The 144,179-nt window shown below is 41.6% G+C and overlaps 1 protein-coding gene across 1 annotated transcript; it reads left to right on the forward strand.

Annotated features, from left to right (window-relative positions):
- Positions 1-8,589: 8,589 nt before the first annotated feature.
- Positions 8,590-92,456, forward strand: LOC126284012 (tubulin alpha chain-like). The gene is made up of 5 exons (XM_049982554.1): positions 8,590-8,750; positions 33,710-33,929; positions 42,671-42,972; positions 49,141-49,668; positions 91,876-92,456. Exons 1-5 carry the CDS (start codon positions 8,748-8,750, stop codon positions 92,164-92,166), a joined length of 1,344 nt encoding a protein of 447 aa, XP_049838511.1. The 5' UTR covers positions 8,590-8,747; the 3' UTR covers positions 92,167-92,456.
- The last annotated feature ends 51,723 nt before the right edge of the window (positions 92,457-144,179 follow it).

The following is a 144,179-nucleotide window of genomic DNA, read 5'->3' on the forward strand; positions in this document are numbered from 1 at the left end:
GCAGACACATGGTGTTCCGACTGCTTTGACATACTTTATCATTCGATTTCACAAAAACTACTTGGCCCAAAAATTTGATTTTTACATATCTTCTTGACTGATACCTTCCCCCCATAAATGATTTCATTTTGTTTAGATGTTCAACGCAGTTATTGTGCAGCATTAGATGTAGTAAACCATTGCACGAAATTTTGAAGACAATTCGATATTGTTTTTACAATAAAGAAAATATTAATCATCGATCAAGGTTTGAACTCAGAATCTTTTATTTAGCAGCCATGCACTTTAACCATTACGCTAACACAGCTAATCGTTCGATATTTCTCCCAGAGGATTTTAAAATATCAGCGCAAAATACCGACAAACAGTGTTGGTATGATTATGAATTATTCACGTTTCGTCGAAGCACAATAGGAAATAAACAATTACCGCTCTTCTTTATTGCGAAAAAGCGGTTAGTGAGAATGATACAAACACATTTCCTTGCTATCGCCTGAATTAGGAGGCTTATTGCTTGTTTGGTTTAATTAATTAATAGAATATGAAGTAATTGGTATAAAGAATGCTTTTTCCAAACTTTCTATAAAAGAAAGTCTGCTATCAAGACATTGCTTTTGTTCAATTACTTTATTTATGACTGAACGTTTCTAAAACTGAAGACACTCGGCCGTGCTCTGCACTGCAGTCGAGCTCTGGCAACGTCGTTCTCTGTTCATTGGCTGACTGTGTTTTGTGACGTTAGATGCGCAGAACGAACCTAAACTCGGCCGCCGTCATAAATGACGCTCGCTTTAGCAGTGAACTGGGGTAAGTTTCGGCACACTGGCTCACCACTGTATCTCACACATGACACAGTGCTTGCTTTGCTTCACGGCGCACATACAAGTTCTTTTTTTGCTGGTTATTCTTGTTTGTATCCAACAGGATTTTCTCAGGCATTCAAACTTTTCTTTGTACAAAAGCGTGCTGGAAAGTAATGGCTCCAAATTTTTTACACGAAAACTCTTAAAGCTTTTTTAAATAAAGCAAAGGCTGTTAATATTCTACGTATTTAATCTTCATGTCTGCGTATTTACAGCCCTCTGCCGCTACAGGGCTCCTAATTGTAGCGTGTAACAGAACTGTGTGTAACGTAGCTATGTCCGCACGTGCCGCACGGTCTCAGGCGTCTTCTCATGGTTCGATCGGTTCCCCACGTCGGAGTTTGCAGTCCTCCCTCGGTCATGGGTGTGTGTGTTGTCCTTAGCGGAAGTTAGTTTAAGTTATATTAAGTAGTGTGTAAGCTTAGGGACCTATGACCTCAGTAGTTTGGTCCCATAAGATCTTACCACAAATTACTTAAAAAAAAAAATCTGTCCGCACGCGAAAAACAGCGTGATGTAATCGAGTTTCATATTCAGAGTTGTCTAAACGTGGAGCACCTTCTCCTTCTACATCTACATGTACATCCATACTCCGCAAGCCACCTGACGGTGTGTGGCGGAGGGTACCCTGAGTACCTCTATCGCTCCTCCCTTCTATTCCAGTCTCGTATTGTTGGTGGAAAGAAGGATTGTCGGTATGCTTCTGTGTGGGCTCTAATCTCTCTGATTTTATCCTCATGGTCTCTTCGCGAGATATACGTAGGAGGGAGCAATATACTGCTTGACTCTTCAGTAAAGGTATGTTCTCGAAACTTTCCTGCAGAGTCTTCCACTGGAGTTTATCTATCATCTCCGTAACGTTTTCGCTATTACTAAATGATCCTGTAACGAAGCGCGCTGCTCTCGGTTGGATCTTCTCTATCTCTTCTATCAACCCTGTCTGGTACGGAAGCAGTATTCAAGCAATGGGCGAACAAGCGTACTGTAACCTACTTCCTTTGTTTTCGGATTGCATTTCCTTAGGATTCTTCCAATGAATCTCAGTCTGGCATCTGCTTTACCGACGATCAACTTTATATGGTCATTCCATTTTAAATCACTCCTAATGCGTACTCCCAGATAATTTACGGAATTAACTGATTCCAGTTGCTAACCTGCTATTTTGTAGCTAAATGATAAGGGATCTATCTTTCTATGTATTCGCAGCACATTACAATTAGTCTACATTGAGGTTGAATTGCCATTCCCTGCACCATGCGTCAATTCACCATCCTTCAGCAAGACAATGCACCACACACGAGCGCTGCGACATCCGCTACAATTCGACGCCTTGGGTTCACTGTCATCGATCATCTTCGATACAGTTCCTACTTGGCCCTGTCCGATTTGTATCTGTTGCAAAACTTAGAAAATACCTTCGCGGACTTCGGTTTGATAGTGGTGAAGCGACGCAACTGAGAGAGAAATCAGTGGTTACGTTTTCAATTACATATTGATTTTCCGCACGGAAGCGGCAGCATACGTAGTCAAACAACAGATAGCTGCTTAGCTGCTTCTGTTATGTGAGCAGATCGGAACGCGGCTGAATTCATTTCAGCGCTGGGCCCCCTGGTTTCTGGTTATCGAGGAGAGAGCACTACGAAACATGTTTTCGTTCACTTTGTTCGCATACCAACATGCATTCGAAGACAAATGGTGTAATTTTAATACGATTTCCGGCTTGTGTTCAGAGGGAACTGACACTATTTTCGTGCCATATTTAAAGTGTGCTGTAGCACATTGACATATGATCGCCGTCCACCAGTGCCAGGTGGCCATGTTCTCCTCCACTGCTGTCAAGACGTGGCAGTGAAATGGTGCGTAAGTGCCAGTCAGTTGTGTGGAACTAGTGCAGTAACGTGGGTCGACATCGTGACGTGACATAACGGAAGAACGATGCTATCGTGTTTGGACATGCCCATAACCACACAATGATGAAGTTGACCATTTTGTTGGTGTGTCAGTGCAGACTGCCGGACTTGTCTAGAACGGATAGTGGACCATTCACAGTTATGTAACACATTGTACGAGCAGTGATCGTAGAAGAGTCCTGACAGGGAACATACACTCCTGGAAATTGAAATAAGAACACCGTGAATTCATTGTCCCAGAAAGGGGAAACTTTATTGACACATTCCTGGGGTCAGATACATCACATGATCACACTGACAGAACCACAGGCACATAGACACAGGCAACAGAGCAAGCACAATGTCGGCACTAGTTCAGTGTATATCTACCTTTCGCAGCAATTCAGGCTGCCATTCTCCCATGGAGACGATCGTAGAGATGCTGGATGTAGTCCTGTGGAACGGCTTGCCATGCCATTTCCACCTGGCGCCTCAGTTGAACCAGCGTTCGTGCTGGACGTGCAGACCGCGTGAGACGACGCTTCATCCAGTCCCAACCATTCTCAATAGGGGACACATCCGCAGATCTTGCTGGCCAGGGTAGTTGTCTTACACGTTCTAGAGCACGTTGGGTGGCACGGGATACATGCGGACGTGCATTGTCCTGTTGGAGCAGCAAGTTCCCTTGCCGGTCTAGGAATGGTAGAACGATGGGTTCGATGACGGTTTGGATGTACCGTGCACTATTCAGTGTCCCCTCGACGATCACCAGAGGTGTACGGCCAGTGTAGGAGATCGCTCCCCACACCATGATGCCGGGTGTTGGCCCTGTGTGCCTCGGTCGTATGCAGTCCTGATTGTGGCGCTCACCTGCACAGCGCCAGACACGCATACGACCATCATTGGCACTAAGGCAGAAGCGACTCTCATCGCTGAAGACGACACGTCTCCATTCGTCCCTCCATTCACGCCTGTCGCGACACCACTGGAGGCGGGCTGCACGATGTTGGGGCGTGAGCGGAAGACGGCCTAACGGTGTGCGCGTCCGTAGCCCAGCTTCATGGAGACGGTTGCGAATGGTCCTCGCCGATACCCCAGGAGCAACAGTGTCCGTAATTTGCTGGGAAGTGGCGGTGCGGTCCCCTACGGCACTGCGTAGGATCCTACGGTCTTGGCGTGCATCCGTGCGTCGGTGCGGTCCGGTCCCAGGTCGACGGGCACGTGCACCTTCCGCCGACCACTGGCGACAACATCGATGTACTGTGGAGACCTCACGCCCCACGTGTTGAGCAATTCGGCGGTACGTCCACCCGGCCTCCCGCATGCCCACTATACGCCCTCGCTCAAAGTCCGTCAACTGCACATACGGTTCACGTCCACGCTGTCGCGGCATGCTACCAGTGTTAAAGACTACGATGGAGCTCCGTATGCCACGGCAAAGTGGCTGACACTGACGGCGGTGGTGCACAAATGCTGCGCAGCTAGCGCCATTCGACGGCCAACACCACGGTTCCTGGTGTGTCCGCTGTGCCGTGCGTGTGATCATTGCTTGTACAGCCCTCTCGCAGTGTCCGGAGCAAGTATGGTGGGTCTGACACACCGGTGTCAATGTGTTCTTTTTTTCATTTCCAGGAGTGTAGAAGAGTGCGACACCTCAGTTATTACTGGCAATGACATCTCAGCCAGTTTATAAGAGAACATTTTGACAGGAACTGCATGCAATCGACATTTGAGTGTGGGGAACTTTTTACTGCAGCACATAAAGCTGCAAGTCTACACAGGGGCTAAATTGACAGAAACTGGACATCAGCTGATGTAAACGTGCAATGTGATCGGATGAGTACGTTTTTGTCTCTTTTGAAATAATGCAAGTCGTCGGCCCAGTGGGGCGTTTAACCGTCTGTGTGTGGAGGGTGTAGTTGAGCTTGGAGGTGGTTCTGTGATGTTTTGACGGTGTTTTCCGCACCATCACTTCGGCCCAGTCGTTCAGGTTACACAGAACTTGAGCCAGGATGATTATCAATAGCCCGTCTGACAAGACCCCAACAACTGTGTGGACAGGGTTCCACAAATGCGTCCCTAGTTTGACGGATAATCCTATAACACCTCGACTAGCCCGTTAATTCCATAGACAATTTGCAGCAGCGTGTGAAACGTAGCAATCAACATTCCCGCAATTTCTTAGCTCTACAGAACAAATCATTGATGAGTTGCTCTAGCTGGATATTGCACACCTGAAGCAGCTTTACATCTTACTTCCTCGCTAGATACTGTGTTACACAGTACTGGCATCGTGCCTCTTGGACGTGATCAATTTTTTGTCTGGCTACTGAAAAATGTTAACTTCAGTTGATTTCAAAATATTTCATGCCACTAATTTAGAATTTCAAAACCTGCTTTCTCCTTTCCCCTGTTATTAGACTGTACAGTCCTTGGCATTAATGAGGAAAGGAGGACAATCGACACAAATGAAACCAAACAATGTGCTACAAACGTGGGGAAGAGATGTAGGCATTGTCGGAAGGAAATGAAATCCCAAATGACAAGATACACATGTTATTCATGTCGTGATGGTTCGAACCCTGTACTTTAATATGCAGAAACGTGTGTGAGGATAACACGACTGACTGAGAGAAGATGCACGATTCTGAAGAAGGCAACAGCCACCTGTTTCTATCAATGTGAATGTTTAAAACTTCTGTGCATTAAAAAATCACACAATAACTACTGTCTTCTTCGTTTCTATTTGCTGCGCATTTTCCTCAGTATTTTGAAGAAAAGAGATGATTAAGAATTTTTATACAGCGAAATGTTTTGTTTTATTCCTTCTTCAACTGCCTTTATTTACGAATTGGTTTTATTTTAGCAGGAACGAAACGCACTTCTCAGTGACACTCTTCATCTCATTTTGTTGAACAGAAATCGCGACGAACGAAATAATAAAAAAAATCTTCTGTTCACCCTTTTAGTAGACGTCTCTGGCGGAGATGCTGTTATTTTGCACAGCTTGAAACGAATATTTCAGCTTCACGTAGCTGAACTCATATACTCGTTTCAACGTTACAGATATTACAATATTGTTTGGTGTTGTTGTTATTTTCAGTCCAAAGACGAGTTTGATGCAGCGATGATTGAAATTCACCTAGTATTCGATAGCTCCAAAGTAATTGGCGCGAAGACAACACCAATCGTGGAAACGTTTTTTGTAAGTTCCTTCATCGTGAACCCCATGTGTGGGATGACAATCGCAGAACCATGTGAGAGCCTGATTAATTCTTATAGTCGTTCATTGTGAATGCTACGATAAAACATGTTCTCACGCTGCACTACGAGGAAATGATGTTGGGTCTCCCTTTACAGACCATAGACATAGACAACAGCATCGTTAGCGAACGTCTCCCATCTTATCCAATAGAACATATCGACAGTTACTCATGATCTTGCTTTGACATGTGACAATTTCATTCTGTTAAGGAAGATGTGCAGAGTCCTTTCTGTTGTCGATCTCTTTTCGCGGTTTACTCCTTCAGTCTATTTTTTTTCTCAGATACCGTTTCTGTATATTTCGTTTTATTACTTTCGAGATCTCATGTATGTTATGAGTCTCATTTTCTATTCGAAAAGCCTTGAATCTCCAGGAAGCGAAGCTGACAGTAAACTGTTGATGATCTGAGGAGATGAACCTAAAACCCTTGGAATTATTAAAAGTCGGAGAAACAGGCTAAAGGTGCGATAGAGTCTGAGAGAAGTTCTTTCTTATCATGAAATTTTCCCTTTACTGGGGAGTGTGCGCTGGTACGAAACATTCTGGCAGAAAACAAATTTTAACGAGCTAGTGTGATGTTTCTTCACATCGGTACCCTTCAAAAGCAGTTTCTGAAAATGAGGAGAAAAAATAAATGACAAGATGGGTCTTTCCGGTGGGCGGAGACGTGTGAGGGGAAATGTTGACGTAATCGGCACTCGGCCCTACAAACATTAACTGCAACGTTTAGCCTCACCCTGCTATTTTAACACTTCAACTGCTAGGTCATTGGTGTTGGCAGAAATTAAAAACAGGGAAGTTGACATGAAGTGTTCCGGACGAATGTGACGAAATCGAACGACGGACGCATCGAAAACCTTAATTGTGCCACCTGCCTGCAGTTACCATTGTTAGCAAAGTGGTTATCGCCAAGCGTGAACATGCATCGTTTTCCTTGCAATTCTTGCTCTAATGGAGCAGGCAGGCTGCTAGCTTGTTGATGTACAGAAAATATAATAATAAGTCAATAATTAAATGTACAGCTCTAAAGTTGGCAGTATATGTACAATGTGGAGCCGGTATTTCTATAGGCGGCACGTCAATATTTTTTTCTGACGATATAAAGATATCGTTTTGATATATCGAGGTCCGATAGTAACAATCTTGAACATCGATATATCGGATTCCCCATATTTGTAAAAATATGGATTCTACTATTCGATTATATTTTATGATTTCCTTACTCATACACTTCACTCCTTATTTTGCTGCTACAATAGCTATACAGTACGTTCTCTCAGTCCCCTCCATACACTATCCAACAATTTCATGCAACAACTATTCAGTTCCAGACTTCTGTGATAAAACGAACACACAATTGCACAGGAAGGGGCATATTTTTCATTTAATGCAGAAGATCTAATTTTTATTTCATGTATGGAGAACGCTTTATTTTAAAGGCAATGAAACAGGCCCGCGATAGCACATATTGGCGAGCGGGAAGTGGGGAGGGAGAAGGCAACAAAAAGTACAGTAGTGCCTTAACGCCTTTACAATTTAATTATACCCATCTTTCATGTAACAAACAAAAATCTGTTTTAGCATATATGTTCATCATAGGGCAACAATTATAAAAATGGCTCTGAGCATTATTGGACTTAACATCTGAGGTCATCAGTCCCCTAGAACTTATAACTACTTAAACCTAACTAATCTAAGGACATCACACACGTCCATGCCCGAGGCAGGATTCGAACCTGCGACTATAGCAGTCGCACGGTTCCGGACTGAAGCGCCTAGAACCGCATGGCCACCGTGGCCTGCGCAACAATTATAAAATTCGAAACTATAAGCTTTTCTGATACTATTACAGTGTTCAGATGAAATGACAAAACACAGCATTGCAAATGTTTCTAGATATCAGAGGATTGAAATCGAGTTAATTTCGTTGTGCATTAATGCATTTTCCAGTAGTGACACACTTAAATGTTAGGATCGTTTGAAATACAATACCGATATTTTCTGTATGAAATAAGTCCTCACAAATCCTATCGCCACAAAACACAGCTCCACGGCTGTCTGTAACATCTTGATTTGAATGGAAATCAGTAGACTGTAAAATTTCGTCTAATTTCATTTCTCGTGTAAAATACCACAGACGACTTACACGAAAGAAAATATGCAAAATAGTAACTAATTTCGAAGTATAATGGCTCTTCTACCCTGCTAGAAGTGATTAGGTAACAACAGGCTATTCAAAAACAGTTCTTTTACGTATTATACAGTCCTGTGGTTCTAGATCACGTAGGCGTAATCGTAAAATCATTTCAGTCAAGATCTCAAGTTATTTCAAGTTCACAGCAACATCTGTTTCTCTTCATATAGTTACATCTTAACATAATGCGACGTAATATATCTATGGGTATGGCTAAAACTTCACTTCAAGCAGTTTAATGTGTATGTGTACTGCGAATTTCAAGTAAGTACAAATACGGAAAAACGACAAAAAATCACGAAAAAGAAAGGAAGTTTCTTTTAAATCGTTCCTCCTCTCTGTGACCAACATTAATTGATATTTTTCTTCAGATTTGCTACTCTCTGACTAAACAACAATACTCATAGACATGTAAGCAAAACAAAACAAAGTCAGTTCAGTACCTTCAAATTTTGGTTACACCGTTCCACCATTCGGCTCAAAATTTTTCCCGGTTTTCCAAATTTTACACACCCGGAACTCAAAATTTCTCCAGTATGGTAAGGAACTACGATTTTTTATTCAATCTGTTTAAGCCGTTTAACGTTAAGCTTGACCAGTAAAATCAATTTTCGTCTTCCTATGTATATGCACACATCATCAACGCGATCTACCATCAGATAAATCTATTTATTTATAGCACTAAACCGAAGCTTGCCAAACAAATAAATGTACGGGTTAAATATATTCGTTTGGGATTTCTGGCAATAGATTCGGTTGATAACGCTCCAGTGACGCAGATGATAACTGCATCAGCAAATAAACACCCAAGGCTATAGATAATCTCATCACAGGTCTGATATGCCTAAGGCATATTAAAAAGTACACGCTAATATTTACTGTGAATTAGTTCCCACATTTCGGCCGATTGGTGTGTATATCTCGGACAGTGCAAGTGAGACAGCTGTAATCATATAACGTCAATAACTGGTAAATAACACAGAGCTATATGTACATTAACTTTCTTTCACAAAATTCCACAAAACAGGTAGTGAAGTGAACCACATGCTACGTATTTTGATTCGTTTTCCGTGCAATACAGCAGCTTAGCTCTGCCAGTTCCCGTTTTAGGCAGTTGAACATGGAAAACAATATTGCGAGTTACTCCTTTATCTAGGTTTTCTAAAAACCGATTAATAACTGTGAGGATGTTAATGGTATTTAGAACAACTTACTGAACATAGCGTAAAGTTCAATTGACACGACCAGCAGCAATCTTCTGTTTAAACATTTTTAGCGAGGACATAACAGCATTTATTTGTATAAATGACAAATTTAAACTAGAAATTCATGCAGATCGCACAAGCCCCAATGGTTATAATACAGTGCTATCACCCAACAAAGTCATGTGACGGGTGGAATGAAACTTTTTTTTTAATTATAGCTGAAATAAACCACTGAATTTCACAACTGAGCGACCTACCGACCAATATTGAAGATTTTTGATTTTTTTTTGTTTTACTGTGGGTATTATTCATTGTCAGGTAAAGGCGTATCAGTGAGCGTTTGAAACGTTATATGCACATTTTTGTTCTGTTTTTCCAAGACCCATAATTACCTATTTCAGTTAATTCAGCGTTTTTGCTGCACTGTTCATCACTTGGTGTACCGTTCACAGAGGACTGGAAAATCAAGTGACATCTACATTCATTTATCATGTCCAATGTTACACAAAATTGCCATTTACGTTTCTGAGTTTTACTAAATCCTGTACAGATACTGGGACGAAATTAAGACAAGATACAGAATATATTTTGAAAACACTGATTATTATGAATCTCTTGCAATTAGGAAGATAATGTTATTTTATCTTTGAATCTCGGTCAGTTAACTTGACAGTCATCTCGGTAACAGTGGAAATAAAATACATTGTACTACACTGTCACATGCAAGTACACTTATTGTATATTTCGCTAAAGTGACAGCTTATTCTTTCTTCACATACATGCCAAATGCTGAGGAAAATTAAGAACTGATGGCACAGTAGCTCGCTTTCATTTTCTTCTAACAGCAAAGTCCAGCGTCAAAACAGACAGGCAAAAAATGTTTACTTCCTACTTCAGAGTGTTGGTGTGTCTTAAAAATCTTTGATTTTCAAGGTGAGGATTCAAACGGTCCTTTCATACTTCATCAGAGGGAAAACTGATTTCGGGACGGATGACTGGATTTATGCTTATGTAAAAAGAACTTCGTGTCAGGGACAAAAAGGGAAGGAAGATGTAGGCCTAGCTAATATTTAACGAATTTCAGCACGTACTTTTAGAGACAGCTATATAATGACCTTTATTAGTAAATTTGTAACGTTTATATACAAATAAATGTTGGATATAATACTGGAACTCACTATATGTGATCACACTGTTATGAAAGTACAGAGTATATGTAAGTATTGGTTATGCATAATCTTTAGTGTCAATGAAGTTACGTTTCTCTGTCGATGCGTTTAAAAGTTGAAAGGAGGTTCTTTATTTATTGCAAATAACACCAGAAAATTTCTGTGAGCAAATAATTAAGAACAACAGACAATGCGCATCTGCTCTGTACCGATATCACTCCTTAGCTTTAACTACAGTGCAGTGCATTGCATTGGAAAAATATGTTAGCTGTACAAGATTTCACACTTATAATGAATCAGCTGTGACTGAAAACACAACAACAAATAAATAATTCATATTTAGCCACCTGAAACATTCCTGCCCCTGTCACCTGATCGAGATGTTACTTTTCTATTAATAACGTCATGCGCTGTCCATCTCATATGTGACCAAGCTAGCCACAGTCGATATATACGAATTAATCCCTAATTGCTTGTTTAGCTGACTCTGAAATGTCTCTTTAGGTGGAACCCAGTGGCGTTTGTACTTAACGTGGTCTATCGAGCGTTTAGAGCACTAGATTCCGGCTCTGGACCTTGCGGTTTCAGTCCTGGACAGTGCTGGCGATTTTTCTTCGTTCCACCTCCTCCAGGATGGCCTCAGGTCCACTCAGCTTTCAGATAAACACAGGAATCTTTGCTGGGGTATTAAGGCGGCAGGGGCGATGGGCCCCTCCTAGTACCGAGGCGAAGAAAGACGGCACTACATCCGCAGACCGGGCTAGGCACCACAGACGTTACGTTTACTTTTACATTGGCGTTTACCTCTCGAAGTGTGAGCAATTTAATACAGGGTGCCCCAGGAGGAATGGCCAATATTGAGGAATATGACAAGAACGATCATTCAACAGGTCTAGAGGGCTAGTAATCATGGGCTCTAAACGGCATACCTAAGGGAGGACGGAGGGGGGGGGGGGGGGTTAGGACGTCATACGGGCCGACTTGGACCAGGAGAGGCACCTCAGGACATTTTAATTTGCGCTGTCTATACTTTTACAAATAAATTCATACAACTTTGTCAGAATGACCAGGAAGGATTCAGGATTCTCACTCACAGCAGTGGAAGTTCAAAGACATAACAAAATTAATTTTTGTTAGCGTGAAATTTCATAATTTTTTCACTTACTATTGGCTGCATTTGTTGCTATAGGTACACTTTTCTTCATAAATAACAAAGGTTCTTCGATGAATTTTGCACAGCATACAAACCATACTTACAGATGTATGAAACTGTAGAATTTTCTAAATCTATTAAAAACTTTGGTAAAAATAGAGATAATTAATTATAAAATTTGAATTTTTTCTAAACGTGAAGTTAAAAATGTAACAGCTCTTCCATTTTTTCATAAATTAAATAAATTCTGGAGTTTCATGTATATGTAAGTATGGTTTGTATGTGGTCTAAAATTCATCGATGTAAGGGTCTAGGGGTTGCACGCAGCCCTACGGTATGTAAAACGCGGTCGCCATCCGACATGTCTGGAATGCTGACAATTTGCTTGGTCAGTACACGTGTGTCCGGTCGCAGTGCGACGTAGGCAGTAAGCCACTGGCCGCCGTCCGCAGCTCGCCGTATTAACTAGTGTGGCCCCGAGCGCGAATATGTTTCTTTTCTTAGCTCACCATGGAGCCTTTCGATACAACCGCAATTACGATGTCAGACAGTGATGACGGGTGCGCATAGCATGCGTGTTTTATAATCAGCCTTTGTTAATAACACTGTTTAAACTTACTTCTCATGTTCGCGTATTGCCGTACCTCAAGGACCCACCGCTTACAAATCGTGACAAATATTTCGTCTCATTATCATCTGGGGCAATAACACAAACAACCCCCCTTACATTGAAGAATCTCTCTTACTTATGAAGAAAAGTGAACGTATAGCAACAAATGCAGCCAATAGTAAACGAAAAAAATGATGAAATTTCACATGTAAAAAAATTTATTTTGTTTTTTTTTTGAACTTCCATTGTTGTGACTGAATTCTGATTCCTTTCTGGTCATGCCGACAAAGTTTTATAAATTTATTTGTAAAAGTAAAGACAGTGGAAATGAATATGTCCTGTGGTGCCTCTCTTGCTCCAAGTTGGCCCATTTGACGTCCTATCCCCTTAAGACCTGTGAGCACTTTTTCATGTTGGATAATGTGCAACAAATCTCTACCAACATAGGCTCTTTAGTTTCCATATTTTTGAGGTGATAATATGGTTCAAAAAAGGAAAAAATGTCATGTATATACATATAAATATATAATAAAAATTATAAATATGTATAAACATAAAATAAACATATAAATAATAAATAAATATAAATATTAAATAAAGTAAATACATACATTTAAATAACACTTGTTCTTCTCCACTACTGTAAAATACCTCTCTTCTAGTGAACAAGAACTCATAGCTCTTAAGGTATGCATTTTAGCGGTCACGTTTACTGGACATTTTTTTTCTTGTTTTGGTCCTACCACCTCTTGAAATATTGAAAGCAAAGAGTTTGCAGAAGGAGAGATTTATTTCACAGTGTCGTAGATGATGTGCTCATACCTCTTATAGCCTTCTTTGCCTCGAACACTTGGAATGATCATTCCTGCAATATGCGTGAAAATTGACCATTTCTCCTGGGAGATGCTGTACAAAGTGTTCGGAAATTCCCGTTACAAACTTCTGGGATTTTTAGTGGGGAGTGAATAGATAATATTTTGAATGGAACCCATGTCCGAAAACGTACACTTTTAGTGTTACATCCATTTGAAAACATGGTGGTAACGGATCACTTTTTCAAGTATTTTCATGCAGAACATGCCAAATGAGAACAACATCCATCGTATGCGGAATTCCTCGTGTACTCGCTGACGGGTTCTCTTTAATGTGAAGCAGTACGATTTCTTTCAGTTGGATGTTCGGTGCCTCCTTGGAGCACCATAGTCGTACCTGCTGACTGTGAAGGTACCCCTTTCTCGAAGCCGTTGCGAGTTGTGGGTAACTAGCGATGAGGATAGATAAAGGCGACATATCCGAAAGAACAGTTCCCATTGGTGACCATGCAGCTCGTTAGAATGAAATTACAATGAAATGAATACCCCTAGCTGCATACATGGGTTGATATAAGTCAACGGGGACAGTTGAAAATGCTTACCCCAACCGGGATTCGAACACGGGCTCTCCCGCTTGCATATGGCAGACGCTCTATTCATCTGAGCCACCGTGGACATAGAGGATGGTGTGACAGAGGAACTTATCACTGCCTCCCGTGAAACTCACATTCCCAACATATGTCCCGCACTATATTCATAATGCCTCTGCCCATTATACGAGGGTCAGTCAAAAAGTAATGCCTCCAATTTTTTTTTCTACGTTTAATTGTCAGGAAATTTAAATGCAATTACATAGGTTGAAAACCACAACATTGAGGATCATTTTGTCATTTTTCAATGTAATCTCCGCCCATCTCTACAGTTTTGGTCCATCTTTGAACAAGGGCATGTATCCCAGCACGGTAAAAATCACAGCTCTGCTTCCTAAGCCATTGACGCACGGATGTTTTGACGGCCTCCTCATCTTCAAAATGAATCCCACAATGAGCTTCTTTTAGTGGCCCGAACAGATGGAAGTCTGATGGTGCCAGGTCAGGGCTGTATGGGGGATGAGGCAAAACTTCCCATCCAATTTTGACAATCTCGTCAGAGGTGTGACGACTGGTGTGTGGTCTTGCATTGTCATGCAAAAGAAGAACATCTGCCATTGATTTTGTTGGGCGAACTCGCTGAAGACGTGCTTTAAGTTTTTTGAGGGTTATGACGTATTGAACAGAATTTATTGTGCATCCCTGCTCCAAAAAATCAACCAGAATCACACCCTCTGTATCGCAGAAAACTGTTGCCATAACTTTCCCTGCCGATCGCACAGTTTTGAATTTTTTCTTCCTCGGCGAGCTTGTGTGACGCCACTCCATTGACTGCCTCTTTGATTCGGGTTCAAAAAAATGCACCCATGTTTCGTCCCCGGTCACAATTTTTTTCAAAAACTTATCTCCCTCCAAACGGAAGTGCTGCAAGTGTTGGGAGGCTATTGTTTTCCTTGCCTCTTTATTCTGATCGGTTAACATTCTTGGAACCCACCGTGCACAAACTTTTGAGTACCCCAATTGTTTAATAATCGTGATCACACTGCCTTTACTAAGAGAAATAATGCGACACACTTCATCTGCAGTCACCCGACGGTCACCACGAATGATGTCATCAACTTGCTGAATGTTGTGTGGAGTCACTGCACTCACCGGCCTGCCGCTCCGCTTTTCGTCAGTCAACGGTGTTTGCCCTTCAGCTTCCTTACAACGACGAACCCATCGTCTAACAGTGCTGACATCCACTGTCACAACACCATACACCTTCTTCAGTCTTTCATGAATGCGTATGGGCGTTTCACCTTCTGCATTCAAGAATTCAATCACACAACACTGTCTCAAACGTACATCGATGTCGGCCATCTTACAAACTTCTGCTGTGCTGCCACCTGTTGACACAGACAGTTACTACAGCAGTGGATTGCAGAAGAAGGTTTGAGGAATGGCGTCAAATTCAAATTTTTCACTTAACTTAATTTTTTTAAGTAGAAAAAAAATGGGAGGCATTACTTTTTGACCGACCCTCGTACTCATTACTCGCCGCTTTTTGCCGATTCCCGTAAGAGTCGAGCACTGTGCATCCGCACAGAAGAAGATGGTCAAATGGTAGGTGAACCTTAACTATACATATTTATGAAGATGGTATTTGTTCTTTCGGACATGTCCGGCAACAAGCCGCGAGTAATGAGTACAATGGGCTGGGCCACTATGAATATAGTGCGGGACAATAAGTTGTGAATGTGGGTTTCACGGGAGGCGTGCCAGAGATAAGTCCCTGCAGTCACACTGTCCTCTGCGTTCTCGGTGGCTCAGATGGATAGAGCGTCTGCCATGTAAGCAGGCGACCCCAGCTTCGAGTCCCAGTTGGGCACTCATTTTCAACTGTCCCCGTTGATTTATATCAACGCCTGTATGCAGCTAGGGGTATTCACTTTATTGTAACTACGCTCCTCTCCATATGTTCCACACTGAACTGTCAAAAGTCGCAACTCATTTTTTTACAGTTATCCATGAGCAGCATAGTCATGAGGAACGACTTAAACAATCTGCATACTGTTAGCAATAAGACTACAAAATGATGACTATTTGAAGTAAAATAATGTTTTTTTTGTTCGTTAGCAACATAAAATTGTACGCTGCAAATCCTAACTGTTCCGGAAAAATACGTACTACGAAATATTATTGGTTTGACCAGAGCCGATTCGAGAACATTTTTCCACACAAGCGATATATCAATTGGCGCCCTCCTTCACTCTATCAGATATTACTACCCTTTCTTTGCGATCTTGGCAAGACTATTTTAAGACAATTGTTACAATGTGTAAGGAAACGCGAAATGATGCATTATCCTATTTAATGAAATCGTCAGTTTTCATGCTGAAGCTGAAATTTGCACACACTGAATCGTGGTAGATGCTCTCCTGTAAAGGTTTAACGAATCTGGGTTTTTGTGAAGACTGTATAGTATGGAGGGCTGGTTAGTCGTGAGCCAGATAGTCGAGATTGCTGTACTGTCATTTCTTAAAGATCACATTACTTACTTGATTACAAAGCTGTTTGCTGATAGTAATAATAAACAACTACACTAATGAAATTCAATAAGGAAAATTCGTAATTTTCTAGAAGCGTGAAACTAAGTTTGGCAAGTGAAAAAATAAGCTGATATCTGAACCATCAACGGTTCAACTCTTGGAAGAGACAGTTGTAGATGTAGGAAGATCATCACTGAAAATCACGACATTCTGGTGAAAAGACATGTACAAGATTTTTTACTGCTTGTAGAAGGCCACACTTAACTTTCATGGCCCTAGCTTGTTTTTCATTTCCCTTCCTTTCTTTTTCCTGATACTTTTCATAAAACGCTTCAGATAATTTTCCTTTCCTTCGAGTATGTTTTCGTCAGTTCACTAAAGCGCTGGTCGAGCGTCCACAGAACAACCTGCCTATATGGTACAAAAGTTTTCTCGAAAACCAAAGAAGAACTTTCCGCCATGGTTGGGTGACGAGTGGGGAAGGAAAGGAGGGAATAGACGTAGCTGGACAAGAAGCGCGGTTCTGTGCAATTCATTAGACAAAATGTCCTGAGGGCTAATGATATACAATCAGAAGCAGTTTAGTCGTGTCATATACGTTGAATCCACCAGTGTATCGGAAGAGCAGCGGTCACGCCGTGGGCCTTTGTGCCATTACTGTTGGCAGCATCAATTTAAACTGACACGCTCGTTACTGACATTCCGTCTGATAAAATATTTGCACCAAGCTGTGAGCCACAGGAGATTTTTAAATTATTTATTTGTAACCACAGTGATAAATATTTTGGATTATAATTAACTGCGAAAACTGACACGTGCGAAAGTAGACGATAACCGAAGCAAAAACGTTCAGTCAATATGTCCTCGCAAATGAGGCGTTTGCGAGATAATTGGAAATGTATGGCTACACATCACCACTGATTTCAGTATGAAACGTTGTGCTAATTAGTTCAAAAAAATGTTCAAATGTGTGTGAAATCTAATGGAACGTAACTGCTAAGGTCATCAGTCCCTAAGCTTATACACTACTTAACCTAAATTATCCTAAGGACAAACACACACACCCATGGCCGAGGGAGGACTCGAACGTCCGCCGAGACCAGCCGCACAGTCCATGACTGCAGTGCCCTAGACCGCTCGGCTAATCTCGCGCAGCTGCTAATTAGTACCATTAGTAAAAATGTCTGGCCTCGTGGTCTAGCGGTCTCCGACGAAGGGCAGAAAGTGAAGCTTGAGTATTGGTGGTACATGCAGAACTCTTACAACGCTCTTGAACCCATATCGAGGCACCGTACGCTCTTTGTAAATTATTTATGCAGTGTTTTCGTGAAATCTCTAGTTGGTGAGTACCAGGCTCAGTGTGACCTTCGTGCAGCACCACATCCAAGACATAATTACCTGAAGTGTAAGCAGTGAGACTGGCTGATTCATGGTAAAAACACATTCATTAAGGCATTAGCAATGCAGCATTTATCTGTTTGTAGATAATTCAGGCGGCATTGATGGAGAAAGAAAACGCCATCAGCATTGGACACAAGAACTTCATTTGCACCATTTCTTGAAGAAAGATAATTTTAGCTGAAGTAGTACAAGTAAGCCGTGCGGTTTGAGGCGCCATGTCACGGATTGCACGGCCCCTCCCTCGAGTATTGTGTGTGTGTGTGTGTGTGTGTGTGTGTGTGTGTGTGTGTGTGTGCTGTTCTTAGAATATGTTAGTTTAAGTAGTGTGTAAGTTTAGGAACCGATGACACCAGTAGTTTGGTCCGTTAGGAATTCACACACATTTGAACACAGCACAAGTAATATATATAAAGTTATTATAGTTTATCCTTTGAATCATATTTTTATAGCCTCCTGTTTTATTGAATTCTCATTGTACACATTTACTAATTATAATCATTTAATAAAGAAACTAATAAAAAAATGAATACAAAAAAATACATTATAGACCCGTGGACCCCATCGTCTTGGGAGAATTTTTGAGAACAATTAGGGGCAACGCCTCATGGAGAGAGTTCTTTTTTTTATGTTAGTGTAAAACTGGCGGTGCCAAGTAGGGATAAATTTGATTTTCATATTTTTATTTTGAGACTAAAAAGGAGCGGTGGTGCACGTGCCTGCAAACCGAGAGACCTCGGGATCGAATCTCAGTCGAACAACGGATTTTCCAATCTTCGTCTTAAGGAAGTCTTCCAAATAACTGCAGTATGTTAGGGATACGCTAGTCTCCGAAACAGCACCCAGTTGAAAGAGCTTCACCAAGCCATTAAGCCACACGAAATTATTATTAGTACTACAAATGTATTTCAAATGTAAGCTTTTCCATTAAGTCACATTCTAAGGGTCAGATTTTATCCATAACCTACAGTAACTTCCGCAACGTTGAAAAATATGTTAAATGCATGATGAGGGGACAGGCATAAATTGATGTGATGTAGGACGCCATTAAATGCACGAATATGGATCCGTGGCGGTGAGGTGAGCACAGCCCATATCTTGGACTCCAAGGTCACCTTATGACACTATACTTCAACAGAACAAGTAGTCCTGCTAATGGAAAAGCCAGTTTAATGTTATTCCTTTCACAAGATTTGACCGTGATGCATGACTAAAGGTCATGGAAATGAGACTATTAGTTCCTTCTCCTAAGAGTTTTCTAGCTTTTAAGTAAGAAACACAGTAAAAAAATGGAATAATACTGAATCTGGGAAGTTCATTAAGCGGTTTGTCTAATGTATTTACGGTCGCCGATCTATCTAGGCAACAAAGAAGAGGTTAAGTTGCAGAAAATCAGAAGTATATTTGACCTACTTTTCTTCTGTTCCCTAATATACCTTCATAAACAAATATAACTTTGTGGATATGGTCCTGTGAAAGACACAAGAATCTTTTATCTACTACACCCACATACATACCGATGTGGTTTTGATATAGAAAGGCCACGAATTTCTAATCATTACAATGCGCTAAAAAAGTTTTATCCAGGAAGGACTTCTATGTTTGCATTTTGTATGACTGACACATTAAATACTTACATACTCTAATAGCATAATACACACATTTAAATTTATTAAGACAATTTGTTTACATCTCTGTCTTGACAAATGATCTGTCAAAAGCCAAAGGAAGTGACGGTGTGGTCACTCTGTATAGTCATTCAGTATTTTAGTATTTTTATGCAACCCTGCTTATGTGTTACTGAGTCACATAAGAAATTTTCTTTTCATAACTCTTTGTCCTTTACTGAATTTCATTTACAACTGACAGAGTTTTATCTATATTTTACTCAAAACTTATTTACTCATTATCACTTTAAAAATTAGTTCACAACAATTATCTTCAGACATTTATTTGAAGATGAAAATTAGTGCTTGTAGATACTGAATAAAGCGCTTCAAATATTTTTAAAACGAGTTTACTCGGAATAAGGATCCCATATAGGTGACTAATTAGGAATAAAAATCAGAATAGACCAAATTTTATGTTTTAACGCAATAATTATCCAGAAAAGTTAATTTTTAATTAATGGTTCTCGCTTCTACAATTCTAATTATACTGTTGGTATCCTGTTGCCTGTAGGAGTTGGGTGTGGCGGATAGTAACGGCAGCTAAATGTCTTATGGTACTGCGTACCGGTTTCTTGAAGAATGGGCTAATTAATTCTTCTTAGCGTCGTTTTACTGTCCATTACATAGCTCCACAACTTGTACCAAAAACCTTTGTAGCTAGCGCGCCAAAAACCCAAGCCACCTTTTACGATTCCCACAGTAGTTTCCATACAATAAGAAAGGACTCAATCTTTTACACAATACGTATCCTACATATTGTCCCTAAGCGTGCCCCATTTTATACAAATGACAACTTGCAAAAGTATATAAAATTACATATATGAACATTTCTATTTCATTAATCCATGACAAAATATTATTTAGTAAATTATACATTTCACATATTTCTTTACATAAGTTACAATCATACATCAACAAAGCACTCTAACATCAGGTATATCACATATTTTATACAGTCCTTGCGTATCACAAGTTATGTGTGACAAATTTTAAATGCAAAATTTTTTTATGAATTTAGGTAAGTGATAAACACTGTTATAATCTCACCCCAACCATCTAGATTTTTGTCTGCAGCAACCTCCCAAATGAACTGTTCAGCATTTTAGTTGATGCGGCTTAAGAACTGGTACAGCCAGCAGTATAGATTCATGATATGATGTGATAGGAGGAGTTTGGAAAAAACTCATTAACTCACTAGACAGAGGAGTGCAGTGTGCGAGCTAACATCCCAAAGATGTTCGGGTTCACATGTGGTTCCTCTTCGTCGAAATGTCTTGGCCCAAACTCGTCTAGCAGTTGAACCGCACGTTTCGCATCTCACGACATACACTCCTGGAAATCGAAATAAGAACACCGTGAATTCATTGTCCCAGGAAGGGGAAACTTTATTGACACATTCCTGGGGTCAGATACATCACATGATCACACTGACGGAACCACAGGCACATAGACACAGGCAACAGAGCATGCACAATATCGGCACTAGTACAGTGTATATCCACCTTTCGCAGCAATGCAGGCTGCTATTCTCCCATGGAGACGATCGTAGAGATGCTGGATGTAGTTCTGTAGAACGGCTTGCCATGCCATTTCCACCTGGCGCCTCAGTTGGACCAGCGATCGTGCTGAACGTGCAAACCGCGTGAGACGACGCTTCATCGAGTCCCAAACATGCTCAATGGGGGACAGATCTGGAGATCTTGCTGGCCAGGGTAGTTGACTTACACCTTCTAGAGCACGTTGGGTGGCACGGGATACATGCGGGCGTGCATTGTCCTGTTGGAACAGCAAGTTCCCTTGCCGGTCTAGGAATGGTAGAACGATTGGTTCGATGACGGTTTGGATGTACCGTGCACTATTCAGTGACCCCTCGACGATCACCAGAGGTGTACAGCCAGTGTAGCAGATCGCTCCCCACACCATGATGCCGGGTGTTGGCCCTGTGTGCCTCGGTCGTATGCAGTCCTGATTGTGGCGCTCACCTGCACGGTGCCAAACACGCATACGACCATCACTGGCACCAAAGCAGAAGCGACTCTCATCGCTGAAGACGACACGTCTCCATTCGTCCCTCCATTCACGCCTGTCGCGACACCACTGGAGGCGGGCTGCACGATGTAGGGGCGTGAGCGGAAGACGGCCTAACGGTGTGCGGGACCGTAGCCCAGATTCATGGAGACGGTTGCGAATGGTCCTCGCCGATACCCCAGGAGCAACAGTGTCCCTAATTTGCTGGGAAGTGGCGGTGCGGTCCCCTACGGCACTGCGTAGAATCCTACGGTCTTGGCGTGCATCCGTGCGTCGCTGCGGTCCGGTCCCAGGTCGACGGGCACGTGCACCTTCCGCCGACCACTGGCGACAACATCGATGTACTGTGGAGACCTCACGCCCCACGTGTTGAGCAATTCGGCGGTACGTCCACCCGGCCTCCCGCATGCCCACTATACGCCTTCGCTCAAAGTCCGTCAACTGCACATACGGTTCAAGTCCACGCTGTCGCGGCATGCTACCAGTGTTAAAGACTACGATGGAGCTCCGTATGCCACGGTAAACTGGCTGACACTGACGGCGGCGGTGCACAAATGCTGCGCAGCTAGCGCCATTCGACGGCCAACACCGCGGTTCCTGGTGTGTCCGCTGTGCCGTGCGTGTGATCATTGCTTGTACAGCCCTCTCGCAGTGTCCGGAGCAAGTATGGTGGGTCTGACACACCGGTGTCAATGTGTTCTTTTTTCCATTTCCAGGAGTGTATATTAGACACTCGTGACGCTTTGGTTAAATTGTCTGGCTGATCGCAAATTTGCGAAATACAAAGTTAAAATAACATACAATAACAGTAATAATAATATCAGGAACTAAATTAATGACCCATAAATGATGTAGGCCACACAGTTGCGATTTGGTTAGAATAATGGTTATTCAGAAAGCAAACTAATAGCGAAAGTGTTCGTATTTAGAATTATTGTTACACTCGAGCTCATATCCATTCGACACAGTTCGATCATTCACAATCTCATTGTGAAACACAAGTCCAATACTCCACCTCCTTATTTACACGAAAAGTTAGAGTTAACACCAGGCGGGCGGTTGCTCACCGCTCAGAGACTTAGTTTCGCGATACCACGCAATGCGAAATTTTCTAAGTCGTTGCACTTCCTAGCTGCCTAAAGACCGATTGTCCGCTTTCGCGTCTCAGTCCGAACTGTCCAGTTTGGCGTTTCCAGCCGAACTGTCCGCTTTCGCGTCTGCATCAGCACTGTCCCTCTGCCCGTCCCTGGCCGCGCTTCCGCGCCAAACATACTCCTCAAAATAGTTCAAATGGCTCTGAGCACTATGGGACTTAACTACTGAGGTAATCAGTCCCCTATAACTTACAACTACTTAATCCTAACTATCCTAAGGACATCACACACACCCATGCCCGAGGCTTGATTCGAACCTGCGACCGTAGCGGTCGCGCTGTTCCAGACTGTAGCGCCTAGAACCACTCGGCCACTCCGGCCGGAAAACATACTCCTCGCTCAACTGACTAGGTCAGTTCCCTTTCCTGAAGCCATCCATCTGATTGGCTACAGCTTATTCTACATTATTTTACATTTTGTTGTTGTTGTGGTCTTCAGTCCTGAGACTGGTTTGATGCAGCTCTCCATGCTACTCTATCCTGTGCAAGCTTCTTCATCTCCCAGTACCTACTGCAACCTACATCCTTCTGAATCTGCTTACTGTATTCATCTCTTGGTCTCCCTCTACGATTTTTACCCTCCATGCTGCCCTCCAATACTAAATTAGTGATCCCTTGATGCATCAGAACATGTCCTACCAACCGATACCTTCTTCTGGTCAAGTTGTGCCACAAACTTCTCTTCTCCCCAATCCTATTCAATACCTCCTCATTAGTTACGTGATCTGTCCACCTTATCTTCAGTATTCTTCTGTAGCACCACATTTCGAAAGCTTCTATTCTCTTCTTATCCAAACTATTTATTGTCCCATGTTTCACTTCCATACATGGCTACACTCCATACAAATACTTTCAAAAATGACTTCCTGACACTTAAATCTATACTCGATGTTAACAAGTTTCTCTTCTTCCCATTGCCAGTCTACATTTTATATCCTCTCTACTTCGACCATCATCAGTTATTTTGCTCCCCAAATAGCAAAACTCCTTTACTACTTTAAGTGTGTCATTTCCTAATCTAATTCCCTCAGCATCACCCGACTTAATTCGACTACATTCCATTATCCTCGTTTTGCTTTTGTTGATGTTCATTTTATATCCTCCTTTCAAGACACTATCCATTCCGTTCAACTGCTCTTCCAAGTCATTTGCTGTCTCTGACAGAATTACGATGTCATCGGCGAACCTCAAAGTTTTTACTTATTTTTAACATATTTATATAATCAAAGCCTGACCATTTTCACGTTATAGATAAAGTAACAATAATATCCATTACATAATAAACGTTAAATTGCTTTACATAAAACCAATACAATTTCCTTCTTAACTTTGAATGTCACGGTCATTAGCCTTACTCCAATGCGCTTTCTGATAAATAAATAAAGAACTAAAGTAACTATTTTGCACTAAACTTTACATCAAAAATTCTATTGCCTAATGATTCAATAAAGGGCCATGCTGCCATCGTTCAACGTGTTTTGCGTGGAGCAAACGATGATCTGATGCTTAACCGGAAATATTGATAACTTAAATTCACTATATCCTTTACACAAATTAAGTTCCAGAGTTGATATTTGCAACGTTTGGCATTTTAATGATGCGCTTCTATATGAAATATCGATGGTTAAGATCGATCGAAGCGTTCAGATTTTAGCATTCAGGTCTTTGTTACAAAACTTGTTAATTTCACTTTAACAGTAAGTCCTAAGCTATTATAGGTACGACCAATATTCAAGTTTTATTTGGATTACCATGAAATTTTATGAAGGATGGTAGATTTAAATTACTGTGGCTCCGTTCCCTGCATTCTTTCGGAATTAAGTAGGTTTCATAAATGTTAACCTTTATGGCCGATCTTAGTTCCGCCTGGCCACAAAAGGCTTCTGCGGGGTTTCCCTATGACGTAGGTTGTCGTCTGTCTCACTCGCACACTACAGCACAATAGACGCTTGTGAGTTTCCCCATCTCGTGGCGAATATGCGCCCTTTGTGGCACACGGTCCTGGACGACAGAGTTCGTTTCACAATTCCTTTCGGCCATATATTTAAATGAGAGCGCAATGTTCGTTAACTCGCAAGTGTTGCTTCCAAATGTGAGGACGCCACATTGAATGGCTCTGTACGAGTAGGCAGTAAAATGCCGCACGTAACGTTTCATATTTCATGTTAATGTAGGTCTTGAGTGTAATTTGAGCCAAATGTGATGGGAGTCCAGAACTTAAAATTCTGCATACACAGAGTATGCCTCCTAAGAGTCATCGGGCCCATTTTTTCTGGTGTTTCCGTAGATATCTGCAAGTTTCGTTTTTGCATTGCGTAGCTGGTATCATTCCAAACAAACTGTACTCATCAAGTCTTTCATGGGGTAACCAGCGTGGACGGAAAGCGTTTGTTTTCTGTTACAAGCAAAATTATTTTCAAGGTGTAATTTTAATTCCCATTCAGTAGAGCGATTCCAGATCAGTCTAGTGAGATATTCGTTTCATCGTTATGTATCATCAGGGACAGTAAAACTCGAATAATAACCAGTACTCCAACAGCCACAGCACCGCCTGACTGCTACCGGCCAAGCATGCAGCGCTGCTCAGTCGCTGCTGAGTTACTTGTTATTCCTTGTGTTTTAATGTCCCTGTTAATACATATCGATAAAACGAATGTCGTACTAGACAGATCTGGGACCGCTCTACTGAATGGGAAGTAAAATTCCGCTTTAAAAATAATTTTGTCTGTGACGGCAAACAAACCGACCGTTTCCATCGATGGTTGACGTCACATGAAAGACGTGAAGTGTGGAACTGAAAATTACAGATACGTCTCGTAACACGAGAGAAAATGCGTCTGACGACTCTTAGGAGACACTAAACCTCGATCCTCGAACTCAGTTCCATTTGCTGGCTGCCTGCGTAACAGCTTCCAGGGACAACAAAAATATAAATTTTAATAATCCGCTTCATTTTTGGCCAAATCAAAGAAATTAAAATGATATCATAATGTACTAATTAAGTGGTATAATCTTGCTTTACAGATTTACCACAATAAGACAAGTACTAAGAAACTTCCTGACGGATTAAAACTATGTGCCGGACCGTGACTCAAACTCATGACCTTTGCCTTTCGCGGGCAAGTGCTCTACCATCTGAACTACCCAAGCACGACACACGACTCGTCCTCACAGCTTCAATTCTGCCAGTACCTCGTCTCCTACCTTCCAAACTTCACAGAAGCTCTTCTGCTAACCTAGGCTGTGGCTAAGCCATGTCTCTGCATATCCTATCTTCCAGGAGTGCTAGTTCTGCAAGGTTTTCAGAAGAGCTTCTGTGAAGTTTGGAAGGTATGAGACGAGGTACTGTCAGAATTGAAGCTGTGACGACGGCTCGTGAGTCGTACTTGGGTAGCTCAGTTGGTGGAGCACTTGCTCGTGAAAGGCAAAGGTCCCGAGTTCGAGTCTCGGTCCGGCACACAGTTTTAATCTGTCAGGAAGTTTCATATCAGCGCACACTCCGCTGCAGAGTGAAAATCTCATTCTAGAAGACAAGTATTAAGTTTATCTTGAGGCAGTGTATCTGACGTCACGCAAATGCCCGCAATCTACTCATACAGTAGTTGGCAATGAGAGCACTTGGTGAATTCCAACAAATTTTATATGTACTTTCATACCGTTGCAAAACATTTTCTCTCCGACACTCCTCATAAAATTTTGAAAGGGAAAATTTGTATCGCTTAGTAAGTTTTTGCTGTTCATTTAGTAAAACTTTAGCATAAGGCAAGTCGTTCTAATTTATTACTTCTGTACTACCGATTCTATTCGAAACACACTATGCAGGTAGTATCCACATATATCACTGATTGCACATGTGGAGTTAAATCATTATAGAACATACATTTCAGGAGATATAACATCATAGGTACTGAGATGCGTAAAAATAAGCTTTTGCTTAAAGAAGAGAGCAAATTACTCAGTATTTCATAATGAAAGGATTAGCGGCTTCCAACAGACTTTAAGGACAATTTTTTTCTAAAATTTCCTGTCTTCTTTTCTCGCTTACATGCGTAAATTCAAATATTCATCATATTAAGTCATTTGAAAGGTAATCAAATGTTTGAAGCTGTTTTGTACGTGGAAGTTCGATTCTTCAAGCAATCGGGGTTTTGCTGTTATACCAGCTAGGAAACTCGTAACGACACATCAGCAGTATTCTGGGAAACGGTTAGTTTGTGACGCTTTGTTGACTAGAAAGTTTTCTTTCTATTGTTATGGACTTCCACGCGTATCAGTTTTCATTACTAATTACGACGCACCCCATATACAAACCTAATAGTATCAATGACCGGCTAAGTGGTAATACGAGTAGGTAGGCCTACTCCCTCCCCCCATGAACCATGGACCTTGCCGTTGGTGGGGAGGCTTGCGTGCCTCAGCGATACAGATAGCCGTACCGTAGGTTCAACCACAACGGGGGGTTATCAGTTGAGAGGCCAGACAAACGTGTGGTTCCTGAAGAGGGCAGCAGCCTTTTCAGTAGTTGCAGGGGCAACAGTCTGGATGATTGACTGATCTGGCCTTGTAACAATAACCAAAACGGCCTTGCTGTGCTGGTACTGCGAACGGCTGAAAGCAAGGGGAAACTACGGCATTAATTTTTCCCGAGAGCATGCAGCTTTACTGTATGATTAAATGATGATGGCGTCCTCTTGGGTAAAATATTCCGGAGATAAAATAGTCCCCCATTCGGATCTTCGGGCGGGGACTACTCAAGAGGACGTCATTATCAGGAGAAAGAAAACTGGCATTCTACGGATCGGAATGTGGAATGTCAGATCACTTAATCGCAGGTAGGTTAGAAAATTTAAAAAGGGAAATGGACAGGTTAAAGTTAGATATAGTGGGAATTAGTGAAGTTCGGTGGCAGGAGGAACAAGACTTCTGGTCAGGTGACTACAGGGTTATAATCACAAAATCAAATAGGGGTAATGCAGGAGTAGGTTTAATAATGAATAGGAAAATAGGAATGCGGGTAAGCTACTACAAACAGCATAGTGAACGCATTATTGTGGCCAAGATATATACGAAGCCCACACCTACTACAGTAGTACAAGTTTATATGCCAACTAGCTCTGCAGATGACGAAGAAATTGATGAAATGTATGATCAAATCAAAGAAATTATTCAGATAGTGAAGGGAGACGAAAATTTAATAGCCATGGGTGACTGGAATCGGTAGTAGGAAAAGGGAGAGAAGGAAACATAGTAGGTGAATATGGACTGGGGCAAAGAAATGAAAGAGGAAGCTGTCTGGTAGAATTTTCCACAGCGCACAACTTAATCACAGGTAACACTTGGTTCAAGAATCATAAAAGAAGGCTGTATACATGGAAGAAGCCTGGAGATACTGACAGGTTTCAGATAGATTATATAATGGTAAGACAGATATTATAAATTGTAAGACATTTCCAGGGGCAGATGTGGACTCTGACCACAATCTATTGGTTATGACCTGTAGATTAAAACTGAAGAAACTGCAAAAAGGTGGGAATTTAAGGAGATTGGACCTGGCTAAACTAAAAGAACCAGAGGTTGTACGGAGCTTCAAGGAGAGCATAAGGGAACAATTGACAGGACTGGGGGAGAGAAATACAGTAGAAGAAGAATGGGTAGCTGTCAGGGATGAAGTAGTGAAGGCAGTAGAGGATCAAGTAGATAAAAATACGAGGGCTGCTAGAAATCCTTGGGTAACAGAAGAAATATTGAATTTAATTAATGAAAGGAGAAAATATAAAAATGCAGTAAATGAAGCAGGCAAAAAGGAATACAAACGTCTCAAAAATGAGATCGACAGGAAGTGCAAAATGGCTAAGCAGGGATGGCTAGAGGACAAATGTAAGGATGTAGAGGCTTATCTCACTAGGGGTAAGATAGTTACTGCCTACAGGAAAATTAAAGAGACCTTTGGAGAAAAGAGGACCACTTGTATGAATATCAAGTGCTCAGATGGAAACCCAGTCCTAAGCAAATAAGGGAAAGCAGAGAGGTGGAAGAAGTGTATAGAGGGTCTATACAAGGGCGATGTACTTGAGGACAATATTATGGAAATGGAAGAGGATGTAGATGACGCTGAAATGGGAGATACAATACTGCCTGAATAGTTTGACAGAGCACTGAAAGACCTGAGTCGAAATAAGGCCCCCGGAGTAGACAACATTCCATTGGAACTACTGACGGCCTTGGGAGAGCCAGTCCTGACAAAACTCTACCACCTGGTGAGCAAGATCTATCAGACAGGCGAAATACCCTGAGACATCAAGAAGAATATAATAATTCCAATCCCAAAGAAAGCAGGTGCTGACAGATGTGAAAATAACTATCAGTTTAATAAGTCACAGCTGCAAAATACTAAAGCGAATTCTTTACAGACGAATGGAAAAACTAGTAGATGCCGACCTCGGGGAAGATCAGTTTGGATTCCGTAGCAATGCTGGAACACGTGAGGCAATACCGACCCTACGACTTATCTTAGAAGCTAGATTAAGGAAGGGCAAACCTACGTTTCTAGCATTTGTAGACTTAGAGAAAGCTTTTGACAATGTTGACTGGAATACTCACCTTCAATTTCTGAAGGTGGCAGGGGTAAAATACAGGAAGCGAAAGGCTATTTGCAATTTGTACAGAAACCAGATGGCAGTTATAAGAATCGAGGGACATGAAAGGGAAGTAGCGGTTGGGAAGGGAGTGAGACAGGGTTGTAGTCTCTTCCCGATGTTATTCAATCTGTGTATTGAGCAAGCAGTGAAGGAAACAAAAGAAAAGTTCGGAGTAGGTATTAAAATCCATGGAGAAGAAATAAAAACTTTGAGGTTCGCCGATGACATTGTAATTCTGTCAGAGACAGCAAAGGACTTGGAAGAGCAGTTGAACGGAATGGACAGTGTCTTGAAAGGAGGATATAAGATGAACATCAACAAAAGCAAAACGAGGATAATGGAATGTAGTCGAATTAAGTCGTGTGATGTTGAGGGTATTTGATTAGGAAATGAGACACTTAAAGTAGTAAAGGAGTTTTGCTATTGGGGGAGCAAAATAACTGATGATGGTCGAAGTACAGAGGATATAAAATGTAGACTGGCAATGGGAAGGAAAGCGTTTCTGAAGAAGAGAAATTTGTTAACATCGAGTATAGACGTAAGTGTCAGGAAGACATTTCTGAAAGTATTTGTATGGAGTGTAGCCATGTATGGAAGTGAAACATGTACGATAAATAGTTTGGACAAGAAGAGAATAGACGCTTTCGAAATGTGGTGCTACAGAAGAATGCTGAAGATTAGATGGGTAGATCACATAACTAATGAAGAAGTATTGAATAGGATTGGGGAGAAGAGACGTTTGTGGCACAACTTGACCAGAAGAAGGGATCGGTTGGTAGGACATGTTCTGAGGCATCAAGGGATCACCTATTTAGTATTGGAGGGCAGCGTGGAGGGTAAAAATCGTAGAGGGAGACCAAGAGATGACTTCACTACGCAGATCCAGAAGTATGTAGGTTGCAGTGGGTACTGGGAGATGAAGAGGCTTGCACAGGATAGAGTAGGATGGAGAGCTGCATCAAACCAGTCTCAGGACTGAAGACCACAACAACAACAACAGGCCTACTCAACGTCCCTTCAAGCCATAGAAATGGCACATTACGCTGTTTCTCCTTCTAAACTCAGCTCATTCCTTTGCCAGATCAGGAGCTAATGCTTTTATCTATATAGCCGATGGTAACTCAAGTGAACGTCTTATAAATTACGGAGAGCATGTTGGTCGGTCAGTAGCCTTGTATGACTTCTCTGACCTCTTCCAGCTGATGCAAACTATTTACAGCCTCGTTTTAATTTTAGGATCTACTTGCCAAGGGTGACACAGAAAAATGGGAACATTTCCACAATCCAATAACACTAGAAGTGATGAATGAAAGAATTGCATTCATAGTAAACGAAACCTTACAACTTTGCCGTTTACAAAACATTGATGGCATTTACCATTTTTAAAAATTACGTTCTTTAGATAGCGTCCTCCTGTACGAATACATTCGTGAAATCTGCTGTTGAGATTCCTCATTGACCGCTGCAACATCTCCGCTGGGATACTGTGAATTTTAACTCATTCAGAGTTCTTGGTCGAGTTGTGTAGACTTTTCTCTTGAGGTAGCCCCAGAAGGAAAACTCACAAACGGATAAACTTGCGATCTAGGGGGCCAGGGAATGTTACCGAATCGTGAGATCACACGGTTGCCAAAAAATTCTCGCAGATATGCCATTGATTGGCGTGCAGTGTGTGATGATGACGCTCTGTCCTAATGAAACCAGACTTCTTGAACGTTTGGAAAGTTGTTCAATGCAGGTTTAACGGAAGTTCGTAACATCTTCAAGTAACGATCGTCGTTGACAGTTATTGATTGTGTTTCCCTGTTCATTTGCGAAAAAATACGGATCAATAATCTCACGTGATGAAATATCACACCATACTGCCACTTAACTAGCGTGTAAAGGACTCATGAACCTCATTAGAATTTTTGTTTTCCCATTAACAGTAGTTTTGTTTATTCACTTAACCTGTGAGATGAAAATTTGCCTCATCTGACAACAACTTGTTTAGAAATTCATCGTCATTGTTTATTTTTATTATCATTTGTTGACAGCATCCCAATCAAATGGTTCAAATGGCTCTGAGCACTATGGGACTTAACTTCTGAGGTCATCAGTCCCCTAGAACTTAGAACTACTTAAACCTAACTAACCTAAGGACATAACACACATCAATGCCCGAGGCAGGATTCGAACCTGTGACCGTAGCGGTCGCGTGGTTCCAGACTGTAGCGCATAGAAAAGCTCGGCCACTCCGCCGGCAATCCTAATCGTAACCGGTAGTAGTTGTTCTTCAATCGTTGCACCATCTGTATTTTTTACCAACAAAATTTTAAATCAAGATGAAGAATGCTGCGAACACTCTCCCAGGACATACCAACCACTGTTCCTTGCTTACGAATTGAATGCCGTGGGCTCCGTAAGACAGACTCCCGTACAACATCAGTGTTCGCTGGAGAACGCACACTTCTTGGTCGTCCTGTTGGTTTCTTCTTGAGGGCATATCCCGTCTCTTCAAAGTTATTAATCCAAAATTTTGTAGCATGTTTCGACGGAACGGCATCATGACGTTCTAAATTATAAAAACGTCGCAACTCCCTCTGCGCCACTACCAAACTATCATTGCTTTTATAAAACAGATTTATGGCTAACGTACGCTGTTGTCCGTTCCACTGATGCATGATTACTGAAATGACGGACTGTTTACTCGCTACCTGTCACGCACCCGCTGTGCTGCCAACTGCTCATGGCTGCCACTACTAGATTAGATTAGATTAGTACTTGTTCCATAGGTCATGAATACGACACTTCGTAATGATATGGAAACGTGTCAGGTTAATAAAAGGAGTCTGTGCAAGATATCACATTAGACAAAATATTAGATGACACTCAATTTTTTTGAGGTTGGGAAATTACCCGCTTACTATATCCAAAAATTCATCTAATGAGTAGAAGGAGATGCCATTAAGAAATTCTCTTAATTTCCTTTTAAATGCTATATGGCTATCTTTCAGACTTTGTATGCTATTAGGTAAGTTAGCAAAGACTTTTGTGGCAGCATAATTTACCCCCTTCTGAGCCAAAGTTAGACTTAACCTTGAGTAGTGAAGATCATCCTTTCTCCTAGTGTTGTAGCCATGTACACTGCTATTACTTTTGAATTCGTTCGGATGGTTAATAAAAATTTCATAAGAGAATATATATATATATATATATATATATATATATATATATATATATATATATATATATATATATATTGTGAAGCTACAGTGAAGTTTTCTAGCTCTTTAAATAAGTGTCTGCAGGATGATCTTGGATGAGCTCCAGAAATTATTCTGATTACACGCTTTTGTGCAATGAACACACTTTTACTCAATGATGAGTTACCCCAGAATATGATGCCATACGAAAGCAGAGAAAGAAAATAGGCATGGTAAGCTAATTTACTCAGATGTATATCGCAAAAATTTGCAATGACCCTAACAGCATAAGTAGCTGAACTCAAACGTTTCAGCAGATCCTCAGTGTGTTTTCTCCAGGTCAACCCCTCATCAACGCATACACCTAGAAATTTTGAATATTCTACCTTAGCTACCGATTTCTGATCGAAATCTATATTTATTGATGGTGTCATTCCATTTACTGTGTGGAACTGTATATACTGTGTTTTGTCAAAGTTTAATGAGAGCCCGTTTGCAGACAACCACTTAATGATTTTCTGAAAAACATCGTTTACAATTTCACCAGTTAATTCTTGTCTGACAGGTGTGATAGCTATACTTGTATCATCGGCAAAAAGTACCAGATTTGCATCTTCGTGAATATAGAATGGCAAGTCATTAATATATATTAAGAACAGCAGAGGACCCAAGACCGAACCTTACGGCACCCCAATCTTGATTGTTCCCCAGTTTGAGAAATCACGTTTTTTGCATATTATGTGAACTGCTTATTTCAACTTTCTGCACTCTTCCCGTTAGGTATGTTTTAAACCATTTGAGCACTGTGTCATTCATACCACAATACTCATTTCAAACATTCCCGTTTACCGAGCGAGGTGGCGCAGTGGTTAGCACACTGGACTCACATTCGGGAGGACGACGGTTCAATCCCGTCTCCGGCCATCCTGATTTAGGTTTTCCGTGACTTCCCTAAATCGTTTCAGGCAAATGTCGGGATGGTTCGTTTGAAAGGGCACGGCCGATTTCCTTCCCAGTCCTTTCCTAACCCGAGCTTTCGCTCCGTCTCTAATGACCTCGTTGTCGACGGGACGTTAAGCACTAACCATCACCACCACCATTCCCGTTATTCTATTTCACCTTGTGCAAACACGGCAAGTAGCTGTGCAGTCCCTGGCGGAAGTTTCTTCGCTCCAACATTCAAGTTCTTTTTGTGATTCTTCAGTTTCTCCTGGTGTATTTGTTGATAGAACAGTTCACGGGTATACTGACAGTCCATAGTTGCACACTGCGGATCGTAGTACACGCGTGGACTGTTCGATCGAGATCTTTTTCGTCGTGTTTCGATTCGCGCATACACAGAGAAGCATGTTTCAGAGGGAGTGCGTGTCGCTGCACATCGGGCAGGCGGGCGTGCAGATCGGCAGCGCCTGCTGGGAGCTGTACTGCCTGGAGCACGGCATACAGCCTAACGGCCGCATTCCCTCGGACAAGGTGGCCGTCGACACCGAGTGCTACACCACCTTCTTCTCACAGACCGAGGCGGGCAAGATCGTGCCCCGCACCGTCATGGTAGACCTCGAGCCCACGACCATCGGTCAGTTCCTGATGATGCCTTTGTTACTGTCCTCAACTAGTTGCCCGCTTGTAGCTCTCGTATCTCCGCTAAAACTCGCCAGGCGAATTTCCTCTGAAGTGATTTTAGAAGTACACTGCTGGCCATTAAAATTGCTACACCAAGAAGAAATGCTGATGATAAACGGGTATTCATTGGACAAACATATTATACTAGAACTGACATGTGATTACATCTTCACGCAATTTGGGTGCATAGATCCTGAGAAATCAGTACCCAGAACAACCACCTCTGGCCGTAATAACGGCCTTGATAGGTCGGAGCATTGAGTCAAACAGAGCTTGGATGGCGTGCACAGGTACAGCTGCCCATTCAGCTTCAACACGGCACCGCAGTTCATCAAGAGTAGTGACTAGCGTATTGTGACGAGCCAGTTGCTCGGCCACCATTCACCAGACGTTTTCAGTTGTTAGAGATCTGGAGAATGTGCTAGCCAGGGCAGCAGTCGAACATTTTCTGTATCCAGAAAGGCCCGTACAAGACCTGCAATATGCGTTCGTGCATTATCCTGCTGAAATGTAGGGTTTCGCAGAGATCGAATGAGGGGTAGAGACACGGGTCGTAACACATCTGAAATGTAACGTCCAGAGTTCAAAGTGCCGCCAATGCGAACAAGAGGTGACTGAGACGTGTAACCAATGGCACCACATACCATCACGCCGGGTGATACGCCAGTGTCGCGATGACGAATACACGCTTCCAATGTGTGTTCACCGCGATTTCGCCAAACACTGATGCGACCATCATAATGCTGTAAACAGAACCTGGATTTATCCAAAAAGATGACGTTTTGCCATTCGTGCACCCAGGTTCGTCGTTGAGTACACCATCATAGGCGCTCCTGTCTGTGATGCAGCGTCAAGGGTAACCGCAGCCATGGTCTCCGAGCTGATAATCCATGCTGTTGCAAACGTCGTCGAACTGTTCGAGCAGATGGTTGTTGTCTTGTAAACGTGTCCACCTGTTAACTCAGGGATCGAGACGTGGCTGCACTATCCGTTACAGCCACGCGGATAAGATGCCTTTCATCTGGACTGCTAGTAATACGAGCCCGTTGGGATCCAGCACGGCGCTCCTTATTACCCTCCTGAACCCACCGATTCCTTATTCTGCTAACAGTCATTGGATCTCGACCAACGCGAGCAACAATGTCGTGATACGATAAACCGGAATCGCGATAGGCTACAATCCGACCTTTTTAAATCGGAAACGTGATGGTAATCATTTCTCCTTCTTACACGAGGCATCACAACAGCGTTTCACCAGGCAACGCCGGTCAACTGCTGTTTGTGTATGAGAAATCGGTTGAAAACTTTCCTCATGTCAGCACGTTGTAGGTGCCAACCTTGTGTGAATGCTCTGAAAGGCTAATCATTTGCATATCACAGCATCTTCCTGTCCGTTAAATTTCGCGTCTGTAGCACATCATCTTCGTGGTGTAGCAATTTTAATGGTCAGTAGTGTAATAATGTGTTAGACAAATTATAAACTAAAACATATCATAAATTCATAGTAATGGTATTTTCACAACAAACTTGATTATATGTTTTTAGTTTCCATTTCTGTTGCAAGAATAAAGAAATTCCTCGTTGAACCCACTCTTTGAGAGAACTGTGGTGTACTGAGTAGAGCTCTACAGCACATGGCAGGTACCAACAGCAATTTCATTTTCGTATTGCACTGAAGTGACAACCAGTCGTTGGCTAGCGGTATGCAAATATACAGACGACGTTAGTACCACGTACACAAGGCATAAAAGGACAATGCGTTGACGGAGCTATCATTTGTACTCAGGTGAGTTATGCAGAGAGGTGTCCTGAGCCGTGATTACGGCCGCACGACGGGAATTAACAGAAGTGAACGCGAAATGGTAGTTGGAGCTAGAAGAATGCGACATTCCATTTTTAAATCCTTAGAGAATTCAGTATTCCGCGATCTATAGCGTCAAGACTGTGCCGAGAATACGACGGCCTTCACTTAACGATCGAGAGCAGCGGAGTTTGCGTAGAGTTGTCAGTGCTAATAGACAAGCAACACTGCGTGAAATAGGCGCAGAAATCTGTCGGACATACGACGGACGTATATGTTAGGATAGTATGGCGAAATTTGGCTTTAATGGACTATAGCAAATGTTCAAATGTTTGTGAAATCTTATGGGACTTAATTGCTAAGGTCATCAGTCCCTAAGCTTGCACACTACTTAACCTAAATTATCCTAAGGAGAAAGACACACACATCCATGCTAATAGACAAGCAACACTGCGTGAAATAGGCGCAGAAATCTGTCGGACATACGACGGACGTATATGTTAGGATAGTATGGTGAAATTTGGCTTTAATGGACTATAGCAAATGTTCAAATGTTTGTGAAATCTTATGGGACTTAATTGCTAAGGTCATCAGTCCCTAAGCTTGCACACTACTTAACCTAAATTATCCTAAGGAGAAAGACACACACATCCATGCCGGAGGGAGGAAGCGAACCTCCCCCGGGTCCAACCGCACGGTCCATGACTGCAGCGCCTCTGACCGCTCGTCTAATACCGCGCGGCTGGACTATAGCAACAAACGACCGACGCGAGTGCCTTTGCTAACATCACGACATCGCCTGGAGCGCCACTGCTTCGCTCGTGGCTATTTCGGTTCGACCCTAGACGACTGAAAAACCGTGGCGTGGTCAGTTGAGTCCCGATTTTAATTAGTGAGGGCTGATGTCAGGGTTCGAGTGGCGCGGATACCAAGAAGCCATCGGCCCAAGTTATCAACAAGGCTCTGTACAAGCTGGTAGTGTGTCCATAACGGTGTGGGCTGTGTTTACATGGAAAGGACTGGGTCCTCTGGTCCAACTGAACTCACCATTGACTGAAAATGGTTATGGTAGCTACTTGGAGACCATTTGCAGCCATTCAGAGGCTTCATGTTCCCAAACAAGGATGTAATTTTTATGGATGGCAGTGCACCATGTCACAGGGCCACATTTGTTCACTAATAGTTTGGTTTCAAGAACATTCTGGACAATTCGAACTAATGGTTTGGCCTCATAGATTGTCGGACATGAATCCCATCGAACGTTTTTGGAACGCAATCGACAGGTCAGTTCGTGCTCAAAATCCTGCACTGGCAAGACTTTCGCAGTTATGGGCGGCTATAGAGGCAATTTGCTCAATATTTCTTCGCTGGACTTCTAACGACCTGCTGCTGTACTACGCCGGGCAAAAGGAGGTCCGACCGGATTTGACTGATTTAAAAAAAGATAGTACACCAGATTTTACGTTCAATTTCTGTTTTTTAACACTTTAGATGTGCATCACGGTTTGACCGTCGTTTACACCGATGGCTCCAAACAAGAGAATTTCCTTGGCTCTTCTGTAGTGTTCCCTGATCATGTTGCCCGGATTCGCCTCCCTGATGAATATACGGTTTTCGCAGCGGAGCTCCACACGATTCTGAAGGCACTGGAGCAGATGAACCATGTTAGGGGCAATCGATTTCTCCTCTGCTCCGATGCTCATGCAGAATCTGTACCCAACTGAGGAGATGGTCCAGCTGATATATGACCAACTGTACTTGCTCCAACGGCGTGGTAAGGAGGTGTCCTTCTGCTGGGTGCCTGGTCATGTAGGAATATGGGACAATGGACAGGCCGATCGGGCTGCCAAGGCGGCCTACAGAGAGCAGGATGTGGTCCAGTGTCCTATTCCCTTACAGTGTGTCATTTCTGCACTCCACAAGTAGTGCATGGAGTTGTGGAAGGAAGAATGGCTGGCGGTGACGGCCAATAAATTGCGGTTGGTGAAGTCAACAACTCGGCCGTGGCGTTCCTCCTGCTGGTTGCTCAGGCGGGAGGAAGTGACCCTACACGTCTTCGGATTGGGCACTGTCCTCTCACACATAGCTTTCTCTTACGGCCGGAGGATCCCCCGTTTTGTGATGCTTGTGGTGTGCACATTTCTGTCCGGCACATTTTAACAGACTGCATTTTATACCGTGATGCAAGGGCAGAAGCACAAGTGGATGGGGATCTGCCCTGTGTTTTAGCTAATGATGAGACGTGTGTGTCTAGGGTTTTAAAGTTTTGTGATGTGTCTGGACTCTGACATAAACTTTTAAGCTGGAGGTTTTAGTGTATTGCAAAGTGGCTGGCTCCTCTTTTTTTTTCCTTGCAGTCAGCCAGCCATTTCCATCTGCTATATTGTTTTAGCTCCCTCTACCACTTTCTTCTTGTGTTGTCCATGTTTTACTGCTGATGGCATGCTTCATTCTCAGGCTTCGGTGTGGGTAGGCACATACTTGTTACCTGTGTTTTACGTTCTGTTTTAACTTATTGTTCTGAGTATTTTCTTGACACCCGTCTCAATCTGTTACTGAGCTGGCGCTGAAGACCTTGCCGTAGTGCGCCCAAACAACCCTCTCCATCATCCATCAAGGTAACAGGTTGTATCTCATGACGTTTTTCACCTCATTGTAAGTATGGAATAGGATATCTTATTTCTGAATAGTTACATATGACCCGCCATGACATCTCCAAATTGAAGATAGCCGACCATTAGGGAGTGACGAGGAGACACAGGTGAATGATAAGGCATAGTTGTCGCTGAGTGATGTCAGCATTATGCTCTTGTGGGGTTGATTACAAAGGCGTCCTGCCCTGCCGGATTCCCGCAGGAACGTAGGACCGTTGTTGCAGCCTACTGCTGCCACCTCACTCGTCGCTTTGGAGCTGCCCATTACACAAAGAGCCATAGCACTGAAGACTGCGTGTGTGTGTCCGCGGGAGTAAAGAAAGAGACGTTGGCTGTTATTCTTTTAATATCCAGTCTACACTTCAGATTTGTCACCATGTGGCTTATACATGTCTGGGCGCTCGTGGGAACTCACGGGGGAGAGTGCTTCACTTCCTACTAGAACTGCATTCACAACTTAACACTATAACTAACAAACAATAGTTTCGGAAAATGGTCTTTTATTTGCATCCAAAATAACAATAGTGAAGCGCACGCAACTGTCTCGGTGTTTCAGTGTTGCCACTTTGATGCTAGGCGAAAACAATACAGCTCCCTCTCAAAAACTAGACAGAGTGCAAAGACTGCCCATACAAATGATGCTCTACTGCAGCCCAAGTGACCCCCTTCAGCTGAAGCTGCTGTGTTTATTCTGTTGGCTTGTTACGTCATTCCCATGGCGACGTACAAGTCCTACGTCAGAATTGCGATATGTCCTATCAACTGAATTTAAGCTTGATGTAATTTTAAGCTATTATGAACATTCAATGCATTTAATAACATCGCGGGTCACTCACAATTTTCGGATTCTGATTGCATGCAGACTGTGTGTATAATAAATTGAGTGAAACAGTCTGAAAGGAGATGGAAGAGCTGAAAACAAACAAAAACGAAAATCGCTAGAAAAATACGAAAATAAAAATTACACAATGTTAGTGTGATGTATATCAGACGATTCTGTTTGGTCACAGCTTTCCGAAAATGAAACTGAATTTTTTCTAACTGTAACTAGAATTTCCCATGTATCTTTATCGATGTTTTAATACGAGTTGTAACTGAAATATCGCTTTTTAAAGGAAGCTATCATAGTAGAGGTATTTGGAACTCCTTCTTCTATTAACATACAAGTTCCTTCAAAAAGTTTTTCTGAGAAAATTCCAACACTAAGATAATCGGTGTTCTCTGATCTGACGTTCCAGGATTAGATGATGGAACCTAGCCGCCAAAAAACCTATTACGTCTCTGCGAATAAGAGATTGTTCTGACTTCCAATATCTGTTAGTTAAGCTGAGGATAATCTCTGAACGCAAAGCCAAATACGAAAACTTGAACCACACGAAGAATGCAAGTAAAATCGACGATTTGGAAGGGGCGTAAATCTTTCAGCTATTTTTTGTAGTAGCGGAAAGTGTCTGTAACCTCAAATCGGAACCGGCTTTTATTACGCAGAATTTTAGCTTATAGTTTACAAAAAAGTTTTCATCTGGAGCAATCGATTGGAGATGATCGATTGGTCGCAATCGATGTCAGGGTTATGAAAAGAGCAGCTAGTTCAACAGAGTTATGTTGCAGCATCAGTTCCAGTGAAATTGCCTTTAGTCATATCCTCATATCTGCTTTGAAAATGCCACTATGAAATTAGTTGGCCGATTGTAACAGTCTGCAAATATAAAAAATGTATGTTTGACCATCAGCCGCTTTTAATTTAAACCCAAATATCGATTGGTTTCAGTCACGATGATGTTTGGTTTGTGGGGCGCTCAACTGCGCTGGTATCAGAGCCCTTACAAAGCCCAAATTTTTACGCAGTCCAATTTTTATTAAAAGTCCAATCTAGCCACTGTCACGAATGAACAACACAAACATCCAATCCCTGGGCAGAGATAATCCACAACCTGGCCGGGAATCGAACCCGCGACCCCGTGATCCAAAGGCAGCTACGCTAGCCACTAGACCATGAGCTGAGGACCGGTTTCAGTCGTGGACCATCTTCAGGAATAAAGTTTAAAATGATTTAAGCCACAACATTACATTTGTCATTACTTAAATAATGTGCAGGACATGTCACTCGTGTACGAAGAACAGTACTGCTTTATTTACGTCTGTTATTAGTATTTCTTTCTTTCTTTCTTTCTTACTCGGGGCCTTTGTCCCGCTCCAACGCGGGGTTGGTTCAAATCAAATGGCTCTGAGCACTATGGGACTTAACTTCTGAGGTCATCAGTCCCATAGAACTTAGAATACTTAAACCTAACTAACCTAAGGACATCACACACATCCATGCCCGAGGCAGGATTCGAACCTGCGACTGTAGCACTCACGCAGTTCCGGACTGAAGTGCCCAGAACCGCATGGCCACCGCGGCCGGCCGGAACTTGGGAACCAGGCCGGTATTCACCTAGCGGAATGTGGAAAACCGACTAAAAACCACATCCAGACTGGCCGGCATACCGGCCCTCGTCGTTAATCCGCTGGGCGCGCCTACCCGAGTCCATGAAGCAGTGCATCAGCGCTCTCGACTACCTTGGCGGGTCATAGGTCAACCGATTCCGGGTCTTTACGTCTGTTATTAGTATGTTTGCTTCTAAAAGTCCTGTGTCGTGTATTGACAGTCATGACTTGCTCCACATATTATTTAAGTAATGACAAATGCAATGTTTTGGCTTAAACAATTTTAACCCTTACTCCTGAATATGGTCCACGAGTGAAATCTGTCGATCTTTGGGTTTACAATAAAGGCAACTGATGGTAAAACATGCATTTTATACATTATTTGACGGCTATTGACAGTCATCGTCCAAAAATGTTTGCCTGTAAATAAACTGAGCTATTACTTACAAGGGAACCTCCGCATGCTACCACCCACAGATTTAGTTATAGTTGGTGCAGTGGATAGGCCTTGAAAAACTGAACACAGATCAATTGAGAAAACAGGAAGAAGTTGTGTGGAAATATGAAAAAAATAAGCAAAATATAAAAACTGAGTAGTCCATGCGAAAGTTAGGCAACATCAAGGAAAGTGAGAGCTCAGGAGCGCAGTGGTCCCGTGGTTAGCATGAGCAGCTGCGGAATGAGAGGTCCTTGATTCAAGTTTTACCTCGAGTGAAAAGTTTAATTTTTTATTTCCAGACAATTATCAAAGCCCAGGCACTCACACATAATGAACTTCGTTTTCCAAAATTCCAGGACATGTTCAGATTTGCTTGGACATATGCAGGATTTGACGGTCTAGGCATGGAAAAATTAGAAAACGTTACAAACATATGTTTTGACAGAGCACAGGGAAAACTGTGCGGCTGTGAAAATGTTGCATTCATTTGTTGCAGTTTATGTGACAAACTCTTATGTTTTCATCACTTTTTTGGGAGTGATTATCACATCCACAAGAAAACCTAAATCGGGCAAGGTAGAAGAATATTTTTACCCATTCGCCAAGTGTACAAGTTAGGTGGGTCGACAACATATTCCTGTCATGTGACGCACATGCTGTCACCAGTGTCGTATAGAATATATCATACGTGTTTTCCTGTGGAGGAATCGGTTGACCTATGACCTTCCGATCAAATGTTTTCGGTTCCCATTGGAGAGGCACGTCCTTTCGTCTATTAATCGCACGGTTTTGCGGTGCGGTCGCAAAACACAGACACTAAACTTATTACAGTTTTTTTCTTTTAATCTCATTTTGTTCGACTTTGTTCGTTGCATCTGCTCGGGACGGACGTCGTAAGACATCCGTTTAAGTTCGTTGTTGATCGATTAACTCAGTTTTTTTATTACAGAGGGAGCTAACCTCTGAGCTACCGTGCCGGCAGTGAACAGAGACGTCAATGAATGAACGGGCAGATCATAACTTTTCATTCGAGGGAAGACTTGAATCCAGGACCTCTCGTTTCGCAGCTGCTCACGCTAACCACGGGACCACGGCATTCCTGAGTTCACACTCTCCTTGATGTTGCCTGTCTTGCGCACGCACTACTCAGTTTGTATATTTTCCTTATTTTTTTCATAGTTCCACACAACTTCTTCCTGTTTTCTCGATTGATCTGTGTTCACTTTTTCAGGGCATATCCACTGTGCCAACTTACAACTAAATCTGAGGGGGGGGGGGGGGGGGGTGCGGTGGGGAGGTTCCCTTGTTAGGAAATAGTGTTACAGTGAATTTGGTTTAGTTTTGAATGAGGAAGATTTCGGCGCTTGCAGACGAGGTGCGGCAGGGCACGCACCGCGACCTGTACCACCCACAGTCGCTGGTGGCGGGCAAGGAGGACGCGGCCAACAACTACGCCCGCGGCCACTACTCGGTGGGCCGCGAGATGATCGGCACTCTGCTCGACCGCGTCCGCAAGATGGTGGACCTATGCGAGAGCCTGCAGGGCTTCCTCGTCTTCCACTCGTTCGGCGGCGGCACCGGCTCCGGCTTCACCTCGCTCATCATGGACCGCCTCTACCAGGAGTACTCCAAGAAGAGCATGCTCGAGTTCGCCGTCTATCCGGCCCCCCAGGTGGGCGCAACTACTTACCTCGTCGTTGTGTTCCACAGCATTAAATCATTTCGTTCACCAGGCTGCGGCTTACGAGCTCCTTCTACATCTACACCCACACTCCGCGAGCCAGCTGACGGTGTGTGGCGGAGGGTACCTCGAGTACCTCTATCGGTTTTCCCTTCTATTGCAGTCTCGTATTGTTCGTGGAAAAAAAGGATTGTCGGTATGCCTCTGTGTGGGCTCTAATCTCTCTGATTTTATCCTCGTGGTCTCTTCGCGAGATATACGTAGGAGGGAGCAATATATTGCTTGACTCCTCGGTGAAGGTATGTTCTCGAAACTTCAACGAAAGCCGTACCGAGCTACTGAGCGTCTCTCCTGCAGAGTCTATCGTCTCCGTTCTGTATCTACGTTTTTCCTATGTTCGGCCTGCACCCTCTGTGACTGAAGCCCTTGTTGTGTTTTCCCGAGACCCTCTAACCTGAAAAACCGCCCAGTCGACGCCACACAGCCCCTGCTACCGGTGCAGCCGCCTCCTGCGTGTAGTGGACTCGTGAGCGACACTAAGGAATTTCTCGGTCTGGTAAGGGTTTAGACTTTCGCGTGGTCAGTAGATGCATTGTTACAAGACCCAACTGTCTACTAAGGCAACGGATTTTCGGCTTTATTATGAGACGGCCGCAGAAGTAGATCTCAACTTTTCATCGAAATAAGTAATAATACGAGGGTTGGAACTTAAATAGTAGCAACTATTTATTCACAATCAGTACAAAAAAGTTACATGTTTTCACCTGTTACTGATCTTCGAAGTAGTCACCAGCGTTGTGTAGAACCCGTTGCCAGCAATGTGGAAGGCGTAGTATACCGTGAGGGGAGCCTGTTGTGTTGATGGTGCGATTGGAAGAGTCTAAAGTTACGGTGATTCTCGTGTGTGACTGTGACGGTGTTATCCCAACGCATTACGTTCCTCCACGGTAGACCGTCAGCGCACAGTATTACTGTAAGTTTTTGGAGCATCACCTGTGACCAGCTTTGCGAGAGAAGCGGCGATGCTTTCTGCGCAACCCACCCATCATTTTGCACGACAATGCGTGGGCGCATACAGCGCAAGCTGTGCCTGCTCTGATCGTTCGATAGGACTGGGAAGTACTGTACCATCCATCATACTCTCTGGACTTGATTCCTTGTGACTTTGATTTGATTTTAAAGATGAAGGAACCACTTCATGGCATTCGCTTCAGAACTGTTCCAGAGATTCGACAAGCGTAGACCGCTCCATTCTCACCATTAACAGAACAGGCTCTGATAACGGTTTACTACGCCTTCCACATCGCTGGCAACGGGTTCTACACAATGCTGGTGACTACTTTGAAGGACAGTAACAGGTGCAAACATGTAACTCTTTTGTATCTATTGTGAATAAATACACTCCTGGAAATTGAAATAAGAACACCGTAATTTATTGTCCCAGGAAGCGGAAACTGTATTGACACATTCCTGGGGTCAGATACATCACATGATCACACTGACAGAACCACAGGCACATAGACACAGGCAACAGAGCATGCACAATGTCGGCACTAGTACAGTGTATATCCACCTTTCGCAGCAATGCAGGCTGCTATTCTCCCATGGAGACGATCGTAGAGATGCTGGATGTAGTCCTGTGGAACGGCTTGCCATGCCATTTCCACCTGGCGCCTCAGTTGGACCAGCGTTCGTGCTGGACGTGCAGACCGCGTGAGACGACGCTTCATCCAGTCCCAAACATGCTCAATGGGGGACAGATTCGGAGATCTTACTGGCCAGGGTAGTTGACATACACCTTCTAGAGCACGTTGGGTGGCACGGGATACATGCGGACGTGCATTGTCCTGTTGGAACAGCAAGTTCCCTTGCCGGTCTAGGAATGGTAGAACGATGGGTTCGATGACGGTTTGGATGTACCGTGCACTATTCAGTGTCCCCTCGACGATCACCAGAGGTGTACGGCCAATGTAGGAGATCGCTCCCCACACCATGATGCCGGGTGTTGGCCCTGTGTGCCTCGGTCGTATGCAGTCCTGATTGTGGCGCTCACCTGCACGGCGCCAAACACGCATACGACCATCATTGGCACCAAGGCAGAAGCGACTCTCATCGCTGAAGACGACACGTTTCCATTCGTCCCTCCATTCACGCCTGTCGCGACACCACTGGAGGCGGGCTGTACGATGTTGGGGCGTGAGCGGAAGACGGCCTAACGGTGTGCGGGACCGTAGCCCAGCTTCATGGAGACGGTTGCGAATGGTCCTCGCCGGTACCCCAGGAGCAACAGTGTCCTTAATTTGCTGGGAAGTGGCGGTGCGGTCCCCTACGGCACTGCGTAGGATCCTACGGTCTTGGCGTGCATCCGTGCGTCGCTGCGGTCCGGTCCCAGGTCGACGGGCACGTGCACCTTCCGCCGACCACTGGCGACAACATCGATGTACTGTGGAGACCTCACGCCCCACGTGTTGAGCAATTCGGCGGTACGTCCACCCCGCCTCCCGCATGCCCACTATATGCCCTCGCTCAAAGTCCGTCAACTGCACATACGGTTCATGTCCACGCTGTCGCGGCATGCTACCAGTGTTAAAGACTGCAATGGAGCTCCGTATGCCACGGCAGACTGGCTGACAGTGACGGCGGCGGTGCACAAATGCTGCGCAGCTAGCGCCATTCGACGGCCAACACCGCGGTTCCTGGTGTGTCCGCTGCGCCGTGCGTGTGATCATTGCTTGTACAGCCCTCTCGCAGTGTCCGGAGCAAGTATGGTGGGTCTGACACACCAGTGTCAATGTGTTCTTTTTTCCATTTCCAGGAGTGTAGTTGCCACTATTTAAGTTGCAATCCTCACATTTCTACTTATCTGACGTTCAGTTTCCTCTTGGTCGTATGTTGACAACACTGTTCTGTTAGTAAACTAATTCACGCCTCTTTGTCCCATTACTTCAGTATCTTATTCGTACTTGAATAAATCTTTCAATTGAATGTTATTGTAACGACGCCATCTTCGGTTAGTTCATATTAAACATAAAACAAGTTAGTTAAACATTCATACTTCCTAACGCTATAGAGTTGGCCGCTGAGTGGTTTTTACAGGTAACGTCCTAATAATCACAGCGCGTGGTATTCAGCAGCATGCATGAAGACGGTACTCGAGAAGATGAGTCGTATCCGTGCTACGATCTTCCCCAACTCCTACAGTCCCGGTGCTCTTTGATTTTTGTTTCGAGCAAACGAAACCTCAGAAGACTGTCAGGGGAAATATTCGAGCGGTCACTGCTAGTGGTTGCTTGGACCCATTTGTGTAAATAACCCCAAGATTACTACGTAAGTTTCAATATTCATTAAGGGTTTGTTAAAACGCAACGTGAAACATGATTTTTGCTATCCGTGGAGTTTACAGTCAGCCATTGCCACTGTTAGTGTGTGCAGAAGTTGGTTGGTCCATCCAGTTATTAAGTAAGTGATCAGCCAGCCAACATTTTTGGGCCAGCTGTTTCAGATCTGTGCTTTTCATGGACGTCTATTCATATTCCAATAAGTACATCCTTAAACTCATACTGTTTTACCAATATTTTGGATTTATGTGCTTGAGAGCAAGTATTTGCTTGGGCAGTAAAATATCCATGATGACCAAAGTAGAGAAGACATAAAATCCAGTCTAGCAACAGAAAGAAAGTGATTCCGAGAAAGATATTTTAACATCTAATGTGAATTTAAGTACTAGGTGTCCGCTTCTTAGCTATGTTGTGACGTGCTTGCCTACTATGAAGAGAGGTCGGGTTCGATTCCCGGCGGGGTTGGAGGTTTTCACCGCTTGTGGACTGGGTGTTTTATTGTCCTCGTCATCTTCTCGTCATCGTCACCGACCTACAAGTCGTACAATGTGACGTCACCTGAAATTAGATTAGCAACCTGGCGGCCGAACTTCACCGGATGGGGTCTCCCGGCCAACAGTGCCACACAATCATTCCTTTTTTTCTGAGTATTAGGTAGTGTTTTGCGAAAATATGTGACTCGAATGTAGCCTTGTACAAAAGGGAAACGAGAACAAAAAACAGCTCAGACAACTGAACAAAAGTTTTTCCGTTGTGACGTTATAAAAAAAATGCTGAAGTTTAGATTTTAGATGGATGGATGAGGTAACTGATGAAGTAGATCTGTTGAAACGAATCACAGAGAAAAGAAATTAATGACACAACTTGAATGAAAGGAGGGATCCCTTGACAGGACACATCCTTAGGCATGATTTGAAAATGGAGGGAATTGTGAGGGGTAAGAATAGTTGTAGAGCGAGACCAAGGCTTGACTACACTAAGGGGGCTTAAATGGATATAGGTTGTAGTAGCTGTAAAGATATTAAAATGGTTACAGTGGGTAGGCTAGCCTGGAGAGGTGCATCAAAAAAGTATTTGCAATGAAGACCACAACAACAATACACTACTGACCATTAAAATTGCTACACCAAGAAGAAATGCAGATGATAAACGGGTATTCATTGGACAAATATATTATACTAGAACTGACATGTGGCTACATTTTCATGCAATTTGGGTGCATAGATCCTGAGAAATCAGTACCGAGAACAACCAGCTCTGGCCGTTATAACGGCCTTGATACGCAGGGGCATTGAGTCAAACAGAGCTTGGATGGCGTGTACAGGTACAGCTGCCCATGCAGCTTCAACACGATACCACAGTTCATCAAGAGTAGTGACTGGCGTATTGTGACGAGCCAGTTGCTCGCCCACCATTGACCACACGTTTTCAATTGGTGAGAGATCTGGAGAATGTGCTGGCCACGGCAGCTGTCGAACATTTTCTGTATCCAGAAAGGCCCGTACAGGACTTGCAACATGCGTTCGTGCATTGTCCTGCTGAAATGTAGGGTTTCGCAGGGATCGAATGAAGGGTAGAGCCACTAGTCGTAACGCATCTGAAATGTAACGTCCACTGTTCAAAGCGCCGTCAATGCGAACAAGAGGTGACCGACACGTGCAACCAATGGCACCCCATACCATCACGCCGGGCGATACGCCAGTATGGCGATGACGAATACACGCTTCCAATGTGCGCTCACCGCGACGTCGGCAGAGACGGATGCGGCCATTATGATGTTGTAAATAGAACCTGGATTCATTCGAAAAAATGAGGTTTTGCCATTCGTGCAAACAGGTTCGTCGTTGAGTAAACCATTGTAGGCGCTCCTGTCTGTGACGCAGCGTCAAGGGTAATCACAGCCATGGTCTCCGAACTGATCGTCCATGCTGCTGCAAACGTCGTCGAACTGTTCGTGCAGGTGGTTGTTGTCTTGCAAACGTCCCCATCTGTTGACTCAGGGATCGAGACGTGGCTGCACTATCCGTTACAGCCATCCTGATAAGATGCCTGTCATCTCGACTGCTAGTGATGAGAGCCCGTTGGGATACAGCACGGCGTTCCGTATTACCTCCTGAACCCACCGATTCCACATTCTGCTAACAGTCATTGGATCTCGCCCAACGCGAGCAGCAATGTCACGATACGATAAACCACAACCGCGATAGGCTACAATCCGACCTTTATCAAAGTTGGGCACGTGATGGTACGCATTTCTCCTCCTTAAACGAGGCATCACAACAACGTTTCACCAGGCAACGCCGGTCAACTGCTGTTTCTGTGTGAGAAATCGGTTGGATACTTTCCTCATGTCAGCACGTTGTAGGCGTCGCCACTGGCGCCAACCTTGTGTGAATGCTCTGAAAAGCTAATCATTTGCTTAACACAGCATCTTCTTCCTGTCAGACCGAGCGAGGTGGCGCAGTGGTTAGCACACTGGACTCGCATTCGGGAGGAGGACGGTTCAATCCTGCGTCCGGCCATCCTGATTTAGGTTTTCCGTGATTTCCCTAGATCACTCCAGGCAAATGCCGGGACGGTTCCTTTGAAAGGGCACGGCCGACTTCCTTCCCCATCCTTCCCTAATCTGAGCTTGTGCTCAGTCTCTAATGACTTCGTTGTCGACGGGACGTTAAACGCCAATATCCTCCCTCCTCCTCTTCCTGTCGGTTAAATTTCGCGTCTGTAGCACGTCATCTCCGTGGTGTAGCAATTTTAATGGCCAGTTGTGTAGTACAAGTGTGGTCGAGCTGAACTGTTCTGTTAAACTGCACTGCCGCAGGTGTCGACGGCCGTGGTGGAGCCGTACAACGCGGTGCTGACGACGCACGCGTCCATGGACTTCTCGGACTGCGTGTTCATGGTGGACAACGAGGCCATCTACGACATCTGCCGGCGGTGCCTGGGCGTGGAGCAGCCGCGCTACTCGACGCTCAACCGCCTGGTGAGCCAGGTGGTGTCGTCCATCACGGCGTCGCTGCGCTTCGACGGCGCGCTCAACGTCGACCTGACAGAGTTCCAGACCAACCTGGTGCCCTTCCCGCGCATACACTTCCCGCTGGCGGCCTACGCGCCCGTCGTGTCGGCTGAGAAGGCCTACCACGAGGGCATGTCCGTGGCCGAGATCACGACCGCCTGCTTCGAGCCCTGCAACCAGATGGTCAAGTGCGACCCGCGCGCGGGCAAGTACATGGCGTGCTGCCTGCTGTACCGCGGCGACGTGGTGCCCAAGGACGTGAACGCCGCCATCGCCGCCATCAAGAACAAGCGCGGCATCCGCTTCGTCGACTGGTGCCCCACGGGATTCAAGGTGAGTGACGGCTCCATCTTCTCGCAGTCGAGTCTTTCTCACGGGAGGGCGAGGGACGTTCACCGACGTGCTCTGCCACCGCAACGCTCTCTAGCGGCATTTACTAGCTGCATCTACCGCACGTACCACATACTTGTTTTACTTCTCGAAACGTGTTGTTGTGGTTTCAGTCCAGAGACTGGTTTGGTGCAGCTCTTCGTGCTACTATATCCTTTACAAGCTTCTTCATCTACAAGTACCTACTGCAACTTCCTGGCACACTAAAGCTGTGTGCCGGACCAAGACTCGAACCCGACACCTTTGCCTTTCGCGGGCAAGTGCCCTACCAACTGAGCTACCCAAGCACGACTCACGCTCCTTCCTCACGGCTTTACTTCTTCCAGTATCTCGTCTCCTACCTTCCAAACTTTACAACAGCCCTCCTGCGAACCTTGCAGAACTAGCACACCTGAAAGAAAGGATATTGCGGAGACATGGCTCAGCCACAGCCTGGGGGATGTTCCCAGAATGAGATTTTCACTCTGCAGCGGAGTGTGCGCTGATATGAAACTTCCTGGCAGATTAAAACTGTGTGCCGGACGGAGACTCGAACTCAGGACCTTTGCCTTTTGCGGGGAAGTGCCCTACCAAGCCATGTCTCCGCAGTATCCTTTCTTTCAGGAGTGCTAGTTCTGCAAGGTTCGCAGGAGAGCGTCTGTAAAGTTTGGAAGGTAGGAGACGAGATACTGGCAGGAGTAAAGCCGTGAGGACGGTGCGTGAGTCGTGCTTGGGTAGCTCAGTTGGTAGAGCACTTGCCCCCGAAAGGCAAAGGTCCCGAGTTCGAGTCGCGGTCCGGCATACAATATTAATCTTCCAGGATGTTTCATTTCTCAGACAAAATACTATTGACAAAGTCTGAAAAAACTGTGGAACGTTTGAGAGAAATGAAAGTTTTATATCAGCACCCGTTCACAGTGAAGGTCAGAAGATTGTCTTCTTATTGCGCGAAAACGCGAACTTCAGATAAGACAATTCCGTAACTGACATGACTATTTGTACTACTTTTCGTTCGCAACGGTGTCACTTACCAAATGAAATGTTGCACACGCAAACACATTGGAAAACGCAAACTATTAAAGAAATGTCGTATCTTTTTCTGATTAGCGTTCGACTCTTTTCATTACTTATTCCCGTATGGCAAGTGCGGATGGGAAGTGGTGGCAATGTGCTCGCTTCGAAGTACGGTATGCTCCCTTGTGGTCAGATATGGTCAACTGAGACCTGTATGACGGGTATGCCTGCCGTCACATTCCCACACAGTGCCACTGTCACAACCTAGTGTCCGAAAAATATGGGTACTGCACAATTCCACCAGCTGCTCAAATTGAGGCCCATGGTGAGGCCCCTTTTCAACTGTCAAGCGCTGATAACGCCACCTCATAGGAGAACATGACATTCCCGAGCCATTCACAGTGACCACTCAACACCTGACGCTGTTCTCCCCTTTCATACATCCTATGAGGACTGGTAACAACACAAAACACGAACAACGCTAATGCAGTGTGGTGGGCGTTCTACCTGCTACAGACAATTTCAACTCTAATCGTTTACATACTCGATGGTGTGTATGTGTCGAGGTATCACTCACTTTTGATACCGTTCGAATAGTAAAAATGGCAGTACCGAGTCTTTGAACAAGATCCTGAATGTGGGCTTTCCACGTCAGCTTACTATCTATCTGAGCACCTAGAAATTTTAACTGCCCAGTTTCACTAATAATATGCCCGTTCTGTGAAATTAAAACATCGGGTTTTGTTGAATTGTGTGTTACAAACTGGGCCATGAACTTAGGTCATGTACTGCACTATTTGAAACTGAGCCAATGTTGAACACAACATCCTTTACTACCAAGCTAGTGTGATCAGCAAACAGAAATATTTTAGAGTTACCCGTAATACTAGAGGGCAAATCATTTACATAAATAACAAACAGGCGTGACTCCAACACTGATACCTGGGGTAACCCCCACTTGACAGTACCTCACTCAGACCCTCTCCACCCCCCCCCCCCCCACCCATCACAGCCGTTATCAACATTGCGAATAATGACCATTTGCTGCCTGTTGCTGAAGTAAGAGGTGAACCAATTGTGAGTTACTCCCCGTATTCCATAATGGTCCAATTTATGGAGCAGTATTTTGTGATCAACACAATCAAATGCCTTAGTTAAATCACAAACTATGCCAAGCGTTCGAAACCTTTTGTTTAGCCCATCCAGTACATCACAGAGAAAAGAGAAAGAAACCTTTTGAGTTGTTAAACGACTTCTAAAGCCGAACTGTACATTTGATAGCAAATCGTGTGATATAAAATGATCAATTATCCTTACATACACAGCCTTTTCAATAACTTTTTCAAATACTGATGGCATAGAAATAGGTCTACAATAATCTACATTATCACTTTCTCCCTTTTTATTAAACAGCTTTACTACTAAGTAATTTAATCACCCAGGAAACTGACCATTCCTAAAGGAAAAATTACGAATATGGCTAAATAAAGGGCTAACATGTGCAGCACAGTACTTTAATATTCTGCTAGACACTCCATCATAACAATGAGAGTCCTTAGTCTTCAGTGATTTAATTATTGACTCAATCTCCCTCTTGTCTGTATCACAGAGGAGAATTTCAGACATCAATCTTGGAAAGACATTTGCCAAGAAAGTTACGGTGTGTGATTTCCTGTAGAAACTAAATTTTTACTTAATTCGCCAGCAATGCTCAGAAAATGATTGTTAAATACTGTACATGTATCTGATTTATCTGTAACAGAAATATTTTTAATGAAAACTGACTTTATATCGTTGACCTTGTGCTGCTGACCAGATGCTTTCTTCACAACTGACCATATGGTTTTAATTTTATCCGGTGAATTAGCTATTCTATTTGCATACCACATACTATTTGCCTTCCTAATAAAATTTTAAGCACCTTACAATACTGCTTGTAATAGGCTACTGTAGCTTTATTGTGACTACTCTAACATTTTGGTATAATTACCCCTTTATTCTACAAGATATCCTCATCCCACTAGTCAGCCACCCGGGCTGCCTGTTACTGCTAGTACCCCATTTAGAGTGTTCTAATGGAAAGCAACTCTCAAAGAGCATGAGGGATGTGTTAAGGAAAGCATTGTATTTATCACCTATGTTATCAGCACTATAAAGATCCTGCCACTCTTGTTCCTTGAGGAGATTTAAAAAACTCTCTATTGCTGTTGGATTAACTTTCCTACATAGTTTGTAATTAAATATGACATTGGTTTGAGTGCATAAAGCCTCTTAGTCTTCAAATTTGTGAATCATGGTCTGAAAGGCCATTCACGCTTTTACTAACAGAATGCGCATCTAGTAATGAAGAAGAACAAAAATATTGTCTATGGCTGTGCTACTGCTCCCCTGCACCCTACTTAGAAAAAGCACAGTCTGCATCAGATCATATGAATTTAGGATATCTACCAACATCCTTTTTCTTGCACCATCATATACAAAATTTATAATGAAGTCATCACAGACAACTACTTTCGGTACTTCAAGAACTCTCTCTAGCTTGATCAGAAATGCCGTGAAATCAGAGTTAGGGAACCTATAAACAACAATAATTAGACGTTTTGGTTCACTAAATTCAACTGCCCCTGCACAACATTCAAATATCTGTTCAGTGCAGTGGAATACTGTTTTTTTATGTACACAGACACTCCCCCACCCCGCAAAGAACTCCTTGAGAAACAGCCAGCTAATCTGTATCCTGGTAAAGGAAGCCTCTGAATTGTCAAATTATTTAAATGGTGCTCTGATATATCAATAATTTCAGAGTCAACATCTATAAGCAGTTAGATAGATAGATAGATTCGTTTTTCGTTCCATAGATCCATGTTGAGGAGATCCTCGTTGATGTGGAACATGTCACCTTTATATATATATATATATATATATATATATATATATATATATATAAGCTGAAATAACAATACTAATAGTATAAATATATAAAACACATCAATTGTTTCTATTAAAAAATTCGTCAGTGGAGTAGAAGGAGTTGGCCACTAGTAAGTCTTTCAGGCTACTTTTAAACTGATCTCTATTTGTAACTAAATTTTTTATGTTTGCTGGTAAATTATTGAATATGAGTGTTCCTCTGTAGTGGACCCCTTTTTGAACTAAAGTAAGTGCTTTTAAGTCCTTGTGCAGATCATTTTTGTTCCTGGTATTGTATATATGAACTGAGCTGTTTGCTGGAAAAGAGATATATTATTTAGGACAAATTTCATTAAGGAGTAAATATACTGAGAGGCAGTAGTTTGTATACCCAGTTCTTTGAAGAGGTTTCTACAAGACGTCCGTGAGTTTACTCTACAAATAATACGTATTACACGCTTCTGGACCCGGAAAACTTTTGTTTGACTTGAAGAGTTACCCCAAAATATTATACCATATGACATTATGGAATTAAAGTAGGCAAAGTATGCAAGCTTTTTCACTTTTATGTCGCCTATGTCTGCTAACACTCGAATTGCAAATACAGATTTGTTAAGGCGTTTCTGCAGTTCTGTGGTGTGCTCCTCCCAACTGAATTTATTATCAAGTTGTAATCCCAGGAATTTAAGACTGTCAACCTCTTCTATCTGCTCTTCTTCGTACCTTATGCATATGCTGGGTGGAAACCTCTTACAGGTTCTGAATTGCGTATAGTGAGTCTTTTCGAAGTTTAATGTCAGTGAGTTGGCTTTAAACCATTTATTAATATCCATGAAAATATCATTAGCAGATCTTTCTAGAACTACACTCGACATGTTATTTATTGCAATACTTGTGTCATCTGCAAACAAAACGAACTCTGCTTCTGGCAGTGTAACTGATGAGAGATCATTAATGTACACAAGACAAAGCAATGGCCCTAAGATGGATCCTTGTAATTTCTTCCCATTCTGATGATGACTGACGACTTAATTCACTAATCCCTTGCACGGACACCCTTTGTTTCCTGTTGGCGAGGTATGACTTGACCATTTTGCAGCACTACCCGTGACACCATGTTGTTGTGGTCTTCAGTCCTGAGACTGGTTTGATGCAGCTCTCCATGCTACTCTATCTTGTGCAAGCTTCTTCATCTCCCAGTACCTACTGCAACCTACATCCTTCTGAATCTGTTAGTGTAGTAATGTCTAGGTCTCCCTCTGCGATTATTACCCTCCACGCTGCCCTCCAATACTAAATTGGTGATCCCTTGATGACTCAAAACATGTCCTACCAACCGATCCCTTCTTCTGGTCAAGTTGTGCCACAAACTTCTCTTCTCCCGAATCCGATTCAATACTTCCTCATTAGTTATGTGATCTACCCATCTAATATTCGGCATTCTTCTGTAGCACCACATTTCGAAAGCTTCTATTCTCTTCTTGTCCAAACCATTTATCGTCCATGATTCACTTCCATACAAGGCTACACTCCATACAAATACTTTCAGAAATGACTTCCTGACACTTAAATCTATACTCAATGTTAACAAATTTCTCTTCTTCAGAAACGCTTTCCTTCCCATTGCCAGTCTACATTTTATATCCTCTCTACTTTGACCATCATCAGTTATTTTGCTCCCCAAATAGCAAAACTCCCTTACTACTTTAAGTGTCTCACTTCCTAATCTAATTCCCTCGGCATCACCCGACTTAATTCGACTACATTCCATTATCCTCGTTTTGCTTTTGTTGATGATCATCTTATATCTTCCTTTCAAGACACTATCCATTCCGTTCAACTGCTCTTCCAAGTCCTTTGCTGTCTCTGACAGAATTACGATGTCATCGGCGAACCTCAACGTTTTTATTTCTTCTCCATGGACTTTAATACCTACTCCGAATTTTTCTTTTGTTTCCTTTACTGTTTGCTCAGTATACAGATTGAGTAACATTGGGGAGAGGCTACGAACATGTCGCACTCTCTTCCCAACCGCTGCTTCCCTTTCACGTCCCTCGACTCTTATAACTGCCATCTGGTTTCTGTACAAATTGTAAATAGCCTTTCGCTCCCTGTATTTTACCCCTGCCACCTTCAGAATTTTAAAGAGAGTATTCCAGTCAACACTGTCAAAAGCTTTCCCCAAGTCTACAAATGCTAGAAACGTAGGTTTTCCCTTCCTTAATCTAGCTTCTAACATAAGTCGTAGGGTCATTATTGCCCCACGTGTTCCAACATTTCTACGGAATCCAAATTGATCTTCCCCGAGGTCGGCATCTACTAGTTTTTCCATTCGTCTGTAAAGAATTCGCTTTAGTATTTTGCAGCTGTGACTTGTTAAACCGATAGTTATTTTCACATCTGTCAACACCTGCTTTCTTTGGGATTGGAATTATTATATTCTTCTTGAAGTCTGAGGGTATTTCGCCTGTCTCATACATCTTGCTCACCAGGTGGTAGAGTTTTGTCAGGACTGGCTCTCCCAAGGCCGTCAGTAGTTCCAATGGAATGTTGTCTACTCCGGGGGCCTTATTTTGACTCAGGTCTTTCAGTGCTCTGTCAAACTATTCAGGCAGTATTGTATCTCCCATTTCAGCGTCATCTACATCCTCTTCCATTTCCATAATATTGTCCTCAAGTACATCGCCCTTGTATAGACCCTCTATACACTTCTTCCACCTCTCTGCTTTCCCTTATTTGCTTAGGACTGGGTTTCCATCTGAGCACTTGATATTCATACAAGTGGTCCTCTTTTCTCCAAAGGTCTCTTTAATTTTCCTGTAGGCAGTAACTATCTTACCCCTAGTGAGATAAGCCTCTACATCCTTACATTTGTCCTCTAGCCATCCCTGCTTAGCCATTTTGCACTTCCTGTCGATCTCATTTTTGAGACGTTTGTATTCCTTTTTGCCTGCTTCATTTACTGCATTTTTATATTTTCTCCTTTCATCAATTAAATTCAATATTTCTTCTGTTACCCAAGGATTTCTACCAGCCCTCGTCTTTTTACCTACTTGATCCTCTGATGCCTTCACTACTTCATCCCTCAAAGCTACCCATTCTTCTTCTATTGTATTTCTCTCCCCCAATCCTGTCAATTGCTCCCTTATGCTCTCCTTGAAGCTCCGTACAACCTCTGGTTCTTTTAGTTTAGCCAGGTCCAATCTCCTTAAATTCCCACCTTTCTGCAGTTTCTTCAGTTTTAATCTACACGTCATAACCAATAGATTGTGGTCAGAGTCCACATCTGCCCCTGGAAATCTCTTACAATTTAAAACCTGGTTCCTAAATCTCTGTCGTACCATTATATAATCTATCTGAAACCTGTCAGTATCTCCAGGCTTCTTCCATGTATACAGCCTACTTTTATGATTCTTGAATCAAGTTTTACCTATGATTAAGTTGTGAGCTGTGCAAAATTCTACCAGGCGGCTTCCTCTTTCATTTCTTTGCCCCAGTCCATATTCACCTACTATGTTTCCCTCTCTCTCCCTTTTCCTACTACCGAATTCCAGTCACCCATGGCTATTAAATTTTCGTCTCCCTTCACTATCTGAATAATTTCTTTGATTTGATCATACATTTCATCAATTTCTTCGTCATCTGCAGAGCTAGTTGGCATATAAACTTGTACTACTGTAGTAGGTGTGGGCTTCGTATCTATCTTGGCCACAATAATGCGTTCACTATGCTGTTTGTAGTAGCTTACCTGCATTCCTATTTTCCTATTAATTATTAAACCTACGCCTGCATTTCCCCTATTTGATTTTGTGTTTATAACCCTGTAGTCACCTGACCAGAAGTCTTGTTCCTCCTGCCACCGAACTTCACTAATTGCCACTATATCTAACTTTAACCTGTCCATTTCCCTTTTTAAATTTTCTAACCTACCTGCCCGATTAAGTGATCTGACATTCCACACTCCGATCCGTAGAATGCCAGTTTTCTTTCTCCTGATAATGACATCCTCTTGAGTAGTCCCCGCCCGAAGATCCGAATGGGGGACTATTTTACCTCCGGAAAATTTTACCCAAGAGGACGCCATCATCATTTAATCATACAGTAAAGCTGCATGCTCTCGGGAAAAATTAATGCCGTAGTTTCCCCTTGCTTTCAGCCGTTCGCAGTACCTGCACAGCAAGGCCGTTTTGGTTATTGTTACAAGGCCAGATCAGTCAATCATCCAATGCAACTACTGAAAAGGCTGCTGCCGCTCTTTAGGAAACACACGTTTGTCTGGCCTCTCAACAGATAACCCCCCGTTGTGGTTGAACCTACGGTACGGCTATCTGTATCGCTGAAGCACGCAAGCCTCCCCACCAACGGCAAGGTCCATGGTTCATGGGGGGAGGGAGTAGGCCTACCTACTCGTATTACCACTTAGCCGGTCATTGATACTATTAGGCATGGTTTGTATATGGGGTGCGTCGTAATTAGTAATGAAAACTGATACGCGTGGAAGTCCATAACAACAGAAAGAAAACTTTCTAGTCAACAAAGCGTCACAAACTAACCGTTTCCCAGATTACTGCTGATGTGTCGTTACGAGTTTCCTAGCTGGTATAACAGCATAAGCCCGATTGCTTGAAGAATCGAACTTCCACGTACAAAACAGCTTCAAACGTTTGATTACCTTTCAAATGACTTAATATGATGAATATTTGAATTTACGCATGTAAGCGAGAAAAGAAGACAGGAAATTTTAGAAAAAAATTGTCCTTAAAGTCTGTTGGAAGCCGCTAATCCTTTCATTATGAAATACTGGGTAATTTGCTCTCTTCTTTAAGCAAAAGCTAGTTTTTACGCATCTCAGTACCTATGATGTTATATCTCCTGAAATGTGTGTTCTATAATGATTTAACTCCACATGTACAATCAGTGATATATGTGGATACTACCTGCATAGTGTTTTGCGAATAGAATCGGTAGTACAGAAGTAATAAATTAGAACGACTTGCCTTATGCTAAAGTTTTACTAAATGAACAGCAAAAATTTACTAAGCGATACAAATTTTCCCTTTAAAAATTTTATGAGGGGTGACGGAGAGCAAATGTTTCGCAACGGTATGAAAGTACGTATAAAATTTATTGGAATTCACCAAGTGCTCTCATTGCCAACTACTGTATGAGTAGATTTCGGGCATTTGCGTGACGTCAGATACACTGCCTCAAGATAAACTTAATACTTGTCTTCTAGAATGAGATTTTCACTCTGCAGCGGAGTGTGCGCTGATATGAAACTTCCTGACAGATTAAAACTGTGTGCCGGACCGAGACTCGAACTCGGGACCTTTGCCTTTCACGGGCAAGTGCTCCACCAACTGAGCTACCCAAGTACGACTCACGAGCCGTCCTCACAGCTTCAATTCTGACAGTACCTCGGCTCATACCTTCCAGTCTTCACAGAACCTTGCACTCCTGGAAGATAGGATATGCAGAGACATGGCTTAGCCACAGTCTAGATTAGCAGAAGAGCTTCTGTGAAGTTTGGAAGGTAGGAGACGAGGTACTGGCAGAATTGAAGCTGTGAGGACGAGTCGTGTGTCGTGCTTGGGTAGTTCAGATGGTAGAGCACTTGCCCGCGAAAGGCAAAGGTCATGAGTTTGAGTCACGGTCCGGCACATAGTTTTAATCCGTCAGGAAGTTTCTTAGTACTTGTCTTATTGTGGTAAATCTGTAAAGCAAGATTATACCACTTAATTAGTACATTATGATATCATTTTAATTTCTTTGATTTGGCCAAAAATGAAGCGGATTATTAAAATTTATATTTTTGTTGTCCCTGGAAGCTGTTACGCAGGCAGCCAGCAAATGGAACTGAGTTCGAGGATCGAGGTTTAGTGTCTCCTAAGAGTCGTCAGACGCATTTTCTCTCGTGTTACGAGACGTATCTGTAATTTTCAGTTCCACACTTCACGTCTTTCAGTGGCCCAGTTGGCTACTGGCCTTGCCAAAGTCAGCTGCAACCCCAGCCTGCACTGTGCCATCCTGCCAACCGGCATAACCACTGTGCTGGTTCCACACTACTTACGGGGATGCTGCCCACAACTGCTGTCCACTCTTCACCTGCGTAAATGAGACTGCAGGGCATCTTTAGGCACCAAGTCACAGCGCCTATCTTCCTACACTGCACCACTTGCTTCAGTGACGCGACGCCTGTATGCCACAGATATCTCGATGCATATGCTTTCTAGTCGACACTGGTGCCAATGTTAGCATCCTACTGACCAAGCATGCTGTTGATGTGCTACCCCCCTCTACCCTTGCCTTGATCGCCATCAACTCTTCTCCCATTGCGGTCCATGGCTATACCAAGATGTTACTTCACCACTCACGGGTTCACACCTTCCCTTGGACCTTCCACGCTGCTGACATGGATGAATCTGTGATCGGGTTGGATTTCCTACACCACTATGAACTTTCACCAGACCTGCAGGCTGCTGCACTCTGCCACAGATCTGGCTCTACAGTTCTGCGCACACTCAAGTTCATCACCACTTTGCTCTCCTCCTCCATGTGTGCTTGCCTGGTCAAGTGCATATCCACACGGCTCTCCGATCTGTCGTACATGCACTCCCAGATCAATGAACTCCACACACAGAACAATGACATATGTGCCCGAATCACCTCTGCGTCTCCTGAATTGTCACATGCACAGCATACCATACATCACCTATCGGCAGCCCCACAGCGAGGTGGCCCAGCTCACTCCTCTACACAGTCTTCTCGCCTACCTCATCCAGTGTTGAGCACTAAACCACCTGCTGTTTTTTTCACATGGGCGCTTACGAATTTCCAAGACAGACCTGCATGAGCCTCTTCTGATTCTTCGCGCTGCTTTACTCCTGCATCACGCCTTCCGTCGCTGACTGGAGCCGACGTGTAGTAACCAGAACCAACAGCCGAAACGCCTTGGGCTGCAGATTGGAGCCGCCAGGCGGGGAAGCCGCCGGCGGTGGAGCATGCACCACCGGGTAAACACAGGACGAATCGGACGACAGACCAACGACAACTGACAACAACCGACCACGACCGACTACGAGCAACACAACAAGGTAGAGATAAACAACGGAGGCTTGTGGAAACAACAACACCAAACACCAAACGTAAAACTACTCGGAACCAGAGCCAGGCAAATGTCAACAACTAGCAACGACCAGAACGCAGTACCGCCGAGATAGAAACGAAATCCAGAGCGAGTACCAGACTGGCTGGACTAGGGCAGAGCGGGTCCCTATATAGGAAACCGGAGGGAGCAGCTATTGGCAGCTGTCTGCATGTGGCTTAGCGTTGGCGCCGCTGCGCAGAATAGCCGCCGCAGAGGTGGAGCCCTCTATGGGCTGACCACGTCCATTTGTTCTGCAGCATGTTCGGACTTCCGCGGCGGTAGGTACTAGATCCCCCCCCCCCGAAATTGGTGCACAGGGGTGGAAATGCCCCGGACGATGCCGAGGCAAGTGGAATGAGGGCACGGGTTGTGAGACGTCCGGAGGGACCACTGGGGGAGGGGAGGGCAGACTGTCTGAGGCATCCATCAAGGTGTAACCAGAGGGCAGGGGGTCAGTGGGCGTGTCTGTACCCTGCTGAGGCGGAAGGGGTGTCTGCAGAGCCGGCGAGGAGATGGAGGTTGAAGGGAAGGGCTCCACCTCGAGGGACGTGTCCACACCAGGAAGCAGGGAAGGCGGTGGGGGAGAAATCAAGGCAGGGGCCCGAGGGCGGAGTTGGTTATGGTGGCGACGCTCGAGCCCTCTGTGTGTGTGTACGGTCGTCACTCGCCGCCCATGAGTCGCTGTCACTGTAGCAGGCGTCCATGCAGGTGTGCTGCCATAGGAACGGGCCCACACGGCCATGCCCAGGGTGTAGCGCCAGGAGGAGCGAGAACGGGGCCCAGAAGGGGATGGTGTCAGCAGGTGGAGGAGGGTCTGAGGTTGTCGCCCGTGAAGGAGTTCGGCAGGACTATGACCGGCCACCGGTGTAGTGTAGTAGGTGCTTAGAAACAAGGTGAGGGCCGAGGTGATGGCCGACGGCTCCACTGATTTCATCAGCTGCTGTTTGAATGTGGGGACCAGGCATTCCGCCGCGCCATTGGATGAAGGATGGAAAGGGGGAGAGCGAATGTGTTTGATACCATTAGCGGAGCAGAAGGTGTGGAATGAGGACGCCGTGAATTGGGGCCCGTTATCTGTGACCAACGTCTGAGGAAGGCCTTCAATGACCAACACCTGGGCCAAGGCAGTGATGGTGGCGTCAGTGGTGGTGGACGCCATGTGAACCGCATATGGGTACTTGGAATAGGCATCAATGATGAGGAGCTTCATGGAGCCTAAGAAGGGGCCTGAAAAATCGAAATGGATCCTGTCCCAGGGTTGGCTGAGTGTTGGCCAGTGGGGCGAAATATTGTGGATGACTAGCCTGATGACGCGCACACACTGTGCAACCATGGACCAGGTGCTCAATGTCTCCATCAATCCCTGCCCAATAGACATGTTGTCGAGCCAACGCCTTCATGTGAGACATCCCCCAGTGTCTGCAGTGTAATAAGTGCAAGACGTGGTGGCGTAAGTCTAGAGGGATGATCATCCGATGGGCGTCCGAGTCCGTGGACAACAGGAGGACGTCCTCCATCACCGAAAGTCTGTGTGAGACGTGACGCCACGGGCTGAAGTCAGTTTTCAGACGTCGGGTAAGGTAGGGAGGCCAACCATGGGTCACATAGCGCAGGACTTGCCGCAGAATGGGGTCCGTGCGCATGGAAGCGGCGATTTGCGTGGCTGTCAGAGGAAATCCATCGAGAGTCTCCCGGTGGGCAGAGTCGATGTGGAAGCACAGGACTTCTGCTAGTCGAACGCCAGATCGTGTCCTGCTGGGAGACATGACAAGGCATCTGCGTTAGTGTGTTGACTGGTGGATTTATAGCGGATGGTGTAAGTGTAATTACGCAAGAACAACGCCCAGCGCTGAAGATGCTTAGCCGTCCGTTCTTGGAGGTGTGAATGGGGCCCGAAAAGTGACACTAAGGGCTTGTGATCTGTGAGGAGGGTGAACTGCGCCCCAAACAGGTAAATGTGAAATTTCTGAACTGCAGAAATAATGGCAAGAGCCTCCTTTTCGATCTGAGAGTAATTCCTTTGCGCAGGGGTTAACGTCTTGGATGCATATGCCACAGGTTGTTCCAACCCATCCTCATTCCTGTGTGCCAGGACTATCCCAATGCCGTACGCTGAAGCATCGGCCGCCACCACCAAGGGACCATCCGGAGAGAAAGGCGTCAGGCAAGGGGCAGATTTCAGCATCGTGAAATAAGGTACTGAGGTTGCCCAGATGTTCCTCGCGCGTACACCCCGTGACTAAGATATCACTGAGGTAATTGACACAAGCGGGTATTTGTTGCGTAAGTTGCTCTAGATACCGCTGGAAAATCGCAGGGGCAGAGGAAATGACAAATGGAAGACGCTTGTATTTATAGAGACCGAAAGGCGTGTTGATGACGACGATGGCCTGCGATTCCTCAAAAATGGTTCAAATGGTTCCGAGCACTATGGGACTTAACATCTATGGTCATCAGTCCCCTTGAATTTAGAACTACTTAAACCTAACTAACCTAAGGACAACACACAACACCCAGCCATCACAAGGCAGAGAATATCCCTGACCCCACCGGGAATCGAACCCGGGAACCCGGGCGCGGGAAGCGAGAACACTACCGCACGACCACGAGATGCGGGCTGCGATTCTGCATCCAACGTCAATTGGTGATAGGCTTCTGCCAGATCAATCTTAGAAAAGTACTCGCCACCTGCCAGTTTAGCGAGAAGGTCTTCTTGTCGAAGAATGGGATAAGTTTCGACCAAAGACTGAGCGTTGACCGTAGCCCCAAAATCCCCACAAAGACGAAGCGATCCATTGTGTTTCTTGATGATCAGTAAGGGCGTTGACCAGGCACTCGATTGTACTGGCTCGATAACCCCTGCAGCCTTGAGCCGATCGAGTTCCTGCTTGACGGCCGCACGCAAAGCTACTGGGATAGGCCGAGCCCGACAAAAGCGAGGCAGTGCCTTCGGCAGGAAAGTGATGTGTGCCTGGAAATCGGAAGCGCAGCCCAGGTCTGCTGAAAATAGGGAGGAAAAGGACGTGCACAGATCGTCTAGGTCCTGAAATGGAACCGTAGTGGAAACGAACTGCATTTCGTCTTGAATGCAAAAGCCAAACCGTGTAAACGCATCTAGTCCCAAAATGTTAGAAGCCGACGGGTGTTCCACCACAAATAGGGTAAGGGGCCGGGGAAAGTTTTTGTAGATGGCCATGATAGAAAACTGCCCACGGAGAGGATGGAACCGTCGCCGTAGGCGACCAACCTTCGAGAGGGTGGGGACAATTCTGGAGACCCGAGACGTGCATACGTCGTCAGATTGACCAAAGAAACAGTGGCCCCCGTATCGACCTGGAAACGGACGTCCTCGTTAAAGATGCGTAGGGTGAGGAATAACTTTTGAGCCAATGTGTCGGTCCGAGGGGCGACTGCGTGTAAAGCATGGACGACCTCCTGTTGGCCGGCAGGGGCGGGTCGAACGGCTACGACAGACAGATCGAAGGTGGCCCTCTTTCTCACAGAGCGAACAGGTCTTCCAGCGATGGGGACAGTCAGCTCGAGTGTGGGCCGAGAAGCACTGGGGGGCACGACGGGAGGGGGCCCCGCGGCCCATGTCGAGGGGTGACCGGCGGTTCGGACGCCATAGAGACGTCAGACAGCGAGCAATCTCGACGGCGGTGCCCTCCGGAGACTGCGCCCCGTCAGCGGCGATAAGGAGGGAGCGGGAAGTGGACTCGACCCCTGCCACCTGGGGCCGCGCCATCAGACGTTCGTTCGCCGCTTGAGCAATTTCGAAGGAATGGGCAATACGCAGAATGTCTTCCAACGAGGGGTTGTCCAACTTCAACGCCGCATTGCGGACCTCTGGATCGGGCGCCAGTTGAACGACCACATCCCGAATTAACGAATCTGCATATGACCCCTTGCACTGCTGATTGGTGCACGTGAAGTTGCATTTGCGGCTGAGGCCTTGCAAATCCGTCACCCAGGAACGGCAGGACTGACCCGGCTGCTTGTGGTATTGATGGAATTCCAAGCGAGACGCAACCACGTGGTATCGCTGGGAATAATAGTTAGTTAGCAACACACAGATCTCGTGAAAGGAGAGAGCCACGGCGTCGGTCATTGGCGCCAACTTGCGGAGCAAGAAAAACGTGTCCGGTGAGGCCCAAGACAAGAACAATGACCGCTGCAGAGAGTCATCCGACACCTGAAAGGCCGTGAAATGTTGCTTCAGACGATACAGGTACGTTTCCCAATCCTCTTTTGCGTCGTTGAACGGTGGGAACGACGGTGGACGTGGGAACGTGTCTGAAAGCGGAGCACCTGGGGAAAGAGGTGGGAGGGAATCCCGGGTATTGACCCTCTCTGAGAGCAACTGCAGTGAGGTCTGTAAGACCTCCAACTGCTGCTGCTGCTGTCGCATGAGCTGCTGCTGTTGCTCTAAGAGAGTGAGTAATTTCTCTTCCATACTCCTATGTTCCGTTTACCTCGTCGCCAAACGTAGTAACCACAACCAACAGCAGGAACGCCTTGGGATGCGGATTGGAGCCGCCAGGCGGGGAAGCCGCCGGTGGTGTAGCACGCACCACCGGGTAAACACAGGATGAGTCGGACGACATACCAGTGACAACTGACAACAGCCGACCACGACCGACTATGAGCGACACAACAAGGAAGAGATAAACAACATAGGCTTGTGGAAACCACAACACCAAACACCAAACGTAAAACCACTCGGAACCAGAGCCAGGCAAATGTCAACAACGAGCAACGACCAGAACGCAGTAACGCCGAGACAGAAACGAAATTCAGAGCGAGTACCAGACTGGCTGGACTAGGGCAGAGCGGGTCCCTATATACGAGACCGGAGGAAGCGGCTGTGCAGAATAGCCGCCGCGGAGGCGGAGCCCTCTATGGGCTGACTACGTCCATTTGTTCTGCCGCGTGTTCGACTTCTGCGGCGGAAGGTACTACACGACGCCCCACCTACATTGTCCCGGTTCATCAAGGTCAGTGAACCGGCGTTGCCGGTGGACATAGTCTTGACCCCTCATGCCGACACCCTTAAGTGACGATCGGCCATCAGTAATGGCACTGCAAAAAGGTTTGCAGCACCGATGGCCCATCTGTCTGTTAGAAGGCCAGGCACGTTAATACTTGCAAACTTCTGCGTGCCAAGGAAATCGTTCAGGATCTGTTGGCTTCGGGTGTCCTCCGCCCCACCGATAACAACTGGTCTTCCCCTATTCATCTTGTTCCCAAAAAGTTTGGCAGCCTACGCATGTACAGGGGCTACAGGTCCCTTAACGCCCACACCATTATTGATAACTGCCCCTTTCCACATATCCAAGGTTTCACGCAGTTGCTTCATGGTTCTACCTTTTCTTCGTATTAGATTGTTTCAAAGCGTATTATCAGATTCCTATGCATCCACCGGAAATTTCAAAGACGGCCATCATCACACCCTTCGGCATATTTGAATACTGTTACATGCCTTATGTTACATGCCTTGCTCCCTCAGCCTTTTGCCTACACTTACTTAGACGGTATCCTTATCTTTTCTTCCTCTGCTGAGGAGCATCACATTCACCTCGATGCAGTCCATTCCGCCATCGCTGCCAATGACGTGTTGATCAACCACGATAAATCTCAACTGTGTTCCACATCCGTTACCTGCCTCAGCCATTCCGTCTCTGACGATAACCTCCAACCGACGAGTTCTCATCTCAAAATCATACACAAACCTCCTCTCTCCAAGCATTGTGCTTAGCTCCGTCATTTTCTGGGTATGCCAAACTTTTACTACAGACATATTCCTCAAGCTGCCTCCATCCAAAGGTCCTCACCGACACTCTCTCTGGCAAAACCACCACTGGAAAAAGGAAGTTGGAGTGGACCCAACCGATTTTCGATGCTTTTGGTAACCTCAAAACTGCCCTCGCCAAAGCCATCACATTTGCCCACCCTGATCCTGACGCCCATGTGTCCATCAAGACTGATGCCAGTGACTCAGCTGTGGGTGTCATTTTACAGCACCACACCACTGACTTCTCCCAACCCCTCCGCTTCTTTTCCGAGAAACTGACTAAGGGCCAGTGCAAGTGGTCGGAATTTGACCGTGAGCTACTCGCTGTCTATGATGCGATGAAATATTTTCGTACTGACCTTGAGGGGCTCTTCTTCATGATCTATACTAAACACAAGCCACTCGTGGACGCTATTCGTAATCCAGCTAAGGACCTTCAACGCAGGTGTTTCCGCCATACGAACTACACATGCTATATCTGTGGCATGGAGAATGATGTGGCATGCTACCTTTCCTGAATCTGGAGGAACTCGCCTGACTACAAGCCAATGAAATGATATACAGTGAATGAAATCTGACAACAGCTCCTCACTCTCTGTCCAGCCCTATATACTACCTGTATTGGCAAACCCTGTCCTTTATGACACTTCTATGGATACACTTTGTCCCCTGGTCCCCGCCGCCCCTTGCTATGGATCTTTACCACCTCGCATGGCTTAGCTCACACTGGGATGTGAGCCACAACATGAATGGTTACAGATCACTTCGTCTGGTCTGGTATGGAGCATGACTGTCGCTGTGTGTGCATTCCATGCTAGCACAGCAAGGTCAGCAGGCACGCTCAACCTCCTCTGGGCAAGTTTGACATTCCAAAGAGGCGATTCCGGCATGTCCATATCAAAGTCGTTGGTCCCCTTTCCCCTTCCGAGGGCTACAGATATATCTTACCGATCATCGACCATGTGACCCACTGTGATGAAGCAGTCCAACTTACTGACATCATGGCTGAGACTTTGCCTGTTTCTTCGCCTCGGCGTGGGTTGCTCACTTTGGCAGTCCCCTATCTCTCACCAGCAACCAGGGACGTCAATTTGAGTCACACTCCTTGCACAACTCTGTGGCGTCGCCAAGTTTCATACCACTCCCATTTGAACAGCCTCATCGAGCGGTGGCACCTCACATTCAAGGCCGCCTAAATGTGCCACATAGGCATCTGGTCAGAGGCCCTTCCATGGGTCCTACTGGGTTTTTGCTCAGCTCATAAAGAAGATCTTAATGCGTCGCTCGCCGAGGTTCAGTATAGTGAGCCTCTCCTTCTGCCTGCCAAATTCATTGAGGTTTCACTTTCTGCCATATATGAGGTTCTGCCCACACTGGTCGAGTGTGTGTGCACGCACGTCATGCACCTCCACACTCCCCTGCCCTGCCCCCACACCACCCCCCCCCCCCCCCCCCCTGTGTTCGTCAACAAGGACCTAGCTACATGTGACTTTGTCACGCTGTGGGATGCACTATGTGGGAAGCCCTTCAGCCACCCTATTTGGGCCCTCACCATGTGTTACACCCAATATCAACACGTTCGTCATCCACTTCCATGGACGACCACAGACAGTCTCAGTCAGTAGACTTAAACCAGCATGGTCCCTCAACGGTGACTTTCCTCCCAAAGCAGCCGTCCTGCCTTCAGCTGATTCATCTTTGCCCACCATCACCTCTCATGTGCAGTCTTTGGAACCAGCTGGCCGCAGTACAGCCGACACTGCGGCCCACACTCCGTGCACTAGCTGCTGCCTACAACCACCATGTTGGCACCAAGATTACGACTTCATGACTTCATCTCATGAGGCTTCCCTTCACCATACTCCGCACTACTCAGGGGGAGGGGGGAGGGGGGAGGGGGGTGGGCGACTCTGTGGCATCTCTGGCACAGAGTGCCCTATCTTTGGCACCTTCCTTCTTTGAACTAGTGGGTGTTGTGTGAACGTTCAATGAGTGACATGTTCAACCGCCATATTTGTTATATGTGTGAGTGTCCAATAAATGTGTTTTCAATATTATGTGTGATATCTCCCAAATAATCATCTGTGACAACCACGAGTCTAATTTCATCTTTGCAGTCTCTACACGAGTGATACATGAAGGGCTGAAGCATATTCTTAGATTCTCCTCTTAATACTGGTCCTTGGAACTTTGTAAGTCAGCTTTTTGGGATAACTGGTACCACCATGTGTAGACGTACCAAACCAGAATTTGGCTACAACAATTACACGTCTATTCTTTAAAACAGATAAACAATATATTATTCAAAATAGTCTCCACTGCGATTTATACATTTCTCCCACCTCAACAGCAGGTTATGAAAGCCACGCCAAAAGAAACAGTTCTTCTTTTGAAGTGAACCAGTCAGCGAGCCGTTTTCATATGTTTTCATACGTATTGAAGTGTTGTTCAGCAAGAGTGTGTCCCAGTGATGCAAATAGTTAATAATTGGATGGAGCCAGGCCTGGAGAACAAGCCGCATGCTCTACTATCTCCCAATCGAATGGCTCGATCGTTTCCCTGACCTGTTTTGCTGTGCGTGATGGCGCAGTATCATGGAGCAATATGACTTTGTGTAGCCTTTTTCCATATGTTTCCATATTCTGGTCGTTTTGTAGAGTTAGTAGGAAGGGTGGTGGTACGTGCCTATATGTTAGGACAGGTCTTGATGCAAAAGAAGTTAAATATAGTAATGTAAAATGCATAGAAAAAGACTTTGAATACCGGTACTGTATATGTGAGTTAAAAAAACTGGAAGTGTTTAATGTGTGCATATATAGATCACCTTCTGGGAATTTTGCTTCTTTTCTCTACAACTTGAAATGCTGCTAAATCAACTCAAGCACCAATTAACAAATACAATATTCCTTAGAGATTTTAATTTTAATTTTAAAACTAACTGCAGTAAACCACAACAATTGACCAATCTGTTCTTATCTTATAATATGACAGCAACAGTAAGATAAGACACTAGTTTAAATGGGTCTTAAACAATAATTGATCAACTGTTTGTCAATAAGAATAAGTGTGAGCATATCACTGAAGTAATAGGTATGGAGTTCTCAGATCATAAGGCAGTCACATTGACATTATATAATATATCCATTAAGGATCCAGTGGCATATGGAAATTACAGAGAGAAAAGATTTGTAAATGAAGACAGCATAAGGGTTTTTAATCACATGTTAAAAAATATAACCTGTGATGTAGATAAAAAATTTTAGTCATTCCCAGCAAATTATTGGCATTGTTATGATATCACATTTCCTATTAAACAATTCAAAATTAAAACCAAAAACAAAGGCATGGGTAACATCTGCAAAAATTAAAACCATATGTGAAAATTTACAGGAAAGTATAATAGCAGCTAAGAAACTAAATAATGACTCATATATCACAAGAGGTACTAAAAAGATAAAAGCAACCTGGGAGGTAATCAATAGGAGCATAGGTAAACAAAAAAGTAAAAACAGCATTCTTGTAATTAAAAGTGAAGGGAAAAGAATTGAGGTCCCAGTACAGATATATTCAACACACATTAAACAAATATTGCAACAAAACTAATTTAAGGAAGATGTGATATCAGCTCCAGACTGCAACTACCAATGTATGATAAAACCATGTTTCTATACCCTGTTACTGCATTAGAGGTACAAAATGCCTTAAATCGCTTAAAAAGTAATATGGCATGTGACTATGATGGGATTCCAGACAAAGTAATAAATAACAGTGCAACATGCATAGGTTCCCCACTAGATGACATGATTAACGTGTCCATTTAGCACAGGAGTCTTCCCAGAAAAACCAAAGAAATCGATTGTCAAGCCTATTTGCAAGAAGGGTGACCAGTCTGATGTTATCAGTTACAGGCCTACACCATTGTTATCTGGATTTTCAAAAGTAATTGAAAGGGTAATGGATGAAAGACTGTCTCATTTTCTTAATAAAAATCAAATTATAGTTAATGGGCAAAATGGTTTTAGTAAAAATAGGTCAACTGACACAGCAATTTATAACTTTTTTAAAACTGATCATAAATTCTGTAGACAAAAAAGAATTAAACTGTGGCCTGTTTTGTACCTGTCTAAGGTTTTTGATGTCATTGACCATAATTAACGGCTCATGAAACTATATTGCTACAGGTTTTGTGGAGTGGCACAAGATTAGTTCAAATCCTATCTTTCTAATAGGTATCAGAAGGTAGAGATACAGCATGCAGGTTAAGCCTACTCATCCGCATAACAAAAAGTCAGGTATTGCGTGCTGCAGGGCTCTGTACTGGGGCCATTGCTGTTATTAATATTTATAAATGATTTGCCAAGCCATACATCAACAGCAGATGCAGTATTATTTGCTGACGACACCAGTGTGTTTGTCAAAGCTATGAATGAAACTGACTTACTCGAGAGAGTCACAGTAGCCACAGAAAAACCAAACATGTGGTTTACAAACAGCAAATCAATTGTTAATGACAAAAAAACAGTTTCAATGAACTTCAGACATATAACAAACAAAGTAAAATCTGACCTAACTGTAGAACTTGGGCAGTGTAAGATAGAGCAAACCCCCCATACTAAATTTTTAGGATTATGGCTAGATGAATATTTAAGGTGGGAGAAACACACAGAAATTTTAAACAAAAAATTAAGTCACTATTTTTATGTTCTTAGAATACTAAAAAATTCCTGTAGTGTTGACGCAGTGTTATGTTCATACTTCGCACTCATACATAGCACACTCAGATATGGTATCATATTTTGGGGGAATACCAGTTTGGCCGAATGCTCGTTTATGCTTCAAAAGAGGGCAATAAGGATAATCAGAGGTATGACACACAGAATCACGTAAAAAAGTTTTCAAGGAACTACAAATCATGACTCTACCATGTATCTATATTTATGAAAGTATATGTTTTATGAAGGCAGACCAGGAACATTCTTTGTTAAACGGTCAAGTTCATAACTACAAAACAAGAAATAGAGATGACTTTCATAGAGAAAGTCACACAAAAGCTGTGTATCAAAAAGTGTTCTGTATCAGCCAAAAATTGTGTTTACTGCACTAACAAAGGAAATTAAAAGTATACCAATATTTCACATATTCAAAAAAGAACTTAAAAAAATGTTCATTAGCAAGAGTTTTTATAGTGTCAAGGAATACTTAAATCACCAGCATTCAGTATACAGTAGCTTATTTCCTTCATCATAATGACCCAAAGTGCTCACTGAAAACTAAATTGTATTCATCTGTTATTCTAATGTAGCATATTATGAATGTTGTTATGAATATGGCCTCATATTATATGTAATAATATTTTATTTATGGACATATAACTGTAAATCTTTTCATGTTATATTTTCTATGTAAGCCAATGTATGACAAATCCTACATCATTTTTATAATGATGAGATACAAGGAGGCTAAGTAAATAAATGAAAATAAATAATTTTTTTTAAAAGTAATGCTCGATTTAAATCAATCATTTGCTGTTGTTAGAGATCAGTGTTAAAAGTTTCACCAGATTTTAGCAGCTCATAAGAGATGACACCTTTCTGATCCCACCAAACACACAGCATTGTCTTCTTTCCAAAGCGATCTGGTCTTGCAGTAGATGGTTTGCCTGGATGCACCCATGATTTACAATGCTTAGGATCCTCAAGAAATATCCTTTTTCCATCATCTGTCACTAATAGATGAAGGAACGATTTTCTTTTGCATGTGGCAGCAGCATTTCACAAGTGGTCTTCCGATTTGCTTGCTGTCTTTCATTCAGTTCCCACTTTCTATATCTTTCCCATAGCTTTCAACTGAAGAGAAACGGCTTTCTGCTTCACATTCAGTTATTACATGGGTTCCTGTTGGGTTTGAGTGTAATCTTCATCCAATAAGGCCTGCAATTCATTGTCTTCAAACTTTTTCAGTGGTTTCCCATGCTCATCTTGTCACACATCAGGATTACCACTTTGGAATTTTTGAACCATTCATAACACTGTGTTTCTCCAAGAACATGTTCACTAAAAGCTTCAACAAGCATTTGATGCAATTCGTCAGCAGTTTTCTTCGAATGATAACAGAAAACCAATGCTCTTCGCAAGCTCAACATGTTTACGGGTTTGAAACAGATACCAATGTATGAAACTTGGGTTACTGTGTGTCGACATTTGTTGTCAACCATTACAGGAAGCAGATGACACCACAAATATGGTCTCATGGACCCTAGACTGACAGTAGCACCATCTATAGGGAATTCCAGTTTCATACTATACACCTGGTGTATTCTAGCTTATCCCATTTCAGCTGGCCGTCCTCTCAATGGTTGAGCAACCCTGTGACCAATCATACAGGGTGTTTCAAAAATGACCGGTATATTTGAAACGGCAATAAAAACTTAACGAGCAGTGATAGAAATACACTGTTTGTTGCAATATGCTTGGGACAACAGTACATTTACAGGCAGACAAACTTTCGAAATTACAGTAGTTACAATTGTCAACAACAGATGGCACTGCAGTCTGGGAAACTATAGTACGATATTTTCCACATATCCACCATGCGTAGCAATAATATGGCGTAGTCTCTGAATGAAATTACCCGAAACCTTTGACAACGTGTCTGGCGGAATGGCTTCACATGCAGATGAGATGTACTGCTTCAGCTGTTCAATTGTTTTTGGATTCTGGCGGTACACCTGGTCTTTCAAGTGTCCCCACAGAAAGAAGTCACAGAGGTTCATGTCTGGCGAATAGGGAGGCCAATCCACGCCGCCTCCTGCATGTTTCGGATAGCCCAAAGCAATCACACGATCATCGAAATATTCATTCAGGAAATTAAAGACGTCGTCCGTGCGATGTGGCCAGGCACCATCTTGCATAAACCACGAGGTGTTCGCAGTGTCGTCTAAGGCAGTTTGTACCGCCACAAATTCATGAAGAATGTCCAGATAGCATGATGCAGTAATCGTTTCGGATCTGAAAAATGGGCCTATGATTCCTTTGGAAGAAATGGGGCCCAGACCAGTACTTTTTGAGGATGCAGGGACGATGGGACTGCAACATGGGGCTTTTCGGTTCCCCATATGCGCCAGTTCTGTTTATTGATGAAGCCGTCCAGGTAAAAATAAGCTTCGTCAGTAAACCAAATGCTGCCCACATGCATATCGCCGTCATCAATCCTGTGCACTATATCGTTAGCGAATGTCTCTCGTGCAGCAATGGTAGCGGCGCTGAGGGGTTGCCGCGTTTGAATTTTGTATGGATAGAGGTGTAAACTCTGGCGCATGAGACAATACGTGGACGTTGGCGTCATTTGGACCGCATCTGCAACATGGCGAATGGAAACCCGAGGCCGCGTTTGGATCACCTGCTGCAGTAGCTGTGCGTTGCCCTCTGTGGTTGCCATACGCGGTCGCCCTACCTTTCCAGCACGTTCATCCGTCACGTTCTCAGTCCGTTGAAATTTTTCAAACAGATCCTTTATTGTATCACTTTTCGGTCCTTTGGTTACATTAAACCTCCGTTGAAAACTTCGTCTTGTTGCAACAACACTGTGTTCTAGGCGGTGGAATTCCAACATCAGAAAAATCCTGTGTTCTAAGGAATAAACCATGTTGTCCACAGCACACTTGCACGTTGTGAACAGCACACACTTACAGCAGAAAGACGACGTACAGAATGGCGCACCCACAGACTGCGTTGTTTTCTATATCTTTCACATCACTTGCAGCGCCATCTGTTGTTGAAAATTGTAACTACTGTAATTTCGAAAGTTTGTCCGCCTGAAAATGTACTGTTTTCCCAAGCATATTGCAACAAACAGTGTATTTCTATTGCTGCTCGTTTAGTTTTTATTGCCGTTTCAAATATACCGGTCATTTTTTAAACACCCTGTAAGTACAACATAGGATTCATGGGGAAATCCTTCATGGTCCTATCCAAGGTTCAACTCCTCACTGCTCCTGAAAGGTTGTTGCGGGTGGGTGTTCTGTCATGATGTATAGTCTCTCCTTATTTGTCTCTCAGCCATGTAGGCTTGCAGTTTACAAATTGATATTACAGCTAACAGCAAGTTCAACTAATGCCACAGTTCCTCATTCCTTATTATTTTATAGATGTATTACCAAAGACATTCCTGTACCAGTCTGTAACATTTTGCTAATAGCACATTGACAGATGATGTGGTCCAGGGTGCTGATTGCTTGACATTCACAACTGTCTGGGATGCATTGTAGTATTTTCAGTATGTAGCTGGGATATGGATCATCTTCCTAAAGGTGGTGTATAGCTCCCTTGGTCAGAATAAGGAATGATATTCTTGTTCTTTCTTTTGTTAGGAATGAATTGGTTAATTCTCCTCCCCTTCTCTGCCCTGTTCCAGATTTCTTGCTGTTCTCTATCAGTGCAATCCTTTATTTCCTTATTTGATGTACTTTTGTGCCCACTACCTCCTTCACCTTGTCACATTCACACTATTGGAGCCAATATTGTGCACCTGTTTTTCTTATTGCTATGTATAGAGGTAGCAATTCTAGTATCACCAGCAGCACCTCAGTGTAGTTCTATACACTCCTGTAAGGCACAGGTGTATACTTCTCTATATTCACCATAGAGCTTGTGCTGTCCACCTTTCTGGCTCTTTGAGCCCAAACACTCAACCTGTAGGCCACAATAAGAATTAATATTGCGTTGTGGTACATTCTTATTACACTTAGTTGCAGCTGAAACCTTCTTTCACCAATTGTTGCTACTTTGTGCAGGGTTTTGACATGTCTCTGGCAGAAGATTTCTACATGTGCATGAATGTTTTACTTTTTTCACTGTTTGTATCAAGGTACCTACACACCTCCTTTCTTTTCACAGGTTAGTCATATATTCTGATTATGTGGTTTCTCATTCTTGATAATGTTCATTTTAGATACATGTAAACTGTTTTGTGTGCTGATTTCATTGGTTTGTTTTCAACACACCAATTTCCTCATCTTTCAAGAATTACCCTACTATTTTCCTCTAATTTAGCCAGTGAGTTGGGAGACACTATAATCAGAAGATTGTCTTAATAGGCAATGTGTCCTCTAGTGTTTGTTAGACTCTGAAACTAATGCCAACATCCCACAATGCTGACCATAAATAATTTCAAAAATGACCGGTATATTTGAATTTATATATATTTATATATATTTGAATTTTTATATATATATATATATATATATATATATATATATATATATATATATATATATATATATATATATATTTGAAACGGCAATAAAAACTAAACGAGCAGCGATAGAAATACTACGTTTGTTGCAATATGCTTGGGACAACAGTACATTTTCAGGCGGACAAACTTTCGAAATTACAGTAGTTACAATTTTCAACAACAGATGGCGCTGCAAGTGATGTGAAAGATATAGAAGACAATGCAGTCTGTGGGTGCGCCATTCTGTACGTCGTCTTTCTGCTGTAAGTGTGTGCTGTTCACAACGTTCAAGTGTGCTGTGGACAACATGGTTTATTCCTTAGAACAGAGGATTTTTCTGGTGTTGGAATTCCACCGCCTAGAACACAGTGTTGTTGCAACAAGACAAAGTTTTCAATGGAGGTTTAATGTAACCAAAGGACCGAAAAGCAATACAATAAAGGATCTGTTTGAAAAATTTCAACGGACTGGGAACGTGACGGATGAACGTGCTGGAAAGGTAGGGCGACCGCGTACGGCAACCACAGAGGGCTATGCATAACTAGTGCAGCAGGTGATCCAACAGCGGCCTCGGGTTTCCATTCGCCATGTTGCAGCTGTGGTCCAAATGACGCCAACGTCCACGTATCGTCTCATGCGCTAGAGTTCACACCTCTATCCATACAAAATTCAAAAGCGGCAACCCCTCAGCGCCCCTACCATTGCTGCACAAGAGACATTCGCTAATGATATAGTGCACAGGATTGATGATGGCGATATGCATGTGGGCAGCATTTGGTTTACTGACGAAGCTTATTTTTACCTGGACGGCTTTGTCAATAAACAGAACTGGCGCATATGGGGAACCGAAAAGCCCCATGTTGCAGTCCCATCATCCCTGCATCCTCAAAAAGTACTGGTCTGGGCCGCCATTTCTTCCAAAGGAATCATTGGCCCATTTTTCAGATCCGAAACGATTAATGCATCATGCTATCTGGACATTCTTCATGAATCTGTGGCAGTACAAACTGCCTTAGACGACACTGCGAATACCTCGTGGTTTATGCAACATGGTGCCCGGCCACATCGCACGGCTGAGGTTTTTAATTTCCTGAATGAATATTTCGATGATCGTGTGATTGCTTTGGGCTATCCGAAACATACAGGAGGTGGCGTGGATTGGCCTCCCTATTCACCAGACAAGAACCCCTGTGACTTCTTTCTGTGGTGACACTTGAAAGACCAGATGTACCGCCAGGATCCAGAAACAATTGAACAGCTGAAGCAGTACATCTCATCTGCATGTGAAGCCATTCCGCCAGACACATTGCCAAAGGTTTTGGGTAATTTCATTCAGAGACTACGCCATATTATTGCTACGCATGGTGGATATGTGGAAAATATCATACTATAGAGTTTCCCAGACCGCAGCGCCATCTGTTGTTGAAAATTGTAACTACTGTAATTTCGAAAGTTTGTCTGCCTGAAAATGTACTGTTGTCCGAAGCATATTGCAACAAACGGTGTATTTCTATCGCTGCTCGTTTAGTTTGTATTGCTGTTTCAAATATACCGGTCATTTTTGAAACACCCTGTACTTTCTTTGTATATGATCAATATCCCCTGTTAGTACTGTTTAGCACAGCTCTGACATCCTTGAGCAATATTGTAGGGTGTGTGATATAAGTGTTTTGTGAGCAGTTTCCTTTGTAGACTCACAGCATTGTCCCAGATCCTGTCAACAAACTGAAGATTACCTTTTGCTGGATCTATATTTGAGTTTACATTGCTGTTACACTGATGTATGCCATGTATAAGAACTGACTTTCTCCAATTATGAGTGTTTTTTCAAAACTCGAAATATGCAAAAAAAATTTACAGTTGAGTTAGGCATGGTAATGACATGTTGTTGTTGTTGTTGTGGTCTTCAGTCCTGAGACTGGTTTGATGCAGCTCTCCATGCTACTCTATCCTGTGCAAGCTTTTTCATCTCCCAGTACTTAGTGCAACCTGCATCGTTCTGAATCTGCTTAGTGTATTCATATCTTGGTCTCCCTCTACGATTTTTACCCTCCACGCTGCCCTCCAATACTAAATTTGTGGTCGATTGATGCCTCAGAATATGCCCTACCAACTGGTCCCTTCTTCTTGTCAAGTTGTGCCACAAACTCATCTTCTCCCCTATTCTATTCAATACCTCCTCATTAGTTACGTGATCTACCCATCTAATCTTCAGCATTCTTCTGTAACACCACATTTCGAGAGCTTCTATTCTCTTCTTGTCCAAACTATTTATCATCCATGTTTCACTTCCATACATGGCTACACTCCATACAAATACTTTCAGAAACGACTTCCTGACACTTAAAACTATACTCGATGTTAACAAATTTCTCTTCTTCAGAAACGCTTTCCTTGCCATTGCCAGTCTACATTTTATATCCTCTCTACTTTGACCATCATCAGTTATTTTGCTCCCCAAATAGCAAAACTCCTTTACTACTTTAAGTGTCTCATTTCCTAATCTTATTCCCTCAGCTTCACCCAACTTAATTCGACTACATTCCATTTTCCTCATTTTGCTTTTGTTGATGTTCATCTTATATCCTCCTTCCAAGACACTGTCTATTCCGTTCAACTGCTCTTCCAAGTCCTTTGCTGTCTCTGACAGAATTACAATGTCATCAGCACAATTCAAAGTTTTTATTTCTTCACCATGGATTTTGATACCTACTCCGAATTTTTCTTTCGTTTTCTTTACTGCTTGCTCAGTATACAGATTGAGTAACATTGGGGAGAGGCTACAAACATGTCTCACTCCCTTCCCAACCACTGCTTCCCTTCATGCCCCTCAACTCTTATAACTGCCATCTGGTTTCTGTACAAATTGTTAATATCCTTTCGCTCCCTTTATTTTACGCCTGCCACCTTTAGAATTTGAAAGTGAGTATTCCAGTCAACACTGTCAAAAGCTTTCCCTAAGTCTACAAATGCTAGAAACATAGGTTTGCCTTTCCTTAATCTAGCTTCTAAGATAAGGCGTAATGTCAGTATTGCCTCACGTGTTCCAACATTTCCATGGAATCCAAACTGATCTTCCCCAAGGTCGACTTCTACCAGTTTTTCCATTCATCTGTAAAGAATTCGCGTTAGTGTTTTGCAGCTGTGACTTATTAAACTGATAGTTCAGTAATTTTCACATCTGTCAACACCTGCTTTCTTTGGGATTGGAATTATTATATTCTTCTTGATGTCTGAGGGTATTTCGCCTGTCTCATACATCTTGTTCACCAGATGCTGGAGTTTTGTCATGACTGGCTCTCCCAATGGTGTCAGTAGTTCTAATGGAGTGTTGTCTACTCCCGTGGCCTTGTTTCGACTCAGGTCTTTTAGTGCTCTGTCAAACTCTTCACGCAGTATCGTATCTCCCATTTCATCTTCATCTACATCGTCTTCTATTTCCATAATATTGTCCTCAAGTACATCACCCTTGTATAGACCCTCTATATGCTCCTTCCACCTTTCTGCTTTCCCTTCTTTGCTTAGAGCTGGGTTTCCACCTGAGCTCTTGATATTCATACAAGTGGTTCTCTTTTCTCCAAAAGTCTCTTTAATTTTCCTGTAGGCTTTATCTATCTTATGCCTAGTGAGAGAAGCCTCTACATCCTTACGTTTGTCCTCTAGCCACCACTGCTCAGCAGATTTGCACTTCCTGTTGATCTCATTTTCGAGACTTTTGTATTCCTTTTTGCCTGCTTCATTTACTGCATTTTTATATTTTCTCCTTTCATCAATTAAATTCAGTATTTCTTCTGTTACCAAAGGATTTCTACCAGCCCTCGTCTTTTTACCTACTTGATCGTCTGCTGCCTTCACTGTTTCATCTCTCAAAGCTACCCATTTCTTTCCCCCATTCTTATCAATTGTTCCCTAAGCTCTCTACAACCTCTGGTTCGTTCAGTGTATCCAGGTCCCACCTCCTTAAATTCCCACCGTTTTGCAGTTTCTTCAGTTTTAATCTACAGTTCATAACCAATAAATTGTGGTCAGAGTCCACATCTACCCCTGGGAATGTCTTACAATTTAAAACCTGGTTCCTAAATCTCTGTCTTTCCATTATATAATCTATCTGATACCTTTTAGTATATCCAGGGTTCTTCCATGTATACAACCTTGTTTCATGATTCTTGAACCAAGTCTTAGCTATGATTAATTTATGCTTTGTGCAAAATTCTACCAGATGGCTTCCTCTTTCATTTCTTACCCCCAATCCACCTACTATGTTTCCTTCTCTCCCTTTTCCTACTCTCGAATTCCAGTCACCCATGACTATTAAATTTTCATCTCCCTTCACTACCTGAGTAATTTCTTTTATCTCATCATACATTTCATCAATTTCTTCATCATCTGCAGAGCTGGTTGGCATATAAACTTGTAATGACATATGTTGACCTTTTATGAGCACTCTAGAACACTAGGTTTTGGCAAAACTCAATAAATGCAATCTTACTGTTACAGCAGAAGTCAACAAATGCAGTATAATTACTCTCTGCTGTCTCAGCTCTCTTTCGGCTGCAAGCAGTTAACAATAATAGAGTACGTTGGTTCCTTCAAGCTATGTTTGTCATTGTTGTAACAATATTTACTGGCGGGAATAATGTTGCAACCAGACTTCACTGTCACCAAAACCACTACAGCATAGTTTTAGACAAGTATTCACTTGATGCTGACGTGTACATCTACAAAGAAATTTTCCAAGTGGAAGTAGAATGGATGATGATCCTTGAGACTCTGAAAATGGCATACAGGTCAACAAATGTTCCAAATGGAGAAAATACTAATTAAAAGAGAGCTTACATCAACGTGAAATGCTAATCAGAAAGTGTAAAAAGGAACCTTTCATTAAATGCAATCAATAGACACAAGGTTTCACCTTCAAAAGCTAAAGGAATGAAAGCATTCAAAGCTGCTGAATGCTGCTGTGAAGATATTTCCCACTTTCATCATCACATGACATCAAATAAAATGAATCAAGATAAGTGTGTGTTAAAAATTCTTAATATTTCTTCTCAGTGCAGTGTAGTGGACACACAGAATGTAAAAAGAGAAAACAGTGATAGTGAAGTATACCATTAGAAGGAGTGATGAAGTAGTGCCTGATTGTGCTGCCAGTTTTCAAGAACTATCTGGCATGTCAAAGGATAGTACCAGTACAATATGATATTCCAGAGTGGTCTTTTGTTAAAAGAGAAATAGAAACTAACAATTCAGTACTACAAAAACTATGTGAAAAATTCAGGTATATAAAATCATGTATGCATAATAAACCCACATGAACACACCCAGCATGGACTACACAGGAAGGGAAAATTAAGGTTAGTGAATGAAATAAAAGTTCTCTGTGGCCCATTCACCTACCAGAAGGAACCAATAGCAGTAGGCTATAATCCTGAAGCTTTTTTTAGAGAAAAGAACCATTAGGGCAGTGATCAACCAGGCAAACTAGATAAATGTGAACCCTGTGCAGTCAGTGTAATCACTCATGTAGAAGATAAATACAACAGTGAAGATAATCTTGATTCTAGTCTCACAGAACACTACAACTCTCCACGGATGTATAAGCTGAGAAGAAACCATGGCCTCACTTAGGAGGATACATCTGAACTTACAGTACCTTAGAAAGAAACTCAGTATCCTACAAAAATTTCTAAATAAGCATGCACTACAAGTATTAGTATTGACTGTACATGGGCAAAAACGTTATGAAATTAGCTATTATAAAATAGATGGTTATGTACTGGTAAACAGTTTTTGTAGGAAACAGCATAAGGGTCGAGGTGTGGAAATCTTTGTGAGAGAACATGTTCAGTCTAAGAAACTTACATTTATTGAGCAATATTGTGAAGGGGTATTTACAAGTAAGTCGTATTGCAATTCAACAAAAAGAGCATGGAGTCAATGTAGTAAAACATAAATAATAGGCATATACGGACCGCTTTGTGTAGATGTGATCCATTTTCTTAACAGCCTCAATACTGTAAATAGGCAAACTGGTCCCAGTGACCTTACTGTACTTAGAGATCTTAACATTGATGCAAACTCCAACAACACGCCTAACATGAAATGTGTAGATGTATTAACTTATAACAATTATCTTAGAAATATAGTTATCATGGATACCAGGGTCTCAAATCCACCATGTGGAAGGATCAGATAGCAAATGGAGTGAGTTCTACAATGTCCTGTTGAGACACTTTGATTCCTGTTGTCCCATTAAAGAAATGCAGAGAGGGCCAATACACATTCAGAGTGGATGAAATAGTGAACTCAGACTTCCAGCCAGCCCTGTTAAACTCAGGCAAAATATTTATGACCTGGATGTCCTGTACAAATCAACAAGACTGCACATTTTCAAACAAAATTATAACACAGCTAAGAAGACCTTTAAATCAGAATTTTTAAACCTTAGAAAACAAGTCCACAGTAATGAAATCTCACAATCTACAAATGTAAGCACAGTATCGTGAAAGCTGATCAATAAGTATTGAAAAACGTCCACAACTAGGGACAGCAAACCTTTATGCATTATACAGGATGGTAATATTATAAAAGAACCCAAAGAATTATGTAACCTTTTTCATAAGTATTTCATATCATCAACAGGAAATCCAACACACACTTTAGAAATGTACTGAGAGATACCAAAATACACTACTCAAGCAGTAAGTTTTTAATCTGATTAGAGAGAATGATACAAGCAAGATAATCCTCACATAAAAGACAAGTACTCAGCTGGATGGGATTGTGTGTCAAGTGTAGTAGTTAAAAATGCATAAGAGAAACAGTTAAACCACTAATGCACACCATAAACTGTAGTATTAGAGAAAGTACTTATCCTAGTAGTCTAAAAATAAGCATTTTTAAACCATTGCCTAAGAAAGGGAGTACAAAAGAGGTTTAAAACTAACACCCAGTATAATTGACCCCTACCTTGAGTAAGGTTTTGGAAATGGTTATGCTTTCTCAGCTTTCTGGTTATTTTACAAAGAAAAAATTGTTAACAGAAATACAGCATGGCTTTAGGCAAGATTGGTGCACTGCTGCAGTTGCTGAATTTCTCCATGGGGTGTACACCCTCCTAGACCATCGTATGAAGACAGCAGGCATGTTCTTAGATCTTTCCAAAGTCTTCGACTCAGTCAACCATGGGCTGCTCATTAACAAACTGAAGGCTTAAAACATCAGGACTCATTTACAATTAATGACCACATACTTGACAAATCACAAACAGTGTACTAAACTTTAATGTAAAATAGATAATAAGGTAATAGATTTCCAGTTATCTAGAGATACAATAATCCAGGTGGTACTGCAGGGATTGATCCTTGGTCCCTTTCTCTTCCTGGTTTATGCCAATGTCATGACACAACCCATTAACTCACAACTAGTAACCTATGCTGATGACACCTCTCTCTTGGTACCTTGAGACTCTACCCTCCATGGTCTCCCCCTCCCACCCAGTGGTGAAGCCAGTGACTGAAAGAGCCAGTGGTTTGGTGGGCTTCCCAGTCTTTCTCTGTCCCTGAAGTTTCTTGAAAGAGCCCTCCCATTAAGCCCCTAAGGAGCAGCAAGAGAGCAAAACTTCAAAGAAGAAGTCCAATAAGAAATGGAGCCTCCAGTGACTCCTGCACCAGCACTCCCACATGCCTCTGCATCTTATGACAAGGTGGAGATTTTGGCATCTTCTGAGGACCTAGAGCTCACTGATGGTTCAGATGCAATGCTACGGGATGCCAACACTCAACTGGTGGAGGGAGGTGATGCTGAGACATAATTTTACCTTCTTGGTCACTTCATGCCTTCCCAGACAACAGAAAGCACCATTCTCCAGTGGAACTGTGGCAGTTTTTTCACCACCTGGCTGAGTTAGTCACCTCTTAAGTATTACACCTGCTTTTTGCATTGTCCTTCAGGAAACCCGGTTTCCCTCAATGTGGGCCCCTGCTCTTCATGGCTATAGGGAGTACTACAAGAACCATACTGTCTGTGACAGACCATCAGGTGGAGTTTGTATCTTTGTCATTACCTCTGTCTGTAGCAAACCTGTGCCCCTTCAAACACCTTTAGAAGCTGTGGCTGTCAGGGTGAGGACAACACAGGAAATTACCATCTCTAACACCTACCTTCCTCTAGATGGTGATGCACTACCCAATTCATTTCACAACTCCCCCCACATTTTCTCCTTCTGGGTGATTTTTTTGTCCATAGCTCTTTATGGGGTGGAACCAAGGTTACTGGCCATGGCCAAGATGTTGAGGACCTACTAACTCACTTGATCTTTGCCTCCTAAATACAGGTGCCCCACACATTTCAGTCTGGAACATGGCACATATTTAGCCATTGATCTCTCAATTTGCAGTCCTAGCCTTCTCCCATCTATCCACTGGACAGCACATGACAACTTGTGTGGTAGTGACCACTTTCCACTCTTTCTCTCCCTACTCCAGCATCCCTCATCTCCACGCTTGGCCAGGTGGGCTCTTCCCAAGGCTGACTGGGACATTTTCACATCTGCTACCACTGCTGAATCTCCGTTGCATGCCACTATTGATTAGGTGATTCACACCATCACTAATACCACTATTGCCACAACTGAATCGACAATCCCTTGTTCCTCCAGTTGCCCCTGGCAGAAGTCAGTGCCTTGTTGGCTGTGGCCATTAGAGATTATAGGTGGGCCCTCCAACATAATAAGTGCCACTCCTCTCTGGAGAACCTGATTGCCTTCAAATGGCTCCATGCCAAGGCTCACCTCCTCATCAAATGAAGGAAGCAGGAGTGTTGGGAATGCTGTGTCTCCACCATTGGAACACGAACCTCCCCCTCCCAGGTTGAGACAAATCTCTGCCAACTGTCCTGACGCATCCCCTGGCCCAGACTGCATCCATCCACAAATGCTGAAACATTTGTCATTGGATTCCTAGTGGCACTGCCTTGCTGTCTTCAACTGCATCTGGAGTGATGGTGAATTGTCATCAAAATGGCGGGAGAGTATCATCATTCGTGTGCTAAAGCCTGGTAAGAACACACTAGATGTTGACAGCTATCGTCTTATCAGCCCAACCAACATACTGTGCAACTGCTTGAATGTATGGTGTGCCAGCATTTGTGTTGGATTCTTGAGTCTCGGGGCCTTCTGGCTATGTCCCAGGGTGGCTTTCGCCAATGATGCTTCACAATTGAAAACTTGATGTACCTGGAGTCTTCCATTCAATCGGCCTTCTCCTGGTGACAACACCTTATTGTCGTCTTTTTCAACATCATGAAGGCCTACCATACCACTTGGCAACACCATGTCCTCACTACTCTGCATGAGTGGGGTCTCTGGGGACTGCTCCCAATTTTTACACAGGATTTTTTCTCACTCCAGAGTTTGTCGATGCTTCCCATAGTGTGCCTTATATACAAGAGAATGGGGTCCCACAGGGCTCTGTCCTGAGTGCCCGATCTTTTTAATTGCCATAAATGGTCTTGCATTAGCAGTAGGATCATAAGTATCTGCAGGGAGCTATATGGAAGGTACAGTTGTGAAGTGATGATCTGCGGCAACTTGAAAGAGGATGAGTGACTTGGTACACTGGTATCAGTTCACGAGATCAGTTTAGATATAAGCAAGGCTGCCTGCTATGCAGTGTGTTGGAACTGAAGCAAGTGTGGAACCAGCAGAGGTGGTTCGTGCAGGCAGGTGTAAGGGCCTGGCTGACTCATATTGTTTTGACTGGCAGGCATGGCTCAGTAGCCACGTGAAGGAGCACTGGTGGTAATCTGCACTGTAGGCTTTTGTTTATGCTCATCACCTGGGAGATGGCATGGAGCAATAGTGGGTGCCAGCTAGGTAAGGTTCAGCGAATCCTGGTAGACTTTGGGTGGCTGCTGTCTGCACAGTAGGAGGTTTGCAGTAGAGGCTGAGAGCACAGGTTGGGATGCTGACAGCTGTAGCACGGTTATAATGAGACTTAATCAATGAGTGATGCTGTCTGAGCACTAGCATTCTGTGAGTGAGGCATAGTTTGAATTCTAGTGGAGTGTCCTTGTATGTGAGCATCCCTGTTTGAATGCGCTCTGGCATGTTTTAACAGCCACAAATTCCATAGCATGCAATCTAGGAGTATGCTTGTCTCAGTTTGCAGGCAAAGCTTGTGCCCCAGCACAGATAGCATACTGTGACAGAGTGAGGTTTCATTTATCTTTAGATGAAGCTGTTGCTCTGGTGAGTGGGATTGGCATTGAAGCAAAAGTGCCTTGACAGTCTCATACTTGTTTGTTTGTATGTGTACATCAAGCAGAAAGTCACTAATGAGATTGGCATTTTCACCAAGATAGTTGAGAAGTACTGCAAATTTGTCATTGTTCTCAGTGATGCCTCCAGTCTGCATTATGCACACATTAAGCATGAAGCACAGCATAGGTAAATCCACATTCAGCAGGGGGGAGTTTCAGCTGAGGGCTTATGGAATAGCAGGGTCATGGTTATGTGACACTGGCACTGTCATGAGGTGGGTGTTGCCTGGTGCAGTAGATGCAGCAGGAGTGGAGGCATCACGGAGCGGCACATCATAAAGCAGCAAAGAAATATGCAGCAAAGTAGCCTCAGCAGGTACAGAAATTTTGAGGAAGTGGCGCATTGTAAAGTAGTGAAGAGAAATGCAGCATGGTAGGCACAGCAGGTGGAGAGTCTTAGTGATGGAGCACACCTGGATGGGACAAATATATGTTTAGCACGATAGACGTGAACTGAGCACAAATGTGGGCATGACTGATGGTGAGTGGTGGTCTGCTGGAGCTGCTGGGTGCTTTATGTGCATGGTATGCTCATGAAATAGAATCTGGGCATTACTTATGCACGGGAGGAGTTGCAGTGTGTGCGTATCGTGTAGGACTGAAGCATCTGCAGGGTGTGTGGCAGAGATATGATGTCACTCAGGTGACATGATGGTGGTCATGACATGGATGAATGATGCATGAGACATGTTTGTGTTAGGTAGTTCGTTTTTATGTCAGGAAGATCACTCAGACCTATGTTATTTTGTCTGGGAGATGGTAAGTAGTTGGAAATGGTTTGAGAAATGTTTACTGGGGGCATTGTTGACCAACTTTTGCAGAACCCTGATGGGTGCCTGGATAGTTTTGCAAAACACTGAGAATGGTAATGCACATAGATTTACTGGCACTAAAGCAGTGTCCATGGGAATTGCTAGGCAAGTACTCACCTGACATCTTACAGTGCTGTCATTCGTAAGGTCATACTGAGAATTTGACAAACATCACAGTTCTGTGTGAAGTGGCTTGAGTCTGGTGTGGTATACGTGGAACAATGGAAGCATTGTCATCAGTTCACTACACACTATACCCAGGTTTTACTGAAATTTTACCAAACTGAGGCTTGGAAAGTTTGCAGAATTCAAAGATGTTGATGATGAGGTGAGATTGATATCCCCCGGAGCAGGAAACATTTGAGCTGGAGGTAGCTGTGGCACTGTAAGACACTGGACCAGCATGGGAGATTTTGCATTTTGAATGTGGCATGGTGGAAATTTTGGAGTCACCACTGTAGGAAGTATGGTACTCATGGCAGTAGTTACATGTAGTAACAACTAACAGGTCATATGATTCCATACAAATATATTATATTGTCCTACAAGGTAAAATGCATTTTGTCACTAAGATCAATCCAAATGAACTAACTGCGATCCAGAGAAGTTAGCTGAGCCACAGCAGGGCAACAATATTTTTCCAAGTGACTTAATGGAGTTACACTCACACAGACGTCTAGGCCCTGATTATTCATTCTTTTGTGGTGTCCAAGAACAGGAAAGTGTATTATCTCTTTTATTTACATGCGAATATGAAAGTCACATGAGATCATTTACAAGCAAGGGAAAAAGAAGTGATCCCAGTACTGACGTGTGGCATGCCCTTTATTACTATGTCAGTTTTAGACTGAATTAATTTTTGATATTATTTTCATCATTTACATTTGTGCACTGTTTATTTTTTTAGGTTAGTAGACAGGAGGTCAATATATATGTGCCTGATACTGTAAACAGTCAGTTTCTGTGAGAGCTGTGCATGGTTGACTGTGTTAAATGCCTTTGTGAGATCTAAAAACACACCCACAGCATTCTTCTCTCCATCTAGAAAGCTATAAACTTTGTGGTAACATTTAATAAGAGCTGTTGTGGTGCTGCAGTCTTTTTGAAATCCTTGTTGGGTTTCTGTGAGTAAATTGTTTCTGACGTGAAACGTACTAAGTTGCACTAACATCACTGATTCAAGAATCTTACTAAATGTGGGAATCAGACATATTGATCTATATTTTGATGCTTCCTCCTCTAACACTTCTTTATCTGCTGATCTGACTGTACTCCTTTTTTCAGTGTACTGGGAAATGCACATTATTTAATGCTACAGTTGATTAGATATATATGTAATTTATTTGACCACAATATTTGTGCATTTTAATTATTATGCTGTAAAGCCACCCCAGCCACTTGAATGTTTGTTTTTCAGTTGTAGAAATACATTGCCCATATCTTTCTCATTTAGCTTTTCAGATTCAAAATCCTCATCATGACATAGTGCATTGAGCTGCTAAGTGGTCTTGTTGTTTGGAAGCTCTACATCTACATCTACATCTACATGACTACTCTGCAATTCACATTTAAGTGCTTGGCAGAGGGTTCATCGAACCACAATCATACTATCTCTCTACTATTCCACTCCCGAACAGCGAGTGGGAAAAACGAACACCTAAACCTTTCTGTTCGAGCACTGATTTCTCTTATTTTATTTTGATGATCATTCCTACCTATGTAGGTTGGGCTCAACAAAATATTTTCGCATTCGGAAGAGAAAGTTAGTGACTGAAATTTCGTAGAAAGGTCTCGCCGCGACGAAAAACGTCTATGCTGTAATGACTTCCATCCCAACTCGTGTATCATATCTGCCACGCTCTCTCCCCTATAATGTGATAATACAAAACGAGCTGCCCTTTTTTGCACCCTTTCGATGTCCTCCGTCAATCCCACCTGGTAAGGATCCCACACCGCGGAGCAATATTCTAACAGAGGATGAACGAGTGTAGTGTAAGCTGTCTCTTTAGTGGACTTGTTGCATCTCCTAAGTGTCCTGCCAATGAAACGCAACCTTTGGCTCACCTTCCCGACAATATTATCTATGTGGTCCTTCCAACTGAAGTTGTTCGTAATTTTAACACCCAGGTACTTAGTTGAATTGACAGCCTTGAGAATTGTACTATTTATTGAGTAATCGAATTCCAACGGATTTCTTTTGGAACTCATGTGGATCATCTCACACTTTTCGTTATTTAGCGTCAACTGCCACCTGACACACCATACAGCAATCTTTTCTAAATCGCTTTGCAACTGATACTGATCTTCGGATGACCTTACTAGACGGTAAATTACAGCATCATCTGCGAACAGTCTAAGAGAACTGCTCAGATTGTCACCCAGGTCATTTATATAGATCAGGAACAGTAGAGGTCCCAGGATGCTTCCCTGGGGAACACCTGATATCACTTCAGTTTTACTCGATGATTTGTCTTGTCTTGTTCGTAATTTTAACACCCAGGTACTTAGTTGAATTGACAGCCTTGAGAATTGTACTATTTATTGAGTAATCGAATTCCAACGGATTTCTTTTGGAACTCATGTGGATCATCTCACACTTTTCGTTATTTAGCGTCAACTGCCACCTGACACACCATACAGCAATCGTTTCTAAATCGCTTTGCAACTGATACTGGTCTTCGGATGACCTTACTAGATGGTAAATTACAGCATCATCTGTGAACAGTCTAAGAGAACTGCTAAGATTGTCACCCAGGTCATTTATATAGATCAGGAACAGTAGAGGTCCCAGGATGCTTCCCTGGGGAACACCTGATATCACTTCAGTTTTACTCGATGATTTGCCGTCTATTACTACGAACTGCGACCTTCCTGACAGGAAATCACGAATCCAGTCGCACAACTGAGATGATACCCCATAGCTCCGCAGCTTGATTAGAAGTCACTTATGAGGAACGGTGTCAAAAGCTTTCCGGAAATCTAGAAATACGGAATCAACTTGAGATCCCCTGTCGATAGCGGCCATTACTTCGGGCAAATAAAGAGCTAGCTGCGTTGCACAAGAGCGATGTTTTCTGAAGCCATGCTGATTACGTGTCAATAGATCGTTCCCTTCGAGGTGATTCATAATTTTTGAATACAGTATATGCTCCAAAACCCTACTGCAAACCGACGTCAATGATATAGGTCTGTAGTTAAATGGATTACTCCTACTACTCTTCTTGAACACTGGTGCAACCTGCGCAATTTTCCAATCTGTAGATACAGATCTATCGGTGAGCAAGCGGTTGTATATGAGTGCTAAGTAGGGAGCTATAGTATCAGCGTAATCTGAAAGGAACCTAATCGGTATACAATCTGGACCTGAAGACTTGCCCGTATCAAGCGATTTGAGTTGCTTTGCAACCCCTAAGGTATCTACTTCTAAGAAACTCATGCTAGCAGATGTTCGTGTTTCAAATTCTGGAATATTCCATTCGTCTTCCCTGGTGAAGGAATTTCGGAAAACTGCGTTCAATAACTCCGCTTTAGCGGCACAGTCGTCGATAACAGTACCATCGGCACTGCGCAGCGAAGGTATTGACTGCGTCTTGCCGCTTGTGTACTTTACATACGACCAGAATTTCTTTGGATTTTCTACCAAATTTCGAGACAATGTTTCGTTGTGGAACCTATTAAAGGCATCTCGCATCGAAGTACGTGCCAAATTTCGCGCGTCTGTAAATTTTAGCCCATCTTCGGGATTTCGCGTTCTTCTGAACTTCGCATGCTTTTTCCGTTGCCTCTGCAACAGCGTTCGGACCTTTTTTGTGTACCACGGGGGATCCGTTCCATCTCTTACCAATTTATGAGGTATGAATATCTCAATTGCTGTTGCTACTATATCTTTGAATTTGAGCCACATCTCGTCTACATTCGCATAGTCAGTTCAGAAGGAATGGAAATTGTCTTTTAGGACGGCTTCTAGTGGCACTTTATCCGCTTTTTTAAATAAAATTATTTTGCGTTTGTTTCTGATGGATTTGGAAGAAATGGTATTGAGCCTAGCTACAATGACCTTGTGATTACTAATCCCTGTATCAGTCATGATGCTCTCTATCAGCTCTGGATTGTTTGTGGCTAAGAGGTGAAGTGTGTTTTCGCAACCATTTACAATTCGCGTGGGTTCGTGGACTAACTGCTCGAAATAATTTTTGGAGAAAGCATTTAGGACAATCTCGGAAAACGTTTTCTGCCTACCACCGGTTTTGAAGCTGGTGCTAATTGGTGGGAGAAAATGCTTGTTGAGAATGTTAGAACCTTTTTTTGGCCTCACGTCAGTTGACCATGTGCGATTTCATTTCTGTGTTTGCACATATTTTACAGCATTTGTTAATGCAGTTTCAGGAGGCCCATCTTGCATTTGGTAACTGTGCTATTGCATCACTCGTGACTTGTTTATTAATTGAAAGGAGGGGTGTCATCCAGTTTAGAGTAATCATGTAGTTCTCTGTGCCTGGATGCAAAGTTATTTGGGTTTTGCCTATGTTATATAACAGATAGACTGTTTTCTATCTTCAGAGGATAAAATAACAGTCTGACCATTGGCAGAGTGTGTTGTAGTGGTAACACTTTTACTATGCCCTGATAAAGCCACTGGACATTGCTGGAAGCCCAAGAAAATTTTATCAGTATGTATCATCATGAAACTATGCATTTGTATATTTTACTACATCCCAGTAACAACTTAGCTCAGGCACTAATGACCAATCTTTCATGCCTTTTCAATCTAACAGCATAAAGCATAATTTATTTTATTTTATTTATCATTACTGCTAACTGTGTAAGTTTAGACAAGGCAAGATCTGGTCCATGAATTTTATGATTGCAGTGCCTGATCTGATCCAAGAATTTTGTATGATTACAGTGTGATAACATTTAATGTCTTCCTGCATTTCTTTCAGGTAGGAATAAACTGCCAGCCCCCATCTGAGGTACCAGGTGGAGATCTGGCTAAGGTAAATCGTGCTGTGTCTATGCTAAGCAACACCACAGCTATCCAAGAAGCATGGGAGAAGCTGGACCGTAAATTTGACCTAATGTTTGAGAAGCATGCCTTTGTCCATTGGTATACTGGAGAGGGTATGGAGGAGATGGAGTTCAGTGAAGCTCGTGAAGATCTGGGTGCCCTGGAAAAGGATTATGAAGAAATAGCTGTAGACACAGAACCCTACTCCTCCAACAGTGAATACTGATAATTGTATACAAGAAATCAAAATTACAAAGTCAGTTTCCGCAGGGTATGATTGGCTCTTGTTTTGGACTGATTTTTATTTGGCACTGTCCACTGTTTGTTTTGGTTGAACAATTGAATTTTGTAGAAAATGCCGTCATAATTTTATGAGCGAAGTAATGCTTGTGCAACTTTTTAAAATTTTGTGAGTGTGTTTATACTTGAGAGTGTACTTTTTTTGTTTTATATTATACAAAATATACCTATCAGGAAACAATTACTAAATATTTATAAATTATATTTCTTGACTCATGTTCACTGTTTTTACATGGTTTTCCAATTCCAGTTTTCTTTACACTGATTTCTGTGTCAGTTCTGGTTGGTCATGCAACCAGTCCAGTATCGAGTCTGAAGCACGGCTACAGTTTCTGTATTTCAGCTCTCACAATAAATATTCACTCTGTGTAAATGCTGTTCCATATTTGTCTACTGATTGGCTTGTTATGCTGCTAATTGCTTTTTAAAATGTTGGTTAACATGGATGAAGTGAGTGTGTGTGGAGTGTGAAAAAAGTAGTAGTATTGGACTGGCCATTAAGTTATTTACTAGCCTTACAGAATTGAAGAGCAGTATATTTTACCTTTAGTGGTGGAAAGAGATACATAAATTCTGATACAACTACCAAATTAAGAAAACTGGTCTGCTTTGCAACTACCTCATAGTCTGTACAGCTGGCTAATTTGAGAACTGCTGGATCCTCTGTCACTTTTAGTGGCAAAGGGACATACGAACTGATTGGTGATAAAACATTCAATGATTTTGTGTACAGAAATAGATATGTGTCTGTACTCTAACCATTCTAGCTCCCCAAAATATGAGAATACGATAGTGTTCTAGAGGAGAATGATTTGCACTTTATCCACAATGTGTGTGGTTCAGGCAGGCATAATAAAACAGTTGCACATGCATCAATAAGTTATGAGGGAGGATCATAAAGTAATGCACAATAATATTTTACTCCCTTGGTATTACAGATGGATTGTTGAAATTAATGGTTATATACTTTGAATTTTGCACTAAAGAGGATATTTTATTTTCATGTGCAGCTCTAGACAGAAGAGCCTGAAGTACAAACCAAGTATAGTGTGCATGTTACTGTCATCAGCTTGTGGAGAGCAGTGAAGTGTAGTTCAATATTTGTGGACCAGAGGTCATAAACCAAATGGAATTCACAGAGATGTGTGTGGTATGAAAAAGGACAACTGTATGGACCATAGCAAGGTCTCCAGATGGTGTGCATTCTTCCAAGAGACCATGTGAACCTTAGTGATTCACCATGCTCCATGTGGCCAGTAACAGCTGAAACCACACGGACTGTTGGAGCCATTGATGCAGCAATTCTGAAAGACCTACATGTGCAACTGAGAGTCTTATTACAGCAGTCCATCATTTCTTGTCGTGTGGTGAATTATATTGTTCACAAAATGTTGAAATTTCATACAGCATGCCTGAGAACCTGACAATCACAAGGGCCAGCAAATGATGACAAGTTTTGATCACTTAATATATTGCACTGCAGAAAGGCGTGACTTCCTGAAAGGAATCACCACTGGTGATGAGTTATGGGCATACTGCTACATGCCTGAAACCAAGCAGACTGCTATGGAGTGTAGGCATGGTTCCCCAGTATGAAAAAAATTCAAGGTGACTCAGTCTGTTAGGAAGGTGCTTGTGACAGGATATGCATGGTGTATTATTGGTGGACTTTGCTCAACACCAGACCACTGTGAATGCTGCAGCCTACATTAAAACTTTCATTAAGTTACATCGTACCCTTTGTGATAAGCACCATAAATTGATGCTGATGGTGTCAGACTTCTTGCCATGTTGTTGCTCCTGTTTGTGAGATGGTCCAGCATCTGCTGTGCAGTGCAGACAGTGCACTGTAGGACTTTTATCTGTTTGGTCCCATGAAGAAATTCCTGGTCAGCCAGTGCTTTGTGCAGAAGTGAACCAACCAAATGAACTTCTGAGAACAGGGCATATTGAAACTTATACCATGATCAGAGAAACATGTTAAAAGAATGTTGGTGACTATGTAGAAAAATAGATAAAAGGTGTAAGTTTTTTTTTATTTTTATTGTTTTGTTACCTATTAAAATTTTTTGTAGTACAATTGTTGTGTGTTGCTTTTCAATCCTCCCTCATAAATATCTTCACTTGAAAAATCTTCTCTGCCTTATGCATTCACTGTCATCCATAAGGAAATCATATTTTTTTTAAAAAAAAATAAAATGTTTATGAAGGTTAATGGTATGAAAATTGGCCAATACTTCCCTACAGAATGCAAAAGTTTTGCTGGTGCCAAGATACAATATCTGGCCAGTACTTGCCTACAGAAGGTGAATTTTTTAGCACTGCCAATAGATACAATACACAAAACTGTCTTGGCTTTCAGAATTATTAGTTCCTTGGGGAAGAGATCTTTTATCTCTCCTCGTGTCCTCTTAATGACTAAGGGAGGAGGTCTGATGCTCACTGTCTTTCAGTTTTGAAGTGAAGGGGTTGTTTAAGAAAGGAAGTGCAAAAATACTGTCAGATTTCATTCGGTTTAACTTTTGTGAGCATTCTTGAAAATTTTAGGAATGGTAATATACAGTTGGTTTCTTAACCTTCAAACAACAAATAATATATTGTTAACGTCCCAATTCACATTTCCAAAGGGTTCTGATGTTGAGAAGGCTGTCTAAACATACAGAAAAAAATGTACTCAATTCATTGACTATATATTACAGGCTGCTGGTGTACTTTGTGATCTGTTAAAAATGGCATATGACTGAAAATCACAATATCCTTTTAAGCAAAATCAGAATATTACATACTTTGTAGTAGGAAATTCTGCAAAATTGTTCAAATCCCATATTTCCAAAAGGAAACAAAAGGAGTCAATGGAATATAGATCTGTATTGAGCTATCAGGTATCATCCAATTCGGAACTAATTATACATGGTGTCCCACAAGGTTCCATCTTAGAGCTCTTACTTTTTCTTATGTCTATCAATGACGTATCATCAGTAACATTACTAGGTGCCAAATTTGTTTTGTTTGTAGATGATACAAATGTAGCAGTAAACAGCAAATCAAGTGTAATCTTATAAAGATCGATTAATGAAATATTCTTAGACATTAATTGTTCCTACCCAATTCTTTGCCACTAAACTCAAATACACTATATGCAATTTAGAACTAATAAGAGATTTCCACCAGCATGTGTCTAAAATATGATGATAGACAGAAGGATTTGACAGTATTTGGAATGCAAATGTTGTCAGACAGAAGGATTTGACAGTATTTGGAATGCAAATGTTGTCAGACATAGGTGACATAAAAATAAAAAGCTGGTATATTATGCTTACTTTCATTCCATAATGCTGTATAGGATTATTTTTGAGAGTAACTCATAAAGCTAATCTAAAGTTTTCCATGTCTAAAGTTGTGTAATAAAAATTTATTTGTGGTGTGATATCAGGTACAGCCTCCAGAGGTGTGTTTAGGGAATGAGGTATATAAGCAACTGATTCCCAATGAATTTATTCTTAATGAAATTTGTTGTTAAAATATATATTTCTTTTTAAAACCAAACTCTCAGTCCACTGAATCAGTATTAGGAATAAGAACAACAATAATGTAAAATTTTAGATGGCATACTACATAAAATAAAGGAAAAGCAAGGATTCACTTGTAATGACTGAAGTATGGCCCATAGAAATAAGCAATGAAAAACTATTTAGACTGAGCTTTCAAGCTCTTGCTCTTCCTCTAGTAGAAGTATACAGGCATTCACACCCACAACCACATAGACATCCAAAAACCATATGCCTGTAGGTATGACAAGACTCAGCTGACTTCTCCACAAATTCATGGCACCAATGCAATCGTTGTAAATAAATGTTATAAAACAATTTTTGTGTTGATATCGAATCTCACCATGACCCTGGAGATGTGCATTTTGATGTCTTGTGCTTCTGTATGTGACTGTGTGCACTTCTAGTAGAGAAAGAACAAAAAAAAAATGTTCAAATGGTTCTAAGCACTATGGGACTTAACACCTGAGGTCATCAGTTCCCTAGACTTAGAACTATTTAAACCTAAGTAACCTAAGGACATCACACACATCTATGCCTGAGGCAGGATTCAAATCTGTGACCATAGCAGCAGCTCGGTTCCGAACTGAAATGTTTAGAACCCATCAGCCACAGCAGCTGGCAGTGAAAGAGCAAGAGCTCTAAAGCTGGTATGGCAATTTTCCATTGCATGTTTCTATGAGCCACATGTCAGTCACCTAAAGATGAATGGTTGTCTTTTCTTTATTTTATGGGTACATATTAAGAAACAAGAATAATCTTCATGAAGATCTAATATCACTTACTTTGGTCCAGAAATGTGTCCATGACTCAGAAACACATTATCAGTAACTTTCCAACCATAAGTGCACCATAAGTGATCATTGTAAATAAATGTTGTATAATGATTTTTGTATTTCACAGTGCATGGCTACAGTGGCCTACGAATTACGATATACACCACAGTGTATTCAACATTTACATGTTTTGTGACAAGTTTGCTATTACCTTTTAAATAAAAATATATTTAAGATTTTTTACTTATTCCACATTCTTGAGAACCATTTCCTTGGGATTTATGGAAGGTACATTAGCAATTTGTAAAAATATTTCTTGTGTGTTATTGTTTTTCTAACATGTTCTGCATCCTGGTGGATCTGCTCACTATGGAACTATTGAAAAAAAAAAAAACATTTAATCTAAATATTGATCTCCTTGTGTTTGTATCTCTTCTCACATTCGAATTTCAGTCACATGTCCTTGTATACATTGTGCTCACATGTGGCAAGTTGACCCACAAACTGCAGAAGTTCACACCTGATTGTCATACATAAAAATTCCCCTGCTTCTAACAATAGACCTGAACCTCCCTAGTGTAACTGATCAGGATATGTGGTTTTTAAGGTCTATCTTCAGTTGTCACACTACATTTAATATATGAAGCTGGTATCTCTACATAGAGTAACTGATCAGGATATGTGGTTTTTCAGGTCAATATTCAGTTTTCACACTACATTTAATATATGAAGCTGGTATCTCTACAGATACCATTGGTGATGTTGCAGCTCTCAAAGAATGAAATTATAATGAAATCCAGATGTTTAGCTGCTTAGAGGCATTGATAAATATCAATGGGGACAGTTGAAAAATGTTTGCCCCAAGCAGGATTCGAACCCAAGACCTTCTGTTTACAGGGTAGACACTGTGACTGAGCCAGCAAGGACACAGACAACAGTGCAACTGCAGGGGCTTATCTCTGGCACACTCCCCATGAGACCCACACTTATCAACTTTCTGTCCACACACCACATTTGTAGCACCCCTGCCCAACATACACATTACTTGCAGTAGTCAATCTGTTGATTTCCATAAGAGTTTGGGCAATATGAGTGCATCCACACTGAATACAATCACTGGATGGTAATCCTTATCTGTATGAAAATGCTATCCGTTTTTTCGGACATGTCCAAAATAACAGATACCATTGGTGACCTTGCACCTCTCTCAGAATGAATTACAATGAAATCCACAACTCTTACGGGATTTGGTACATTGAATGCCATGATTAACGAGTATAGTGGGCAGGGTCACTGCAAATGTAGTGTGCGGACATTAAGTTGAAAATGTGGGTCTCATGGGGAGCGTGTCAGAGATAAGTCCCTGCACTTGCACTCTTGTCTGTGTCCTCATTGACTCAGTCGGTTAGAGCATCTGCCATGTAGGTAGGAGGTCCTGGGTTTGAATCCCAGTTGGGGCACACATTTTTCAACTGTCCCCGTTGATATTTATCAATGCCTGTAATCAACTAAAGGTCTGGATTTCATTATAATTGCATTTAATATAGGTAACTTCTCAGCATTATACAGTTTTTCATTAATATGAGTGCTTATCTTTGTATTACCGAGTTGATCTGTTCCACTGATATTTTAAAAGATATGGTAGTTCAAATAACCTGACTGTTCAGAGGTGAAGGCCAGTATTCAAAACAGTTAACTGTAATGTCCCTATCACTCTTTTTAAATTGAACTATTCCAACACTGTGTTTAAATTGAATTGTTCCAATACTGGACTGAACAATTCTTTCTTAGTTGGGTATAGTCAATACTGGATACTTAAATTACCATCACATCATCAAATGTTTCCTTTGAGGTACTTCTGAATACCTGGTGATTTACTGGTTCTCATCCAGTGTCTGCTGACTACCTCATTAAACACTTTTTCTCCTGAATATATAACTTCAGTCGGAAAGCAAGACAGAGGTGCAATGTCTATAGGCAGATTATTTAAATGTTACTAGTACTATTTAATACGTTATTGTAAATTCAATATTATTATTAAACTCAATACAATTAGGGAGTAAATATATTAGCACATGAGTATAAGGATCACTTAAGGTCCCAGAAGTTTCTACGAGGTATTTGGTTATTGCTATTTTTACCTTAATGTAATCTGTCATAAGTAAGTAGTCTTTTTTTTCTTCAAATCAACAGCACAGGTCATGGAATCAGTAGCAGGAATAAAAATTATCTTTAGAAAGATTTCAACTCATGAGTGGGTGCACGCACCTACGTATAAAATGTGCGAGTCACAAATAATATTGTCTTGTACCATTCCATTGTTGTTTTACAACTGTGAGCCCATACTTATCCTCCAGTATTGTGTCAGCTAATAGAGCTGTCATAAAGCCAAATGAGCAGTGGAAACAGTGAGCTAGGTGATAAAAAATTTGCAATCTGTCCAAGAAAATGACCCAGGCTCAAAGCTAGCAGCTGTAGTATTTCAGAATATTTGTAAACATCTCAACACACCATTGTAGAGCCATCAACAACAGATGCTCATGAGCAAGTTGAATAAGGATAAATGTAGTGGGAAAGGGAAACTATGTGTTTTCGTTTCTCGTATGCAGTGAATGTGGAGCAGTGGTGGAGCCGGCAAGAACGGGACCAGTAAAAATGGTATTACTACCACTGGTCATCCGGGGTCATGCGTGCCATGGTGCAGCAAGTGCCTGAGTCCGAGAGCCATGGAGTAAACGATGCACCAACAAGGGCGTAATGAACAATTGAACAGCAGTAGTTTACTTGGTTTGCTCTCACAGGTTCTACAGTACACATATTTTTGAATGTACTCAAGACAGTGGTATTACTATAACAATTGTTGGTTGTGTTGTTAAAAGAAATAGTGAAAATGTTGGGCAAAATATACCGCTGTTTGTGAGAAGTGTGGCTATTTATTTAGTAGCACAGTAGAGAGAACTTGCGGAAGCATTCCAGGAATCTTCACTGCAGCTGGATCATCAACAGTGAGGTGGTACAGAAGAATCTGGAACACCAACAACTACTCTGAGAAGAGAGTATAACTGTAATACTACTTTCATCTGGCAGTGTATTAGGGTCGGCAAAATATTGCCAGTTATATCGGCCAGAGACGCAACTTCCCCCTGGTGCTGATATAAGACCCACCACAAGTCCTACAAAAATACATCAGCAGGAGAAGAGGGGAAAAAAACCCACAGCACAGTCCCACAATGAGGCAGTTGTCTATCAGGTGATTTGTAACTGAATAAGTGATTGGTTGGGATCTGATGCCACTACGTTGTTTAATGCTCTGACTGGGCTATTACTGTGGAATAACACTTGTACCTAGCAACAGAGAGATACAAAGAAAATTTGATTCAGGTCATGTAATATAAATTTATTTTATCATTGTTTAATGAAACTAAGAATGAACTGTGATTTTCTAATACAAGTTGATCTTGGTAACATGTACTCACTTGTGTTATGAAAACTGAGTGCCGGCTTCAGGGTTAACTCACTCACTTTGATCCAGAAAATGTTTATATTTAGGAATATACATTTTCAAAAATGTGCCAAAAGCCACAATAAGTTTAACTACTAATGAAGTTCAGTTTAATACGAACCTAAAGGATTTGTTGGTGGGCTTCTCCTCCAAGTCCACTGATGAATTTCTTGGTAAATGTGTATATATTATAAATATTATCAAATAATGTGAGTGTTACATAAGTCTGACTTCTGCATATCTTCAGTGCAGTAATGTGAACAATGTCGATTAAGTACAGAAAACTGATTTTCTCTTTGATGACGTGTGGCTACAATAGCCTAAAATCCATCATATGCAACTTAGTATATTGTATATTTTCATGTTTTGTGATAAGTTTGTTATCAACCTTTAAACAAAAATATGTTTCTTTTTTCTTTTTAACTTATTCCACATCCACAATGTTGCAACATATCACACACCTGTTACCAATGTAGCATTTACTCTTAATGCTATCTGCCCCTCTTCATGTCTGGTTCTATCAGTCTCCTCCTTCACATATCCCTGTCTTTATTTCACTTTTACTATCTTTAATATTTTGCTGTATGCCTTATAATGAGTTATAGTATCAACATCAGAACTTTTTATGGCTGAGAGTGTCCCCTTTTTTTAAACTTTTGTTCCTTGAGTACTCCATGGCTTCTTTGTAGACTACAGTCTAATCCATGCTAGGCTTGGGAGAAAACTATATTTGAATAAGGTAAGGACTTAAAGACATTCATGCCATTAACACTGTATGTATCACTCCAGTTCATGTCTTTGAGGAGTGTCCTAAACTAATCACTTTGTGTCTTACTGACTACTCTCTTGTATTTAGATTTAGTAGATTTTATACCCTGTACAGTATTAACATTTAACAAAAGGAATTGGATGTCATCGTCTGAGAAATCATTGATTATTGGTTTTGTAATATAATCTTGTTCATTGGACTTTTCTGTAAAGATATTATCAGTCTATGATGTGGCAGCCAGCTAACTCAAAAATTTTGACCAAAATATCAGAAATGATCCACAAAGATTAACGCTGGGATAAAGAATGAGAAATGGGAACAGAAAAAAGACAACGTGAACAGCAGGAAACAATATCATATACTATAATGGGGGTGTAGAAAACCGGAGCATGAGGTCATATTTATTAACAGAACAAGGCAGAAAAACTGAATGACATAAAAAAAAGTCTCAAAAATATAGCAGACATTCCTTACTCAAGAGAAAAGAGACATGAGATATGAGATAACATACGAAATTGTAAAGCAGAGGTGGAGCTTCCACATGAGAAATCAAAACAAATGGGTAACACTTGAAAATTTTAAAACAGAAGGAGACATCGAACATAAGTTAAATTGAGATAGGTGTCCTCTACCTGAGGACAACTAACAAAGAAACTTTTGAGAGAATGATAGACAGTTTTGCTGTACATAGTAAAGAATAAGTTGTTAAGATAATCTCTGGATGTGAAGCAAGCCATCATTGGCTATTACACATTATCTAAATTTATACTCTGACAAACACATTGTTAAATAATTACGTGAATGTTACCAGAAAATGTCTCTGTCATGTACTAAGGAGCAAGTATATATTTTATGCCACTGTGATGGTCATGTTTCTAATACTAACCTGGCAATACATAATGAAAAGTACACACTGTTGGGTAGCTTACTTCAATACACAGATCTTCATTATCTAAGGATGTGATGCCAAGCATTATTATGCTAAAATGGCTTGTCACAGGTACAGTTACAAACACTGGAATGCAGACAAAGTATCTGCTAGTAAGAGCCTCAGAATAAGAGTCAAAATTTTTATTGTCCCATAACATACAGATTTAAATCACTGAAAAGTGCATAGGTTGGAACTTAAATAGCGGCAATACAGCTGTGGAGACTTTATGCAATGGAATCTAATACTGTCGCTGATAGCACATGTGGTTTACATATCCACCTTACCTCCGAGAAAATGGACTCGCCCATCCCACGTCATTGGTGTGCACAAAATAAAGGAAAAAACAGTCACTTGTGAGTGAGCAGTCTAACGTAATGGTGTCACTATGTTTCCGAAACGGCAACAGCGTAGTTGGATCAAGATTGAATGTTCCAGAGGCCATACAGCACAACAGTGTCATCAACGTCTTCAAGAGGCATACAGAGAATTGGAATTACCATACAGAACAGTGGCACACTGGATAAAAGCCTTCAATGAAGGTCGGCAAACTGTGGTAGCCATGCAGCAGGCTGCCCATCCTTACATCTCTGAAGAAGAAGAAGTGCACACTGTTGCCATGTTAGTGGACAGTGATTGATGCCATACAATTCATAAGCATGCCCACAAAACCAGATTAGTGCATATGACTGTGCTTCACATCCTGAAGGAAGGCATGGCATGCAAAAAATTGATTCATGATGGGTTCCACATGACTTGATGGAAATGAAGAAATGGATGCATTAAGAAAGTGCTCAGACACACTTGGAGTGCTATGAGCATGAAGGAGAGCCTTTCTTATGCTGTATCATAGCACTGTATGAGATATGGGCCATGTCGTATGAGCCAAAACTGTAACGCCAATCCAATGAATGGCTTCAAAGTCGAAAGTGCATCAGAGCCCCAGTATGGTGAAAGTTATGTTAATTCTTGTGTATGGCTGTGATGGGGTTATCCTAATGCATTACATTCCTCTATAGCAGACTGTCAGTGCACAGTATTACTGTTCATTTTTGGAGCATCACCAGTGACTAGCTTTGCGACAGAAGCGGCGACACATTCTGCGCAACCCACCCATCATTTTGTTCAACAATGTACAGACGCATACAGCAGAAGCTGTGGCTGCTCTGTTCAGTCAATGGGACTGGGAAGTACTGTACCATCCACCTTACTCCCTGGACTTAAGTCTTTGTGACTTTGATTTGATTCCGAAGATGAAGGAACCACTTCGTGACATTCGCTTCAGAATGATTCCAGAGATTCAACAGGCAGTAGACCAATCCATTTGCACCATCAAAAGAACAGGCTCTGTTAACACTGTACTACACCTTCCATGTCACTGGCAGTGCTGACCACTTTGAAGTACAATAACAGGTGCAAACATGTAACTCCTTTGTATTGGTTGTGAATAAATAGCTGCCACTATTTAAGTTCCAACCCTCAAATAATACTGAAAATTTTTCCTGTTTCCATAATGGATATCAAAAATACTTTAAGAATATTATCCATCAGTTGTGGAGTACACCATTATCCAAAAAGTACTGAAACTGATGTTATTCATGGATATATAAGCGAAGTCAGCACAGTAACTGCGTAGACAGGGTGAACTAACAACTTAAACAACATATGTGTATTTGACCAGTCAGTCATGAGCAGATAGTGTTTTAAATAATGGATGTGTGGCCATAGTGTGTCAGTTTTTTCATGTCACAAATCAGAGTGAAGCAATACCTCTAAATCAATTGCTCAAGATATTTTCTGGAATGTTTTGAAGAAAAGAAAAGTGTGTGCACAGTTAGTCCTGCTCTTACAAAAATGACAATGCATGGTCACCTGCCGTGACTTGACTGAAGTACAAAGTGAGGAAAATTCTTTTCTGGAGAAAATCATCACTGGTGATGAGACTTTGCGTTATCAGTACAAACCTACAGTAAAACAACAGAGCACAGAAATTTGCATGTAGTATCAATACTTTGATGATATAACTGACATTCTAGCCAATGTGACACATAAGTTGAACACCCCAAAGAAGCACTTTTCTGACAGTTTTACGTGCTTGTATGAATAATCTGTGCATTGTTCTTTAGTGTGGGGAGACTATGCAGAGCACATGAAGCATTAAAACCACCATGTTAACTTTTCTCCATTTTTTTTATTAAAGAGGCATCAGAACATTTTCGACTGACAGGGAAGAAGAATAAAATCCATAATCCTAACAGAACATACTGCTAACTGCCTACTAGAGAAGTGAGAGCTATGAAGGAACATAAATATATGTTATGGAAGCACAAAATCAAAGAATAGCAAGTCCAGGTTGGAATATGAGCAATTATGGAAAGGATAGATTGGTACTCACCATATTTATTCATTTATTTATTTAGTGCCCACATTATCACATTCATGATATTGAACTTGTATAAAATATTAATACATGGTGTATGTTAAGTCCAGGACACTTTCAATTATTTATTGCACAAGAACTAAACACTGTACAGATTTCATACATATTGCATTTTGAAGAGAAACTCTGAAAGTTTTTTTACAAACATTCGATACATGAATCATGAGTGACATTGCAGATGTCAATATGGTAATCAAATTCTTGCCACACCCATCCCAGCATGGCATTTACTGTGGCAGTCATTTCCCGTATTCTCTTCTGAAGCTCTGCTACATCATATGACAGAGGCAGTACATTCACCAGATCTTTAATCTGTTGCCACAGAAAAAAGTCACACGGAGCGAGATCTGTTGATTGAGGAGGCCATTTGTTGAAACAGCATTCTCCTTCTGAAGCACGGCCGAGCCATCGATGTGGCAGCTCCGTGTTCATAGACAGCTTCTGTCGCAGGATTTTCCACACTGTCATTAGAGCCATTTCAAGTTCATGGAATGCATGGTGCACCAATTTCTTTGGACTGACTTCACTCACACTGGGATGTGCGATTCTCTTTGCCGGGTGCAAGCAAACAGTCATAATGAATTTGTTGTGCCTGCAGTAAATGGACTTCCTTGTTGGAGGCTTTTTACCATATTTTGTTTTAAACATCTGTTGAATAGCTGTAGCACTCCTGTTTTTTTCGAATTCCAACACACAGAAAGCTCACTCCACACCTGAACATGCAATGTTTGCAACTAGCGTTGACTATCGGCAAATTACCAAACTATGCTGTGGTGGTATACATGAAAAAAAGCTTTCATGGTTTCTCTTCAAAATGACATATGTATGATATCTGTACAATATTTGGTTCTTATGCAATAAATAATTAAAAGTGTTCCCAGACTTTATGTATACCTTGTATTTACATCATGTGCAAAATCTTATCATTGGTATCAACACATCTTTAGAACAAAAAAATTATTCTGCTTAATTAGATTATAAAATTATACATGTACATTCAGATAAAATGAAAGCTAGCTAAACACCTTGGTTGATTTTACTAAATGTATTAAATACCAGTACTTTAGTTAACTATGCATAGTAATAGAAGGCAAAAAAGTTAGAAGCATAATTAGATACATACATGGATAAAAAAAATTGGTTTTATCTAGGAATGGTTTGATAATTATGAATTTTTGGTTAGAGAGTTATGAATCAGACCTACAAATTTGAGCAAAATTCCAGGTATTTATCAATGCTGTAGGAGCTGTTGTTTATTAGCAGATTTTTTAGTTCTTTTTTTTTAATATATTAATGTTTGGTATTTTTTGATACTATCTGGCAAGGCACTGTAAAGAATTTTTGGTTTGTAAACAGCACTGTCCCAATATATTGATTTTATATGCACATCCCTATTATAGTCATCCCTGTTCATTGTTTGATAATTGTGGATGTCACTATTCAAAGCTGAAACTTGATGGTTTTTAATGAAGCAGATACTTTCAAATATGGATATAGATGGTAAGGTCAAGATGTTTAATTCCTTAAAGATACCTCTACATGATCCTCTGTAAGCAACAACACTTATTAATCTCACAGCTTTCTTTTTGAGCTTGAAAGACTGCTTTGCAAATGAGGTATTTCTCCAGAACACCATACCATACTTCAGTAAACTATGCATGTATGCATAATAAGCACTTAACACTATTTTGGTATTAAGCATTCTTAAAACATAACAGCACTTGCTTAATTTTTTTTAAAGCATTTATACAAGTTTTTACCATCTTAGATGGTCATCCGACCATAATCCCAAAAGTTTTATGTGATTCTTTTGCTGGATTTGGCCATTCAATAACGTGAATTTTACACTGGGTGTGTTTTTGTTTCTTATGTGGTTGAAGTTCGCCCATACAGTTTTCTTGTCATTGACAACTAGACAATTATCTTTAAAGCATTTTTCTGCCATGTCTACGGTTATGTTGATTTTTTGCTGCATCTCATAATCATTCTTCCCTTTTATAATGAAGCTGGTATCATCAGCAAATAATACAACATCATCCGTAGAAAACTGTTGTGGCAAGTCATTAATAAAATTCAAGAATAACAATGGTCCCAATACCAGGCACTAGGGCACCCCATAATTAACCCTTTTTGTATTCAGAATGGTACAAATTTCCATCCTGAGAAATTTGTACTCTTTGTTTCCTATCAGTGAAATATGACTTGAACTACTCATGGGAAATGGTACAGACACCATAATTACAGAGTTTAAAGTCAGTCAAGTGCAAACTCACAATTGGTAAAAAGCAGATTATCACACTTGATGGAAATGACAGTCAACTCACTGAAAAGGAGGAGTTTTTGAAGATCATCAGAGACTTTTATAGCAACTTGTATAGCAAACCAAGGGGAAATTGGAGTGTATCTAAATTAAATGATGTACCTAGTGTTCCAGATATACTCCCATCGGAAGTCAAGCGTGCTCTAGATAGTGCCAGGTTATGATGAGCTCAGTGTTGACATCCTGACACTGACAGGAGAGGTAACAGTAAATCACTTGGCAAAAGTATTTACTTACAGCCTGCACTATGCTTCAGTCCCACTATCATGGAACAAGGCAAAGATTACATTGATACACAAGAAAGGAAGTATTCACAATATCAAAAACTATAATCCTATCAGCCTGCTCTCAATTTTGTACAAAATTTTCACAAAGATCCTGTTAAATCGAATTAGTTCCACCCTAGACTCAGCCAAGCCTATAGAACAAGCAGGATTCTGAAGCAATTTTAGCACTATAGACCACATTCTGACCATTAGCGAAGTGATAAGCAGAGCATATGAATAGAAACTGCCTCTCCGCATTGCCTTTGTTGATTTTGAAAAGGAGTTTGACTCCGTTAGCCTTACAGCTGTCCTCTTAGCTTTCAGTGAGCAAGGAGTGAGAGCGGTGTACACTGAAGTGCTCAGAAATATCTATGAAACTTCTTCAGCTTATGTTAACATCAGTGAATCAACACGAGAATTCTGCATCATGAGGGGCGTCAAGCAAGGTGACTCCATCTCTCCAAAATTGTTCTCAGTTGTACTGGAAATGGCTATGTAAGAGCTGAGCTGGGAAGATAAAGGAATTCGAATTAATGGAAGAAGGCTTACCAACTTCAGATTTGTTGATGAGATTGTCTTACTGGTCAACGACTTTGCTGAACTCCAAAACTTAGTTACAGATCGTGCATTGAAATGTCAGTTGGTTGGTTTGAACATGAACCTTTCCAAAACAAAAGTAATGTCCAACAAATGAGTCCCAGCTGGAGATGTGAAAGTTAAGGACAGTCCATCAGAAGAGGACATTGAATATAGTAACATGGTGGGATTGTAAATATGATTAGATTAGATTAGATTAGATTAATACTTGTTCCATAGATCATGAATACGACACTTCGTAATGATGTGGAACGTGTCAGGTTAATAAAAGATGTCTGTACAAGAAATTACATTACACAAAATATTGCATGACACTAATGATTAAGTTTTTTTTTTTTTTTTTTTTTTTTTTTTTTTTTTTTTTTTTTTTTTTTACTTAGTTTATATCTAAAAATTCAGCCAATGAGTAGAAGGAGTTGTCATCTAGAAATTCTTTTAATTTATTTTTAAATGTTAGTTGGCTATCTGTCAGGCTTTTGATGCTGTTTGGTAGGTGCCCAAAGACTTTTGCGGCAGCATAATTTACCCCTTTCTGTGCCAAAGTCAGATTTAACCCTGCACAGTGAAGATCATCCTTTCTCCTGGTGTTATAGGTATGCACACTGCTATTACTTTTGAATTGGGTTGGATTATTATCAACAAATTTCATAAGGGAATATATATACTGTGAGGTTACTGTGAGGATCCCTAGATCCTTAAATAGATGTCTGCAGGATGACCGTGGGTGGGCTCCAGCAATTATTCTGATTACACATTTTTGTGCAATGAATACTTTTCTACTCAACGATGAATTACCCAACTCAACGATGAAGAGAGATGTAAGGCCAGAAATCTATTGGTGCATCAAGCTTGGCTGGCAAGTGTTTGGGATGAATTCAACAGTATTCAGATAAAAAATGCCAGTAAATCTGAAGAAATCAGTATTTGATCAATGCATTCTTCCAGTGCTGATGTATGGTTGTGAGACATGGACATTGAATTCATTTACAAAAGGGAAACTTAGGACAACGTAGGGAGCCATGAAAATATCAGTGCTGGGCTATACAAGAAAGGATAGGAAAAGGGCAGATGACATCCAGACTGTGACGAAGGTTAAGGATATCTTAGAGACAGTAGGCTCCTTGAAATGGCTGGGCTGGCCACATCATGAGAAGAAAAGATGGCAGATGGACAAAGCTAGTACTGGAGTGGAGTGTTGTGGTTGGCAGGAGAGCCAACACCGTGTTACTACAGGAGGCCAAAATGCATGCGTTTTAGCTCACGCAGGCTGGCGTGAGGTCTGGAACATGACAAGGGAATTAGAATTGAGAAAAACAGATGTAGCTGGTGGAATACTTAACTTTAATCCATTAATGATGAACGTCGCTCTTGACGATACAAGGTTTACAATATCAATAGTACTGATAATGGCCCCTTGCTAGGTCATAGCAAATAACGTAGCTGAAGGCTATACTAACTATTGTCTCAGCAAATGAGAGCATAGAAGTCAGTGAAACATCACTAGCAAAGTCGGCTGTACAACTGGGGCGAGTGCTAGGAAGTCTCTCTGGGCCTGCCGTGTGGCGGCTCTCGGTCTGCAATCACTGATAGTGGCGACACGCGGATACGACGTATACTACAGGACTGCGGCTGATTTAAAGGCTACCACTTAGCAAGTGTGGTGTCTGGCAGTTACATCACATGGAGTCTGAGACAGCATCGGAGGCCTAGAGAAAGACAACTGGACAGATGGGACAAGGATATCAAGAAGATCACTGGTAGCACCTGGCAGAGAACTGCCCAAGACCTTTCCGCTTGGAGAGGACTGCTGAAAGCTTAGCTGAATCCACGACTCGAAGAGGCCACATCATTTAATTGTTGAATTGGCTGGTGATGATTATGATAACGAACAGCAGTAGATTATGATTTATAAGATCAAACGCTTTGGATAGGTCCAAAACAACCCAAAGATCAGTTCCTTGTCATCAGTAGCTTTGTAAACAAGTTTCAGGAAATTGAAGAGTTGTTTGTGTAGATTTTCGTTTTCTGAAACCATTCTGTGCATTTCCTAGAATTTTATTTTTGTTTTGGAAGTCTATCAATATGTCATAAATTATTCTTTCAATTATTTTCGAAAATACAGATAATAACAATAGTGGTCTGACACTTTTAATGTCGAACTTGTCACCACTTTTATAAACTGGTATTACTGTTGATTGCTTAAGTTTACTTGATAACACACCAGTTTCAAAGCAGTCACTGATTATGTCCACAAGTTGAGAGACAACATTGTCAGTACTATATTTAATAATTTTGTCAGGGATACCATCAAATCCACAGGTCAATTTACTCTTTAGTTTGCTGATAGCCGTTTATACTTCTTTGGGTGTTGCAGGATGTAGGTACATTATTCTTCCATTTAATGGTGTAATTACCTGTTTCTTTGGATTATATTTAGTGGTGATCAGGTTTTGGGCTACATTAATATAATGGTCATTAAATATATTTGCTGTTAGAAGTGGATCATCTACAATTTCATTTCTGTGTTGTATGGTGATTTTATTACTTACATTTTCATGTTTGCCTGTATGATTATTAACAACTTTCCACATTGATTTTACTTTGTTGTTACCATTTCTGATATATGAATCATCGTGCTTCCTTATTGCAGCAACTATAGCTTCCCTATCCTCTTTCCTATAACACTTTACATATGGTTTCAAGGTAGTATTTTGCTTTGCACACTTATATAGCATTCTAAGACTTTCTGATGACTATTTGATTTCACTTGTTAGCCATTGAATTTGATTTTTTGTTTATTTTCATTCTCTTCAGGGGAAATGAAATATTCATCTACATCTACATCTACATGACTACTCTGCAATTCACATTTAAGTGCTTGGCAGAGGGTTCATCGAACCACAATCATACTATCTCTCTACTATTCCACTCCCGAACAGCGAGTGGGAAAAACGAACACCTAAACCTTTCTGTTCGAGCTCTAATTTCTCTTATTTTATTTTGATGATCATTCCTACCTATGTAGGTTGGGTTCAACAAAATATTTTCGCATTCGGAAGAGAAAGTTGGTGACTGAAATTTCGTAAAACGGTCTCGCCGCGACGAAAAACGTCTATGCTGTAATGACTTCCATCCCAACTCGTGTATCATATCTGCCACACTCTCCCCTATAACGTGATAATACAAAACAAGCTGCCCTTTTTTGCACCCTTTCGATGTCCTCCGTCAATCCCACCTGGTAAGGATCCCACACCGCGCAGCAATATTCTAACAGAGGACGAACGAGTGTAGTGTAAGCTGTCTCTTTAGTGGACTTGTTGCATCTTCTAAGTGTCCTGCCAATGAAACGAAACCTTTGGCTCGCCTTCCTGACAATATTATCTATGTGGTCCTTCCAACTGAAGTTGTTCGTAATTTTAACACCCAGGTACTTAGTTGAATTGACAGCCTTGAGAATTGTACTATTTATTGAGTAATCGAATTCCAACGGATTTCTTTTGGAACTCATGTGGATCATCTCACACTTTTCGTTATTTAACGTCAACTGCCACCTGACACACCATACAGCAATCTTTTCTAAATCGCTTTGCAACTGATACTGGTCTTCGGATGACCTTACTAAATGGTAAATTACAGCATCATCTGCGAACAGTCTAAGAGAACTGCTCAGATTGTCACCCAGGTCATTTATATAGATCAGGAACAGTAGAGGTCCCAGGATGCTTCCCTGGGGAACACCTGATATCACTTCAGTTTTACTCGATGATTTGCCGTCTTTTACTACGAACTGCGACCTTCCTGACAGGAAATCACGAATCCAGTCGCACAACTGAGACGATACCCCATAGCTCCGCAGCTTGATTAGAAGTCGCTTGTGAGGAACGGTGCTAAGTAGGGAGCTATAGTATCAGCGTAATCTGAAAGGAACCTAATCGGTATACAATCTGGACCTGAAGACTTGCCCGTATCAAGTGATTTGAGTTGCTTTGCAACCCCTAAGGTATCTACTTCTAAGAAACTCATGCTAGCAGATGTTCGTGTTTCAAATTCTGGAATATTCCATTCGTCTTCCCTGGTGAAGGAATTTCGGAAAACTGCGTTCAATAACTCCGCTTTAGCGGCACAGTCCTCGATAACAGTACCATCGGCACTGCGCAGCGAAGGTATTGACTGCGTATTGCCGCTTGTGTACTTTACATACGACCAGAATTTCTTTGGATTTTCTACCAAATTTTGAGACAATGTTTCGTTGTGGAACCTATTGAAGGCATCTCGCATCGAAGTACGTGCCAAATTTCGCGCGTCTGTAAATTTTTGCCCATCTTCGGGATTTCGCGTTCTTCTGAACTTCGCATGCTTTTTCCGTTGCCTCTGCAACAGCGTTCGAACCTTTTTTGTGTACCACGGGGGATCCGTTCCATCTCTTACCAATTTATGAGGTATGAATATCTCAATTGCTGTTGCTACTATATCTTTGAATTTGAGCCACATCTCGTCTACATGGAAATTGTCTTTTAGGAAGGCTTCTAGTGGCACTTTATCCGCTTTTTTAAATAAAATTATTTTGCGTTTGTTTCTGATGGATTTGGAAGAAATGGTATTGAGCCTAGCTACAATGACCTTGTGATCACTAATCCCTGTATCAGTCATGATGCTCTCTATCAGCTCTGGATTGTTTGTGGCTAAGAGGTGAAGTGTGTTTTCGCAACCATTTACAATTCGCGTGGGTTCGTGGACTAACTGCTCGAAATAATTTTCGGAGAAAGCATTTAGGACAATCTCGTAAGACGTTTTCTGCCTACCACCGGTTTTGAACAAGTATTTTTGCCAACATACCGAGGGTAGGTTGAAGTCCCCACCAACTATAACCGTATGAGTGGGGTATTTATTTGTTACGAGACTCAAACTTTCTCTGAACTGGTCCGCAACTGTAACATCGGAGTCTGGGGGTCGGTAGGAGGAGCCAATTATTAACTTAATTCGGCTGTTAAGTATAATCTCCACCCACACCAATTCGCACGGAGTATCTACTTCACTACAAGATAAACCACTACTGACAGACACAAACACTCCACCACCAATTCTGCCTAATCTATCTTTCCTGAACACCGTCTGAGACTTCGTAAAAATTTCTGCAAAACTTATTTCAGGCTTTAGCCAGCTTTCTGTACCTATAATGATATCAGCTTCTGTGCTTTCTATTAGCGCTTGAAGCTCAGGGACTTTTCCAGCGCAACTACAACAATTTACAACTATAATTCCGACTGTTCCTTGATCCAAGCACGTCCTGTAATTGCCAAGCACCGTTTGACATTGCAGCCCATCCTGCACTATCCCGAGGCCTTCTAACCTAAAAAACCGCCCAGTCCACGCCACACAGCCTCAGCTACCCGTGTAGCCGCCAGCTGAGTGTAGTGAACTCCTGACCTATTCAGCGGAACCCGAAACCCCACCACCCTATGGCACAAGTCAAGGAATCTGCAGCCAATACGGTCGCAAAACCATCTGAGCCTCTGATTCAGACCCTCCACCCGGCTCTGCACCAAAGGTCTGCAATCGGTTCTGTCAACGATGCTGCAGATGGTGAGCTCTGCCTTCATCTCGTAAGCAAGACCGGCAGCCTTCACCAAATCAGACAGCCGCTGGTATCCAGAGAGAATTTCCTCAGATCCAAAGCGACACACGTCATTAGTGCCGACATGTGCCACCACCTGCAGCTGGCTGCACCCTGTGCTCTTCATGGCATCCGGAAGGACCCTTTCCACATCAGGAATGACTCCTCCCGGAATGCACATGGAGTGCACACTGGATTTCTTCCCCTCCTTAGCCGCCGTATCCCTAAGGGGCCCCATTACGCGCCTAACATTGGAGCTCCCAACTACCAGTAAGCCCACCCTCTGCGATTGCCCGGACCTTGAAGGCTGAGAATGATCCTCTGAAACAGGGCAGGCAGCTGCATCTGGCTCAGCCAGAGACAGTGCCTGAAACCGGTTTGTCAGACGCACCAGGGAGGCTTTCTGATCAGCCTCCGGGGACGCCTTTCGCTGCCTGCCACGCCTTGGCAACCGGGGCAACCACAGCGGCAGACCGATCTGGGGACAGACGGGACGCGGTTGACATCTCTGTGATACCCAAGTCTGGCTCCCCACAGTGGTGCCCATTGGCAACAGCCTCAAGCTGCGCGACCGAAGTCAGCGCCGATTGCAGCTGTGAGTGAAGGGATGCCAAGTCAGCTCTCATCCGAACACAGCAATCGCAGTCCCTGTCCATTCTAATCGATGTTGAACAACAGTTACTGAAACACGAGTCCGTGCCTAGATAATGCAAGCGAAACACGCAAAGAATGTATCAACTAACCTGTACAAATGCCAACAACTGAGCTACAATCTGCTGAATTTACGATTACAGTAACTAAAACTCGAAATTGCACCTCCTATACGAAACTCACATGCAATTTAAATAAGAATCTACGAAGTAAACACTAAAGCGCAATGCTACAACCCTCAAATACTATAATACGCCCGAAATATATGAATTAAACAATGCAAGTACCCAAAAACACGCAAAGAAATTAATTAAACTATCTAACAAACAAGTAAGCTAGGGTTATGCGACTTGCTGCTGCAGCTGCTTATCCAATGGCGGCAGGGAGCACACTGTAGCAGTATTTATAATTTGACAAGAACTTGTTGAATTTTATGCTTACAGAACTATTGGTTTCCATATTCCAGTTTACATTTTCTAACATGAGGTTAAAGACTCTAATGCTATCATCATTAATTAATCTTCTCTCAATATATCTCCTATTGTCACTTTTCTCATGAGATTTCTCTGAAGCCAGTTTAATTGCTTGACGATAGAGCAGACATATTTAAAGGCAAAGACTCTTTGCCTTTAAATACACTCCTGGAAATGGAAAAAAGAACACATTGACACCGGTGTGTCAGACCCACCATGCTTGCTCCGGACACTGCGAGAGGGCTATACAAGCAATGATCACACGCACGGCACAGCGGACACACCAGGAACCACTGTGTTGGCCGTCGAATGGCGCTAGCTGCGCAACATTTGTGCACCGCCGCCGTCAGTGTCAGCCAGTTTGCCGTGGCATACGGAGTACATCGCAGTCTTTAACACTGGTAGCATGCCGCGACAGCGTGGACGTGAACCGTATGTGCAGTTGACGGACTTTGAGCGAGGGCGTATAGCGGGCATGCGGGAGGCCGGGTGGACGTACCGCCAAATTGCTCAACACGTGGGGCGTGAGGTCTCCACAGTACATCGATGTTGTCGCCTGTGATCGGCGGAAAGTGCAAGTGCCCGTCGAGCTGGGACCGGACCGCAGCGACGCACGGATGCACGCCAAGACCGTAGGATCCTACGCAGTGCCGTAGGGGACTGCACCGCCACTTCCCAGCAAATTAGGGACACTGTTGCTCCTGGGGTATCGGCGAGGACCATTCGCAACCGTCTCCATGAAGCTGGGCTACGGTCCCGCACACCGTTAGGCCGTCTTCCGCTCACGCCCCAACATCGTGCAGCCCGCCTCCAGTGGTGTCGCGACAGGCGTGAATGGAGGGACGAATGGAGACGTGTCGTCTTCAGCGATGAGAGTCGCTTCTGCCTTGGTGCCAATGATGGTCGTATGCGTGTTTGGCGCCGTGCAGGTGAGCGCCACAATCAGGATTGCATACGACCGAGGCACACAGGGCCAACACCCGGCATCATGGTGTGGGGAGCGATCTCCTACACTGGCCGTAAACCTCTGGTGATCGTCGAGGGGACACTGAATAGTGCACGGTACATCCAAACCGTCATCGAACCCATCGTTCTACCATTCCTAGACCGGCAAGGGAACTTGCTGTTCCAACAGGAAAATGCACGTCCGCATGTATGCCGTGCCACCCAACGTGCCCTAGAAGGTGTAAGTCAACTACCCTGGCAAGCAAGATCTCCGGATCTGTCCCCCATTGAGCATGTTTGGGACTGGATGAAGCGTCGTCTCACGCGGTCTGCACGTCCAGCACGAACGCTGGTCCAACTGAGGCGCCAGGTGGAAATGGCATGGCAAGCCGTTCCACAGGACTACATCCAGCATCTCTACGATCGTCTCCATGGGAGAATAGCAGTCTGCATTGCTGCGAAAGGTGGATATACACTGTACTAGTGCCGTCATTGTGCATGCTCTGTTGCCTGTGTCTATGTGCCTGTGGTTCTGTCAGTGTGATCATGTGATGTATCTGACCCCAGGAATGTGTCAATAAAGTTTCCCTTTCCTGGGACAATGAATTCACGGTGTTCTTATTTCAATTTCCAGGAGTGTATATCTGCTTGTGTCTGTGTATGTGCGGATGGATATGTGTGTGTGTGTGTGTGTGTGCAAGTGTACACCTGTCCTTTTTTTCCCCTAAGGGAAGTCTTTCCACTCCCGGGATTGGAATGACTCCTTACCCTCTCCCTTAAAACCCACATCCTTTCATTTTTCCCTCTCCTTCCTTCCTTCCTGACAAAGCAACTGCCAGTTGCGAAAGCTCGTAATTCTGTGTGTGTGTTTGTGTGTTTTGTTCATGTGCCTGTCTGCCGGCGCTTTCCCGCTTGGTAAGTCTTAGAATCTTTGTTTTTAATAAAAAGATAGTTAACTTCATCAAGAGTACTGGTTACAATCTGTAGGTTTTAATGGTGTACATAAATTATAAATATGTCTCGCTGATGAAGATATTTCAGAATTGGTGTGAATTGTAAGCCAAGACACTTTTAATTATTTTCCAATTCAATTCAATTCAATTTTTAAAACATTATGTACAAAACTGTAACAGTTAAGCTTTTTATTCTTGTAAATATGTTCTTGTTGTGGTCTTCAGTCCTGAGACTGGTTTGATGCAGCTCTCCATGCTACTCTATCCTGTGCAAGCTTCTTCATCTCCCAGTACCTACTGCAACCTACATCCTTCTGAAAGTGCTTAGTGTATTTATTTTATTTATTTATTTATATATTTATTTTACATGGCAAGATTAGGGCCTTCAGGCCCTCTCTTACAACTAACCAGGCATACTCAGATTGAACGAGTTACAGTTTCTACAGAACATTAAGGACATGTAACGTATTATACAGTATTGATGTTAAAGAAAAAAATAATGATTATAACAGTAGTACAATGATAATTATAACAATCAAAAAAATAATTATAACAATCAAAAAAATAATTATAACAATCAAGAATAATAATGATAATAATAATAACAATAGTAATGACTATGTATATGAAAGTAAACATACTTTTCTTTTGTGAATGTCAGTCCTATTGTTAGTTGGGAATTTTCTTATTATGATCTTGCAGCTTGTGAGTTATTCTCATCGAGCAGAGACATAAGATGATAGAATGGGGTGAAAGAGATATATAAGAGGTAGATAGGTTAGAAGAAGAGAAATAGAATGGTAAAATTCGAAGCTGTGATGGAAAGAAGAAAGAAAGAGATGAGAGGGGCACAACAATGGTGGCTATACCATCCCTAATATGTAAGTTTTGAGTTCCCTCTTGAATGTTGAATGGTTCTGGATAAGACACAGATCACAGGGAAGTGCGTTCCATAGTCATATGGCTGAGATGGAGAATGACACGGAGAAAGATTTTATGTTATGTAAAGGTACAGCCAAGATGCTAGATGTATCCGATCTGGCATTGCGATTGTGGAATGATGATAGGTGTTTAATGTGAGAAGGTAAGTATTGGGGGCACCAGTGGCTAAGAAATCGACAAAGTAAGCACATCGTGTGGAGATCACGTGCCTTATGTGGGTGTATCCAACCTAGCTGGGAGTATGAAGGACTGATATGATCATACAACCAAATATTGCACACGTATCTAACGCAAGCATTCATTACTAGCTTGAGACATCTAGAATTTTCACTATTTGTGCCGTGTAGAACTACAACATAGTAGTAAAGATTAGGCAAGACTAGTGTTTGGACCAATTTTTGTTTAACATGGGTTGGAAATATTTTTCCAAATTTTTGAATTGCATGTAGGGAGGAGAGTGACTGTTTGTTCTTCCCAGTTTAGGTGTTCATCCAAGATTATTCCAAGGTCTTTTACAGTTTTTTGGTATGGTAGTTGGGTACCATTGAGGAGTATTTGAGGGACTGTTTCGCGAAAGTACCGGCTGATTAACTTTGGATGAGATATAAGTATGACCTGGGATTACTTGGGGTTTAGTTTCAGACCTAGGTTCTGTGCCCATCGAGAAACAGAGCAAAGATCTGCGTTCATACTCGCTACTGCGTCAACAGTGTTCTTGGGGCCTGCACTTATGTACAGTTGGATGTCGTCGGCATATAGATGGTAGTTGCAGGAGTGAATCACTGAAGAAATATCATGAATGTACAGTGAATAGAGTAATGGACCAAGGACGGAGCCTTGGGGAACTCCAGAGTGCACGTTTTTCCATGATGATTTTTCCGACCCACAAATGACTTGTTGACTTCTGTTTTTGAGGTAGCTGTCGAACCAGTGTATTGCGCTGTCTGAGAAATTCAGCTGTTTCATTTTAATTAGTAATATATCAAAGTCAACTGTGTCAAAAGCCTTGCTAAAGTCAAGCAGTGTTAGGATAGTAGCTTCACGTCTGTCCATAGCATATTTAATGTCATCAGTTACTTTGATTAATGCAGTTGCTGTACTATGGTGCTTTCGAAAGCCTGACTGATATTCGTCATGGATGTTATGAGTTTTGAGGTAATCCGTCAGCAGTTCATAGACGATGTATTCTAGGGCTTTAGATATTGCAGGTAGTATGCTGATCCGCCTGTAGTCACCTGGCGACTTAGGATTGTCAGTCTTGGGTATAGGTTGAATTAAACTTTGCTTCCACTCAGTAGGATATGTACTACTGACAACAGACAGGTTGAAGATGTCTGTGATAACTGGAATAATAGTGTCTATGATGTTCTTAACCGTGCCAATGCTCACTCCATCATTTCCTACTGCCTCGACTGTCTATCGACCTGCCAGCGCTTTTGTTTGGTAAGTCACATCATCTTTGTTTTTAAATAAAATAGAAAGAAACTTCCACATGGGAAAAACAGGAAAAAAGTTGCCGCCACTCATACCTCACCTGTCATTCAACATCATCTTTGCCTCTGCACTTCCGCCTCTACTGACATCTCTGCCCAAACTCTTTGCCTTTAAATATGTCTGCTTGGGTCTGTATATGTATGGATAGATATTTGTGTGTGTGTGTGTGTGTGTGTGTGTGTGTGTGTGTGTGTGTGTGTGTGTGTGTGTGTGTGTGCACGAGTATATGCCTATCCTTTTTTCCCTCTAAGGTAAATCTTTCCGCTCCCGGGATTGGAATGATTCCTTCCCCTCTCCCTAAAAACCCATATCCTTTCATCTTTCCCTCTCCTTCCCTCTTTCCTGATGAAGCAACCGTGGGTTGCGAAAGCTTGAATTGTGTGTGTGTGTGTGTGTGTGTGTGTGTGTGTGTGTGTGTGTTTGTGTTTATTTGTGTGTCTACCAACATACCAACGCTTTCGTTTGGTTAGTTACATCATCTTTGTTTTTAGATATATTTTTCCCACGTGGAATGTTTCCCTCTGTTATATTCATATCATCAATTTGTTTTTGAAATATAGAAAAATCTGATCCTTTACATAAAAGTGGCATTTACCTATGTCAATCTGTGTTTTGTATGTTCTAAACATGTCCAGGCCAGCAAGACAATTAACTATAAGTTTGTCAATTATAAGAAAATTGCATTTCACTGTAAAAATGTCCAGTTTGTAATGGAATAAATGCCTAATTTTTAATGAATTTCATCTTATTGCCTGTAGCAGTTTGCACCTTGCAATTTTGGACAGGAAATGTTGGGAATTTGCCTCTCCTCTTCAATTCACACAAAATTGGATTTGACATTAGGTTGGTAGTTGAACCTGTGTCTAAAATTAACTATGTGTCAATATTAAATATTTTCACCTCAATGATTGCTTGTATTTGTCCTTCCTGGATATTATTTGTTGTATCTAACTAATACTGATGCAGATCATTTTCGATGTTACTTTGTTTGTCAAACCTTATGAAACATGTTTGTAGTTTTGCTTTGCCCCCTCTCCCACAGAGGTCAACAGCCTGGGGCTTAACTACAACTGGTTGGTGTTTTCCAACAGCATAGTGTGGCTTACTTCATTACCTGGAGTAATTCCAGTTAGTTGCACTGTGTGGGTACTTCACCAATTTGTGCCGTTGGCTGCTGTTCCCCTATTTTGCCGCCCAAACATTAGCTGCAGCTGACTGTTTCTGTTCATGTTTGGCATAGGGCCATGTGATGTCAGATTTTAATTCGTTCGTGCATTGAAATTACTTCTGTTGTTTTGAAAATTTCTTTTAAATCATTTGTTCTTTCCATTTCTGTTACCATACTCATTACCTCTGGATATGTAATTTTGCTGTTGTGTGTACCATCCATGCTGTGTGTTCAGATCAAGTTCCACTGACTGATTTACATAACTATGTTGTTGTTGTGCCTGATTTTCTGTTGCTCTATTGGGTGCAGGTCTTTCCTCAAAAGTTGATACAATCAAGCACTAACAGAAAATATTCAGTCTCATGCTCTGGCATTGTGACTAATTTTTATCTAATGTACGATGGTAAACAAAATTCCAGATTTTTAAAACATCTGCCTTTGATGTTCAGTTTGTCCAGTAGTATGTCTTGTTTAGATATTTTTCAAAGTATCCATGTAGACTATTGTATTTGCCACTGAATGATGCGGGGTTGAAAACCTCGCATCTGAGTCTATCTAGCACTGCCTCAGACCAGTATTTGTTGAGGAAAGCTCGTTGAAATTGGATAAAAGTGCTGCAATGTTCGACCACTTTAGTTTCCCATAAAAAATGTCACTATGCCTATATCCCATGACAAATCTAATTTTCTGTGCTTCCATACAGTTGCATGGAAATAAATGATGAAAAGCACTGTTAAATACTACTGGATTTATTGTTTTACCTTGAGTAGTGAATGTAGGAACCTGTCAATGTCTCCAAAAACCTTCTTCTGCAAAAATTGTTGATAGACATGTGGCATTTTCAGCTATACCTATGTGGTTATTGTAGTTACCTGTAATTCTGGTTGGTAATTGCTCAGGTATTGGAGTTGTGGGTATGCCTACATTTTGCACTCTGCAACTATCACTGGTACTGCTGTGGGACTCGTGACAATTTGTGGATCAGTACTGACAGGTTGTAGTTTTTTCACTATAGCCTGTGTATTATTTATGTGCATATTTTGAGATCTGGTATATTTTCTTCTGAAAGATTGCGGATCCTATTTTCTGCTGTTTCTAGTTTAATGTTCACTATTTCATTATCTTTTTTCTGAATATCCTTTTCTACTACATCTGTGTATAGCTTACAATCTGTTACTAACTTCTCTGCAATGGTATAACCCTTATCTAACATACCTGCTTCAGCTTGACTAATGATATCACTCAGATTTTCATTGATATTCTCTCTCTCCTTCTTAGTACATGCTGAATCAACTTCTAATGTTACTACCTTTAAAGTAAGCTCTTCTGTAGTTAGGGGTACACCTTCATGGTCTTTATTTAGTTTGTTAATGACAGTGGTTGCCTTTCTTACTGTCAAACACAACTGGTTCTGTGTGGCTTCAGTGTTTGTGTTCATGTTTGTGATTTTCTTTATCTGTTGCTCTACTTCATCATGATGGCGATTGAAAGAATCTACCTTCTGTTTTAACTCTGTAATGTTACTGTTAACTTCAGAAAGTACTTCATGCTTTACTTGTTTTTTTGTATCATTCAATTTTTTGTTGATTTTACTCCAAAAATTTTTGTTTAACTCATTGAACATGTGTGAGACCATGTCTTGCAAATCGTCGAATACTTGTTTTTCTTCTTGTTTCATTGTATTTAGATCTTATGTAACAGTGTTTTGTTGCTGTTTTATCATGTTCACATCTTGTGTCAAATTATTAATTTTTGTATTCATACCTTGTTTGATATCAGTGAAATTTGTGTTGAGACTTCCTAATTTCATGTTTATGGCGGATAATAACTGCCATACCATTGCATAACTTGTGCTACTGTGATTGCTGCGAGCTGTACTTCCCAAGATAATGTTTGTGTTGTGATCAACTGGTGTTTGTAATATGTTGTAAAGACTCACATTAGAATCACTCTTCAATGTTTCATTCATGAGCGATATGTTGCTCTGGGAGATACGTGACATAGTCTTGTCAATTGTAAACATTATGTTGTCAGGTTTATTCAGCTCATGAACTTTCTGCAATTGGCAAACATGGTGCCCAAACTTCAATTGTCTGAGGAGTATGGTGGATCGTATAGCGCTTCTCAGTCCCATTCATCGAACAGAGCAGCCACAGCTTGCATTGTATGCGCCCAAAAAATGATGGGTGGGTTGTGCAGAAAGTGTCGCCACTTCTTCGCAAAGCTGGTCACAGGTGATGCTCCAAAAATGAACAGTAATACAACTTAAGTCCTTGTGACTTTGATTCGATTCCAAAGATGAAGGAACCACCTCGTGGCATTCGCTTCAGAACTGTTCCAGAGATTTGACATGCAGTAGTCTGCTCCATTCTCACCATCAACAGAACAGGCTCTCTGAGTTGGACATACTGACAACAACCTCAGAGTGGATTTGCTCCCCTTATGAAATTTGTTGTAAACAATAAAACACAGTTTGAAAATAACAGTAACATTCATAAATACAATACTAGAAGGAGAAATGATTTACACTGTCCATTACTCAGCCTTAGTGTGGCACATAAGGTAGTGAGGTTTTTAGCCATAAAAATCTTTCACTGCCAATCAACTTATGTAGAGAATTTAAAAATCTAATCAAACAATGGAAAATCCAGGATGGAATGTACTCTCATATTGAATTTAAAAATCTCTAAGAAATCATGTAAATGACCAACATGTTACCACATTTTCCACTGAGAGGATGTAATGTAATTATAAACCTGACTCATTTCCTACCACAGCAAGAGTTGACAGTTACAACCCATGGAACACACTAATAATTAACAAACACCCTCAGGAACCATAGCAAGCTGATAAGTGTCAGAAAACACTACACCCACACTAGTAAATCATCATAAATATTGAAATAGGTTTGGTATCCTTACTCATTTATTTAATTCATGTGATCTGATTGTTCACAGTGTGTTATAGATCTCAACCAAAATGTATTGACATTGTTAACTTATATTATGGTTAGATTATGGCAATGCTTGATTTGTGATGGTACACACCTCTACTCTATACTGATACCTCTGACTGAAAAATCATAACCACAGATTTTGAGAGGTGATATGATAGAAATTTTGGAGAAAAAGAGAGTGAGACACTTGGAGTTCACTTTCAGTTGAACAAGCAAGATACGATTAAAGCATTTTGTGAGTATGTATTTGACAAATGTGAGAACTTTGAAGGAAATTGTGAAAACAAAGTGAAGTATCCCAAAAATTAGCTTTCGCTGGTAACTACCATCAAAACAGTTCCAGTGTCATCAAGTGCACCATCAAGACAGTTCCAGTGTCATCAAGTGAATGTTCATCCAGTTATTACTGATGGCAGAGCCTCTCTCTTAACTGTTTCTTCACTACTTTTTCTGGAATGGACTGGTACACCACTGACTCATTTTGACTCTTTTGAGTACATGGAATCTTGGCAGCTTCATGGACATCACTCTGCTATGAACACTGGCAGCAAGGAAAGAGTTAAAACATTTAGAATTTTTTCCTTATTCAGTACCTTGTAGTTCAAATTTACATGTGTTCATCTTACTGCAATTGATGTTTTAATCATGTTTAACATAACTAATGAAATAATGCAATAAAAGTTTGTTAGTGCATATGAAAGTTTTATTTTTTTCCAATACAGATGTTATATTCACACTTTTAAAATGCTTGGAAAAGCTTTTCCTTTTTTTTTTCAAATCAAGCACTGTGTTATGGTATCATAATACATTGCAACACATTGATTAACTTAGCTTCACTGAATAATTCATGTTTTGCACTTAAACATAACCAGCAAGATTACTTCCCTAGGTATTCTCTTACAGAATAAAAACAGTACACAGCAGATAGGATTTCACAGCTTTACTAAATTGAATACTGTGTTCTTTAAACTTTATACACATGAAAAGCTTGTTGAACATCTGGAGACCTATATGCTATGCTCCCTTTTGGCAAAGTTGCATTCCTGCACATAACACAAGCAGATTTTATTTTATTCTGGTACTGTATTTGTGTAGATTAAAACTGAAGAAACTGCAAAAAGGTGGGAATTTAAGGAAATGGGACCTGGATAAACTGAAAGAACCAGAGGTTGTACAGAGTTTCAGGGAGAGCATAAGGGAACAATTGACAGGAATGGGGGGAAAGAAATACAGTAGAAGAAGAATGGGTAGCTCTGAGGGATGAAGTAGTGAAGGCAGGAGAGGGTCAAGTAGGTAAAAAGACAAGGGCTAGTAGAAATCCTTGGGTAACAGAAGAAATATTGAATTTAATTGATGAAAGGAGAAAATATAAAAGCGCAGTAAATGAAGCAGGCAAAAGGGAATACAAACGTCTCAAAAATGAGATCGACAGGAAGTGCAAAATGGCTAAGCAGGGTTGGCTGGAGGACAAATGTAAGGATGTAGAGGATTATCTCACTAGGGGTAAGATAGATACTGCCTACAGGAAAATTAAAGAGACCTTTGGAGAAAAGAGAGCCACTTGTATGAATATCCAGAGCTCACATGGAAACCTAGTTCTAAGCAAAGAAGGGAAAGCAGAAAGGTGGAAGGAGTATATAGAGGGTTTATACAAGGGCAATGTGCTTGAGGAATATATTATGGAAATGGAAGAGGATGTAGATGAAGATGAAATGGGAGATATGATACTGCGTGAAGAGTTTGACAGAGCACTGAAAGACCTGAGTCGAAACAAGGCCCCGGGAGTAGACAACATTCCATTGGAACTACTGATGGCCTTGGGCTAGCCAGTCCTGACAAAACTCTACCATCTGGGGACCAAGATGTATGAGACAAGCAAAATACCCTCAGACTTCAAGAAGAATATAATAATTCCAATCCCAAAGAAAGCAGGTGTTGACAGATGTGAAAAAATTACTGAACTATCAGTTTAATAAGTCACAGCTGAAAAATACTAAAGCGGATTCTTTACAGACAAATGGAAAAACTGGTAGAAGCCGACCTCGGGGAAGATCAGTTTGGATTCTGTAGAAATGTTGGAACATGTGAGGCAATACTGACCCTACGACTTATCTTAGAAAATAGATTAAGGAAAAGCAAAGCTACATTTCTAGCATTTCTGGACTTGGAGAAAGCTTTTGACAATGTTGACTGGAATAAACTCTTCCAAATTCTAAAGGTGGCAGTGGTAAAATACAGGGAGCGAAAGGCTATTTACAATTTGTACAGAAAGCAGATGGCAGTTATAAGAGTCGAGAGACACGAAACGGAAGCAGTGGTTGGGAAGGGAGTGAGACAGGGTTGTAGCCTGTCACCAATGCTATGGACAGTGTCTTGAAAGGAGGATATAAGATGAACATCAACAAAAGCAAAACGAGGATAATGGAATGTAGTCGAATTAATTCGGGTGATTCCGAGGGAATTAGATTAAGGAATGAGACATTTAACGTAGTAAAGGAGTTTTGCTATTTTGGGTGCAAAATAATTGATGATGGTCAAAGTAGAGAGGATATAAAATGTACACTGGCAATGGCAAGGAAAGCATTTCTGAAGAAGATAAATTTATTAACATCGAGTATAGATTTAAGTGTCAAGAAGTTGTTTCTGAAAGTATTTGTATGGAGTGTAGCCATGTATGGAAGTGAAACATGGATGATAAATAGTTTGGACAAGAAGAGAATAGAAGCTTTCGAAATGTGGTGCTACAGAAGAATGCTGAAGATTAGATGGGTTGATCACATAACTAATGAGGAGGTATTGAATAGAATTGGGGAGAAGAGGAGTTTGTGGCACAACTTGACAAGAAGAAGGGACTGGTTGGTAGGACAAGTTCTGAGGCATCAAGGAATCACAAATTTAGCATTGGAGGGCAGCGTGGAGGGTAAAAATCATAGAGGGAGACCAAGAGATGAATACACTAAGCAGATTCAGAAGGATGTAGGCTGCAGTAAGTACTGGGAGATGAAGAAGCTTGTACAGGATAGAATAGCATGGAGAGCTGCATGAAACCAGCCTCAGGGCTGAAGACAACAACAACAACAACAACAACAACAACAACAACAACAACATTGTATTTGTGTATTTCATTATTTTTCATGAGTGTGGATTCAGTTGGCACAATGTTGTTTCTTGAAAATTTTACAGTTTCCAGAATGTGTAGACAAGGCAGTGTTAGGGCCTCCAGCTTCCTGAAAATGGATTTGCAGGAGTCTCTAGGTTTGCTTCCATTGATAACCCCTCAGGGCTCTCCCCTGGATTATGAAAGTGCTCAGAACAGTTGTAGACTTTCTCCAGAATACCACACCATATTTTAGGTGGACCTGTGTGTATGTGTAGTATGCAGTTGTTACTGTTTTCTGATTGACACATGATTTCAGTGCACTCAAGGCATATCAGCCAGTACTTATTCTGACATTTACCTAATCATTAAGTTTATTCTATTTCAGGTTATCTTGTACCCATGGAACCAACAATTGGAATACAATGTTAGTAACTATTGGTTTTTTACTATTACAATTGGTTGAGAGGGGTTTGCTTTTTGTGTAGTGTGAAACATCATGGAAAATGTCTTTTTAATGTTGATGGTTAATCTGTAGCCCAGTTGTTTTTAACCACATTCACAGCTTTCTGAGCTGTCTCTGTGTTCTCCCCTTTGAGAAATACAGTCTTCATCTGTAAATTTTATAGATTTGTATCCATACACATTCAGGCTCCAGTCATTAATTCACAAGAGGAGTAGAAGAGATCCCAACATTGAGCCCTGTGGCACACCTTGCTTAACAGTTTCGCAAGTAGATAAGATTTCGATTACTGAACTGAATGGTTGGTTAATGTACTTCAAAGTGACTTTCTATATGAGACTGCTTATAACACTCATTCTGTTCTCCAAGAAGCCTATCACACCCTTCCCTATCTGTAGGGTATATTTTGAGTGGTCTCAAAACGTGCAAATAAACTCCCTTATTATCATCAATACCCATCATTTTGTGTTTTTAGAGCACAAATTTATGCTATGGCCATCATATTTTTAGCGCGAGTGTACTACTTGTATTGTGTTTCCAATGCACCACCTGTTTGCCCAATCAATGGTTTATCATCATCCCCAAATGCATTTCATAAAGAACTAAGGTAGGAAACCCCCCCGTGAACCATGGACCTTGCCGATGGTGGGGAGGCTTGCGTGCCTCAGTGATAGAGATAGCCATATTGTAGGTGCAACCTCAATGGACGAGTATCTGTTGAGGCAGCATGCTTTTTGATAGTTGCAGAGGTACCAGTCTGGATGATTGACTGATCTAGCCCTGTAACATTAACCAAAATGGCCTTGCTGCGGTGATACTGCAAACAGCTGAAAGCAAGGGGAACCTACAGCCATAATTTGTCCTGAGGGCATGCAGTTTTACTGTATGGTTAAACGATGATGGTATCCTCTTGCATAAAATATTACAGAGGTAACTTGAAGATGAAGAGGCTTGCACAGGATAGAGTAGCATGGAGAGCTGCATCAAACCAGTCTTCAGATTGAAGACCACAATAACAACAGCAATGTAGAAAATTTCTTCTTAGCATTATGATGGTCAGTCAGTCACATTTTAGTGTTTTCAAATATTCTAAACGTAAATTTTACATTCAACTTGAACATTTGCTCAATTTCTTCTGAAATCCTATCATTGTACCTCATATAAATGTATTTTCTATCTGTTACAAGGTTGTGGAGAGAATCCAGATGAGTACACCCATGATCAAATGACTGAGACAGTGACACATTGTCTGGTAGCAATAAACGAAAAGATGTGGGCAGATACAACAAAAGCTCTGACCAGACTGGATGCAAAGATAGTCCTGCAGTAGGCAGCCATGCTGTTGACTAAAGAGTTTTTCTATATTAGTTAAACTAATTGATGATGACGTGTCGCACCACAGAGCAGCTGTTGACTAAAGAGTTTTTTCTGTATTAGTTAAACTAATTGCTGATGACATGTCACACCACAGAGCACCTACCTCCCCCCCCCCCCCCCAGTCCACCCCCCTGCCCCACGCCCCGGAAATGCAGATCACTGTGGTTGGGGAGTTCACTATTCTGGATTAAATCTCACTTTGGCACAGAAAGGGGTGAATTATGCTGCCACAAAAACTTTGGTCATTTTCCAAATAAAATTAAAAGTCTGACAGATAGCTAACCAACATTTAAAACCAAATTAAAAGAATTTCTGAATGACAACTCCTTCTACTCAATAGAAGAATTCTTAGATATGAAGTAGAAACTGTAAAAAAAATTAAAAATTAAAATTAATTAATTAAGTAATTTGTGTAAATAAAACTTATGTTAAAGTGACCTGTTCCACATTATTACGAAATGTCATGTTCATGATCTATGGAAGAAGGATTAATAATAATAATAATAATAATAATAATAATATTTATGCAACATGAAATAATCAAATACAATCCCTAGAAATAATACAGTTTCAGGACATCATACAGATTATTCTTCTGAATACGTCAGTTTATAAATTACAAATTAAATATTTGTTTGTATTAATAAATTTTACATTTTGATGGATTTTACATTTGGTAGTATACAATACTACAAATATTGTTTTTATCAACATTATATTAGTAGTAGGTTACTTAAAACTATGAGCTTTAAATACTTATGAAGCACTTTTCATATGGATATAATACTCGTCTTGAGAATAAAAAGGTTTTTCAATTAGAATTCTTTTTAGCTGATCTTTTAATTTTTTTAGTAGCAAGGGTTGTGAGACTTTTTGGTACAGCATTGGCTAGCTTCCGCCCAGCATGAAGTGCATTTTTTTCATATAAAGCTGTTCTGTGGCTATTTACATGGTATCTGAACTTTTGTCTTGTATTGTACTGGTGCAGGTCGCAGTTGAAATTTGGACTTATTGTTTTCACAAGCAATGTAACTTACAATATGTATACACCTATAATGGCAAGCACAGGGAACACATTCCGACATGTTTCTCAAGGTTTGGCACCACAAATAATTCTGATAACTTTTTTCTGTAGTATTAATAATGTACTTAGGTTGGCTTGAGTTGTTGCACCCCATATTTCTACAGCATGGTTTAAGTTTGATGAGAATAGGGCATGATAAGCAGTTTTTAATACACACATGTCCTTACAATATTTGCTAATCACATTTATACCAGACACATTCTTCAACAGCTTATATGCTAAGGAATCAATAAACATGTAACATTGTCCTGGATTGTAATTCCCAAGAACTTTGTCTATTTTTCCTTTTTCACAATGTCATTTCCTATAGATAATTTCATGTCAAATTCTATTTGTTTCCTTGTGTTAAATTCAATCATTGCAGTTACACTGTTGCACAGTACCTCCAGACTCTCATAGTCTTTGTGTTTACACACTATTGATGTGTCATCTGCATGCAATATTTTTGTACAGTTAGGAGAACAGTACTGTATATCATTAACATAAATAAAGAAAATAAGGGGTCCCAAGACTGAACCTTGAGGCGCTCCATATTTGATATCAGTAATTTTAGATTTGTAAGACCCACTGTTTGTTTTAAGCAAGACAAATTGTTTTCTATTGCTCATATACGATTTTATTAGCTCATTGCCAGTTCCTCTGATACCCAGGTTCCACAGCTTGTCAAGTAATATGGTGATGTTGACACAATCAAAAGCTTTTTCTAGATCAAGGAACACTCCAGTTACATACTCCTTGTTCTCTATGGCCATTATTATTTTGTCTATTAATTGTGCTGTTGCTACTGATGTTGACTTGTTTTTCATAAAGCCATTCTGATTTTCAAATATTAAATTGTGTTGACTCAGAAATGTCATTAGTCTAGTATAAATAACTTTCTCAACTACCTTAGAAAATGCAGGTAAGATTGAGATGGGGCGGTAGTTTTCAATTTTAGATTTATCACCTTTCTTGTGAATCGGGGTTACTTGTGCTGTCTTTAGACTATTTGGGAAACATTCCGATGCAATTACATCATTTACTACTGTGGCCATGGCATCAGATATGTTTTCTATGCATCTTTTCAGTGTACTGATAGACAATCCATCATAGCCTGCGGATTTTGTATTTTTTAATGAGATTACTATGTTTTTGACTTCCTTGTTATTGGTTGGGGCCAAGTACATGCTTTTCTTGATTGGAATGCCCCTATATCTATGCTGAAGATTCTTAAAATGGTCATTGACAGATTTTCCAAGAGAAGAAAAGTACTCATTAAAAACATTTGCAATCTGACATTGACATTTCATGATATGCTCTTTATGGTTTATAGTAAAATCACTTGTTGATCTGTCCTTACAATCCCTAAAGCTATTTATTACTTTCCAAACAGCTAAACCTGTGTTAGTAGAGTTTCTTAACATTGTGGCTATGTATTTACTTTTAGTTTCTAGCAGAAGATTTTTATAGTTGTCCTGATAGTTCTTCAATTCTACCTTTAGTCTAGTATTATTGTTATTATTTATCATTGCATATTGGAAAAGTCTAAGTTTCTGTCTTGCTGTTTTTACTTCATGATTTATCCAGTTATTTTTTTGTATCTTTTTGCAGTCATTTACTGTAAAGGCCATTTTTGGACATGAGACATTGAAGCAATAATAAAAATCTGATGAAAAATCACTGAAAGCAATGCCCCATTGTAAGCTTTTCAGCAAACTCTTGAGAATTTTAACATTGTCATCATTAGTGATTCTTTTTGTCACATATTGTTTCTCTTTTCTATTGACATGAAGATTTTCAGCTTCTATCAATGCCTGTACTGCATGGTGGTCAGAAATGGCAAGCTTCAGAACTGATGTACTGCATGTAAAGTAAGACATGTTAGTTATAATGTTGTCATTTTACACTATTGACCTCTCTAGTGGGCTAGTTTATCAGAAATGTTAAGTTAAATTCAGCTAGTATTAGCATTAGTTTTTTAGATCCAGAGTCATTGGATAGCAAGTCAATGTTTATATCTCCAGTCAGTATTATGTTAACCCAGCCATTTTTACTGCAATGTTTACTGTCAATGTCAACAAGCAGGTCATTAAGAACATCAAAGAAACTATCTAGGCTACCAGATGGAGGTCTGTATTAGGCCTTTAATAATTAAGTTCTCTTTACCCAATTTATAATGAATTGGTGCTAGTTCTATTACACCCTCAATGCTGAAAGCACTTACATCTATTACACTATAATTACTACCACTGGCTGCAAAGATAGCTACCCCACCACCACATTTCTTTTTTCTACTGAATGCAGAGCAAAAGATCATGGAAAGTGGCTTGCATACACTAATTAGCTCATCTGTGTACCAGTGTTCACTTTTACTAAAACATCAGGGTTATGAACTGCTGCCATGGTATCCAACTCGTTTTGCTTATTCCCAAGACTTTGAAAGTTCTGCTGAATTCATTTGAAAGTGAGTTTGGATTGTTGAACGCTTGATGGATGTGTCACCCTACCAGAACCACTTATACATTTATCCCTAAAAACGAAATATCAGTTGACAGAGTGGGTTTGGTATTTTTCACTATCCATTTATTCAAGATGGTCTGTTTCCACGTAATGTAATGACAGATGATGCTGTTGTTGAGCACCTATTCACAGAGGTGTGCATGAGCAGCCATGCATGACCAGCCAAGCAGGGCATAGCTGGACTATTTCTTGGTGTTTTGATTGGATTGAGTAAAGAGTGATTGCTGCTGGTCAGTAGAGATGAATTATGTGAGTTCAGTCAATGTGATTATCTGTTCATCCATATCAGGTTGTTGATCAGCACTGGAGTTAATCTGCAGGAGTGTTAAGAGGTGCAGGTGATGGTGACAGTGACATCATGGCTGCACATGTATCTTGCTCGATTTACAAGTACTGAAGTTCTGTTAGTTTCTTAGCAGTTGTGACAGTGAGGGTTCTATTGCTAGTTTCTCCATGTGCTCTGCAACTGTTTAATTAATTAAAAGGCAGGCCCAATTGCTCTGTGGAACTTTATTGCGTCCACCAACAGTTGAGAACGGTTTAATCATTCTCAAGTGAATCTGAAACTACCATATATATGATAGACAGATACATGTATGTGGTTGTAAATGGAAAAAAGAAAGAAAAAAGGACAAAGCCCTCACATGTTAGTGTACAGACGGACTATAAAATGTAGAGTAGCAAAGTAATATCTAAAAGAGATATGTACAAGTCTAAAAACCACTCACATGTAGCTTTTGGCCACAGTCAACATCAATAAACACACACACACACACACACACACACACACACACACACACACACACACAAGTACACCTCATGCACACTCAACTGACAACTGTAGTATCTTGTGCAGGAGATGCTGGAGTTGGCAGTCGTGTGTGCACGAGGTGTGCTTGCTTTTGTGTGTGTGTGTGTGTGTGTGTTTACTGATGAAGGCTGTGACCAAAAGCCATATGTGAGCATCTTTTAATCAAGCCTGTCTGCAACTTGGCATGTCTTCTTTATAGTAAATAGCAATCTACCTTTTTCTACATTATTGATATTCATACCTGGAGTTTCCACTGTTTGATCAGTAAAAGTCTGGAAGACTTAAAATCTTGCTTGTCTAACAATGTAATGTTAATATCATCATCTCAAGACTGTATAATTAATTACATTAATTTTTTTTATATTTATAGAGATTTATGTTTTGACATATTTGAAGTACATACCAAACAAAATTGTAAATTTTGCAATTTACTAACACTGCAAGCATTTGTATGATAGCTGCAAATTAGTATGAGAAAAGGGACTTAATAAGGTTCTGGAGAGCAACTGGAGCAGCCTTTTCAATAATTAAGTAATGATTCTGCCTTCCAAAAACTGAGGAGTGATAATGTCTGGGTGGTATCCTGCTAAAGTTTGTTGTTGCATTCAATAATGTCATATGGAATAATGTGCTGGGGTAACTCATTTTTAAAAAGAAAGTCTTCATTGCTCAAAAGCGTACTGTAAAAATAATATGTCATCCTCATCCATGATCATCTTGAAGTCATCTGTTTAAGGAGTTGGACTTTCTGACTACTGCTTCATAGTATATTTATTCCTTCAAGAAGTTTGTTGTAAGTAATCCACTACAATTCAAAAGAAACAATGATTTACATAATTACAATATCAGAAGGAAAAATGTCATTCATTACTCTGCATTAAGGTTGCCTTTACCTCAAAAAGGGGTGCACAATGCTGCAACATGTAGTGGCAGTCGATTCAGTTTGAGTCGATCGCTGCCTCTAGGAGGATAAACTTCTTTGACTTGTTTTCCATTGACTGTGCTTTTAGCCATGTTTTTTTATGTCATTCTCGTTGTGAGCTTTGTGTAAAGACACCATTAATAAAGTATATATATTCAGAAGTTTGTCTCTACTACTTCCTACTACAACATAGTATTGGAATACCCACTGTGGTGAGCCAGTTATTGTGCATTTCTGCATCATGTTGACTTTGCTCATTGATTATTGCCATTTGTTGTGAACAGTATTTCTCATGACCAGTGCCTCCAAATTGTATCAAACATTGTACATCAGACACAAACCTCTACACTGGAGTGCAGCACAGAGTCCTCCACAAGTATTTCAAACACCACTTTCTGTGTAACCGTCATGTCCCCTTGTTGGGTTCTGCTGGCAATTCCCACATCATTGGCAATCATCTTGGACACTTCAAATTATAGCATAATGAATGCCCAGCTTGAGCAAGTGGCAATCACACAGGAGACAGGAATCTTGTCCCCACATGAAACTGTGCAGCACACAAGCATGTACCTCTCCCAACTTTTGAGCCTATTGGAAGTGCTGCCCCCTCCACTCTGCCTGGCGTACTGTCCTTGTCTAATATATGAATTTGTGTTCTGGAGCTGGCTCAGGCCACCTGTCCTAGCCACTTCTCTATGCTGCCTCTTCTCAACCAAAGATAGCCCCCTAACTTTGTTTGCCCTGGTGGACTATATTCTGGATGTTACTAGTATCACCAGTGATGATGCATCCTTTGTATGCCTCACTGGACATTTACACACCATCTGGAATTTATCAGCAATATCATTGGAGGAGCTTATTAGCAATATCATCCTGACCTTGCCTCTTTCCCCAGATACATCAGTGTGAGGCAGATCATTGTTGAGCATCTTTATCATTCATCAGAGGAGGTGTTTCATCGTGTAACTCATGTGGAACAAATAAGCGATGGGACACCCTCACAATTCTTAAATACTTACATACCCATGCTGATTCTAACATCCTGTCATGCACTGCCTTTTGGATCATCAAGCTTCCACACAACATCCAGCTACAGTGCTTACCTTTATCTACAGAACCACTGGTCACCACCAGCACATCTATCCTGTAAGACAGGATTTGGCTTCCTACATGGGCTGTCGTGCTTCACATACAGTTACCCCCCCCCCCCCCCCCCCCACCCCCCCGCCCCATGTGGAGTAGGTCAAACGAGATTTGGTGCATCACATGTTGGACCAGTGCAACCACCTAGCAGCTGGCTGCATCACCAGCCCGCCCTCCCCCCCCCCCCCCCCCCTCCTCCAAATCCCACCCTTCAGAATGTTTTACTCATGATGGGTCCCACTGCAGCATGGTGGTGGATGTCAGACCTTTATGTCCTACTCCCTACGCCACTTAACTGTTTTGTTGATTCCATGTGAACTTTGGGGACACCAGTCAAAATGGCTGCCTCCTGTGTGTGATGAAAAACTTGCCGTGCAGACCACAGTGGGCGCCATGTTCTGTGCTTCTCCTCCAGAGCACCACCACAAAAATCACCTCATCATCCAACAAACACTGGACACCTCCACATGCTCAATAGTTTAACCAGCACACTACCTGATTGACAACAGTGGGGATGTAAGCATTATCCCACCAGCTCTCACTTTGATGAGTATCCTACACCTATCTGGTACACTTCATGCAGCTAATAGTTCAGACATCAAACTCCACAGCACAGTCATGCTATAGATTCAGCTCACCCCTGATTTTCAGTTCCCATGGATCTTCCACATGGTGGACATAAAAGAACTTGCCCTTGGAATTGACTTCCTCAAGCACTTAGGCCCCTCTCCAGATGCCTAGTGTGCTGCGCTGTTATATCACATTCTGGCACTTGCATACCCAGTTCCTTCACTTCTCTGTCTATTGCCTGCCCCACATCTCACTGTGACATGCTTGTCCATCCATTATTCGAGTGCATGATTCTGACAGTACTTAGTTCAATAACTCCCTCATCGAGCTCTTATGCCAACATAATGACGTCAATACCCTTCACGCAAACAACATGCTCCAATGGTGTCAAAATTATTTGTGATGAAACTCAACTTTGCCACTCTAACACCACCTTTCTTGGTCATGAAGTTACCACTGAGGACATTCGCCTGACTTCTGATTGTGCCATCTTCATCTCTGACCTACTGGTACCTGAAACCTACTTTGATCTTCCCAGGTTTCAAGGTATTGTAAACTTTTCCAGGCACTGTATAGCCTATGGCACCTGACTTGAGCCCTCTCATGGAGGCTTTAGCAAGCAAGAACCCAGATTGCATAGAGTGAACTGATCTGATGTTATGTTACAAGCTTTTAAAAATCTAAAGGTCACGTTCTCCAATGCAATCACACTCGCACACCCCATAGTCAATGTGCAGGTCTCTATTACCACAAATGCTAATGACTCCTTAGCAATACATAGGTGACATCTCACAGCCTCTTCACTTTTCCTCCAAGGAACTGTCCTCCTCCCATCTCAAATGGTCTGCTTTCAAGAGAGAGTTATAAGCTATTTACGAGGCAGTGAAATACTTCTGAGAAGACACTCAAGGTTGCGGGGTTACCATCTTTACAGACCACTGCCATAGGTGACATCTCACAGCCTCTTTGCTTTTTCTCCAAGAAACTGTCCTCCTCCCATCTCAAATGGTCCACTTTCGACAGAGAGTTATACGCTATTTATGAGGCAGTGAAATACTTTTTAGAAGACACTGAAGGTTACAAGGTTACCATCTTTACAGATCACTTCTCCCTCACAGATGCATTACATAACTCTGCTGCTGACCTACCCCTATGTTGTTGTTGACATATTTGTCCTCATCTTAATATACTACACTTGCCCATTACACAAGAGGTGCGGACAATATTGTCACAGGCTACATGTCAAGAATCAACTCAATTATTTTGCCCCTTGACCTGGATGAGCTAGCTCACTAGCAGCAACAAGATCCCAATGTACAAAACTTGTTACAAGACTCTTCTATGTCCCTTATAGTGGAATCCTGTCGCCTACCTGAATTGTCTACTCCGGTGTCATGTAACACATCTATTGGCGTGCCACATACTGTAGTTCCTTCTGCCCTATGATGCACAATCTTCAACACCACTCAGGACATGGCCCATGTAGGCATCAATGTCACCATGTGCCTGCTTACTGAGCACAATGTTAGGCCAAACAAAAGATAACACTGTGGCTAACAATAATTTTAGAGGTGTTCAAAAAGTCTCTCCACAGTGCTGTATGATTGTTAGCCGCGCATGCCGTATGATTGTTCACCTGCCTGGGTTACTTCCCTTCAAAGTGGACTCTCCCAACGTTCCACTGTTTTGTTTATCTCAGCCAGCATCAGTAGTTACATTAGTGTGTGTCGTTACATTTTGATGTGAATGTTTAAGTTTTGTTCATTTGTTCGTTTGTTTCGTTTTTATCACCATTAAAATGCTAACCATTGAAGAATGTGTGTTTTAGTTGAGCAAGTATTCAAAGCTGGTGGTAAATACACAGTTTCAGTTCACGAAACATTAAATTCAACACTCCCGCATTGCGATACTATGCAATATTTGATTAACAAATTTCAAAGTATGGTTCAGTGACAGATGCACCGAGAAGTGGTCATCCTAGCGTTCTGTCTGAGGATAAACTACTTCATATTTCTGATAAAATGTCCATGAGTCCCAACAAGTTAGTAAGAAAACTCGCCCAGGAAATCAATGTTAGTGTCGGAACAGCCCACATATATGTAAGGAAAAAATTAGAACTTTTCCCATACAAAGTGATGATCATGCAAGAACTGAAAAATATTGATCATGGCAAGAGACTACATTATTGTCAATCGTTCAAAAATTTTGTTCAACAAAATGGAAGGGATATTCATAATGAAACTTTTTTCACTGATGAGGCATGGTTTCATTTATCCGGGTACATGAACTCACAAAATTCTCATATGTGGAGTACTGCAAATCCATTGTGTATTCATGAGGAACCATTTCATTCTGTGAAAATAGGAGTTTGCATTGCAATTTCTAGAAGTCAGAAATTTGAGTCCCATATTCTTCAACAAAACAATGAACACACAATGATACTGCAGTGATATTCTGTACCCATTCACAGGAGAACCTGTGTTAAGTGAAATACAGAACGATTATTTTCAACAAGATGGTGCAACCGCACATACAGCTAAATATTAAATGTTACTGCTTGTTGATGCTTTTGGTGATCACATAATTTCGCAGGGACAAACTGCAATATCCACTTTCACTGCTCCTGTTACAGAAGAAATGTTACAACTCTTGTTTGGAAACATGATTAGATGAATTGGATTGTGTATTCAACGAAAGGGGGGACACTTTAATCATTTAATGTGAAAATTTGCAAGTAAAATGAATATTCAATAAATTAATAACTTGTATTTTACTGAGTTTCATTTAGGTATATTCACTACAGCATATGACACAATCATACTGCACTGTTTGCAGTATATGACACTCGTGACGCAATCATACTGCACTGTTTGCAGCATATGACACTTGTGACACAATCATACGGCACTGTAGAGAGGCGCTTTTTTTTTTTTTTAACACCCCCTATGATAACAAAATGCAAACTGCAACATTTAAGGCTGAATAGTCTACAAGGTGAGAAACCATTCATCAGGTCAAATATTGTTATATTGTTCAAAATTTGGTTACACACTTCCCCTAAACAAAAAGCTGTAAGAAGGCCTGCTTTTGTAAGATGTAGAGTACTTATGGTTAGTAAAGTTACTGTGTCTTACAAATTACCATTACTCAGTTTCAAAGATATTTTGAGGCAAAGAGAGTTCCAAAAATTCTGCAACAAATGTATACATTTTGAAGTCTTGTACCCTCAAAGGGGCATCTTCACTTTTTTGTTTTTACCTGACAATTGAAAGAGCTCATTGTTATACAGGGATATGTATTATGATTTATGGGAATCCTTTGGGAATATTCTTCAAAGAATAACCCAGAGTAATGCCTGCTGAAACGCTTTTCAACACTCAAAATTTAGCTCAGTGTGGGGGTGGAAGATAATTCTGTGTTGATCCTTGGTGGCTTCAATCAAGTTTTGAAACTTAGCATCCCAACTGCCAAGGGGCCAAGCCCAACTTGTAGATAATACAGCCCTGGATGGGACATTTTGCTCATCTTCCCAAACATACAGTAGGATGTCTTGAACTGAGTATCAGATGCCTCTGGTGGGTAACTTAGTGGCTCCCCTAGCCTGTCTGACTACTACACAACAAGAACTAATTATTGTAACAAATTAAACTCCCTACTTTTGAGCAACAGCATCTTAACAACAGTACTGGCGGCATGTTGAGACAATAGCAGGTGCAGGCAGAGTTGTCAAAATATGCTGCTCAGGAATCCAGCATTGATCTTCATCCAACGTTCAGTGGAGAGAACTTGAGGTCCAGAAGGATGCATAAAATTTATCAGTGCATCATGCTGCTCAGCCAGAATTGTACACACTTTTCAATTTGGCAGTGTGCATGCAACATACTGTCTGGCTGTAGATTCACAGATTAATTCTGTGTAAGCTTAACACTGGTATCAGGAAGTGGCACTAGGAATGAGTCACCTAAAACTACTAAGTTGAATCCTATGCAAATCAACAGGAATGTACTGAGGCTTCTCCTTTGTTCCTGGAATGGTGGAAATGAGTGCAAACCATTCTTCTTTAACGGGGTTCAGCATGTTCATTTTCTGATTTTTCCGGTTCTAGGCAGTCCAGTCCGGAACCGCGCTGCTGCTATGGATGGATGTGTGTGATGTCCTTAGATTAGTTAGGTTTAAGTAGTTCTAAGTCTAGGGGACTATTGACCTCAGATGTTAAGTCCCATAGTGCTTAGAGCTATTTGAACCATCTAATTTTTCAGCACACACATATATGGTATTCCTCAAAGTATCATTACAAAATTTGTACACAAAGGGATGTGCCATAGCTAGCTATAAAATAAAATCACAAAATGGGATGTGCCATGGCTAGCTATCAAAAGAAATCACAAGCTTTCGAAGAACCCTAAACTGCATCCTGAATGACAAATTAATAGTTTTCAGCAAAATTTATCAATGGCACCAATTCACTGGGTTTCAGGTTTTCTTTCATCATTTTAAGGTACTGAGTTAAGTGATATGAGACTGTTGTTCAAAACACAAAAGGCACATAAAAAATTTAGAACCTGACAAATCAGCAACTGCTGAACACAGTCTAACTAATAAACAGAGAATAGTATTTGATATCAAACAATCTTTTCCCGCAATTCTCTTATTAAAGACACCATGTAAACTAGAATGCATAAGAACAGTATCAGTTAGAACAGTACTACAATCTTAGTAGCGCATGGAAGCAAGCTCTCAACATTCAGGAGAGAGAGAGAGAAATGCACTGAACTGTTTATATTCCTATGAGAGTGCTGGCGCAACTAGTGCAGAACGGCATGATGAACACTAATGAATGATTAGCCCTCTGTGGGCTATCAATGGTCACGCCTGTAGAATCTATTACAGTTAGTTGTTCCTGAGAAAGACAGGAGAGTCCATTGAAAGCTAGAAATTATAGCAATTTTTGATCTGACAAGGTGAATCAAGAATGTTTTATACACTGAGTTTGGTGCTTTGACACCAAACAGTGAAATGAAAGATCTACAGTTCATTCCGACAATTTATCAACAAAATCTTCATATGGCAGCTGCTGGATAATTAGTGTAGCATAATTGATTTGAATCCACTGCTTAAACTCAATGATTTCCTGAAGATATACATCCCAACTAAAACCCACAAAAAATTTGTAATCTTATTGAAAAATACTTGACATTCGTTTAACATTTTGATGGAAGTTGAATACACGAACTGGAAGTATTCACTGGGAAAGTTATTTATAATAAGCTTCCCCCAGAAATTAAGTCAATAAACGACCTGCAAATATCAAGTCAGTTGCTAAGGCATATTTGACTCATCACTGCTTCTATAGCCTGCACAAGATCCTTCAGAAAGTAGGCCCTATGTTCAATATTTGTGTCTGTACCTTAGTGAAATGTTATATAAATATTGGAATGTTTTGTGACTTATTATCCTACTGGGAGTGATAGAAACAGGCCATTGAAACAGCCCAATAGTTGATCTGCAGCGCTCGTATTTTACTGGATTTTCCAATCTTCTTACATTTACTGTTGGTCACTATACAATTTCAATGCTGCAAAGGTCACGATATACAATGCCCTTGAACTTTGAACCAGTTTCTCACATGTGGGCTTTGATCCACAGCATGGATGATGCTGAAAGAGAATTGTTCTTCCATTTAATAGAATAGTGCAACCAGGTAACATTTTCTAATTGATTGACTACATAGGCATAAAATTGTGGCTAGTTGTCTGCCAGATCTATTTTGATGATTTTGAAGGTGTGGTTTTACATATGTGAACTTGCAATTTGTAATTCTAGTAATTTCTATAGTTTAGTGTTGTAATGCTGTAGTTTTGACTTTGTATCATTTGTCTTGGGACAGGATGTACGACAGATCTGAAAATATGAATGGCATGTCCTCATACATTATGACTTGTATAGTAGATATTTTTCTTATGTTTTCTGTAACATGTGATGTATCAGATACATCTATACATCTGTATTCTATCTTTTGGCATCATTTTGTACACTGTTTGGCAAACCTTATAGCAGGTCACAAAATATTGTGAACACATTGTTTCCATATTCTGTGAGGGGGATATTGTAAAGGGACATCCTCCTCTAGTAACAGTAATAGTAATATTTTTCGAATTTTGGATAGGTCAGTATTATCTCAGCAGTTTTTCTGAAGAATTTCATATAATTTTAAACATAATATGTTATATCTGAAGATAAAATTTATGCAAAGTAATTACTTTATTTTTGCTGTTATTAATTACACAATCTAATACTGTTTATTATGTTTATTTTTGGGTTCATTTATGAAATAATAATCTAAACTAATAGCAGTTCAGTTGTCAAGAACAATTTAAACCCTTTGGACCATTGTTATTACCACAGAGTGAGGTAGTGGTAAGTATGCCTCTGATGTTGTTGGATGTATTTTTGTATTTTGGATGAACAAAGTAATTTTGGCTTTGTTAATGTAAAAATTCAAAAGGCAATGTGATATAGTAAAATGTGAGGCAATAAATTATTGTAAAAACAAAAAATCTGGAATGACATTTTTCAACGTTATTTAGATCAATTTGAACCACAAGATCATAAAATATGAGAATTTCAGCTTCAAGGATCAGTCCCTAGACATGAAGAACTGGACCCAACTCTGTGAGTAAAGATGAGTAAAGGGTTTATTTTAAATCTTTGGCTCGCTACTGCCATGCAGTCATCTCGGCTCCCGACACACACCAGACACTTACCAAGGTGAGGGCTGCAGATTCGGATGCCGGATAGCGGACACTTGTTCATTTCTGAGATCTCAGCCATGCCGGTGAGGAGATGGACGCAGCTGCCTGTCCGCAACTCACACTGAGCAGCGCTGCGTTAACTGCTGGTGTAGTCATTGTGACATCATCGGAAATCAGCGGGTCGACCAAGGCCAGCACAAGACAGTGTTGCGTTGCACAGGCCACTGAGGCACTTTCTCACAATTGCGGGGACCTGTAATGCAGACTGAGGTGAACAGAGCACTGTAGTGGAAGCAAATAAATCATTTGGAAATTTGTCAGTGAGTTTTAATATGGCACCTCCTGGCACCCACGCCACAACAATATAGATAATTGATCATTTAGCATTCTTAGAATGCTTATTTCTGCAATTTCAATATTAGTGTGATTTTATGTGTTTAGAAAAAGGCTTAACTTGTTCTAGCAAAGTAGGGAATATTAAAGAGTGTATAATAATGTTGTTAAACTGTTTCATATTATAAACTATGTTTTGTGTTATTATAACTGGAAGTACACTGTAGGAAGAGTATAAATATTTGGCCTAGAGTATTTTTAGGGCAGATGAATGTTGGATCCACTAGATGACAGATAGGTATTGATAGGTATTTAAACCGTTTTTAACTACTCACTAACCAGTGGGATGTTACAAACTGTACATCCAGAGCTAGTACATATCAATTGCAACAAAAAAAATAAAGGAATTCATAAATTTTACCTTGAAATATAACATATTATGTATAAAATTATATTAAATTCATCAGAAAAGCAGCTGAGATAATGCGGACCTCTCTAAAATTCGAAAAATATTACTGATATCAACTACTACTGTTAAGGAAAAGTAATGCTAGAGGAGGATGTTCCTTTACAATATCTCCCCCCACCCTCCCACATACACACACATAAAATATGGAAGCAATGTGTTTACAGTATTTTGTGACCTACTATAAGCTTTGCCAAAAGGTGTTCAAAATGATGTCAAAAGATAGAATACAGATGTATAGAGGTATCAGATACATAACATGTAACAGAAAACATCTAAGAGCAGTATAAACCTAATCACTCAGTTCTTGCTGAATAAGACACTGTCATTGTTTTAGAACATGGCCTATTATACATATTTCACAGTTACGTGGATGCATTGTTGTTGATCTAACCAATATGGTCTTCTTGTCTGAAACTCAGCCGTGAACTGACTGTCTTGAGCCCAAAAATTGGCCCCATCTATATCATCACAATAATGGGCACTGAAACCCCAAATTGTTTGATGCTTAATTTACAGAAATTACAGCTGAAACTTAAACTCATTCAATTAACTGAATATACAGAAAAAATTTCATCTTTTTCACAGTTTCTTCTGTTACAAAGGTTAAGCTGAATTATTGGTTTAAATCATGAAATTAACAGATATAGTTATGCAAACAACACTTTTGACAAAACTGGTACATACTTTGGAATTAATTAAGAGATGGCTTTGCTAACATGTTTTCGAATAGAGCCAAATAAATACTTAAAGAATGCTATTAGTCGTTCCTCTAAATGTTTATAATTAGTACAGAATTTATATATTTTTTATAAGTCAACAATAGAATTTAAGTTACAAAACAATTACAGATTTTGCCCTATAACAAAAGACACTGACTAGGCATAGTAAAAAAATAAAAAAATTAGAAAATTAATTACATACATCAAACCAAGCACAAAATTAGACCTGGTGTTGCATTCTTTAAAACTGAGGGCCAAACTTTCTCTTTTATGAAAATGCAGGTTATACTCACATATGTTAAGTAATTACTCAGACATGAAAAAATGAATTTTTAGGAGGCAGATGGCAAAACAAGAGGGGAAGTAAAAATATCCCAGCTTGCTTTCTCACATCTCCCCATTATTGGAATGATCAAATAGATAACTGGGCAATTCAGTGACTACAAGGGACCCCAAACAGTAGCTTAAAAATCTGCACATACAAAAACATTACATAAGAAATCTAATCAAAAACAACAGTATGTATGTTTTTCAAATTCCATCTTATATGAACTGGCGTTATGAAAACCCCATACAAAATATTTACATATAGTGTATTGTACAGTGGGACAAAATATGCACAAGTTATATTTTTAATACAAATTAGGAATCTTCATCATAAGTGATGTCATTTCTGGGTAAACAAAGATTAAGTTCAAAGATACATGTGTAATGTTGTTGCATTAATTTGAGGTGTAAGCGGTAATGATATTCAAGACCATAAAAGTGGGTTAAAAGCTGTGAGCTATGTGAGGAAGTTAACCTTGCATTACTGCACAGGTATCCAGTTTAGCTTACCAAATTCCCAACCAGACTAACATTAATTATAATCTTTTAGTACTCATCTTATGATAACTGGTGAGGACATTTATTTTAACATTGATCATTGTTCCGTTAAAATTTCAGCATATCATACTTGATTCATAACTAAACTGGTGCCTTATTTAGGATTGTGAAAATGTGATTTTGTAATCTTACAGAACACATCAAATAGGGAGCCAAGATTGGGAGACTACATACAACATTGCATTCATAAAATAACACACAAAGAACGTTGACATATATCCAAGAGGAAATTAACCACAACCAACCGATTCAGTTTTCGCCCAAAGAAGTTATGTTCATAGCACAGTCCTGTCTGTCATGTAATTACCACACACTGGTATACTAAATTCATAGTAACTCTCTGTGAAATCTTCTCAAAAAGAATAGCTGAGGACTACTTTGATGATTACACCACATACTTCACATGCTCAACTAGGTTTACACAAAGAGTGTAAATCCACAATAATTATGATAATTAAAATAAATTACATCGA

This window comes from Schistocerca gregaria, chromosome 8 (assembly GCF_023897955.1).
Source record: "Schistocerca gregaria isolate iqSchGreg1 chromosome 8, iqSchGreg1.2, whole genome shotgun sequence".
NCBI classification, from domain to species: Eukaryota; Metazoa; Arthropoda; class Insecta; order Orthoptera; family Acrididae; genus Schistocerca; species Schistocerca gregaria.

Bases quoted from the DNA above. Each gene is read 5' to 3' on its own strand.
- LOC126284012 (XM_049982554.1), top strand. The intron at 33,930-42,670 runs GTCAGTTCCTGA...CGGCGCTTGCAG, and splicing joins CCTCGAGCCCACGACCATCG to ACGAGGTGCGGCAGGGCACG. The intron at 49,669-91,875 runs GTGAGTGACGGC...CATTTCTTTCAG, and splicing joins GGTGCCCCACGGGATTCAAG to GTAGGAATAAACTGCCAGCC.